The sequence below is a fragment of the Erpetoichthys calabaricus genome, chromosome 2, assembly GCF_900747795.2.
Source record: "Erpetoichthys calabaricus chromosome 2, fErpCal1.3, whole genome shotgun sequence".
Classification (NCBI taxonomy): Eukaryota; Metazoa; Chordata; class Cladistia; order Polypteriformes; family Polypteridae; genus Erpetoichthys; species Erpetoichthys calabaricus.
Window position 1 is genome coordinate 123,312,774 of NC_041395.2, and position 144,179 is coordinate 123,456,952.

The following is a 144,179-nucleotide window of genomic DNA, read 5'->3' on the forward strand; positions in this document are numbered from 1 at the left end:
AAGAATGGTCAGCTGAGCAAGTAAACATCAACAAAAGAAAGGCTGAAAGACAAAAAAAAATACGACCAACAAAAAGAATGAAGTCAAAGTCCCTTGCCATTTAATATAGACTGTTCCTAATAATGTTTATGCACTACTGTTCTAGCGCCCGTTATTGTAACGGGCTTAATGACTAGTATGATATAAAAGGTATGATATTTGCTTTACTCTGCCTGATCTCTCAGCACTCTGATATTTGGCCACATGTGTTCATCAACTTTCCCTTACAATGCAATGTGGGAAAAATCTCCAAGCATGTCTGATCCAGCCCTAGCAGTCTGCTGTATTTGCCCTACATGCCTCTGTTATGGCATCTATAAGTGAAATTCCCTCATAGGAATGGTGATTATACACTTTCCATCTCCATGCAGAAAAAAAAATTCCACAATAGGATTGAGAATTGGGGAATATGGAGATTGAAATTCATTTGACATATTTGGATGAGCCCTAAACCAGTCCCTCACTGCGGCTGTGTGATGGAATGGAGCATTATCACATAAGAGTACATAATATTGGACAGTGACCCTAGCATCCTTTCTCCCTTCAGACAGCAGTAGTACTCTGTAAAGCTCTTCAAGGAATACAGTAAGTCTTTCAGAGCTATATGGCCCAACTGTTGGGCTGTATGCTACAGGACCAGTTTCTGATATAGCTACACAGTTATGTTTGCATCTCTCTGCCCTGGTATCTGTACTGTTGCTCTGTGCCCAATGGACTGATTAAAGCCAGTTTCCTCCACATGAAGGAATGTTGGTGGTTCAGCATTGGACTCCAGCTTCATGATCCTCATGGTCTACTGAAATCACAACAACTGACCCAAAGGGAAACACATGAAAGCATATGAAACAAAACAGGTCCTGCATAGAGTTACAGTAAACATATAGTGAATGTATAACTCTGGCTTATCACCTGTACATACTGATAACTCAACTCCTTTACCCGGGCAATGTTCCTTTTGAATGGCACTCTGTAGATTTGTTTCATGATTAGGTTGTGATGTTTCAAGAACATATCAATAGTTGCTATATTGACTGAATGAATGTTGTGGAATACTGAGTCGTCTGCAATTGCAGCACCCTGTATTTCTCGTAAACTAACTGTATTGTTCCTCCGCACCATCTGTAACAATCTCTGCTTCTTGCTCTGCTGTGAACATCTTGACTCGCCCACCAGCTGCAGGTCTTCTTTCAATTCTATGAAGGTAAATATGCATTGTACAAGACAGAAAACAATATTTATTTTTACTGTAGTAAATATAAACCTGACAACTTTATGTAGTGGAACCTATGTATGAAAATACAGCTAGTGAATATTTTTGCCCCAACCGATTTTCACATTTGATTGTTCGAATAGTCAATGCCACACATGCCCATGAAATGTTTGGCTGCATCCTTAGACCAGCCTCACACAAAGAGAAACCATGATTAATAACATGGTCTACAAGATGAGCTGTAATTTCATAGATGACCTCTGTTCTTTGTCATCTTTGTTCTCATTCACCTCTTGTGACGATGTGGGTTCTGCTCCAGGCTCCCGACTCCATTTTGGGAGCTCTTGAACCAAACACTGTCGGTAATGTCACCGGATGAGCTAGACAGTGAAGAAACAACAAAGCAAAGGGATGGTAGAAAAAAGTGCTAAAGTGCTTTTATTAAAAACAAACCAAAAGTGTTCAAAATAAAGTGCAGTGCAGTCAAATGATCATTAAACAAATAATCCATTATAAAGGTAAAAATCCCATAAGGTTAAAACAAGGCTAAAACATGAGAATTAAAACCTGCAACAGTCAAATGGGGGATACACCAGCCAGACATAGCTCCTTCCCAGCCTCTTCAACTCATTTAAGCTTTGCTCAGCCAACGAGACTTCTGCCGCCGCGTTCCTCTCTCTACCGACCCCAGTCTTAGTTGCTAGACCGCTTGGGGTCAATTGTCCTCCCATCTTCCTTCTCACACATGTGGTTGTTCCTCAGATCCCTAGGGCGGACTCCTCGATCATACCCATTCTTCCACATAGTCAGTGAGCACCAATCGTCCCTTGAGCACCAATCACTCGCTCTATCTGGGATCCCCGACCGTTCTGACCTTCCTTTTACTCAGCAGGCTGGCTCGTCCATTCTCTTGCACTACCCAAGTTCTGCTATCTCACTCTCCAGTCTTTTACCATTCTCCTCTCTTTTCTTTCTGCCTTGCGCTTCTCCTATTTATTACATAGACGTGGTTCAGGTGTTGGCAATTAGCAGCTCCTGGCTTCAATCACAGATGCGCCCGGAAACCGCTCCGGCCACACTACCACGCCCCCTCTTTAAGCTGCGAGTGTGCCGATTATTTATTTAAAAAAACTGGCCTTTTCAATCTGAGCTGTGGACCTGCTATACCACACCTCTTCCTTGTCATCTGGAACATTATCTTGTTCCAGCTTTGTTCCTGTCTGTCTTGTTCCATTTTGAGTTTAAACTGAAACAACATAATCACCACAATCTTTTATATTGTGTTAGCATCTTTTGAATGGTTTAGAGTTAGATTTGCAGGAAGTGGTTAGCCAATTCCAAGTTTGGCCCAATTTCAGTAAGTGTTTTGTGATTGGGCCTTAGCCGTTGCTGCCTTTTTGAAGTGATCACTGTGACCAGAGTTATACAAAAAGTCCTCAAGAAAAGAAAAGTGATGTGCAAGCAATGTCAAGGTCTTTGCTGTTGTGCAAGAATGTTTGCTGTTTTGTTAATATATGTTTGGAATTGACAATATGTACTAATGGCTTGGTCAGTGTTGTTATGAGCTTGAGAAAAACTGTAGGACAATCACACCATCCAACTGCTAGGGCTAGATCAGGCAGAGAGGTTTTTCCTTTGTTGCATTGCCAAGGAAAATATGTGATGTTGATGAAAATATGTGGCCCAATATCAAAGGCAGAATCAATCAGGAAGAGTAGATTTTTGATTCTGATTCTCAATCAAAGGGTAAACCTTTTTTTTCTATATTGCACCCTAACTGTATAATATATAGATATACACGTTTGATTTCTTGCTCAATATCAGGTTTGCATTTCAGTTTGACTGTATTTGTGTAAGGCCCAATGCAGTAATATTTCATTTCAGTGAATATGAGTCTTTGTGTTTACACATGTCTTTAGTCAGTAATGTTTATGGTGGATTACAATAAATGTATGAAACAATAATCGTGCTCTGCCTCAGTGAGATGTGTGGTTAGTGGTTTGCTTGTGAATATCCACTGAATGCTGGAAAGTGTTAATGTTGTAATGCTACGTGTTGCTGTTTGAGAGGATTAGTTTTGCAGCATGGATTTCTTGTTTTGATTGAAGTAGTGAGTTTTACAGTGAAAACAAGAGTTTTACAAATGCTTAATTGTTCTTCAGGTTTTGTAGATTGTTAGGACAATGTTGGTACTGTTTGGACAACTGTGATAAAACACTTGAGAAAAACTATCCATCCATCCATTATCCAACCTGCTATATCCTAACTACAGGGTCACGGGGTCTGCTGGAGCCAATCCCAGCCAATACAGGGCACAAGGCAGGAACCAATCCCGGGTAGTGTGCCAACCCACTGCAGGACACACACATACACACCAGGGACAATTTAGAATCGCCAATCCACCTAACCTGCATGTCTTTGGACTGTGGGAGGAAACCCACACAGACACGGGGAGAACATGCAAACTCCATGCAGGGAGGACCCAGGAAGTGAACCTGGGTCTCCTTACTGTGAGGCAGCAGTGCTACCACTGCGCCACCATGCCACCCAAGGAAAACTAATATTTTTAAATTGTGTTACTTTCATTGTGTTTTGTTGTTTTTATGTATTATTTTATTTGCTACTCAGCACATTTTGTAGTTGTCAGAACTGGTTTACAAGCAAATTCCACATTAAATCATTTTGAGGAAGCCAGCTACAGTATAATTCTTTTTTAGTTTAAGTTTGTTGACTTGTAGCAGATATTAATAGTCTTACAGTTACAGATAGTTAATGCATATAAGATTTAAAGGCATCCTTTCATATGTGAGGATTATGTATTCCTTAAAGAAAAAGATGAATAATGCAAAAAACTTTTGTCTGTAAACCCTGTTGGTTTTGTTGCTTTTGAGACTTGTTTCAAATCAACGATTCCCATGATTATCTAGCTATGATTTTGACAGAGCTCAATGTGATGAAACCTTAAAATCCAGAAAGCTTCTCAAGTTTAACAATGCACTGTGCACTTGGTTTCCTCTTCTGACAGTTCTTCTCAGTAAGGCAGAAAAACATATTTGTGTCACTGGGCTCAATGTGCAAAAAAGCTGGTTACTATTTCTAAACGCAAACTTGTCATTTTTTATTGTGGTTAGAAAATAGGAAAGTCAAACAAATGGGATTTTCCAGTAATTAATCATTGGTCACCAGTTTACTAGATAAGAAGACATTTTACATTTTTCAATATAAAAACATAATTCAAGACTTGTGGTATTATTTTCTTTGCAGCATAAATGTGTACTGTGAATATCACAATTGAGGCAACATGTAGCATATAATGTTCTGCTTGGGTATTTTCTACTGTACATATATAAAGTTCAGCTTAAGATATACAATTTAAAATATTTAATTCTGCTCTGAGTATTACTTACATTTGCTTCTATAATGTTTGCGTCAGTGTAAAATGCTGTCTCATTGTGGTTCATTCTAAAAAGGTCACCACAAATCTTTGAAAAAGTCAGTATACTGTATATCATTTTATTTCCCAGTAGAATAGAACAGTGAAATGAGTATGAATTACTCAGTGCAGCTTAGTAGCTAAACAAAAACAGTATATTAAAGATATATCTAAACCTTGGGATGGCTTTAACATCGATTTGTGATTTTTGCCTTTTGACATCAGTTCAATATTCCCATTTGTAAATTCAGTTTTTAATGATAAATTGTTACATGAGTTTGGAAATGGCCATAAGGATAAACAGTTGCACACGTCCATATGAAATCATAAATAAAATCCCCTCCTCGAACCACCAACTTATCGTGGTGGAGGGGTTTGCGTGTCCCAATGATCCTAGGAGCTCTGTTGTCTGGGGCTTTATGCCCCTGGTGGGGCCACCCAAGGCAAACTGGTCCTAAGTGAGGGATGAAACAAAGTGCGATTCAACAGACCATCTATGATGAATAAAAAATTTGGACGACGTTTTCCCTCGCCCAGACGCAGGTCACCGGGGCCCCCCTCTGGAGCCAGGCCTGGAGGTGGGGCTCGATGGTGAGCGCCTGGTGGCCGGGCTTGCACCCATGGGGCTCGACCGGGCACAGCCCGAAGAGGCAATGTGAGTCCCCCTTCCCATGGGCTCACCACCTATGGGAGGGGCCAAGGAGGTCGGGTGCAGTGTGAGTTGGGTGGTGGCCAAAGGCGGGGACCTTGGCGGTCCGATCCTCGGCTACAGAAGCTGGCTCTTGGGACGTGGAATGTCACCTCTCTGAAGGGGAAGGAGCCTGAGCTAGTGCGCGAGGTTGAGAGGTTCCGGCTAGATATAGTCGGGCTCACCTCGACACACAGCTTGGACTCTGGAACCAATCTCCTTGAGAGGGGCTGGACTCTCTACCACTCTGGAGTTGCTCCTGGTGAGAGGCTCCGAGCGGGTGTGGTCATACTTATTGCCCCCCGACTTGGAACCTGTACATTGGGGTTTACCCCGGTGGATGAGAGGGTAGCCTCCCTCCGCCTTCGGGTGGGGGGACGAGTCCTAACTGTTGTTTGTGCGTATGCACCGAACAGCAGTTCGGAGTACCCACCCTTTTTGGAGTCCCTGGAGGGGGTGCTAGAGGGCATACCTTCTGGGGACTCCCTCGTACTGCTGGGAGACTTCAATGCTCACGTGGGCAATGACAATGAGACCTGGAAGGGCATGATTGGAAGGAATGCCCCCCCCCCAATCTGAACCCGAATGGTGTTTTGTTATTGGACTTCTGTGGTCGTCACGGATTGTCCATAACAAACACCATGTTCAAGCATAGGGAAGTTCATATGTGCACTTGGCACCAGGACACCCTAAGCCTCAGTTCGATGATTGACTTTGTGGTCGTGTCGTCGGACTTGTGGCCACATGTCTTGGACACTCGGGTGAAGAGAGGGGCGGAGCTGTCAACTGATCACCACCTGGTGGTGAGTTGGCTTCGATGGTGGGGGAGGATGCCGGTCAGGCCTGGTAGGCCCAAATATGTTGTGAGGGTCTGCTGGGAACATCTGGCAGAGCCCCCTGTCAGAAGTAGCTTCAACTTCCACCTCCGGCAGAACTTCGACCACGTCCTGAGGGAGGTGGGGGACATTGAGTCCGAATGGGCCATGTTCCGTGCCTCTATTGTTGAGGCGGCTGACCGGAGCTGTGGCCATAAGGTGGTCGGTGCCTGTCGTGGCTCAATCCCCGAACCAGTTGGTGGACACAGGCGGTGAGGGATGCTGTCAAGCTGAAGAAGGAGTCCTACCGGTCCCTTTTGTCCTGTGGGACTCTGGAGGCAGCTAATAGGTACCGGCAGGCCAAGCGGAATGCAGCTTTGGTGGTTGCTGAGGCAAAAACTCGGGCATGGGAGGATTTTGGAGAGGCCATGGAGAACGACTTTCGGACGGCTTCAAGGAGATGCTGGTCCACCGTCCGGCGTCTCAGGAGGGGAAGCAGTGCAGTGTCAACACTGTATATGGTGGGGATGGTGCGCTGCTGACCTCGATTCGGGACATTGTGGGTCGGTGGGGGGAGTACTTTGAAGACCTCCTCAATCCCACTAACATGCCTTCCAATGAGGAAGCAAAGCCTGGGGACTCGGAGGTGGGCTCCCCCATCTCTGGGAATGAGGTCATCGAGGTGGTCAAAAAACTCCTTGGTGGCAGGGCCCCGGGGGTGGATGAGATACGCCCGGAGTTCCTCAAGGCTCTGGATGTTGTAGGACTGTCTTGGTTGACATGCCTCTGCAACATCGCATAGACATCAGGGACAGTGCCTCTGGATTGGCAGACCGGGGTGGTGGTTCCCCTCTTTAAGAAGGGGGATAGGAGGTTGTGTTCCAACTACAGAGGGATCACACTCCTCAGCCTCCCTGGAAAAGTCTATTTGGGGGTTCTGGAGAGGAGGGTCCGTCGGATAGTCGAACTTCGGATTCAGAAGGAACAGTGTGGTTTTCGTCCTGGTCACGAAACAGCGGACCAGCTCTACACCCTTAGCAGAGTCCTGGAGGGTGCATGGGAGTTCGCCCAACCAGTCTACATGTGTTTTATGGACTTGGAAAAGTCGTTCGACCGTGTCCCTCGGGGAATTCCGTGAGGGGTGCTCTGGGAGTATGGGGTACTGGACCCCCTGATAAGGGCTGTTCAGTCCCTGTTGAACCAGTGTCAGAGCTTGGTCCGCATTGTCGGCAGTAAGTCGAACCCATTTCCAGTGAGAGTTGGACACCGCCAGGGCTGCCCTTTGTCACCGATTCTATTCATAACTTTTATGGACAGAGTTTCTAGGCGCAGCCAGGGTGTTGAGGGGGCCCGGTTTGGTGGACTCAGGATTGGGTCACTGCTTTTTGCAGATTATGTTGTCCTGTTTTCTTCATCAGGCCATGATCTTCAGCTCTCTCTGGATCGGTTTGCAGCTGAGTATGAAGCGGCTGGGATGGGAATCAGCACCTCCAAATCCGAGACCATGGTCCTCAGCCGGAAAAGGGTGGAGTGCCCTCTCAGGGTTGGGAGCGAGATCCTGCCTCAAGTGGAGGAGTTCAAGTATCTCGGGGTCTTGTTCACGAGTGAGGGAAGAATGGAGCGTGAGATCAACAGGCGGATCGGTGTGGCGTCCGCAGTGATGCGGACTCTGCATCGGTCTGTCGTGGTGAAAAAGGAGCTGAGCCGTAAGGCAAAGCTCGCAATTTACAAGTCGATCTATGTTCCTACCCTCACCTATGGTCATGAGCTATGGGTAGTGACCAAAAGAACGAGATCGCGATTACAAGTTGCTGAAATGAGTTTCCTTCGCAGGGTGTCTGGGCTCTCCCTTAAAGATAGGGTGAGAAGCTCAGTCATCCGGGAGGGGCTCAGAGTAGAGCCGCTGCTCCTCCGCATCGAGAGGAGTCAGATGAGGAGGCTCAGGCATCTGATCAGAATGCCTCCTGGACGCCTCCCTGGTGAGGTGTTCCGGGCACATCCAACCGGGAGGAGGCCCAGGACACGCTGGAGGGACTATGTCTCCCGGCTGGCCTGGGAACGCCTCAGGATTCTCCCGGAAGAGTCTAGAAGAAGTGGCCGGGGAGAGGGAAGTCTGGGCATCTCTGCTCAAGCTGCTGCCTCCGTGACCCGACGTCGGATAAGCGGAAGAGGATGGATGGATCGATGTATTTAATTTTGCAGCTCTAGTCAGATGTATTGTTATACATGCAGTTTATTCATTTATAGAAGTTTTAACCACATTGTTTCAGTCGTTCATGCCACATGAACAAGAGTCATTTATGCAGTGGAAAATATGAGGCATGTATGGCAAATGACTGATGTGGGACATACAGTATCTTATGGAAATTTTTGTCATGTAACATTTTAATTTAATTTAAGCTTGCCTTATCTCTATATCATTATTGTTGATTCCTCAGGGGTAGAATCTTCTATGAATTGAAACATACACTTTTCAACACTGGGAGGAACAAATGTAAAATTACATCAGAAGGGCAAAAGGAGTACTTTTAAAATTAATATTACAAATAAATATGTTAATTCACATGGTATTGAGAGGTCACATGTACATGCCATGTTCTTAGATGGCTTGGATTTGGAAAAAAGTACTGTAGAATTGGAAAAAATAGTATTTAAATTAATACTGTCTATTTTTTTGAACCTTTGATTACTGTGTTATAGGAGACTAAAGCCTATTTTGGCAGCTTTGAGACAGGAACCAAAATTACATGGGATACCAGTCCATTACATGACCAACCCATACAGTACTTTAAGATAGCGAGAGAAATGAGACCACTTGGAGAAAGTTCAAACTAACTCAGGCAGATTCTGTAAACTTTCTTCATACAGTGGTCAGTTATAAGTAATGAAAAATCATTCTGAAATTAATGACATCAAATTTACTGCCTAATTATAATATAATGTAATTCTCCATCTCTTGGCCCTTACCAGGGAAAGTGGCTTATGAAGTAAGTATTTGAAAGGATTGGCTATTGAGTTTTCCTAAGATTATTGTTCCTAAAGAGGCTAGAAAAAATTTGAGAACATTTTATTGTAAAAATATTTAGATTGTTAGTTTAGTACATCAAACAAACAAATATACACTAGATTCATAATGAATTTGTAACATTTAGTAGTGTTAACTGTACACTTAAATACTGAGTAATGTCATCCCTTTATCCTTTTATTGAACCTCTTTAATCACTTTTTAGGGTCATGAAGAGCCAGATCCTATATTAGCAGTATGAAGTCCAGAGTAGGAGACAGCTCAGGATAAAGCAGTGGTCTGTAATTGTATTACTCATCTAATTTAAAGAATGTAAATTCTAATTTTACATCAGATAAAAGTGCAAAGATTAAAATTGATCCCTGGAGGGCGATGCAGGCCTTGATGAGCCCTGTGACACAGAATCAGAAGCAAGTCCCTCAGCAACAACCTTAGTATAGCATTATGAAAACTCAAGGAAAATTAAGAAAAAACTCAGCAAGACCGTCTAAGCTTGGCAGCAAACTGGCATAGTGGTTGGCTTCAGAGCCTTTAGTTTGAATCCTAGCGCAGGACTACCTGTGTCAAGGATATTTCTCCAGATATTTCCTGCTACATTGTAAAGATGTGTATTATCTTAACTGGTGACTCCAAATGGGCTCCGTAAGAGTGGGAGCAGCTGTGTCCTATTAAGGAAAGACACCTCATCCAAAGTTGGCTGATGTTCCCCATCACCCTGCAAATGGATAAAGCAGGATTGATAAATGGATGGATATATTAGAATACTATAAGCTGTTGTACTTCTCTATATTCAACAATGACAATATCTAAATTAACATAACACTTTCATAGTTTTATAATTTTGTCTGATCTGGACTTATTCCTATTGATGTGTGCTGCATGTAATGTATAAGCACCATAAAACTGCTTAGTATAAAATTAATTTTCCTGATAAACCTTCTGAATTCTGAACTCCAAAATTGAGTATTTTTGTTTTACTGTTACAAATCATTTTAGATATATTAGAGTTAATATAATACAATGTTTAAAGAGTTATTGAATTTTAACAGTTTTGACCATTTTAAACAAGATTTTTATACCAATTATCTTGAAACATCAGTGCAATCAAAATCAGCCCTACCCTCACTTTTAAGCCTCTTTCTTTGTATGCAAGTCAGAGATGTTGCCGGAAGCAGCACAACTTGATTTATTAACTGTCCTGCTTTAGATCTTACAGAAATGTTTAGAACGAAGCAGCACTGCTGATTAATAAACTATGTTAAAACTATACTAGTACAGTCAAACCTTTCATAATCTAAAACAGAAATAAGATCAGGACCTTATTACTGTATTACTGTTGATCCACATATGATAAATGGAACTCATGCATAAACATATAGTCTTCCTCAGTTTTTGTCAGACTTCAGGTGATTCAGTTGAAATCAGTGCACTGCATACACCCATCTCTAATTTAATTATCAAACATTTACCAAGATAGTACACGTTATTGGTGATTTCTGTTGTCCACTTCCACACTTATTTTAGCTACATGTTCCTTTACATCCTATTGGACTACTCACTTTTTTTATTTTGTGAGCAATGTCATAACTCTCAGAGATTCTCATCCTCTAGCATGTTTTCTCAGCATAATATTGGATTAAAAATATACTGTAGCATAAGTAATTTTATTATGCTGCATGCTCAACATCTCTTATTGTTCACTCAAGGAATCGCAACCTTTCATTCTCTAACACAATAGAAATGAAAGTATTTAACTAACTGAAACTAGGAAAATGTTTTGAGATTTAATTTAAAATTTTAAACATAAAAATTGTAAAGCCAGTAAATTTAGAGATAAATTGCAAGCATTAATATAATAAATCATTCCCATTACCCGGAAGATAAAATATGCAGAGAAGGAGAGATTTGTATACAGTACTTTAGTTTCTGCATTATTTGTCTTGATTCACGCCTGAAAGTTTCCAGCTACACATAAAGTGATTTGTGAATTTGCATTAAAATCTGCATACATATGAAAGATCCAAACACATAATGAGAATATATTAGAGACACCTAGTTAATGCCTCTATTTGGGATGAGTTTGACTTGCACCTCAAGAAATGTTCCTTTTTCTATGGTAAGATCAGGTACATTAAGTGTGAATGGACCCTGTTGAAGACTTCAGCAGTGGGAGCAGTAGTAAGGAACTGTAGTGAAAAGGCTCTTAATTCCTGTCAAGACAGCAACCCTGGGACCCATTGGGTAACAGAAACAGAGAGGAAAGCAGTCAAGTTGAAGTGTGTGATCTTTCTGTCAGTGTTTGACTGGGTTTCACTGAGAGGTACAGGATCGACCAGAAGATGACATCTTACAATAGTGGCCCAAGCAAAGGTCTGTTTCGGGAATGAGTTTAACAAGATCACTGGTCAATGTTTGAGAGTTTTTAGCAGTCACAAAACTGTTCTGCTAAACATTTCTATGATTCAGAAAGGGTAAGCAGGTTGTCCCCATGAGGTTCATAATAAGATTTAGAAAATGTTGACCTCATTTGAACATATTATCAAAAGATGGAAGGTGCTGCTTTAAGATTCCCTAATCCCGGCAGTACCCAAATCACCTGGTGTGGTTTCTGTAATTGCCTAGAAACTTTTGATTGTGATTTAGTAGCAAGGCCCTGAGGAGTGAATTAAATCTAATCATAAATTCAGAGAACACAGTATATACCCCTCAGCCCTACCGGATGAATTATATGGAACCTACACTGAGACTGTCAGACTCTGATGATATTTTCCATTTTTAGAAAGGAGAACTAAATAACAAGAAATTGCATTTCTCTACCTCCAGACAAGAGTCAAACTTAAGGTTCATAAGGAGCAGTATGGATTTCGCCCACGAATGTATAATATTAGAACATTTCTTTGTCCTGCCTTGAATATCTGCAAAGGGAAAGGAATTTGCCAGTTCTGTCAAGACATTTTTACAGTTGGTTAAGGCCAATTACTGTATCCCTTTTTTATTTTGAGGGACATACAGCAAGAGTATGGGATTCTAAAGCCACTACTGTGTGCCATCTAATCCCTGTAACTGTACAGCTGGTGAACTCTGTCAAGGGTGTGTCTTGTCACACTTCATTTTTATGTTTTTCATTGACGTAATGTTAAGGTACAACTGATGCTTAGAAAGTGTCAGGTGTAGGGACCTAGGTGTTACACCTGTTGCTCTGTTGGCCTCATCTGGCAGTGATACGATTTGATGCAAACTGGACCTGTTCAGAACTGAGAAATATGAATGCATGGTCCTCTAAACATAAAAGAATGAAGGGATAGGATTTATATTTGCCCTGAGTAGAGAAAGCCAAAATCCTTTGTGCCTTGTTCATGAGTAACATCAAATGAAATACGTTGCCCAATGGATTGATACCCAAGCTGTAGTCCACCTGGGAACTGTACAGGCAGTTATGGTAAATTAGACCTAATTTTTCAGACAAAACTCTCAAATTTGCTAATCAAATTACATCCGTAGTATTACCGATCTAGCATGGCAGCGCGCACAGACGCAGCGGCTCGGTGCTCTTCGTTTCAGTGTTTTGTGTGCATGTGTTTGCTAGCATTACTACTTGTTTTACCTGCATCTTGTCGAGCTGACAACATCTACAGCCGACAGGAACTTCTCAAGATCGAAGCTTGCAGCAAAGGGAGTGTTACATCAGAGTTTCTCTGCTCCCACGACATTCCTGAAGACACAGCGAGGAGTCCCGGCTCTTCGTGGATTATCATCCCAACGGGCAGGCGTCGGAGGTGGCGCGGAGAGAGAAAGAAAAAGCGAGGCTGCAGGGCCGGCGCTTTAGCAAGGTTACATAGGCAGCCTGTTAAACCACCACTCCCCAGTGTTTTTTTCACCGATGCCAGATCTCTCGTCAATAAAATCGATGAACTGAGGCTACAGGTGGCAACAAATAAATTGTAAAGAACAGTTGCGTTCTGTTGATCACGGAATCCTGGCTTCACTCATTGATATCGGACTCTGCTATCCAGATAACAGGCTACACTGCACAGCGCCATGACAGGACCAGTGACTCCGGTAAGAGCAGAGGAAGTGGACTGTGTGTGTACGTAAATAATAATTGGTGTACAAATACAGTGACTGTAGACTGTCACTGCTCCCCGAACCTGGAGTATGTGACTGTTATTTGCAGACCTATATATCTCCCTAGAGAGTTTACTGCAGTCTTGATTACCGCTGTTTAAATAGCACCAGACGCTAATGCAAACTCGGCTATTGAACTTTTACACTGCAGTATTAACAGTCAGCTGACCAAGAACCCTGATGCTGTGTATATTGTTGCTGGGGACTTTAACCATGTGGATTTAAAACCTGTGCTCCCTAAATTCCATCAGCATGTCAAGTGTGCCACCAGAGGAGCTAACATACTGGATAAAGTCTATACAAACATTAAACAGGGCTACAGGGCTACACCGCTACCTCACCTAGGACAATCTGACCACATGTCACTGTTTTTAATCCCAGCATACATTCCACTTAGGAAAACTGCTCCTATCAGCATAAGGACAGTTAAAACGTGGCCAGATGGAGCCTCTCAGCAGCTGCAGGTCCGTTTCAGTAGGACCAACTGGGACATCTTTGAACACCCAGACCTTGAAGTGTTTAGTGACAGCGTAGTGTGCTATATTAAGAATTGCACAGACATTGTCACAGTGGATAAACATATCCGAGTCTACCCCAATCAGAAGCCCTGGATGACCAGGGAAGTCCAGAGGCTGTTGAAAGAGAGGAACACTGCCTTCAGGTCTGGTGACAAGGGTCTCTACAGCACAGCCCGTGCAATCTAAAGAGGGGCATCCGAGAGGCCAAGTCAGACTATAAAAGGAAGATCGAGGAAAATAGCAACAACAGCAGGCAAGTGTGGATGGGTGTCCAGCATATGACCAACTACAGGACCAGTCCCGGAGCTGTGGGAGGTGATTTATCACTGGCTGAGGAACTGAACCACTACTTTGCCCGGTTTGAAGTGGATCCACCAGAAACAACCATACCCCATCCAGATACCAACAACAGCACCATCGTCACAGTGGGGGAACACGAAGTGAGACGCACACTGCGGTCTGTCAACCCACGAAAGGCAGCTGGATCTAACAGCATCTCAGGACACATGCTGAAAGACTATGCAGACCAACTGGCTGGGGTCTTCACCAGGATATTCAACCAGTCTCTGTCTCAGTCCACTGTACCATCCTGCCTGAAATCCTCTGTTATAGTGCCTGTGGCCAAGAAACAGTTCATCACCAGTTTTAATGACTACAGGCCAGTTGCACTGACCCCTGTGGTTATGAAGTGCTTCAAGAAGCTCATCAGGAACCACATCATGTCATTCATGCCTCCCATGCTTGATCCGCACCAGTTTGCCTACAGAACAAACAGGTCTACGGAGGATGCCGTGGCCACTGTTTTCCATGCTGTTCTGTCCCATCTGGAGCAGCAGGGGAGCTATGCACGGCTGCTCTTCATGGACTTTAGCTCTGCTTTAAATACCATTTTACCCCACAAACTGGTGACCAAACTGTCAGACATAGGACTTCCACACTCCACCTGCCTTTGGATCAAGGACTTCCTGAGTGATCGCACTCAGAGGGTTAGAGTGGGCCCCTACCTATCCACACCCATCAGCCTCAGGGCTGTGTGCTGAGCCCCCTGCTCTATACCCTTTACACTCATGATTGCATTCCTGCCCACTACAGTAACACCATTGTTAAGTTCGCTGATGATACCACGGTAGTAGGGCTTATCTCTGGGGGGATGAGTCCGCCTACAGGGATGAAGTGGAGTGACTGACAACGTGGTGTAGGAATAACAACTTGCTCCTAAATACAGCCTAGACCAAAGAGCTCATTGTGGACTTCAGGAAGAAGGCAGAGAACATCCAGCCACTCATCATGAATGGGGACTATGTGGAGAGGGTCTCAGACTTCCGCTTCTTGGGAGTCACCATTAGGGAGGACTTGACCTGGAGAACGCATACTGCTGAGGTAGTGAAGAAGGCCCAAAAGAGACTCTACTTCCTGAGGGTGCTCAGAAAGAACAACATCCCTGAGAAACTGCTGGTGTCCTTTTACCGCTGCACAGTAGAGAGCATCCTGGTCTACTGTCTCTGTATGTGGTTCTCCAGCTGCACAGTAGCACAGAAGAAAGAACTCCACAGGGTCATTAAGGTTGCCCAGTGGATAGTCAGCTGTCCTCTCCCCTCACTAGAAGAACTACATAGTTCCTGTTGTCTCAGGAACGTCAAGAAAATTCTTCAGGACCCATCACACCCAGGACATGCATTGTTTGAACGTCTGCCTTCAGGCATCCATAAAGACTAAGACAAATAGACTGAGAAACAGTTTATATCCTTCAGCCATCACCATGCTGAATGCTGCTAAATGGTCAATCTGACCGAGTGCACCTTCATTCTAAGTTAACATTAGATAAGGGACAAGTGCAATATAATGTATGTATGCATTTTTGAGTGGAAAACATTGTTCTGCTGTTATGTACAATTTTGGATACTTATTGTATTCCCTTATTTTAGTTGTAACTTGAGTAATTGTGTTTTGGTTTTGTTTTTATTTTTATTTTTATTGTTATTTTATTTTATTTTTTTCTGCACTGGAAAATTGCACCTAAAAATTTCATTGTACAATGTCTCATTGCTACAATGACAATAAGGATTTTGATTTGATTTGATTTTATTTGATTACCTGTGGACACTGAAAGAATGAGGTCACTTATACAAGCAGCCAAATTAAGATCCCTGCATAGGACTGCTGGGGTCACTGTTTGTGACAGAAGTATTCAACAATATGAGAGGACCTTGAAGAGGAACATTAGAGTTGAAGACATTTGGATATGTACTGAAGTATGTAGAAGAGGTGTATCAAGCACTGATCACTGAAAGAAGACCTTGGGATAAATCCAGGATATGCTTGAAAAGTTATTGGACCTGGGCAAGCCTATGAATTTCCCAGAAGGAGCTGGAGACTGAAGTTGGAGTTGGGGAGATCAGATTTTATCACATTGTCCATCACCAGTAATCATGGACAAAAATGAGACAAGACGAGATGAGATGAACCATCAGATTAATAAATCAAGGAATGATGGAATTTTTGCTAAATGTAGAAAAATAAATATTAGAGTATGCAAAATGCCAATGGAATCATGCTGTTCACTGTTCTGTTATTATATATCAGTGATTCATCCAAATTGTAAGGGTAGCATGTCCATATTTATAGTGTTGCATCATGCCATGCAAAGTATGAGCTTCTTTTGCCTATTATCACAGTTTTCCTCATTTAAGTGAAAATTTGAAACATAATTGCAAACAAATCATTCAGTGTAAAATACATTCATTTCATATCTCTGCACATTTCCTATTTAATTAAAATAATTATACATTCACAGAGACAGTGATAGGCATGTGAATGCCAAAGTAAATGACACTGTAAATGAAAAAATCTCTTGCTAAATCATACCACAACACATCGACAGCACAAGTGAATTAGGCAGTTAGCAGCACCAAAATATTGGAGTATTAGATTTCTGAAAGCAAGATTACCTGAAATTAATTTTTCTTTGTTTTTTGTTTTGATTTGTTAATTAATTGTTTAGCATACCTAAGAAGAATTTGTCTGGCTATTTGTTTGGCTATTGTACAACGCATGCAATTTAGGTCCCATACTTTTAGATTATAAATATTCTCCAGTGAAAAACTGTGAAACTTTTCCTAATGTTAAAAATGCATCAATGTTTTTAAAAGAATAGCCATTCCTCATTACAATATCAAAACATCATTATGAGCACTATCACACTGTAAAAACTAAGAAAACAAACAGTGTTGTACAACTTCACCAGAGGTTTGTGAAGAAAATAATTCAACAAAATAATTAATCAAAGGAATACAAAGTGCTTTACTACTTAAAAACAGGCCACATTGATCTTATTTAAGAGATGTTCAATTTTTGTCCTTTTAAATGCATATCTGAAATATTAAGGATTAAAATACAATACAGTTACAAAAATTATGCTATTAAGAACTTACAAATGTGATTTGAAGGTTTGTTTGCATTTTTATGGTTGATTATATTTTGGAACCATTTTTATGACTATTTTACTATTATGAGATGTCTTCTAAACAGTGGCATGGAGGTTTCAGCTGCTGCATCACAGCCCTAATTATTACATTTTAGAAGAATTGAAGGAAAACGGTCTCACTAGGGAGGAGGTGCAGAATCGAGTTGTATGGAGGAGGTTGATTAAACACATCAATCCTACATAAAAGTGTTAAAAAATAAAGAGGACAAAGAACCAGAAGTTTACTTAAATAAATCAACGTAGAACTAACAAATATTCTTTAAAAAAATTACGACAAGAGAAGTGATTATTCTTTTCACAAAAAATTACGTGTATACTTGGGGTTGAAGGGTGTACTTTCTCTCCACACGAATAGTAGTTTAGAATTTCTTTATTTAAAGAATTCCTGCATTAGTTTTCATATGTCATTGTAAACAGTGTTGTCTAAACAGCTACCAACATTCTGTCTTTTTACCAGATTTAACATCCTGTTTCAATGTCTGGAAACTTTTAAATTCCAAAAGGCTCATTTCTATCTCAGTACCATAGAATTTCAGGCTGCCTTTACTCTCTAAAAAACCTGCAGTTTCACTCTAAAAGACCCAGAATTCCTTCCTAAATTGACAATGTTAAAATGTTCATATGCAAAATATATATATATATGTGTATATGTGTGTATATATATATATATATATATATATATATATATATATATATATATATATATATATATATATATATATATATATATACAGTATATATTACAAAACTATTTGAAAAATGAACCTAACTACAGAGAGTGATTATTTAGTCACAGCTAGAGATCTGGATGGTCACTTTAAAAGGCTGCATTTGGATAATGTAGGATGGAAACATTAGGGTTTATTATATTGACCAAGCATATTTTAGGTGGCCCTGAAGCAAGTCCAGACCAGCCTGTAGTGGCGTTTGTAAAGTGTTTATTTTTTTTTGCTAACTTTGCTTCTGTTTTTCCAATGAAATTAAGTAATTAATTTGACTTTATTAAAGGATTTGAATACTATTGATATAATTGTATTCAGCCATCCAACTTGTTGTCTCGCGTGTCTGGTGAAAAACTATAATATTGTTCCACTGAAACCTAAAGATTTAATTATTCGTATGTTATTTTTCCAGAAATCATGGAGAAAAAATATAACAGGTTTTGTATCCCTAATCTGAAATTCCAACATGTGAAATGCCAGCATCACATCACATGTGGAAAATTACATAACCGACCTAACTTGCCCATGTGGTGCTCTGAACCAATATTCCCTCTAATTTTTGTTTTTTTTATGGTTGAATGGATTTGAATAACACAAGAACTGGTACCTACCGTTTATAGCCGATTTTTCAGTCCCATTTGAGCCACAGCATCAACAGTGTAGCGACGTATTCGGTGCTGCAAAGTACTAACACAAGAACAACGAGAGAGGGGGGGGGTGTCCCGTGACAGACAGGAGTAGATGAGTGTGAGGGGGTCTTGGGGGGACCATTTGGATGCTCGGGTGAAAGGTGTGATAACAGTTGCACAGCACTTCCAAAATGCTTTACAGGAGGACGAGTGAGCAGCACCAGCGCAGCTTAGAAGGAGCATAATCTCTGACACTTTCTTGGTGCCAGTTTCTCAATGCCAGGCCTATGTATATTATTCACATAGTTTTTTGCTTATTCACTGTGCACAGTAACCTTGTAATCAAAGCACAGCATTTTAAGTTGAGAGTGAAAGCCTGCCACTGTTTGTTTTCATTGTTGTTTAACAGTTAATACACCTAGGTATTCTGCTGATGCTGCTGGGCACAAATTATTACATGTATTATATAAAATTACCTTCAGGCTGTGTATATACATTGTATATGAAGCATAATTAAATATCATGCTTAGATTTGGGTCCAATCCCCAAGATCCAAAAATATGCAAAATACTTCTGGTCCCAGGCATTTCAGTTTAGGGATTCTCCCACTTAAATCTGAATGTGTAAAGTGCCACAATTTAAATTTCTAAAAGCCACCATAAAGCTGATCACCAACAATGATGAAATGGCTTACATAGAAGAGTGTATTTCTGACTCAGTGGTACCAGTACAAAAATCTTACCATGAATGTTAACAGAATCAAGGAGCCGGAGATATTAGGAAGCAGAAAGCAGATCACACTTCCATCTAATTGGGAGGTGGAGAAGGGGGATGGGGTGCCGTTGAAAGACTGAGCAGCTTTAAATTTCTTGAAGTGACTATAAGTGATGAACTGAAGTGGACACAGCTCATTTTGGCTTGCGATTGCTAAGCATGAGACAGTGGAGGGTCCCATCAGTAGCTAAATCATTTTGAATATTTGCAAAACTAATATTACAACTGAATTTCTTAGAACTGCCTTTGTTTGAGGTGTCATTCAAGCATTTTGGGATGTTGTGCATCTGATATTGGCTGCTAATAAATGAGAAATCTGACATCCGTGCAGCATATCAAAATACTCAATTTGTTTATTAGGTTTATCCATGAAAAGACCAATTACAAATTTTAATATACCATACAAAGTCTTCTGCCAACCCTGATTTCTCACATTGCTGTTTTACATGCTAAACCTTTAGAAATGACATTCCTTTTGTGCCGAGGCTTTAAAATACATTATAATAAACTGTGTGCAATGTGCTGCACTGTCAACTGAGGCATGTCTGCAAGTAAATTCACATATTATAACACATTAACATGCATTATTTAAAACTTGTATTTAATTTAATAAATAATTTTCTATACTTGGCAGCAGATTCTGTAGCAGCTGGATAAATATTATTTTTGAGCTATCTCAGTGCTGGCTAAATTCATACTACAGTTCTAATTCTCTTTACCGCAAGACCGTAGCGTCACATTAATTATATAATGAAAGTGGAAGGCAAAACTATTGCTGTACTCAGTGGACTTTTGCATTTTCTTTTTAATTATGCTGATAAGACTAATAATGTTAAAAAAACATTTCCATGCTTCTTTGCTTTCAAACTTTCATATTCTGATTTGGCTATAGTACTAAGCCAGATATACTGCTCATGAACCTCCTGCGCTTTCATGCTGAATCAAATACTGAAAGCGTACAGAACATCTATGATTGCTCAGCATGTTCTAGAAAACAGCAGACACCTTTTGAAGTGTGTCCAGCAGTAAACATATTATAACTGGGCTTCATTTATTTCCAAGACTTACATATTCTGTTGCTTCCATGCTTGTCTGTTTTATTTCTGTGCTGTACGGTTTATTGTACAAAGAATGCTATTAGCAAAAAAGTAGGTTATAATATACTTTCCTCTTGTTGTCTGTGATTCAGATGTATTTTATCTTTTAAATAAAGATTTAGACTATACTGAATCCTTTAGATTTATCTTCATTAAAAACTTCAATGGTGATTAGAAAAATTTTATGACTTCTGGGTCAATAATGTTAGTAAGAAGAAAAAAGAAATAGGGCACATATTGTACCAGTTTCAGTTTTAAAGGATTTTTTTCATGTTGAATATTTTGTATGTAACCATTTATGTATCAGTTTTCTGAATCCTTCTATCTATTCATCCATCCATTCATTATCCAACCTGTTATATCCTAACTAGAGGGTCATGGGGTCTGCTGGAGCCAATCCCAGCCAACACAGGGTGCAAGGTAGGAAACAAACCCCGGGCAGGGTGCCAGCCCACCACAGGGCACACACATCCACACACTAGGGATAATTTTAGGATTGCCAATGCACCTAACCTGCATGTCTTTGGACTGTGGGAGGAAACTGGAGTGCCCGGAGGAAAGCCACATAGACACAGGGAGAACATGCAAACTCCACGCAGGGAGCAAACCCAGGTCTCCTTACTGCGAGGCAGCTGCGCTACCACTGCACCAATGTGCTGCCTCTATCTATTCATTGTCAAAGCAATAAGTTATGTTTATTAGTTTTATATTATGTATATATAACTGTTTAAAAGTTTGAGGTTACCACAAATGTTTCTTGTTGATCTCAGTACTACATCTGTAGGTGCTGAAACAGTGATCTGGGACCTCATGTATAATGGCGTGCGTAGAATTCATACTAAAAAATGGCATATGGACAAAAGTGGAAATGTGAGCATGCACAAAAAAATTCAGATGCACAAAATCGTGCATAAGTCAACTTCCATGCACTTCCGCTCCACAAATCCCAGTCAGCGTGAAATGTAATTCATGTGCACGCGCCTGCTGCCCCACCCCGACTCCTCCCAAAATTATGCCCCATAGAATATGGAAATCAATAAAAATAGCCCCTTACGGTCAGCGTTTTGTGAAAAGACAATGGCAAAAGCACAGGGAAAAAAAGAAGAATTTCAGCAATTCAAAGTGGAGCCAAGAAAAAACATACTATTTGTTGGCTTAAGCTGTGGTATAAAGGAAGTTGATCAAGCGATACAGAGAGGCGGAGACACTCAAAAGTACAAGTTCAGAAAGTCACACGGTGCACAAAATAAAAAAAAAGTGGTCAGATATCAAAGTCTGCATGAAAAGGCGAGTTATAGCCCACCATCTGAGTGTCATATGGAAGCGTATTAGGGAACAGAGAAAAGAAAAAAAATAGGGACATGGTGAAGAAAAAAGGTCAAAATGTCAAACTTTCAACTTTAATCTTGAAGTTTATTTTGTCATTAAAGTAGAATATCGTAAACTTCATTTTAAAATCGATGTTTAATTTTCTAGTTTCTCAAATCCCATTGTAACTAAAGTAGCACTTTAAATGCTTTACATTCTATGTGTTCTATGTGTGTGAATTACTACATATTTCTTAAACTGGCTTTCTCTTTCGTAGACAGGAGCATGCAGGCACAGCTCTCTGAACATTTTAGAATACTAAGATGTATACATGATACCATTTTCATGATGAAATGCATTAAAGCATGAATTAAACATGAAGTCACGGTGGTGCAGTGGTAGCGATCCATCCAGAAATTGTTCTTGCCTCTCCCATACAGGGATTATTCCTGCCTCCCGCAAGATGTTTGCTGGGACGTGTGCAATAGTACTGTCAAACATACCAACCCCCAATTCCTATCTTTTTGTTTTCTTTCTCCACGTAACCAATTGCCACACAATAAGCTCTGTAATAAATGTCAAACAAGCTGTAAGCTTAGAACACCGATTCTTCAAAACTTTTAAGGACACTGAAAATTTTCGCAATACATGTTTAATTATTCCATCCACCTATCCATCCAGGGTCGCACCAGTCCTAGCAAGCATACAGTGAGAGGCAAGGAACAATCCCTGGACAGGGCGCCAGCTCATTGCTACCGCTACACCACTGTGCCCCCACATGTTTAATTATTAACAGTATACATTATTTAAATTAACAATTTATCTATATAATGTAACATATATATTTCAATGCAATTATGTCAAGTATGCCTCCTAGTGTTCTAACAGCACAAAGCTGCAAGATGATATGCTCTAAATATGCTCTCTCTTCCACTAAATTGAATTGAATTCCTTTATTGTCATTGTATGGTACAATGACATTCAATATGCAAATACTCCATAAACATATTTTCCTATGAAATAATAACATATCAATAATAATACAATAAAAACAATGAAAAATATACAATATGAAAGTATAAGTACAATATACATGTATGTATAGTGCATATAGTGCAAATGGTTCACGAAGTGGCTCAGGTTGTGCAGTTGTACTGCATGCTTACAGTGAGCTAATTGTAATTATAAGTATAAACAGTTCTACCAGGATCACTTGATAGACTGACTGTGTACGTTTATAGCTTTTGAGATGAAGTTGTTTCTGAGCCTCGTGGTTCATGCAGGAAAGGCTCTGAAGTGTTTGCCGGATGGGAGATGTTCAAATAGACTTTGAGCATGGTTAAGTGGAATCCATGCAGATGCTGGTGGCTAAGCTGTATCTCGACACAACTCGCCATAGGGATTTCCAATCAGCTGCTGTACGGCTGTGATTCCATACCCAGATACAATGGGTTTAAATACTCTGAGTGGTGCACTAAAAATAATACAGTGATTCCTCCTCGATCGTGGGGGTTGCGTTCCAGAACCCCCCACGATAGGTGAAAATCCGCGAAGTACAAACCATATGTTTATATGGTTATTTTTCTATTGTCATGCTTGGTTCACAGATTTGCACAGAAACATAGGAGGTTGTAGAGAGACAGGAACTTTATTCAAACACTGCAAACAAACATTTGTCTCTTTTTCAAAAGTTTAAACATGCTCCATGACAAGACAGAAATGACAGTTCCGTCTCACAATTAAAAGAATGCAAACCTATCTTCCTCTTCAAAGGACTGTGGGTCAGGAGCAGAGAATGTCAGAGAGAAAGAGACAGAAAAAAGCAAACAATCAAAAATCAATAGGCGCTGTTTGGGCTTTTAAGTATGAATGTCAGAGAGACAGAGAGAGAGAGAGAAAAGCAAACAATCAAAAACCGATTAGTGGTGTTCGAGCTTTGAAGTATGCGAAGTACTGTGCGGGAAGCATATCGCTTGACAAAGCAGCCGCAAGGAAGGGAGCAATGTGAAGGTAGTCTTTCAGCATTTTTTAGACGAGCGTCCGTATCCTCTAGGGGTGCGAACAGCCCCCTGCTCACACCCCCATCAGGAGCAGAGAATGTCAGAGTGAGAGAGAGAAAAGCAAACAATCAAAAATCAACAGGTGCTGTTTGATCTTTTAAGTATGCGAAGCACCGTGCAGGAAGCATATCGCGCAAAAAAGCAATCCACAAGTAAGCCCAGCAAAGAAGGGAGCAATGTGAAGGTAGTCTTTCAGCATTTTTTGAGGAGCGGCCGTATTCTCTAGGGGTGCGAACAGCCCCCGTGCTCACAATATATTTGAGGAGTTTTATTTAATACGTAATACGTGCTCTGATTGGGTAGCTTCTCAGCCATCTGCCAATAGCTTCATTTGTATGAAATCAACTGGGCAAACCAACTAAGGAAGCATGTACCAGAAATTAAAACACCCATTGTCCACTGAAACCCACGAACCAGCGAAAAATCCATGATATATATTTAAATATGCTTACATATAAAATCTGCGATAGAGTGAAGCTGCGAAAGTCGAAGCGCGATATAGCGAGGGATTGCTGTAATGCTAAAGCAGCTATGGTATTTGAAATAGCCTGCCCATTTCATGCACCATTATATTGTTACAGGTTGATTACAATCAGGTGCATTAAATATATAAACAACATGTGGTTAATTTCAGTGTATTTGATAAAGCCAGCATCATGGATGTGAATCTAAAAAAGAAAGGGAAACCACACAGGAACAGTAGCACTGCTTTGATGCTGGGTGCCTGCAGTTTGCATAACCGACCAGAAACGTGCGTACGCAAGGGGGGAGCTGCTGTGAGAATGTGCATGGCTTTACGCCAAGTTTAGTTTTTATACATTGCAATGTCAGCATGGAAACGAGCGTGCGCACCATTTATACATGCGGCCTCTGGACTAAGCAGGTTTAAAATTCTTATGTTATAATTAGTATGATGGCAAACTGCTTAGCACTGTTTCCTTTAACCTTCAAATTATTTGGTAACATATAGAGTACATGATAATTACACATGAATATAAAATGAATGCATTCATATTTTGTGAGCTTATCATTTTACATTACATTTTAGGCAACAATTTTTGTACAATTTTACAATCAGGAGAACACATTTTTATATTGTTCTTTAGAGTGCTTCACACATAGTGGTCTGACAATGCTGCAATAACTTCAGAAATGACAAATTTAAATAGCTTTTATGCTTTCTGCAGTTCCAAGATCAGAACTTCACTCATACCCAAAAGAGAATGCTAAACAAGTGATAACACACGGGTCAGTTTTAATCATAAGGATTGACCATATATATATATATATATATATATATATATATATATATATATATATATATATATATATACATATATATATATATATATATATATATATATATATATATATATATATATATATATATATATATATATATATATATAAAACCTAATGCCATTTACAGGTTAGAATTTTTTAATCTTTCTTTCCTTTCTCAGATTTGGAGAAAACTGTTTAGAATGTAGTTTGCTTTATGTGATTTTTGTTTTGGAAATCTTTCTGAGAAGATATAAATTGAGGTATCTGTGAAGGATTCCAGCTTGCTAGATCGAATTCAAATATTCCTGGAATGCAAATTAGAACTTTGAAACTTCCTTCAAATGTCAACTTTTATCATCTGATTATTTTATATTAAAAATAATTCTGTCACAGCCTTATGCTTGAAAATACTTCTTTATGGAATAATATGTTTCCTCTGAGACCAACAATTACTAGGTGGCAATTTTCAATTAAAGGAGTGGGGCCTCTGGGAGCTGTGCACATGGGATCACAGTAATTACTGGGTGATGTCCTTTGGTGACTTTCTATTTAATTGGGACCATCAGGCAAGGGAAGATGACTGCCTTGAGTTTGTTTTAATTGTGATCACTGGCTTCTTATCTTTCTAGTTAGTGACTAATGATCGTGTGCTTTTTCTCCTACTGGGACATGACAGGTTTAGTAAAAGGTGCCATCTCCTCTGTTTTAGGATAAGATAGCAGCAGCAAAGCAGTTATTTATCTCTGGTGTGCATAAAAATACAAGGATATATATGTTTGATTCTTCTTTTAGAAGAATACATGAGGATTTTTTTGTTTTGTTATATTGTATTTGTTTTCATTTTTCTTTTTTTAATGTACAGTAAGTTATTTCTCAAGACTGTCAAAAGTGTTTGTTAGTATTGGCTGATGTAACTGTGGTCCTAATTGTGCATCAATTTTATTTTGTATAGCAAGAATTGGTTTATTATAGTTTTTTTCTATACTACACTTTATTGTGTACTATAAAATTGTAATTGATTTGGTAATTATAACTCACATTATGTTTTAGAATTCTCATTTACAGCATCTTTTTGTTATATCTTTGTTATGATTCTTTGACTTATTAGTAAACCATATGATGTGACCGGACGTGATTCTTTTAAGGTTGTTGAATGAAAATAAAATGTTAATTTGTTACCAGACTTATCTCATCAATGAAGAATCTTATTGCCTAAATTGGTATTGGTGTCTACGTATATATGGTGGAGCTTTTTCCAGAACCTCCTGAAAAGAATAAGGAGGCTGAATAATTTCCTTCCTGATGTAAACAGTTGAGAGGAGGTAGAATGGCTCTTATATACAGTTTTGTCTCTCAACATTTTGAAAATAAAACTGATCTATCTGACCAATATCACATTTTCAGTTCTTTTCAAGGCAAAAAATATATACAGTACTTTCAAGTATTAGCAATTGAATTTATATACTTATTATGTGATGGTAAACATTTAACACACATCTGTGGCTACTCAGTGCCTACCGCCTCCATCCTCTTGTACTGATAAACTTTGGCAACTTACAACCAAAAGGTATAGCAAAGTAAATCTTAAGACACTGTCATTCTAGATGTGCTAAAATTAGCTTTAATCAGAATCACTTTTATTCACCGGTACTTAATATACAGGAATTTGACTTGGTAGATATGCAAATAACATAAGTAGCATAAGTTAAAAAGAAAAACTTCAAACAAAGTTGCAGAAGACTACAATTATGAAGGAGATGTGCAAATGATGATATGCAAGTGAAAGTGTGAGGGTATACTGTGTATGCATGTGCACACATATATATGTACATACACTGTAAATACATCCATCCATCCATCCATCCATTTTCCAACCCGCTGAATCCGAACACAGGGTCACGGGGGTCTGCTGGAGCCAATCCCAGCCAACACAGGGCACAAGGCAGGAACCAATCCCGGGCAGGGTGCCAACCCACCGCAGGACACACACAAACATACCCACACTAGGGCCAATTTAGAATCGCCAATCCACTTAACCTGCATGCCTTTGGACTGTGGGAGGAAACCGGAGTGCCTGGAGAAAACCCATGCAGACACGAGGAGAACATGCAAACTCCATGCAGGGAGGACCTGGGAAGTGAACCCGGGTCTCCTAACTGCGAGGCAGTAGCGCTACCACTGTGCCACCCCTGTAAATACATACACCTTCATATTGTATCTGACAGAATGCATGAATATACATAGAAGACAGGCTAAGTTACTGGTTTGAGAGGGCTATGGCTGTGGGAAATAATTTATTGAGGTGTCTGTTAGTTTTAGTTATAATTGACCTGAAGCGTTTACCAGGGAGGAGTTAATGGGATAAGTGATGAGCAGGGTGAGATGAGTTTGTGGTGATCCTTATGATAGGGTCAGTGACATGAGATGTATACTGTTCTGCCACAGGTGGAAGAGCACGGCCAATTATTTTCTCAGCAGACCTCACAACATGCTCTAATTTAGATATGGAGTGTACCACTGCTGAGCCAAACCAGACAACAATGGAGAATGTGATTACACCTTCAATTATGGCTTTGTAAAATTGACCTAAGATTGGCTGGGAAATATTTAGTTTATTTAGTTGGTGTAAAAGTACAATCACTGCTGTGCCTTTTTAGTGATATAAGTGGTGTTAATGTCCCAGATGAAAGTGTTTGTGATAATTGTGCTCAAAAATTTGAAGGATTCCACCATATTGACTGCAGAATCATTAATTTATAGTGGGAGATGCTATAACTGCTGTTTGTGAAAGTCAATGACCATTTCCACTGTCTTGTTGGTATTGAGCACTAGGTTGTTGGAAGCACACCAAGACACAATATAAGACACCTCTTTTCTATAAGGTGTTTCATTGCCATTAGTAATCAGAACAATAATGGTGGTGTCATCACCAAACTTTAGGATTTTTACTGAAGGATCAGTGGACCTGCAGTCATGGGTGTACAAGGAGTAAAGTAGGAGGGAAAGTACAGAGCCTTGAGGGGCATATATAGAGACAGTCTGAGTGGTGGGAGCCCACATAAACGTATTGTTTCCAGAAAACCGTAAATATAGATGGAAGGATTCAGTTCAGTTTGTAGAAGTTTAGTTAACAAACACATACCTTTTCATGTCATCTCAAACAATTGAATCACTTTACTCATTAGGTGACTCTCTTAATAGGATTTACTATTATTCCTGTTTATATGAATTTACCACTGTTGTCATGTGAAGTACTTTTTTTCACCTTGTGGTCTGGAAATTTTGCCCTGTTAGAATGCCTCACCATTATGGAACACAGCGTGTTTGAAACTGCAAGAAACATTTATGCACAGTAATCCTTAGATTTCAGAGAGGTGGAAATACATTACAAATAGATTTGCTCTAAGCTTCTTTTGTTATGTGTTGCTAAAAAAAACATTTTTTTAACACTAGGATAATGTCACACCTTTCAAATGATGTTCCAAGAAGCAGCTCACCTTCTGTTATTCATATTGTTTTTTCTTCTCAATTATTCTTTACTCCAATGAACATTTGCACAATTTTTTATTTTTTTAGTGCAGTACACAAGAAACATGGATGTATGGGTTGTTCATGTGGACATGGATCTGCTTGAAAGGCAATGGTAGAAAAATTGAGAAGTTGGAAAACATTTAGGTGTATTCGGAAACTTAGTAACTTAGTAACTGGGAAGACAAACAAAAGTCAGTTTCCAAATAGGCAAAAAGAAAAACACTTGCAAAAGATTTTTAGATTCACAGACTTGGCACTGGATTAAATAGTGTTACATTAATGATATGATGTAACTTTACTTCTGGTCACAGCAGATATCTACATAAGTCTAGACAATTAATGTGCAAAATGGCATACAGAAAAAAACAATATGCATTGTGTAACAAAAGGCGCTATATAGGCGCCTGACCCAACACAGATGGACACAGAGGCACGTATGAACCAACAAAAACGTTTATTTTTCTTCACCCGTGGGCGCACGTCTTCCCCGTGACCCACAGGCAATACACAGTCCACAAAGCACTATTCCAACACCAACACAATCTTTTCTCTCCTCTACCACCACTCCTCCTGAAGCTTAGTACTCCTCCTCCCGACTCTGGCCCCTCAGTGGTAGTGGCTGGCCCTTTTATAGCCCACCCGGAAGCGTTCCAGGTGCTTGACCACCTGGACCTAATTGCACTTTCGGGTGGGGCTGAAGATTCGTCCAGCCGGGCTGCTGACTCCATGCAGCTCCCACTAGTGGCCATCCGAGCCCCCAACCAGGCTGTGGAGGACTCCATCTCCCATGGAGCTATGCGAGAGGTTGGGGGATCACCGTCCGCCAGGGAGGCTGCCACCAAGCGTCCCGGGGGAGGTATTGACCTTCTCATGGTTGCTCCCCCGGAATAGATGCAGCAGGGGCGTCCCTGCCGGGCATGGGACCTGGCTGTCCACCACAATAGCAAAATAGCAAAAAAAAATAAAAAACTACAAGTGTTAAAACAAGAATGAAGCAAAACAATAAAAGAGAAACAAGAAAGGGGGATCAAGCCTTAAAAGAAAAGAAAAAAAAAGCTTTCAAAAGGAAATTATTACAATCCAGGGAAACAATCATTACAGTTGTGGATGAAATAGCTTTCGTAGATATCAGACTCCAACCCTGCCTTCTGACTATGTCTGATCTCCTGGTCCCCCTTAAAAAATATATTATTGATAGTCCCACTCGCATATAGTAGATACACAGGGAGAAGCTCCATCCAATGCATGGGTTTTTGGAAGTGGATGCATAAAAGATCTAGTGATGTGAAGGATAGTTTGCAATCAGTGAGTGGGACCTTTGTGTGTGAAAGTGGTTGAGAATGCTGATGTAGTAAGTTTCAATTTAAATATCAACAATTGATTTGTTTTGGAAAATGTAGAAAATGTCTGCTACTTAGGTGATCTGTTGACATAAAATTTCAGAAGCTGTCCCCCATTCTGACTTCTAAAGGAGTCTCCCTGGCATTTAAGCAATAATGTATGAAAGTTACATGATGAGTATGCTCTGTGGGAGTGAGACATGGTTATTGAACATGAGGTAAACATGGAAGAAATGGAAATGAGAATGATCATATAGATATGTGTGTTGATAGAAAGACTTAATGTGAAGGGAACAGGAGTTGTAATGAGGAAGAACAGACTAAGACTAAGATAGTTTGGGCATGTGGCACAAAAGATGAAATGATTGGGTGAAGGGGTGTGCTGATGAATCTGGAGGGCATGAGGCCAAGAAGGAGACCAACGAAGACCTTTGTTGGAGATAATGTGAGATGCTGTGAACAGAATATATCTCACCCCGAAGAAAGCACAGCACAACAGAGAGGGGAAGAGAAAGAATTGGGGGCAACTAGCTAAAGTGGGTTAACCAGTAAAGATGATAATACTATGATACTTGTTCAATAGGTTGTCAGATCATTGAGGAACTTAGAGGGTAAATTATAGTTTTATAGAAATATATTGTTATAATTTGCAAATAATGCAGGTTGTTTTTATTGACATGTAAATAAAGAGTACACATTCAATCACTCTATGTATTCTATCTTTGACAAATAGCCTCCAGATTTCAATTGAATCTGGACACTGACAGCTTTTTCGTTTCATGCAAAAGAGATTGATGGATAGACAGACAGACAAACATGACATGAAAATAGATGATTTTTGCATTTAAGGTGAAGATACCTAAAAAGGTATCAGAACGTGATCCATCTGGGAGATGCCATCACAGCAGGAAGTCTCCATAATGAGCTTGCCATAAAAATTCAGGTGTGGAGGACATTCTGAAAAAACATCTCCAGATAGAATAAGTTCATAATTCCAAAGGGTACTAATGTGTTTGTGGATTTTTAAATAAAGTACATATCAAAATTTTAAAATACAATATTTTATTTACATATTTTTAATTGTACTTTGCTTATAATTAAAGGTTTAATTGATCTTTTTTCCTTCAAAGTCTTGACATCAATGACTGTGCCTTTATTGTTTGTGAAAATTATAGTTCTTCATATAAAAGTCAGATCTGAGTCACCAGATTTTGATCTAAATTGTACATTATTAATACATAACAAACAAATTCCAGGAAAGACAAAGCTCACATTTTAGCACACTTTAATTACAAAGGATATTATTAAACAGAAAGAAGTGTTTATTTCCTTAATGTGAGTCACTACTGTATCACATATCAAATAATATAAATAGAGTCATAGTATTACAATAATTTCTATGTTTTAAAGATGAATATGTTGTTCAGCAAATGTGTTAGCTTAGATCAGACTGAGACATCACTTGTCAACATATGTATTGCATCTAAAACAATTCCAGATGTTTCTCTTTAAACCTTAAGAATTACAGTGGATAAGTGGAATGTGTGAGCACAATGTAAATGTCTTTATGTGCTCTTTAATCTGTGCAAACTGCTCTTATTTTCTTTTAAGAGTTCTGTGTGTTTTAGAGCACTATAGTTGCCTTTTATTGCATTATGCCACTTTAAATAATATAACTGGACATTTTCAAAGACTTGCTATTGCTGTTATTACTGAAACAGCTGCTGGAGTACTAATTGCCTCTGTACTCTTCTGTTCATTTCACAAATCAGCTAATCACAGCTAGTTCAGTGTGGCCTGATTTGGGATCTTAATAGGGCTAATTATTCTCAGACCTATACCTGTCATCACCACTCTCTTGTGTTTGTATTTAAATTCACTTTGAGACTGTATTATCTCGATTGGTTGTTTAATTCAAAGTACTAAAATATTTTTCTTACTGCATTTTCAAAACTTTATATGATAAATGTGACAAACACAATACGATTATTCATATAATTAAAGAAAATATGGAAAAAGTGTCAGGTAAGAAAATATTGCCATTCAGAAAATCATGTTTCTGTGTAAAAATTATATACAATTATAATACAACTATAAATGTGCATCAGATCTTCTAAAATGGTCTTATTAGCAAAGATTCATAAAGAAATTCAGAAAATTAACAGCATATGCTTGTGAAAATATTGACCCCAAGGTTTGTATTATGTATGATTTGATGTATCTGCCCAAGTAATGAAAATAATGTCCTCCAAATTAATAAACAAGTAAGCAGGTCTTTCAGTAAAAGATTCAGGGGATGGGTGCCTTTCTCAGCAGCACTGGATGCAAGGCAGAAACCAATTTTGCAGATGTTGTTCTTCACGTCTTTTATATTTGGGAGAAAACTGGAGTACCTGACAAAATGTCAGAGACAGGGGAAGAAATCCATTAAAGTCTTATTATTGTGTGTCAGTCCTCTTTTAAACTGTATGACAGCCTTTCATTAAACACCTAAAACATACTGTATGTGTTAATACTGGAGCAAAATCACTTTAGTAACTACAGGTTGCTTTTGAGGACTTCAGGTTTTATCCTTTTAACATGAACATGGATTTTTGACCATTACTTCTGACAAAAATAATTTAACATTTCAGTTTTCAAAAAATGTTTTATCATCCAAAAGTGTAATTTTAAATTAATAATCGCAACCTGGGAAGTGCAGGCTCCAATCGGGTATGGGTGTGTGTGAGTGTGGCTAATCACACATAAACATGTGAAAGCGGGCATCAGTCAGGTGCCTCATTCACACCCCAGAGGTGGTGTCGTATCACACCTGCAACAGTTGGGCAAGATAAAAGGAGCCTGCACGGGATAAGAAGAGGAACAGAACAGTGGAACAGAAAGGAGCGAGACAGAGGTTAAAGGACAGGAGAACAAAGGCAGGAAGGGGAGACAGCCAGTGTGAGAGAAAGGAGGCAGGTAGCCGGGAGGACAGACCCTTAGAGGAATGTAGGGCCAACACTCGGGGGCTGAAGAGGGTGCCTCCAGCCGAGTGCCTTTAGAGATCTGGAGTGACCTGTTGTTCAATCGACTCTCTGCATAAGGCTGAGGTGGGGAAGTAGGAAGCAGGGGGTGGAGGCTCGGCGTGACACCCTGCAAGGGTCACAGATGGCAGCTGAGAACTGAGCCTGGATTTAAAAGGTTGGCTGTGCCTGTCGGCTGGACAGGATCCCATGGGAGTTAAGCAGAGGAGACATCGGTTTTGAAAAAGTTTCACTTGGAGACACTTTTTATACTTGCTTCCTGCTTTGGAATTTTAACCTCATTTTATTGCACTTATTTATTTCTTGCATATTTTAACCTCCACATTTTCACTGTTTTTATTGGATTATTTATTTATTTATTATTGAAGATTTCAATCACTGCACTGTTTTCCTTTAAGACCTTTAATAAATGCACTTATCACTTTTTTGTACCTACCCCTTGCTTGCATGTGTGTGTCCACATTTGCCCGGCTCATCTCAATTCTCGACGGTTGTGGGTTGAAGAGTATCCCAGATGCAACAGGGAGCATGGGGCCAACCTGGACCATCACTCCATCATGGTGCAACTCTTCATCCAGTCATCCTCTGTCTTTTGCTCCACATGCCTAAACTCCTTGGCACAATACCTCTCACCTCGTCATCAAGCCTTGCTGTTAACTAATAATTTGTCTTCCTCTTACTCCATTACACGGCACGCATTCATCTGTCATTTGTCATCTCTGTTCTTTCCTGCTTTGCTTCATCATCTATGCCTCACACAGCTTTCATAAACATTACCCTTCAATGTTATAGAGAGACACCCTTAGAAGTGAGAAAGGGAGACAGCTACAGGAATTTCACCCTTGCCACTGTCCTATACTTCTGTCTCCATAAAGTACAGTATATCACCTGTGAGGGATTGCCGGCCATACAGTCCGGCCAATACCCCCAGGCTGCCAGATGGAGCCCTCCCTGCAACATGGAGGTGCCCCGAATTCCAGCAGGGCCTCATGGACCTTGGAGTTTTAATGCACAGCCCTGCTGGATACCATGGGGGCCGCCAGGAGTCGTTGCAGGGAGGCCCAGGGATTTATGCTTTCCGTATAGCCCAGAAATATTTCCAAGTCACGGGAACGGAAGAAATGATATACTTCCAGGCTGAAGAAAAGGAGAAGTTTTTACCTGACTCAGAAGTGATAGAAAGTCACATGGACTGAGGGACAGAACCACTTCCGGGTCAAGGACTATAAAAGGATTGTGGGAAATCCCAGACGTTGAGCTGAGCTGGGTGGAAGGGTGGTAACGTGTCTGGGAGTGTGGAGGAATTGATTAGTGTAGTGATTATTGATTTATTATTGAGTATTGTGGAGTGGAGGGTGCTTTGTGCACTTTATTATTATAAATAAATATTCATTTTGGACTTTTATCTGGTGTCTGACGTCTGGTCTGAGGGTTCAAGGGGTCACAGGGACCGTTAAACTGTCACACACCTTAAGAGCTGAGCTTGCCTACATCCTCCAAAACAACTCCAATGCCGAAATTTACACCTAATATTATGCACCCCCTCGAAAACCATCTACAGACAAACATTGCATTAGCCACGTGCAGACTAAACTTCACACCGCTACATCTTTTGTGCACCCATTCTGACAACCCATGCAATGGACTGAGTTGCTCTCAATGCAGGAAGATCTGGACAGCATAAAGGAACAAAGAATCAAAGCAGAATAAGACTGGTATTGGGGCTAGGTAATGTGGTGTATCGATAAACTCACATGGAGTGATGACACATTTGGGTTATTGGTTATAGAAAGTGGTGTATAGTCTGAACAGTAGCATTACAAATATCTTGTCTTCTGTGGTTGAAATGACCTAATTCACCAAGTACTCTGGCTTAATTTACACATGTAATTGAATTTCATATCTACCTCATAAGAATATGGGGTACAGAAGGTAGGATAATGTAATATGAAGAACTGGGTAGAATCCATGCTTCCTCTTGGCTCCGTTGGCATCATATTTTTTGCTGTCCTTAAAATAATCAAATCAATAAAAATGTAAAAAGAAAACAGTTTTGAAACTCTAAGGTAAAGTCAATATTTGATGCATCAAACACTTAATTTATTTTAAGATTACTTGGTGTCTGATTGAAAGGCATTATTTCATGATTAAAGTGGCAATTATATTTGATTTGGAAAGTAAAAAGTGAAAAAAATGTGTTCACACTGAGCCTGTGAAATGAATAATGAACTTCCAGGCAGAGACATTTTTACTTTGATTGAGAAATGTTCTTTTTTCAAATTTAAAGGTATTATTTTACTACATTAAGTAACAAAATATTTCATTTTCACTTTAAAAAGTATACAAAGATGCTAACACAATGTATTATTTAGGCCAGTGTTCCAGTCCAGCAAAAATTCATAGTGCTTTGTAAGACTTCTTTGGTTTAAATGTCTTCTGACAGAAGGTGAAAGGTGCTATATAAAATAAAATGCATTATGATGTGCAGATCTTTCATGTGAAGAAATAGTAAAAGGAAAAGGAATGATTTCCAAGGGTAAAAACCCTTTCCTTTACATTTCTGCTATGTTGCATTTTATTTTTAGTATAACTGACAGAATTTAATATTAAGTGCCAAATATAAGTTTTAAATCGGGAATTAGGGAGTTTGTACTCAGTTTATTGTGATCTATTTTTCTTCCCCAGGGCTTTTGTTTCACAGAACTAAATTAGGATGTTCACAAACATCTGTAATACTGTCGGCCAATAATCTTGTTACAATTAATTTAATACTCTAGAAATTATATTCCTATTTATCCCAAAGCAGCAAATATGATTTTGAAAATAACATAATTAAATCTCCATGTTAACAAGATATAAAATTACAATTCATGCAACTGTTATGAAATATGACAGATCTTATAAACAGCATTTAACCACAATATTCAGTGAATTATCTAGGCAATATCTTTACTCAAGGAAGTTGAGGGAAGACTTCTGTCATTTGCTGTGCTTGTCAAACACAGCATTTGAAATAGTGGGAAGACCAACATATGCAAATTAAAGTTATTTAAAAAGTAACCTCAATGTCTTATGTGACAATAGCATTATAAACGCACACATGTCAACATTAAAAGGAAAAAAGAGGCCAGATAGTAATGCCTTTAGCACAGTAGCATCACCTTGCAAAGATTTGATCTGACCTTGGGTTGTCAAGTATTCAGCGTTCACATCCATTCTATGGAGGTTTTCATTCATTTTACTTTCTCATTTTATTACAGATTGCCTCTAGGGTTATTATTTACACTGTGGTCATCTAAAGCTGCTTCTGTAAGTCTTTAATATGCCTTTAACAAGAGACAATACAACTGTGCATAAGAAACTGTCACAATGTGAGAGACTTTATTTTTTCAAAGGTGTAAAGACCTGAATGTCAAAACAATGCACTTTAGAGGATTCTCTAACTGGTGTGTATTTTTCTAAATTGATTTCATTTATTTATTAATTTATTTGCAACCTTTCCTGAAATATCCACTTTATTGAAATACATTGTTTCTGTTGGTAAGGTCAAACAACAGCAAAGACAAAGTGACATAATCATTTTATAAAATTCCTAGAATGAGGAAGGATGGCCAGGATTTTCCGGACTGAAAAAAATAGTTTTTTTGGCTATCTTACTAATATCAAATATGTTTAAATTTAAATAAGTGCAAAATGAAAACATCAACCAGACTATGACATCTGAACAGATACAATCCAATTAGATTGTTGTTTACTCGACATTCATCACACTCTTCCAATGGAGCAGACCTCAAGAAGGGGATTGCAGCAGATCTAGAGGTAGGATAACTGTCAGTCAAATTCAAATTCAGCTTTGATTGTGGAGCTCTGGAGGTCTGTAGCTAGACTTTATCAGTAACTCAAACATGATCATTGCAGTGGGGATGGGGGGGTGGTTGTCCAGGATCGCTCATGGTGACTCAAGAGCGATAGTCAGAATGAGTGGAGGTTGTCTACCTCATGAGCTGATCAGGTGGGGAGGGGGGTATGTATGGGGTGTGGCTTGGTTGTATGTGATGCGCAGCTTGAGAAACACTACAATAGGTGACATAGCAACTGAAGTGCTGTTTATGAAAGTTTGAGGGGTACTGGACACTGAGGGGCACAGTTTATGTAACTCAAATGGTGATCACTCAGAAAAGTCTGTGCTATGTATACCATGGGGCACATTTTTTTGCAGCAAAAGCAGGACGTGCTCTGGACACCAAGAGGGCCACCAACTCACCTCATGTTCCCAAACCTCGAAGTCGAATAATACAGATTAATGCGCACAATGTACAACAACCCCTCCTTTAACCGCCACCTTATCGTGGTGGAGGGGTTTGCGTGTCCCAATGATCCTAGGAGCTCTGTTGTCCGGGGCTTTATGCCCCTGGTAGGGCCACCCAAGGCAAACTGGTCCTAGGTGAGGGATGAGACAAAGAGCGGTTAAACAAACCTCCTATGAAGAAAAACAATTTTGGACGGCGGATCACCGGGGCCCCACTCTGGAGCCAGGCCTGGAGGTGGGGCTCGATGGCGAGCGCCTGGTGGCCGGGCCTGCACCCATGGGGCTCGGCCAGGCACAGCCCGAAGAGGCAAAGTGGGTCCCCCTTCCCATGGGCTCACCACCTATGGGAGGGGCCAAGGAGGTCGGGTGCAGTGTGAGTTGGGTGGTGGCCGAAGGCGGGGACCTTGGCGGTCCGATCCTTGGCTACAGAAGCTGGCTCTTGGGACGTGGAATGTCACCTCTCTGAAGGGGAAGGAGCCTGAGCTAGTGCGCGAAGTTGAGAGGTTCCGGCTAGATATAGTCGGACTCACCTCGACGCACAGCTTGGACTCTGGAACCAATCTCCTTGAGAGGGGCTGGACTCTGTACCACTCTGGAGTTGCCCCCGGTGAGAGGCGCCGAGCAGGTGTTGGTATACTTATTGCCCCCCAACTTGGAGCCTGTACATTGGTGTTTACCCCAGTAGACGAGAGGGTAGCCTCCCTTCGCTTTCGGGTGGGGGGACGGGTCCTAACTGTTGTTTGTGCGTATGCACCGAACAGCAGTTCGGAGTACCCACCCTTTTTGGAGTCCCTGGAGGGGGTGCTAGAGGGCATACCTTCTGGGGACTCCCTCGTTCTGCTGGGAGACTTCAATGCTCATGTGGGCAATGACAGTGAGACCTGGAAGGGCGTGATTGGGAGGAATGGCCCTCCCCGATCTGAACCCGAGCGGTGTTTTGTTATTGGTCTTCTGTGCTCGTCACGGATTGTCCATAACGAACACCATGTTCAAGCATAGGGGTGTTCATATGTGCACTTGGCACCAGGACACCCTAGGCCTCAGTTCGATGATCGACTTTGTGGTCGTGTCGTCGGACTTGCGGCCACATGTCTTGGACACTTGGGTGAAGAGAGGGGCGGAGCTGTCAACTGATCACCACCTGGTGGTGAGTTGGCTTCGATGGTGGGGGAGGATGCCGGTCAGGCGTGGTAGGCCCAAACGTGTTGTGAGGGTCTGCTGGGAACGTCTGGCAGAGCCCCCTGTCAGAAGTAGCTTCAACTCCCACCTCCGGCAGAACTTCGACCACATCCCGAGGGAGGTGGGGGACATTGAGTCCGAATGGGCCATGTTCCGTGCCTCTATTGTTGAGGCAGCTGACCGTAAGGTAGTCGGTGCCTGTCGTGGCGGCAATCCCCGAACCCGTTGGTGGACACCGGCGGTGAAGGATGCCGTCAAGCTGAAGAAGGAGTCCTACAGGACCCTTTTGTCCTGTGGGACCCTGGAGGCAGCTGATAGGTACCGGCAGGCCAAGCGGAATGCGGCTTTGGTGGTTGCTGAGGCAAAAACTCGGGCGTGGGAGGAGTTTGGGGAGGCCATGGAGAACGACTTTCGGACGGCTTCGAGGAGATTCTGGTCCACCATCCGGCGTCTCAGGAGGGGGAAGCAGTGCAGTGTCAACACTGTATATGGTGGGGATGGTGCGCTGCTGACCTCGACTCGGGACGTTGTGGGTCGGTGGGGGGAGTACTTCGAAGACCTCCTCAATCCCATTAACATGCCTTCTGCCTTCCAATGAGGAAGCAGAGCCTGGGGACTCAGAGGTGGGCTCCCCCATCTCTGGGACTGAGGTCACCGAGGTGGTCAAAAAACTCCTTGGTGGCAGGGCCCCGGGAGTGGATGAGATACGCCCGGAGTTCCTCAAGGCTCTGGATGTTGTAGGACTGTCTTGGCTGACACGCCTCTGCAACATCGCATGGACATCAGGGACAGTGCCTCTGGATTGGCAGACTGGGGTGGTGGTCCCCCTCTTTAAGAAGGGGGATCGGAGGGTGTGTTCCAACTACAGAGGGATCACACTCCTCAGCCTCCCTGGAAAAGTCTATTCAGGGGTCCTGGAGAGAAGGGTCCATCGGATAGTCGAGCCTCGGATTCAGGAGGAACAGTGTGGGTTTCGTCCTGGTCGCGGAACAGTGGACCAGCTCTATACCCTTAGCAGGGTCCTGGAGGGTGCATGGGAGTTTGCCCAACCAGTCTACATGTGTTTTGTGGACTTGGAAAAGGCATTCGACCGTGTCCCTCGGGGAATCCTGTGGGGGGTACTCCGAGAGTATGGGGTACCGGCCCCCCTGATAAGGGCTGTTCAGTCCCTGTACGATCGGTGCCAGAGCTTGGTCCGCATTGCCGGCAGTAAGTCGAACCCGTTTCCAGTGAGAGTTGGACTCCGCCAGGGCTGCCCTTTGTCACCTATTCTGTTCATAACTTTTATGGACAGAATTTCTAGGCGCAGCCAGGGCGTTGAGGGAGTCCGGTTTCGTGGGCTCAGGATTGAGTCACTGCTTTTTGCAGATGATGTTGTCCTGTTTGCTTCATCAGGCCGTGATCTTCAGCTCTCTCTGAATTGGTTCGCAGCCGAGTGTGAAGCGGCTGGGATGAGAATCAGCACCTCCAAATCCAAGACCATGGTCCTCAGCCGGAAAAGGGTGGAGTGCCCTCTCAGGGTTGGTAGCGAGATCCTGCCCCAAGTGGAGGAGTTCAAGTATCTCGGGGTCTCTCAATTTACCAGTCGATCTATGTTCCTACCCTCACCTATGGTCATGAGCTATGGGTAGTGACCAAAAGAACGAGATCGCGAATACAAGCGGCTGAAATGAGTTTCCTCCGCAGGGTGTCTGGGCTCTCCCTTAAAGATAGGGTGAGAAGCTCAGTCATCCGGGAGGGGCTCAGAGTAGAGCCGCTGCTCCTCCGCATCGAGAGGAGTCAGATGAGGTGGCTCGGACATCTGATCAGGATGCCTCCTGGACGCCTCCCTGGTGAGGTGTTCCGGGCACGTCTAACCGGGAGGAGGCCCCGAGGAAGACCCAGGACACGCTGGAGGGACTATGTCTCTCGACTGGCATGGGAACGCCTTGGGATACTCCCGGAAGAGCTAGAAGAAGTGGCTGGGGAGAGGGAAGTCTGGGCATCTCTGCTCAAGCTGCTGCCCCCGAGACCCGACCTCGGATAAGCGGGAGACAATGGATGGATGGATGGATGTACAACAAGAGGAACACACCCTAGGACTTCATAAGGGTTTCGATTTACTTTATAGAAAATGCTGGCAAATAGAAAAAAAGATGTTGACAACAAGTTTTGCATTCAGCAGTCAGCTTTGTCAACTTTATATCTTGTAAAACCATGCTATGAGCAAATTCCATTATAACCAACTCCCTATTATGATGAATAGTTTTTTCTAGTCCTGAGTACTTCGTTCTGAAATTAGGCCTGTATTAGTAAAAAATAGATGTGCCTATGCAAACTCAGACAGGTTCAGGGGTGAAGTTAAAATCGTAATCCTTTCCATCTACTGAAATAAGAAACACAAGTTATTTGAATTAACAAATTCATTGTATTATTTTAGAATTTCCGTGTTCAGTGAATAATAGTCTGCATAAGCTTTATTAATTAACCTCAGAACCATTCCTTTGGGATACATGAGAAAACTGGAGTACCTGGAAATCAAATACAGATTTGTGGAGTTAATACTCCCCAATTGTCCCTTATCTTCAGATGATGTGTGCATGTTCTAGTATGCTTCTATGCTTCTTTAGCACACAAATGTGTTATCCAGTATTGCACCTTTCATAGAGTGTTAATTCCCGTGCACTCTTTGATGATGTTGATTGGCAAAATTCACAAAAGTTTTTTCACAGCAAATATGCTGTGTTCGCCAGTTAGCTTGTTTGCAGAATATTTTGTTTCCCAGCACCCCATGATGCTTTGCAAGGCCAGTGTGACACCACAGAGTTGTAGTAGCCAATATTGAGTGGAACAGACCCCAACCCCCTGAGTATATAACACTCATTCTAGAAGTGAGGTAATGATTACTGGAAAACTTGTAATTACATTTAAACACAAAACACACCATACAGAACAAAACTGGAAATATGTTGGTGGATTTGTGTCTTATAGGTAATGTCTTGTTTAACAATAACTAACGAATTGGGTTTCATGTAGGTTAAATATTTCCATACTAGTTATTTTAAGTTTTAACTAAATTTGTATCTTTATAAGTACTTATTTTTTATATCATACCAATAAAATATTTTCACAAGCAGTATTAGTGTTATGTGAAGATGATAATACTTTGTTAAAGCAGTATCCTGAATTATAAGGACAGGTTGTTACTGATAAGACAATTAATGATCTCTGTAAGCAATAAATCTGATAATACTGTATGTTTGTTAACTACGGGTCACTAAAAAGTCACCAGACATGACCTAAGTCGTGTTTGGTATGAACTAAGCAGTTTGGGATTGATGTGTGGCATGACTAAGAGAAGTAGGGATGATGTTCAAGCTATATAGAGTGCACACTATGTTAATTGGGTATTCAGGACTTTAATGTTAAAGATCAGCATTAACACTAGTAATATACCTCCTTTTGTTATATTAAAATATTGTTTCTCATTTTTCTTCCACAGTGTGAATCTTCATTCTTAGTGGCTTTAGAGGAGTAGTTCAATCACTTGTATTGAAGTGTTGCCATTTAATTTAATATAATATATATTGCATACTTAGTTCTTAACTTGCTATGAAAAATCACACATATATACCTTTTAAATTATAAACTGAAATGCCTATTTTTATGGTGTCTGTTTTAGAAAGCCATCATTTTTAACTTTTCCCGTTATTATGCATTATAATTCCTCAGTGTCATGTATTATTCATCACTACCCATGAGTCCTACTTCATTGAGACTCTGTATCAAATGCTGTACACACAGACATTTTAAAGGGAACTTTTATTGAACTGACTGCAACAACCTTGTCATTTTCTTAAAATGACTTAATTTCTATGGTACTGACAAATAAATATAAGATCAAAAATCAAGGAGTTTGTGAATTTGTGTGGACTGTGCTGTGATTTTTCTTCATGACATTGTCTCAGTACAGAGAGTGTGTACTGTTAATAATACATTCTGTCCTGAATGGCAGCTCATGAGCTTTTTTGATATTTTTTAAAGGCAAGTGCTTCTCAGTTTGTTTATTAATATATTTTAACACAGTTTTATTTTAAACTAATCTAAATTATTATTGGTTAGATATGTAACGTTTGGAGGGAATAAACAAAAAACTAACAAAACGTGGCGGCACAGTGGCGCAGTGGTAGTGCTGCTGCCTTGCAGTAAGGAGACCTGGGTTCGCTTCCCAGGTTCTCCCTATGTGGAGTTTACATGTTCCCCCCATGTCTGGGTGAGTTTGCTCCGGTTTCCTCCCACAGTCCAAAGACATGCAGGTTAGGTGCTTTGGCAATCCTGTATCGTTCCTGGTGTGTGTGTGCCCCACGGTGGGATGGCCCCTGCCCGGGGATTTGTTCCTGCCTTGCTCCCTGTGCTGGCTGGGATTGTCTCTAGCAGACCCCTGTGTTAGGATATATCGGGTTGGAAAATGACTGACTAACAAAATGCATTGTAGTTATGGTGCGTTTCATTGATAGTCAACAAAAATCATTGTCTAAAATGCTAAGCTTTGTAGATTTATGTTTGACAAAAAATGTTTCAATATACAGTAGATTTATTACACTTAAAGAGTACACATTGCCAGAATTTTCCATTGCATTTGCTCACAGTGACAGCTCAAGTAATGTGAGACAAGACACCTTTTCACACTGAATCCCAGGCTCTTCTAATAAATATTCCATTAAGAGACAACAAGTGCCTGCTTTGGAAAAAAGGACTGGTTGGGGCAGGGAAACGTTAAATGTGTTAGTGACCGGAGCTGTGCTTGTGTGACTGGAGGATGGCTTAAGAATATAGAAAGGACAACAGCTCAGTCTTTCATTAATTCTATTTACATAAATGATTTATTCTGATGTGCTACAGTTTCTTATTTACTAATCCCTCCCCAGCCTTTAAGAGGATGCATTAACAAGTTGCTGGCAAAGTCAGATGCTTTTTTGTAAGTTTGGATCCAGATGTACTCACTAAGCTACTCCTTCTTGCCCATATGTGTGTGATCTTCATTTCCACTTCTTGTCTTACTAACACAGAAATAGAAAGATTCCCACAAATTGCACAAAACTCACAAAACTGATTGCACTGATTCTGTTTTAAAAACAATTGCAATTAGTTTTGCAGAACATGCTTCTTTATACATTACATTTGACAATTGAGATTACACATAACCTACAGATTTGAAAATCACTGAACACTAAAACAGCAAACATAGGAATGTCACGTGCATGTGCATATGCAAATATTGCACACATATCTGTCTCTCCATATCGGGCATCAAAAAATGAGATTTACAGTAACGGACCAGGTAACCTTCTTTCCTTAATCCAGTACTGATGGCTCATTATAGGTGTTTTCAATAGTGTAGGAAAGTTAGCATGGGCACTCTGACTGACATTTAGTTCTGTAGTCTTACATACAGCAGGGGTCAACGCACCGTGCGTCATGATACATTAGTCCCTTAACTCTAGAAATACCAGCGCCTATGAAAAAACTTGTAAATCCAGCCCACCTTAAATCCCTTCACACTTGTCCATCAGTGTCTTTTGTCTTGTAAATTTGCTTATCAAGACAAGCAACAAGCAGCCTACTATTCCATCCCCCCACTTTCTTTTTTCTCTGTGCTGCGTTGACATCATGCACTAGAAGGCGTGAACTTATTCAGTGCGAGCAGGAGCACACAGGTGGCCGGTTGCTTGTGTTATAACAAGCCTGACCTGGCAGCGATCAACGCACATGTACTGTGCAAGGCATGTACGGGGTCCACTGAGAAAAGAAGAGTGTTCATGGCTCACCTTGCAGAGGAGCTTCATTGTCACTTGTTACAAGAAAAGACCATGGAAAAAGAAAAGGAGGATGCAGCATCAGCAAGTTTCTGTTCCAAGACAGCCGCTTCCCCCAGGAAAGCAAACTCAGTCAGTGTCAGTAATAGGAATGACAGCATAGAGAGAAGTGTGTACATTGCAACAGGTACACATGTCGTAAATGTAGGAAGGATGGTCCTTGGGTGTGTAGGAACTGTTAACATTTGAATTTGATGATTGCATATAGTGCAGAACTGACCTCTCTGTACTATTCTTTCCTCTGCATGTCCTGGAGTACAAAAGAAACACCATCATGCAAGGTGACTGGGAGGAGACTGGGCAAGATCGGAAAAAAAAAAAAAAATGCTGTATGTGAATGAATATGAATAATATGAATAATGTTTCATCTGTGCCACAATGTTTTCCGAAATGTACTATACAGGTCATACAATGAATAATTCCAAATATCATATATACCTATGCCTCTGGTTTTTGTCAGTGAGGCTTTGACATCATGGACCATAAGACAAATACTAATTCAGCATAAGCAAGAACACTCAATAAAATTGAATAAAAAAATTCAAGTGACAATGAGATAGGAAGAAGTCAGATTCACAACCATTTGTCTGTTAGCTTTTGTCCATCCAGATCAGAGAATTTCCAGTTTGATTGTCTCAAAACACTACTCACATCTGTCAAAGGGGAACATTTTTTGTACACTGGGTGGTTCCATTTCTCTCTTAGGCAAAGGAACATGTAAATATTACATTTTAAACACAGCAGTTGAAGAGGCAATATGCACCCATTGTTGGGACTGGGGTGAGAAGTTAAAAGGCAAATTTCCTGGGTAATCCCGTTACTAATTATTGTCATGGCTGTCTACAGGATATAGTTATTTCCTGTCTTGCAAAAGAATCACTGCTTTGAAGTTTTAACTGCTTAAGTATACAAACAATACAAAATTGTAATAAAATAACTGCTCCTTTCTTGGAAAATGTTTGTATTTATCTGACTTGGAAAATTAACATGTCTGAGAATATTGGTTTCTAATCAGCATATGTGTACTCATTGATAGTTGGCAACAATATTTTTTGTTAACTTGTGTTTACATTATTTGTTAAACCCAGGAAATTTGGATGTGCCGTTGTTTAATCCAACGTCCTGTCGATCTAGGCAGGGACTGAAGGACATTTAAACTTCTGGCCAGAAGAAGGCAGGGGTGAGGGACAGTCCACTGAGAATGCTGCCAAGACACTTGGACAGAGCACAGGGGCTCGCAGGCAGATGAGGGTATGTGGATGTCCACGACATGATGCACAAGGATGGTAACACTTACTTCCAGGGAGGAAGAGACAGCTCCACAAGGAGACGCCGGTTGTGGGTCGAGCGAGAGAGGAAAGGACCGAGCAAAGCTGGCAGACGAGAAATGGTCTCAGCAACACAAGGAGCCCAGAGTGGAAAAAAAGGAACGACGAAGAAACGCTGACAGCGATTCAACAATTTGACAAAACTTCCGTTGGGAAACGAGTGTCCGGTGAACAGACTGCATCCGTGGACAGTTGGACAATTAATTGTTGGGGTAATGAAGTGCGCAAACTGGACTCTGCACCACTAAAGGTTGTATCCTCCACTTCATGTTTTTAATAGACTTTTAGAGTATGAACTGTCTGCTTTCCTTTTAAAAACAGGAATTTTGTTCCTGATATTGTTAGATTTTTTTTATGTTCATTTATCTTTTTATTGAACTTTATATTGTCTTGTGTAATAGAAGTTACTGTTGCTTTTCTTGAAATTACTGTTGTGTCTTTCATTGTTTGTTTACTCACCACCCAATTTAAAGAAACCTGTGTGCTATTATCGGTAAATTTCAAGAGTTCCCAGTCTCTTAATAAAACTGGGTGGCGTAGTTGGCTATTTTAATGGTGTCTAAGTTAGATTACCTGTAAGTGTGACCAGACGCCTGTCACACATCTACAGTTATTCCCAGTTTCAAACAAAAACAAGTGTCAGATCCCTTGGGGGATTTGGGTAGTATGTACCGAGATCATGAGTGAGAAAATAAAAGTGAAAAAAAAAACCACTAGCTTTTAGAAGTACTTTAAATTTACACCGACTGTTACAGACGCAAATCAAATGTATGTTTTTATTGTATAATGTTAACAATAAGAGAAGCTCACTACTCAAAACAGTAAATATACGAGGCAGTCAGGATTGAACCAGGGGACTCTTGATTACAAGTCACCAATTCTTACCCCTGCACAATGGAAGATGTTGCATCACCCTTGAACCTTTTGTGAAAGTGTTTATTTGATATTTGGGCTTCGGACTTCACACATTACATAGTTTATGTCTATATTTTGTCATTTATTACTAAAATATTAAAAACGTTTCTGTTTAAACGATGTGATTACACTGATTATTGTAGAAACGGAACACACATGAAATGCATGTGTTCCAAATAACAATCTATTTCCATTCTAAAACTCCAGCTCTTCACTCCCAGATAATCAAGGCTGGAACTGGGAGAACTTTGTGCCCATTCTGCGGCGGTGGGGGGATGGAATAGTAGGCTGCTTGCTGCTTGTCTTGATCGGCACATTTACAAGACAAAAGACGCTGATGGAGGAGTGCGAAGAGATTTAAGGTGGGCCAGATTTATGAGTTTTTTCATAGGCTTTGGTAAGTCTAGTGATAAACATCATTAAAATTAGCTGCAAACTCTGCCACAGTAGTCTTTCTGTTCATTCTTACCTGATAGGATAAACTTTGTTCATCTTTTGTTTTTGATCTTTTGTTGTTTCTCCCTCCTTGGACCACTGTCTGTATAGCTGACCACGGCATCCCATAAACCTTGCTGTTTTAGAAATCCTCTTATTCAGTCATGGCCATAACAATGTGGGCCATATCAAAGTCAGTCAGGTCTGAACATCTGCCCATATCTTCTGTATTTTAAACTTTCACTAGAAGTACCTAATGTCAGTTTACTGTCTAATATATCCCTGACCTTGACATGTACTTCATATGTAAATGGTTATAAAGTTTTGGCTCATTAGCATATGTTTGCCCTGTAAAGGGTCTGTTGTCTATATCAGGGGTGGGCAGATTCAGTCCTGGAGGGCCGCAGTGGTTGCAGGTTTTTGTTCCAGCCCAGTTGCTTAATTAAAAACCAATCCTTGTCAATTATTTAATTTCATGGCTTGCTAGTGCTTTAACTCTGCCATGTCAGGTCATTCTCATATCCTAGATTTATTTTCCTTTCTAAGGATATCATCCAAATGATTTGAAGTCTAAAACAGATGAGTAATTCTCAGTGCTTCACTTTTTTCTCTTCACTTTCCTTCCAAGTATTTAATTAAACCAAATAGTGCATGATAAATACACACAGGTGTAAATGAAAACAAGCTAAATGGAGAAATGCTGGTCTCTTTTGTCATTTGCATGGTATTGCTAATTAGGAGCAATTAAAAACCAAGAATACAGCTGTTTAAGACTAAAATAAGCAATAAGGGTTCAAAATCTTAACGAGGGAGACAATTAAAGTGAAGCTAAAGTGTTACTTGAGCAATAAGGGCTTCTTATTAAGCAATTGGGTTGGAGCAAAAACCTGCAGCCACTGCGGCCCTCCAGGACTGAATCTGCCCACCCCTGGTCTATATCACCATAGGCGCTCATTGGCACCAGCCAATTTAAAATGTCAGACTGAGAAACAAGATTTAAAATGAAATTTCTAGATATCAAAAAACATTTTAAATGTTTTGCATTAGGCTGCAACTTTTAGTTTATTTGTCTTGCTTTATGAACTACAAGTCCCACACTTCAGATTTTATATCATCATTGCTTGTCCTATATCAATTTGCCGGTCATCTGAGATTTTAGCAGAGAGTTTGATTGTATAGCACTTGGGTAGATACTTGTCAAATCCTTTGCCATCATTTTCATGTCAAACTCTCCCAGTAAAAGCTATTGCTGTGCTTTTAGCCAATATAAACATTTGCTCAAGGAGCTGATTTTGTACATGTGAATTAACCAGTGAACCAAAAATTAGTGATAGTTACAGTTGTCAAAACACAGTGATTGTTTTATTGAAAAAGAACATATGGATCAAACATCACTAAACAATTATATAATTTGAGGTCCTGATACTCAAAATTCTTCATAAAGTGTAATGTGCCATTGTTTCTGACTACCTCATTAGATAATGTATACTTTTAAAAAGTTTTTAAATAGCTAGGACCTGAAAGTCATGCCAAACATGTGAAATACAATTTTTGTTTCTACTTATATAATTATCCATCCATCCATCCATTTTCCAACCCGCTGAATCCGAACACAGGGTCACGGGGGTCTGCTGGAGCTAATCCCAGCCAACACAGGGAACAAGGCAGGAACAAATCCCGGGCAGGGTGCCAACCCACCGCAGGACTTATATAATTATATACTTTCATAATTATACTATATATAGTAGTTAATTCTAAATAATATTTTAGTGGAAAAAAATACCCAAGAAGCTTGCCCACTGGTGAAGCACTCACTTCTTGCCCAGTACCACCAATTGAGGAACCATAAATTTTATTTCTGGTTGCCAAGTTTTGATTTAGAAAATGAACATTCGGAAGAAGTAAGGAGATCAGAGTTTGTGACCCGGGTCATCCTTACATGGAGTCTGCATGTTCTCCCTGTGTCTGCGTGAGTTTCCTCCGTGTGCTCCAGAGACGTGCAGGTGAGGTGGAAACACTACATTGGCCCTAGTGTGTGTGTGCATGTGTGTTTGTGTGTGCTTTCCCTGTGATGGATGGGCACTGTGCATTTGTGTCCAGGATTTGTTCCTGCCTTGCTCCCTAAACTCCCTGGGATGGGCTCCAGCACCCCCCTTGACCCTGTTCAGGACTAATCAGGTTAGACAATGACATCACATGACATTCAGAAGAAAGAGTGAATGTATGTACATATTTTTCTAGTTATTATGATAGATGCACATTTATCCATCCATTTGTAAGCCCACATTATGCAAACATAAATGTGAAGTATTATTACTCTTACTTATTTATTTACTTAAAATGAAATGGAGAGAGATATGCAAGCTGTATTGTGATAGTATTTGCTGGCAGTAATATTGAGAAAAAGATAAAGTTAAATCTAATGGTGTTTATCTTATGTGTTAATAAATCAAAGTTTTATCCTTTGGACAGAAATCAAGATATACTCAGTATTTCCAGTTATTTCTTCTTTCACTTGAAGTCTCATTGGCCAATTTCACATTTGCACAATCAAGTGGTATTGCATATTTAAGGATTTTTACAAGTCACCTTACATTAAGGCTTTTGCTAAATAAAGAGTAGTATTAATAAAAGAGGGGAGGCATGTTGGCACTGTGGTTTTGGTCTGCTATCCAAAGGATCTAGATGATTCTTGGTGTGGAATATGATTGTTTTCTTGTGGGTGGGGTTTACTTCCTCCTCTGCATTAACTCAAAGACGAGGTTAACTGTAGATTCTGCATTGATCTCGTGTGAGTATGGTGTGTGTGCATGAGTGGCATCCTATCCAGGGTTGTTGAAATAGTTACTGTTCTCCAAAGAACCTTAAGTTGGACTAAGTAGTTTTGAGCATGCATATATGCAAGAAACACTCAGATAGCTGACAATATGTGTGGCTTTTAAGCAGTCTTATCACCAGTCAATTTGCTGGTGCAAGTACTAATGTTCTTCTACCATTTGCCAGAACTGAGATATTTCAAAAAAGACTGTGCAGAATGGTTTGCCTTTTTAATGATGTGTAGGTTATACAATATATGTACTTAACATACGAAAGCTGTGTATCAGTAATATTCTGTGCTGACTTCATAACCTTCAGCAGTTCTAAGGAGGTACCCTACTAGGATGTACTCAGCAATGACAGACTTTACTGTGCACCTGAAGAAGCTGGTGAGCACAAACTGAGTTATTTGGGTTTTCCTCAGACATCTGAGGAAGTAAAGGTGGAGGAATTTAAGTTGTGAGTGAGCCTTCTTTGTATTTGCCAAGAGGTTTTTTTGCTCACTGTAGGTCATCAGTGATAATGATGACTCCAGGAAATTTTAAACTACATGACTTCCACAGCATCTCCTTCAATGTATAAGACCTTTTCGTCTACCTTGTGTTTCCTAAAGTCCATGGCCAGATATTTGTTTGTTTTCTGACATTAAGAAAGATATTGTTGTCCTGCCACTACTGTGTCAGAAGACAAATCTCCACTCTATATGCCATCTCCTCACTGTTTGTGATTAAGTATATAACAGCAGTGTTATCTTTAAATTAAATATTGAATCAGGACTGCCAGTTATAAAGTTCATAATCTATTTGCAGTGGGTGGCACATGTCCCAAGAGCAGAAGCTTAGTTACCACACCTAATGGTACATCAGAGTTTCCTTGTAGTCTGTAAACAGTACATTGATAATAGAGGTTTCTAATATAAATACAAAAGTGGTTGATATATTTTTATAATCTTATGCATCTGAAAGTCAAGATCAAGGTTATGGAAACTTTTTTATCCCATCAGCTAATAAAAACAAATGACAAACTCATCAGTTTATAAAAACAAACTTATAGTAGGTGACACAAAGAAAAGAAGAAAAATGTTACCTCTTGCAATATTTGTGAAATCTGTTACAGATTTTATTCAAGTAATTTTTACTATTGAAAAGCATTTTTTTTCTTTTCTACACTCCATGATTCCAATAGTTGCTATTCTAAAAAATGAAACTTTATATTATCCTGAATTATCAAGATCATTACTGAATTGATTATGTTTTTAAGTCTTCCATTATCTGTTCTAAAGATATGCTAAAACCAAATGACGTTACTATACATGTCAAAAATGGTAAAATTCTGCTGATATAGTTTTGTAATTACAAGGTCTATGTCCCTGCTCTGCTTCACAACCTGATAGTTTTGCTTGCAGATTGCCACATCCATTAAATATATCTCTAAAAAATCACCCACCTTTTTGTCTGTACCTTTTAAGTTCTCTTTTGACCAAATCAATAAAATAGTTTAAAAGTTAAAAAAAATCTGTTTTTAAATTATTTGTGTGTTTTTTTTTTTTTTTTTTGAAAATAAGTAAAAATATGCTTTCATTTGGGTGATGCTATTAATAGAGGCTGGCACAACCTCAATCTCGTAACGCTTATTTTCAAGCATGTCAGATGAAGATGTGACGGGTATGCAGGAGACTAAGGAGCGCCCAAAGCTACTGGGGATTTGATGGGTAGTGAGCCGGGAAAGAGCTTCTACTTATATTAAATGAAAACTGTAATAAATTCTTTTCAACCAACAAGGATTTTTTAGAAAATATTTTGTATCTTTTCTTTGGCAGTTTAATGGAAAAAGCATTGGAAAAAACAATAGAAGGATAAAAAAGCTTTATTTTCATGAGCCACTTGCAAATATGTTATCACATTTTTTTGAGTGGTTAGCTTGATAGACGTATCTTCAAGAATGACAGCTGAAAATATGAAATAGCCTCCAACAAATGTATAATTTTAAGATGCCTGGAATTATGGCAATGAATTTTTTTTTTTTGATAAAAAATAGCTTTTGTAAATCACAACGTATTTTAACAGTATTTTGCTATATACAACATATTAAAAAATATTTCAAATATTAGTGGGCGGCACGGTGGCGCAGTGGTAGCTCTGCTGCCTCGCAGTTAGGAGACCTGGGTTTGCTTTCCGGGTCCTCCCTTTGTGGAGTTTGCATGTTCTCCCCGTGTCTGTGTGGGTTTCCTCTGGGCGCTTCGGTTTCCTCCCATAGTCCAAAGACATGCAGGTTAGTTGGATTGGTGATTCTAAATTGGTCCTAGTGTGTGCTTGGTGTGTGGGTGTGTTTGTGTGTGTCCTGTGGTGGGTTGGCACCCTGCCCGGGATTGTTTCCTGCCTTGTGCCCTGTGTTGGCTGGGATTGGCTCCAGCAGACCCCCGTGACCCTGTGTTCGGATTCAGTGGGTTGGAAAATTAATGGATGGATAAAATATCAGTATAACATCTTTAGTTGTAAAACAGTTGTCTGAAAGATAATAGACTAGTTTATAATGTATCATATTTTTACCCATAGGGTCAGAGACTACTAACTGCTACCTGCTTCTTTTATGCTTTTAGCACCTTACTGCTGTGGCTACACCCTATAGCAATAGTGGCCTTTATCTGGCCCAGGTTCCCCTAGGCCAAAGGCATGTAACAATTTACAAGAGGTCCTGGGTTCAAACCCTGGACAAGCACAGGATTGTTACTGGCCTCATGCCGGTACATACTTTCCAACTTCCCAAAAACATTTTTTTTAAATCTCCAGGCATCTTCAACCATTGAACAAAGAATAAGTCAGTGGTTAAACCTCAATCACTGAGTGTCTCATTAAAAACCATAATATATGGAATTAAAACATACTACTGGCAACAATGTAATTTTAATGAACATTGAAAAGATTAGAGTATAAGTAATGATTAATGATGTATAAGTAAAAGCAGGAATGATTATTTTTTTTACTGATGGGTTTGAGATTGCAAAAAAAACACAAACTTCACATCATAACAAATATTGTATGTATCTTACATAAAAACATTATTGCACAAAATAAACTTTTATTTAACTGATTACAATTCTTGGCACACCACTGCAAAAAGCCCTATGCCTTGGTGTTCGAAAACTAGCCTGGACACTGTATACATGGAATTTTCATGTAAACTGTGCAGATTTCATGCCACAACCTGGTGAGGTGTCTATAAGGCTAAGTGAGAACTTAACAGTTAGATTGGAATACTGGTACGTGCTTGAGTGTGCTTCACCTTGAAATGGTGTCCCATGCACAGCTGGTTCCCAATTCAAAACTGCTAGGCTATCCTTTGGTTTACCATAACCCTGAAATAGAGCAGATCAGTGCAGTGGGGTGGTAGAACCTAAGGAACTGTGAAAGAGGCAGAAACAGGACTGTCTTAACAGTTGGCAGTTGCCCGGGGGCCCCACAAGCATAGGGGCCCCATGCTAATCTATGTATGTTGTGATTTGCTGTCAATAAATAAATACTATACTATACTAAACGATCAATATTTGTTATTGTGTTACAAGTGGACATTGGCATTCGCCTCTGATTTAGTATCATGGTCATCCATGCAGCCTGATGTGCATGTATGTTTACAGATCTCACGCACTACTTAATGTAAAAGGGTATATATTAATGTCACTTCAACTCAATTCTCTGCAAAGAAATTTCACAAATGTTTGTATTAAACACTTGATTAATAATAAATAATTCATGGTAATTTCATACTGTGTCATCTCCGTCTGTATGGTTTACCAATTAAGTATCACTTACAGTATATGTTGAAATTTTTGTGTTTTTCAAGGCTCATGTTATATTGTTCAAATGTTTATATTGATTAATCTTTGCTGTACAGCATGTTTTTAAATGTTTAAGCACTGATTTTGTTGGAAATACCAATACAATACATATATGTTTAATTTTATTTACCATTTACATTTTTATTCCTGTAAGTGGTTGTATAGGTAGGGGCCCCAGTGCACTGCTTTGCATATAATGCTTGTTAAGACGGCCCTGGGTAGAGAGTCTAATATTTAAAAAATATAGAGTTCTGGTGGAAACATTGACTGCAAACCTGAGAGATGGATGGAAACTAATAAAATCATTAATGAATTAAGATTAAGACATGAAGATACTAATCATGCTCTCCAGTTGTTTGACCCTTTAGGTTTTATGGTCCTAACTGCTTTATCTTTATGTCAACAACTTCGGTAGGCTGGGTGGAAAAGTAATTCTTTCCTTCCTACATAGGATTTGTTTCCGACCTATACATCTACAGAATTCATTAATGATTTTACTAGCTTCCGTAAATCTCTCAGGTTTACGGTCAATGTTTCTACCACAACACTACCATTTTTAGATTTAGTCTTTGTATCAACTTTCCAGGATATACTGTACATCCCACACAGTTAAACTCTCTACACCTCCTTCACTCCACAAGATATTAAAAACACTCTGCTTCTTTTGCTGTGATGAGGGTGACGCCTATAATGAAGTACTCAAAATGAGGAGCTTCTTCACCCTTCTTATGCTGTGGACAGGGCCCTCAATCAAACCAGGAGCAGACCTCATAACATCTACATAAGAGGAATGCCAATAATGAAATCCACATCCTACTGGTTCTTCCATTCCATCCTAACACTCTATCATTTCCACTGATGATTAAACAAAATTTCCCCATTTTGCAGTCTGATTCTTCCACGGGAGCCTTTTCTGTAACCCTCCCTTGATCTACTTGCATCACCCGCCTAACCTATGCAAAATTCTCATCAACAGCTTACTTCACAAATAACAGCCACATTCTTACCTAGCCACATTGAGCTGTAATGGGAGACACTGTGTCACTTGCAAATACTAGATAGATAGATAGATAGATAGATAGATAGATAGATAGATAGATAGATAGATAGATAGATAGATAGATAGATAGATAGATAGATAGATAGATAGATAGATAGATAGATAGATAGATAGATAGATAGATAGATACTTTATTAATCTCAAGGGGAAATTCACATTATGTCACTAACCATAACATTATATCTGTTAAATTCATTTTTAAAGAACTGACCTCTTCTCAATCAAAAAAAGTTATTTACTGCAATTTGTTTTGGACATATCCAGCCATCTACATTGGTGAAATAGGGAAACACCTTGCAGACCATTTAAAACAGCATGTTTGGGCTGTTAAAATTAAAGGCCTTACAAATCCTATTGTAGAACACTTCACATTCCCAGACCATAGCCACGGTGTTTTTTCAGTTTGTGTTCACAGGGTTTTAAAGATACTTTTCAAAGAAACACAGAGCAAGCTAAGCTCATTCTAACACTGGGATCATAGATTTCTCCAGGTATTAATGACCAATTAGCTTTTAACCACTCTCTTCACCTTCGTCTTTAGCTTTTTCACTCCTATTCTCACATTTTCCCTTTCATCTGCAATGACTTTAACTCCTTTCAGCATCATCATTCAGGTGGAGTACTTTATTGAATCTGTCCACTTCACATTTACAACAGTCAGTTTCTCAACACTTTTGGTACTTACCAACTGGTCACCAAGGTACATCCATATCTTGGTCAAGGCTGTCCTTATCACTAGAATTACCAGTCTACAAAAAAAACTTGTAGATCCGGCCCACCTTAAATCGCTTCTTAAATCCATTCACACCTCTCCTCCAGCGTCTTTTGTCTTCTAAATGTGCTGATAAAAGACAAGCTGCCAGCAGCCGGCTATTCCATCCCCCCTCCGACTTAGAACGTGCACAAACTTTTCCCAGCTCATGCCTTGATTGATTATCTGGGAGTGAAGTGGAGTTTTAGAGTGGAAATAATAGATCGTTATTTGGAACACACGCATTTCATGTGTGTACCATTTCTACAGTAATCTGTGTAAACACATTGTTAAAACAGAAACTTTTTCATATTTTAATAATAAATGTTACAAAATGTAGGCATAAACTATAGAATGTGTAAAGCCCGAGTTCCAAAGATCAAATAAACACTTTCACAAAAGCCTATATAATAGTTTGCGTGGCTTAGCGCGCTAAGGTTTGCCTCTCAGAGCGCACTAACTTTGCTGTGCCTCACAGGCATGAGTTCAATTCCCCGTTACTTCCTTTTTTCTTTTTAACCTCAAACGGACATAAAATTTATAAATTGGTATGCACTGTCAGTTAATGAGATCGTTATATTTTCATGTGGGATGCTCCTTTTAAAATATTTTTTTAACAATTGAGACTGCAATTAACATGAACAACTGTCCCTATAACTGTTATTTTTAAGATCCATAACACACAGACAGACAGAGCACTGCGTAATAGAGAGACAGACAGGCAGAGATATACAAATAAACAGGGAAGGCACATGTACTGAAAGAAAAAAAGATCAACATGTGCGTTGTTCCTGCTGCACTGAATAAGCTCACGCACTCTAATATCACCCCTCCCCCCATCTGACTCTCTAAGTAACAGCACAAGTACAGACACAAACCAAATGCATGTGTGTACTGTATAATATTAACAAAAAGAGCAGCTTACTACTGAAAACGGCAAATATAGGAGTGAGTGGGGATCGAACCGGGAACTCTTGATTAAACTTGGTTTGTGTCTGTACTTGTGCTGTTACTTAGAGCGTCAGATGGGGGAGGGGTGATGTTAGAGCGCATGAACTTATTCAGTGCAGCAGGAACAACGCACAAGTTGATCTTTTTTTCTTTCAGTACATGTGCCTTCCCTGTTTATTTGTATATCTCTGCCTGTCTGTCTCTCTATTACGGGGTGCTCTGTCTGTCTGTGTGTTATGGATCTTGAAAAAATAAGTTATAAGGACAATGTATTTACACAGATTACTGTAGAAACGGTACACACATGAAATGCGTGTGTTCCAAATAACGATCTATTATTTCCACTCTAAAACTCCACTTCACTCCCAGATAATCAATCAAGGCATGAGCTGGGAAAAGTTTGTGCACGTTCTAAGTCAGAGGGGGGATGGAATAGCCGGCTGCTGGCAGCTTGTCATTTATCTGCACATTTAGAGGACAAAAGACGCTGGCGGAGAGGTGTGAACGGATTTAAGAAGCGATTTAAGGTGGGCCGGATCTACGAGTTTTTTCGTAGGCTCTGGTATTTCTAGTGTTAAACACAGACAACTATGTCTTGAAAGACTTCTGTCTGCATTTTCTACTAGTTTTTTTCAGGTACAAATTATTCAATTTGCATATAACTATGTTTGCAATTCACAAAGTACAATTTGGGAACAAAAAATAAAGATAGGTAAAAAGACAAAGAAGTCCTCATGCAATGAAAGTGTTGGCCTGTTTTTTTCTTTTTCTCTTTCTCATTGTTAACCTCTGTTTGAAACGTGAGCCACTCACTGTTGGTAGAGTACTTAGTGTATTCAAAGGCTGCTGGGCTTAATGAGGGCAATGATCTATCTTGTTTTGTTTAACAGGGGTCATCGTTTATCCTTTACCACCAATAATGAATTCAATATCCATTTAGTTTAACGATTTGCTTGGTATTTTGTTTGAATAGCATCATGCGTTGTTGTTTTTTACTGTCTCATGCTTTATTATATTTTATTGATTTATCAATGGCCAATAGTCTTAAAAAGATTCCAGACATATAAACACCTCTTTGAATTTCTGCTTTTTATGATTTTAAAATTGTAAATGTTACACCTGTGATGCAGAAAGTGAATGTCTTTTTTCACTACAGCATGAAGACTATTATCCAAATACAGTTCTCTTGTGAATCTTGATTTTCAGTTTCTATGTAATCATCTTGAAAATGTGTTTACTCTTATTATAATGTATTCTTTACTGAATAGTTATACCTTTCTGCAAGTTTTTTATTCATTTTTGTCCAGCTTTTTTGAATATGCTGTGCCGTGCTAATATTGAAAGGCATTATTTAAAATAAAGGAGAGATTACTGCATTTAGCTCATTATTATTAATGGGTAACACTATCCGACTTCCTTATATTTTGCTAGACTTTTTATTGATTTTAAACACATTTAAACACAGTGACAGAAGTTTAAAATAATGTTTTGACTGCCACTGGTATTGTTACAGTATATTTGGCTGATGTCTTTATCCAACATGAGTTACAAAGTCAGGATAAAACAATTTACAGATTTTTTACATTTGGAGCAGAAGCATTTTAATAATTTGCTCAATGTCACACACATATGCAGAGGCAAGAATTAAACTGACCAGCTTTTGGATTAAAGCATCCTCCCTTAGCTACTACACCACACTGCCTGCAGTAAAGACACAACTAGTCATTATGATGCATTATATCCTACACTAAGACACAATAATACAATAGAAAACTGCAAGAAATACTGTAGGATAATGGCTAATTATTCATTTTTCTAAAAATTGTGTACTCAATTATAAATCATATATACAAGTATATTCAACAGAAGCTTGAAATCACTCATTTCCTAGCCTTACATTACAAATGACCAGTGTCAAATGTCTCTCATTCACAAGACATTTTCAAAGGTTAAATGTGTTGTTACTTTCTTGGTCATACAGAAGTGATTGATCTTATCACTTCTGTGATAAAAGAGCACAAATTTTTATTGTCAAACATGAATAATTTGCACTTGAGCCATTTAGCCTTACATGATGCAAGATGATCAATAAAGAAGCAAACCTTGGTATAATGACATTTCTTCAATAATTTACAGGACAAATGACTTAAGCCAAATAGCTATTAATGATATTTACCATAAATCCTAGTAACTGTTATATTATTGTCACACATTTTAAATACAGTATCTGTGTCATCCTAGGTTTGAATGGGGGTCCTTGAACTGGCCCAGGTCTGGTTGGACTGGAGAAAACTAAATGAACTGTCTCAAAGAATGCTCAATAAAATACAATTTTCATTATATTTTATCCCTGATAACAAAACCTTTACAGAATTGACTGATTTATTTAGTGGTTTTAGTAAACAGATTAATAAAAAATTGAAACATACATATTTATAAATTAACTGAAAAGATGCATACAATGAATTCTTTGGAGTTATCATTTTATTAATACACTTATTCCAATACAGGGTCATGCATAGCTTCAGCTATAGCCTCAGCCACCAGCTCAAGGCACACACTCTGAAAGGGGTACCAGTCCATTGCAGGATAAATTCACATATTTTGGGTCATTTTACAGCAATCAGTCAAAATTATTCACATGTTTGGAAAGTTGGAAGTAATCGACAAGCACATGAAGAAAAAGAAGAAAGTGGAAATTGTACATAGACAGCGGTCTGACAGGAATATATTCTGCTGTATACCACTTTCATGTATTTCAAAACATCATTTTAACGTAGCTCTAAATGTTGAATATATTTGTGTATATGATTGATGTGTCAGGACACAATTTTTAGAAAAATGAATAATTAATTAGCCATTAGGCTACACTATTTCTTGCAGTTTCTATTATTGTGTCTTAGTGTAGCATGTAATGTATCATAATGACTAGTCTTCACAAGTGGCTAAGGGAGGATGCTTTAAACTAAAAGGTGGTCAGTTTAATTCCTGTTTACATAATGCTTACATAACCAATAATTAATTGTCTGTAACTACTGTTAAACATATGGATGATCCATCCATATCTGAAAATATGTCCACATTGTCACTTTTAGTGCAATCAATAGTCATCTTTCAGTTGCTCATCTCATTCCAACCTGTCAGACAACATCCTGTAATGCTGATATATTCTCACTGTTCTGAAGTTTTCAGCTCGTGTATATTTGTGGCTTATCTCTCTGTAACATTCTCCATAGATCAGCATGTATAGCTCCATAGTTGGGTGTACCTTCAACAATATTCTGTACATAGAATCTATTATATGAACTTATTCTATTGTATAATATCTATAGGCTTGTTTATTAATTATCTTTATGAAAGACTTAAAACCAAAGGAGTATGCTATGTTTTTTCCTGCAAGACATTATTTTATAAAGAGTCCTCTGTAGTTTTAAAAAACTGAGGTTTTCTTAATTGCTGTGATATACATCTAGATTACTTGATTAGGCACGAAAATCCACTTTGCTCTTGAAAAAGCAGCTCTATAAACACATTTTTGCTGTGCAGTTGGCTCCATTATTAGCTAATATAACTCCCACATATTTTTTAAAAATATCTGAGCCATCTCTGCCACTACCATTTCCGTTAAAGGTGTTTCTGTAGTGTGATGATGCATTTTTGGAGCAGGAATTTCAAAAAAAATAAGTTGGTCTAAACATCTCAACCCACCTCCTTTGTCATTTCTAAATTATACCATGTCAAGCTGGAAGAGTAAAGCTAGAATAAAAATGGAAATAAAATAAGATAAGCAAGCATAAGCAGTCTTGAAATTATGACTAGCTTGTGAAAATGGGCCAAGATTAGATTTTATTTATTTCCACTTTGTGTGAAGAAAAATTGTAATTTTGTGCTAAAGAAAATCAAAATCTAACATGATATATCATAATAATCAGTTATATAAATGCTGAAAAGTTCATTTCTTTCATTTCTGTGCTCTGCATATTTTCATGTTGCTGGTAAACAAAGCATTCTATGACAGCTTTCACAAGTGCATAAGTTAATTAACTATTAACACACAATTATATATAAAAAGCTTGCATAACTATAAATATACTAAAGTTATGTCTAAGAAGCATCAAGCTAACTCTGACTATATAGTATACAGGTTACTATTGATATTCCTCTTTTGAATACAGACAAAAACATTTTATTTTAGTGAAGATAAAGAGACAAATAATAAGTTAAAGTAGTACAAGCATTAGAATGAGGACTATGCACCACCACGGCTTTAACATTCATGTGTAGTCTGCTCCTCGTCCTGCTCATCTTCATCTTTTGCTCAGCAACAATAATTGGGCAGCAGCCCTATCAAGGAATAAGAGAGTGAAATAAAAGGTGGTGATGATTTTTTTTTCTTTTGCTTTTGAATTGTGCTTAGTATTACTGCTAGTAGTGTTTTATGTTGTTGGACCTCTTTGCCTGCTTGCTTGCTTGTCATGGCTTCTCAGATGGCTCTGGCTCATCTGTGTCTGCAATTTTGCTTTGGATCTGTCTGCGAAGCATGCTAGGGCACTGCAGTGTTCTCTGTCCTCATGGTTGTCTTCGTGTCACTGAACTCAATGGAAAGGGTGGGTTTGGCAGGATAAATGAGTGACTGTCCCTGAAGGGGCAGTTAACATGGCAATTACATAGGGTTCAGATTGTTATATAAACCTCCAAGCTATATAAACAATATTTATATTCTAAATAAAAACCCTTTCAAAGAAACCATTCATCTATAAATGTTTTTTGAAGCACAATCTACAATATTAAATAGATTTCATTAGATTTATGGAGTAATTAATTCAAATAAAAAATCTTTGTTTTGAAAATCAAACTCTAATAAAATACTGTAAGTATAATAATCACTTTAAGAGAGGCCCACCAAATCAACAAGCTAATTAAAAGAGCAGGTTCAGTTATAGGATGCACCCTGCCCACCTCCAGAGGAGGTAGAAAAGGAGAGAATTAACACCAATCTGAGTGCCATTATGAAAAATGCTGTACATCCTCTCTGACATGCTAACATTGAGAACTTTCAGCCAAATAATTATTCAGAAATGTGTCAAGAAATGCTACTGGGGCTCCTTTATACCAACAGCAAGATGTCTGCATAATGCCTCACTATGAATGTGACTGCCAAGTCAGGAGTTTCCTTTTGTTTTAATGTTCTTGCTTTATAGTAATTCTGTTATGTGTGCAGACAAAAATGTGTATATATATATTTATTTATTAACTTACTTGCTTATCTACCTATTTATGCATTTATGTATTTAAAGAGGAACAAACAAAATACGATCTATCTATCTATCTATCTATCTATCTATCTATCTATCTATCTATCTATCTATCTATCTATCTATCTATCTATCTATCTATCTATCTATCTATCTATCTATATGTTGCATGTTGATTAGCACATGCAAGTAACAATATTTGCTGTTTTTTGTGCACATGACAATAATTACTCTATAAACCTATAATCATTGCTTATAATTTTGTATTGGTTGATTTCTAAATCAGAGCATGATCTCAAGCCTTGTGCTTAACACTCACTTATTTACTTGAATTCCAAGTTCACTAAAGTAAAAAAGGTATTTTGTATATTGTTATCAGCAGTCCATGTGGTCTTATTTGTGTTTATTTTCTGTTACACTAAGTATCAGATCAGTCAAAAATTGCTGGGAAACCAAGTGAATTTTCACTATGAAAGCTTTTATTATTTGGAGTGTTATATTGTATTGTATATGGCAAATTTTTAAAACATGGTCTCCAATTGTTGACATTTTTAAGTACCTTCTCCTGGGTTTTTCTTTAGCCCCAAAAATCATTTATGCATCTTTGTTGGGGTTTGCTTGCCCACAAATCCTTGTTTGACATTCACTTTTCTGTTTAGAGACTTTGTTTAAAAGATGTTTTTTTGCTCATATTTATTTCAGGCTTTCATGTCGCCCATTACCATTGTAATGTATCCCATGATGCACAGGGACTGTCGGAATATTGTGTATAAACTGTATAAAAGGTCACCTCGCGCAGTCTTTCTCAGTGCCATGAAGCCTTTATTGTATGAATTTAGGCCCATGTTATTGCTTTATTTTCCTTAATAAGTACATGAAAAAGGCCATTAATGCCCTGAGGAGGAATATTAGAAATTCCTAAAGCTGATATTGCCCCCTAAATAAACCACAGAATCAAAATCCATTTCTATCACCCTAGGTAAAACTGCTAGGAGTATACTGCTTATGGATGAAATATTAGAAATATTAGACTCACAAGAGCCCATGTACAGCATTACAGCCCCTTTGTGCCAATATAATTTTTTTCAGACTGTGAGTTCAGAATACATCTTGATAAGTCTTTATTTTCTAATAAATAATTGAAAATAAAAATAGCGTTCTTGTACCAGGGCTACCAGGGAAATTCAGGGAGTCTCAACTGCCATAGTAACAGATATTCCATACAAATAAAGTGGCAATTACATGCCTAAGATCACAGGAATAGCATAAAGCAGTGCAATAGAATTTTTAAATCTGCTAACTGCCTTCCCTATTACTGGGCTTAAATGTTCATTTTTTAAATTTTTGAAGTCATACTTATTACTCACTGTTACAGCTTGATCATAATGCTTCTATTGAATACATTAGGAATGTGTATAGAGTTCAGGTTGTCTTTCACAAATTATTGGGTCTAAAAGTATAGAGACAAACAGTATGCAGTAAACCTCTCTTATTTATGTGAGACACGTGGAAATTGTATAAAAAAGACCTTTAGGGCAGAAAGGGAAATAGGTTCACATGGGGAAAACTATAAAACTTAAGGAAGAAAAGGAAATATCAAAGAATCAGACAAAAAGCACAAATTAGAAACATAATCCTATTCCCTGAGGGATACGTCAGTCTGCCTGGTTTTTACGACAAAGCAAAATATTTACAGTATATACTCCATCTCAGAGACAATGCTTACTGACTGTGCTGCCAAATGAATCTTGTGCAAAATATGTCATAACATTAGCTTCAGTCTTGGGACATTAAATAATACAGGCTTTTCTATATGATTATCTGACAATAAGTCAAAAGTCAGACTTCAAGCAACACTACCAGGGTGGTTTGCTTTAATGTACCTAACCCTTAACTAACAAAGATCTTGGTAAAGGTCAAATCTAAAAGCAGCAAATTAATTTCTTAACACACTTTTCACATAACATGGCTGTATATCCATTTTAAGATCATCCATAATTCGGACAATTCACATCACTACTTATATCTCTATTTTAAGCACTGTTTAACAAATACTTGAAACATTACTCTTCTGTGTTAGCTATTGGAGAATCGACACTCTGATGTGGTGCTTCTTAGTGTAAGAGTGCTTGTGAGTAAAACTGTTAAATAGTTGAGTGGTGTGCAGAGTTAAAACAGAATTTAAAGTAACATATTCTCATATTTCATCCCTCTTAAAAGCTATACCATTCAATGAGTAAAGAGTATTAAATGTGTCCTAGACATTTGTTTTAAGAAGGGTAATGAGTACATATATAATTCTTTAATGCGTATTGTTAGGAAGTCACTGCGCACTGATGAAATTCCAAAGGATAAGAAATGGCAAATATTACCCTGTTACGTAAGTGAGTGACCTAGCAGATGCAAGCAACTATAGGCCAATAAGCTTAATATGCATCACAGGTAAATTAATGGAAGGAATTATTGAGGAAAAGACTGAGCCGTACATGGTAAGAACAGGAGATTTACTGAACGGCCAGCATAGGTTCACAAGAGGGATGTCATGTTTTACCAACATGCTGGAATTGTATGAGTAAGCACCAAAAGGATATGATCAAAGTGGACCATATGATATAATTGACTTTCAGAAAGCATTTGTGATAAGATGCCACGAGAGGTTGGGCATCAAACTAAAAGAAGTGAGAGTTTAGGGTGTTGTTTGTAGATGGTTGCAAAATTGGTTCAGACATACGAAGCAGAGGGTTATGGTGCAAGGAAACCTATCAAAATTGGTTGATGTTAAGAGTGATGTTCCACAGGCAGTGCTAGGGCCACTGATATTTTTAATATATATAAATGATATGGATAAGAATATAAGTAACAAGCTGGATAAGTTTATGTATGATACCAAGCTAGGTGGATTGGCAGATAAATTCGAATTGTTGAATTATTAATAGAGGGACATGTACAGCATTGTGTTGCCTCATGTAATGGTACTTTTGCACAGTTTCAGACTCCAGCACCTGCAGCAAAAAAACAAAAAGTGAAAAAAAATCATGCACAAAGGCAATGAAGAAAAAGCATCCACAAACACGGATTACTTCTGCCAAAACAGTATATACAATTCAGAAGTAAACTGTCCTTACTAATATATACAAAGTTTAAATGCTTTTCTGTCTATTCTACCTACTCAGCAAAAGGAGTGTTAACAAATCTGAAGACCAGTCAAAAACGACCCCTGGAGGTCTGGACTTCAGTTTTATACTGATAGCGCTTCTGCCTAGCCAATCATTATTTACGTCAAATGACATTGAGTCACTTACCCTACATCCTCCTCTTACCAGGTGCGGTGTCACTAACCTTCCTTTCTTTACGTGTACATACATGTTTTCAACCACGTCGTGCTGGCTGCTTGTTCACCTCTTCAGTTAAGCTGTGTGGTGAAATTTTACCTACTTTTTTTTTCTCTGGGTCCGTTCTCTCTTTGCCGGTATAGAATTTTAATCAGTATTTTTTAATCAATACATGATATAATTTTACAACTTAATACAAGTGTATACTTATATGAAGTTAATAACAATGAACTGTTAAACATAGGGAAAAGAACTGAATGTAACTAAAGGGTTAACTAAATGTTGTTTTAAGCCTAGTCACTTGAGGCTTTTGCCTCATCTTAAAGGAGCCACCAAGATAGTTGGGCAAAATGGGTAAAATGAAGTAGGTGAGTAACAAACACCCCTCTATAAAGCAGAAATAAACTAATGGGAAAGCCCAAATACACCTCCTATGTAGCAGTGTTGAAAGTAACAGAAGATTCCATTTACAAGGCAATATTCAGATTAATGGACTGAAGCATTTGTGCATACCTTTATACAAATAAAGAATTGTTCTGGATTTTCATATGGTCTCAGTGAATTATTTCTTTGGAAAAAGAGAAAAGTTTTTCCAATATTCCTCACAGTGTTCTGCTTTAGCCCTCCTGCAGCGGCTCTGGGTACGTGCTTTGCCGTCAGGCTGCTTCCATTTGAAAGCATGTCTGGAGAATTAACACACAGACATCAGGCATAGAACTCAGGATAGTACAGATTCAAACCCATCTAACTCATAGGCCTTTGATGTAAGGGGTGGACTATGAAGGGGGGACACTAAATGCCAGTACGGTGTTACTCCACCACTGTACGCTAGACCACAAATGCTGGTCTTCACATATTTCAATGCAAGTTATGTTTCAGTAAACAAAATACACTCATAGTTGATAATGCCATTAAACACAGCTTGTCTATCAATGATCAAACAGATTGAGTGGACTAGATAGATGGATAGATAGATAGATAGATAGATAGATAGATAGATAGATAGATAGATAGATAGATAGATAGATAGATAGATAGATAGATAGATAGATAGATAGATAGATAGATAGATAGATAGATAGATAGATAGATAGATAAATACTTTATTAATCCCAAGGAGAAATTCACATATTCCAGCAGAAGCATGCTAATAAAGAATATATTAAATTAAACAGTGATAACAATGTAGGTATACAGACAGACAATTTGAATAATGTTAACGTTTACCCCCCCGGTTGGAATTGAAGAGTCGCATAGTGTGGGGGAGGAACGATCTCCTCAGTCTGTCAGTGGAGCAGGAAAGTGACAGCAGTCTGTCGCTGAAGCTGCTCCTCTGTCTGGAGATGATACTGTTTAGTGGATGCAGTGGATTATTGACAGGAGCCTGCTCAGTGCCATGGAGCTGCTGGAATAGCTGCCACTCACAGTGGTGCCTGAGTCATTTAAACAAGCACGCATTCCGAGAGATTTGCTCATGCTGCAACAATGTCCATTGCACAGATAGCCACACAGTGAAAATATTTGCTTGACGAGCACCTGTAATGCAGGTGTACAGACGAGATCCTTTGCCACTGGCACAAGCATCCTGTATGTTGACAATTTCTGCTGCCAGTACTGAAACAGTGACGTGCGATGAGATTCATGGCTTTTGAGGCACTGACTCCTTCAGAGTCAGAGTTTCAAATTATGAACCCAAAAGAGTAGCTTATTCACTATTCAATTGGCAGAATGCACATTTCCTCTTCTTCTTCTGCTACCGTTAGGGGTTGCCACAGCAGATCACCTTCTTCCACATCTTTCTGTCCTCTGCATCTTGCTCTGTTACACCCATCACCTGCATGTCCTCTCTCACCATATCCATAAACCTTCACTTAGGCCTTCATCTTTTCCTATTCCCTGGCAGCTCTATCCTTAGCACCCTTCTCCCAATATACCCAACATCTCTTCTCTGCACATGTCCAAACCAACGCAATCTTGCCTCTCTGACTTTGTCTCCCAACCGTCCAACTTTAGCTGACCCACTAATGTGCTCATTTCTAATCGTATCCATCCTCGTCACACCCAGTGCAAATCTTAGCATCTTTAACTCTGCTACCTCCAGCTCTGTCTCCTGCTTTCTGGTCAGTGCCACCGTCTCCAACCCATATAACATAGCTGGTCTCACTACCGTCCTGTAGACCTTCCCTTTCCCTCTTGCTGATACCCGTCTGTTACAAATCACTCCTGACACTCTTCTCCACCCATTCCACCCTGCCTGCACTCTCTTTTTCACCTGTCTTCCACAATCCCCATTACTCTGTATTGTTGATCCCAAGTATTTAAACTCATCCACCTTCACCAACTCTACTCCCTGCATGCTCACCATTCCACTGACCTCCCTCTCATTTACACACATGTATTCTGTCTTGTTCCTACTGACCTTCATTCCTTTCCTCTCTAGAGCATATCTCCACCTCTCCAGGGTCTCCTCAACCTGCTCCCTACTATCACTACAGATCACAATGTCATCAGCAAACATCATAGTCCACGGGGACTCTTGTCTAATCTCGTCTGTCAACCTGTCCATCACCATTGCAAATAAGAAAGGGCTCAGAGCTGATCCCTGATGTAATCCCATCTCCAACTTGAATGCATCCATCACTCCTACCGCAGACCTCACCACTGTCACACTTCCCCTGTACATATTCTGTACAACTCTTACGTACTTCTCTGCCACTCTCGACTTCCTCATACAATACCACAACTCCTCTCGAGGCACCCTGTCATATGCTTTCTCCAGATACACAAAGACGCAATGCAACTCCTTCTGCTCCTTCTGACTTTCTCTATGCTTCTCCATCAACATCCTCAGAGCAAACATTGCATCTGTGGTGCTCTTTCTTGGCACATCCCCGTTATTCTTAAATATTGGCACCAGTACACTTCTTCTCCACTCCTCAGGCGTCCTCTCACTTTCCAAGATTCCATTTAACAATCTGGTTAAAAATCCACTACCATCTCTCCTAAACACCTCCATGCTTCCATAGCTATGTCATCTGGACCAACGGCCTTTCCATTTTTCATCCTCTTCATAGCTGTCCTTACTTCCTCCTTGCTAATCCGTTGCACTTCCTGATTCACTATCTCCACATCATCCTACCTCTTCTTTCTCTTGTTCTCTTCATTTATCAGCCTCTCAAAGTACTCTTTCCATCTGCTCAACACACTCACCTCGCTTGTGAGTGTGTTTCCATCTTTAACTTGCTGCACATCTTTCCCAGCTTGGTCCCTCTGTCCAGCCAATCGGTACAGGTCCTTTTCTCCCTCCTTAGTGTCCAACCTCTCATACAACTCATCATATGCCTTTTCTTTAGCCTTCGCCACCTCTCTCTTGACCTTGTGCCTTATCTCCTTGTACTCTTCTCTACTTTCTGCATCTCTCTGACTATCCCACTTCTCTTTGCCATCCTCTTCTTCTGTATACTCTCCTGTATTTCTTCATTCCACCACCAGGTTTCCTTTTCCTCCTTCCTCTTTCTAGATGTCACGCCAAGCATCCGTCTTGCTGTCACCCTTAATACATCTGCTGTAGTTTCCCAGCTGTCTGGTAACTCTTCACTGCCACCCAGTGCCTGTCTCACCTCCTCCCTAAACTCAACCTTGCAGTCTTCCTTTTTCAACTTCCACCATTTGATCCTTGGCTCTGCTCTCACTCTCTTCCTCTTCTTGATCTCCAATGTCATCCTACAGACCACTGTCCAATGCTGCTTAACTACACTTTCTTCTGCCACCACTTTGCAGTCTTCAATCTCCTTCAGATCAACTCTTCTGCATAGGATGTAATCTACCTGTGTGCATCTTCCTCCACTCTTGTACGTAACCCTATGTTCCTCCCTCTTCATAAAATACGTATTCAGCCATGTCTATCCTTTTGGCAAAATCCACTATCCTCTGACCTTCTTCATTCCTCTCCTTGACACCATACCTACCCATCACCTCCTCGTCTCCACTGTTCCCTTCACCAACATGCCAATTGAAATCCGCTCCAATCACCACTTTCTGTCCCTTGGATACACTGTTCATCACTTCATCCAACTCACTCCAAAAATCTTCTTTCTCACCCACTGCATACCCAACTTGCGGTGCATATGCACTAACAACATTCATCATCACACCTCCAATTTCCAGCTTCATAATCATTACTCTACCTGACACTCTTTTCACCTCCAAAACACTCTTGACATACTGTTCCTTCAGAATAACTCCTACCCCATTACTCCTTCCATCCACACCATGATAGAACAATTTGAATCCACCTCCAATCAACCTGGCCTTACTCCAATTCCATTTAGTCTCTTGCACGCACAATATATCAACCTTCCTTCTCTCCCTCATATCTACTAACTCTCTCCCCTTACCAGTCATACTGCCAACATTCAAAGTTCCTACCCTCAGTTGCACATGGACTACTGGTTATGTTTCATATTTCCTCAGCATTCTTTACACACATACAGGTAAGGTACATATTTGGCTAAGAAAGAACGTTACATTTATAGAGGCGACAGAGAGCACATTTGCTCTGCACCCTCCATGTGTTCTAAATTTGCCGTTGCAATTTCACAATTCAAACTCATTAAATACAAATGAAAGAATAGAGTGGAGTACAAAAAAAAACGGATTTCATTTTTGACCTTAATTGAAATATTTAGTTGTTTTTAAAAGCTTTTAATTCTGATGCTTTAATCAATTTTAATACAGAATGTTCAACAAAAGGATAACAAGAAAAACAAAAGAATATTTTATTTAAGGACAAAATTAAGTTTTTAAATATTGAATTATTTTTTTCTTAGTCTGATCCAATTTTTTATACCTTTATTTGTAAATGAAGTCCATGCTCCTATCCATTTCCATGAAAATCTCTGTCACTTTCTTGTAGCAACAAGCCCCTGTTGGGCTCACATGCACCCCCTTCAGTGCAGCACGGTATTGTCTGCCTCAGCTTGTGCCTTTTCACTGTGGTTTTATGTCCGATCAGCAAGACTAGATATGTCATACACATACATTAAAGATATTAGGCAGACTGTGGAAAGTCAGGGTGTATAATAAATGCATGTGAAAACATTACTGTATATTGGCGACATACAGAAAGACAGCAACAGGCACGTGCCAATTGCATGCATCAACTCAGTGTGTGAGGGAGAACGCTGTCTGAGGTGAGGTGACGCTCGTCTTGTCGCTGCCGCACCTCACGTTTCTCCCCTATATTTGATCAGGAAATGCGCAAATTCAGTGATTTTGACTATAAAAATGACCAAAATTGTTGGAATCATACAGTAAACAAATTGATAGTACAGACCAGTGGACAAATTTATTTTATGTTATCATTATTAGTTTTTTTACTTTTCTTGATGACAGGTGAGACCGCATGTACCTGTATGAAGTGTAGTCATGGTGCCAGAGAAGTGCTGGACTTCCACTAAGTACTGATCCAGCTGGTCCTGCACTGAAACTATGAGACTCTTTTTCTTCTTCTCACACGCTGCATTTGCTTTTATTATCATCTGCACTGTAATTAAAGTATTTCCACATGTTACTTTCTCGCTTTCTACCTGCAAACATCTGTGCAAAATTTGTCATTGTCAACCACAAGTGCTTACTGCTTGAACCCAATGAACCAAATGTGCTCAATAAACAAACAATGGTCCTTTACAGAAGTTGCGCCATGTGACTATAGTAAACCCAAGTTAAAAGATCACTGCATAGTGAACAGCACAATGTAACTGAACGCTCAAGGGCACCTACAAACAACCCCTCTGCATGACTGAACTGGACTGAACAAAAATGCTATTGCTGTTTTTTTTGTTTTTACTCAATTTTCTTTCTCGTTTCAGTTCTTTCAAATATCACTAATTTTTATTTTTATTTAATTTTAGTTTCTCTGTTTGCCTTAATTTGAGTTCTCATTCTTGTAAATTCTTGTAAAACGAAAAACAATATTTTTAGTTCTAGTTCTCGTTATGAAAATATCACTGCTGGAGTACTGTGTACAGTTTTGGTCTCCAGGCTACAAAAATGACATAGATATCTAGATTATTGTAATATTAAATATATATATATATATATATATATATATATATATACACATTTATATATATATATCCATCCATCCATTTCCCAACCCGCTGAATCCGAACACAGGGTCACGGGGGTCTGCTGGAGCCAATCCCAGCCAACACAGGGCACAAGGCAGGAACCAATCCCGGGCAGGGTGCCAACCCACCGCAGGACACACACAAACACACCCACACACCAAGCACACACTAGGGCCAATTTAGAATCGCCAATCCACCTAACCTGCATGTCTTTGGACTGTGGGAGGAAACCGGAGCGCCCGGAGGAAACCCACGCAGACACGGGGAGAACATGCAAACTCCACGCAGGGAGGACCCGGGAAGCGAACCCAGGTCCCCAGACCTCCCAACTGCGAGGCAGCAGCGCTACCCACTGCGCCACCGTGCCGCCCATATATATATATATACTGTATATATATATATATATATATAAAATAAGTTTTAGGCAGGTGTGAAAAAATGCTGTAAATAAAGAATGCTTTCGGAAATATAAATAATGATTGTTTATTGTTATCAGTTTACAAAATGCAAGTGAGCGAACAAAAGAAAAATCTAAATCAAATCAATATTTGGTGTTACTACCTTTTGCCTTCAAACCTGCATCAATTCTTTTAGGTACACTTGCACAAAGTCAGGGATTTTGTAGGATTCTAGTCAGGTGTATGATCAACCAATTATACCAAACAGGTGCTAATGATCATCAATGTCACACGTAGGTTGAAACACAGTCATTAACTGAAACAGAAACAGCTGTGTAGGAGGCTCCAAACTGGGTGAGGAACAGCCAAACTCTGCTACCAAGGTGAGGTTGTGGGAGACAGTTTCATGTCATGGCAAGATTGAGCACAGCAACAAGATACAAGGTAGTTCTACTGCATCAGCAAGGTCTCTCCCAGACAAAGATTTCAAAGCAGACTGGGGTTTCAAGATGTGCTGTTCAAGCTCTTTTGAAGAAGCACAAAGAAACGGGCAACGTTGAGGATCGTAGATGCAGTGGTCGGCCAAGGAAACTTAGTGCAGCAGATGAAAGACACATCAAGCTTATTACCCTTCGAAATCGGAAGATGTCCAACAGTGCCATCAGCTCAGAACTGGCAGAAACCAGTGGGACCCAGGTACACCCATCTACTGTCTGGAGAAGTCTGGCCAGAAGTGGTCTTCATGGAAGAGTTGCAGCCAAAAAGCCATACCTCCGACTTGGAAACAAGGCAAAGCAACACAAATATGCACGAAAACATAGGAACTGGGGTGCAGAAAAATGGCAGCAGGTGCTCTGGACTGATGAGTCAAAATCTGAAATATTTGGCTGTAGCAGAAGGCAGTTTGTTTGTCGAAGGGCTGGAAAGCGGTACAATAATGAGTGTCTGCAGGCAACAGTGAAGCATGGTGAAGGTTCCTTGAACATTTGGGGCTGCATTTCTGCAAATGGAGTTGGAGATTTGGTCAGGATTAATGGTGTTCTCAATGCTGAGAAATACAGGCAGATACTTATCCATCATGCAATACCATCAGGGAGGCGTATGATTGGCCCCAAATTTATTCTGCAGCAGGACAACGACCCCAAACATACAGCCTAAGTCATTAAGAACTATCTTCAGCGTAAAGAAGAACAAGAAGTCCTGGAAGTGATGGTATGGCCCCCACAGAGCCCTGATCTCAACATCATCGAGTGTGTCTGGGATTACATGAAGAGACAGAAATATGTGAGGAAGCCTACATCCACAGAAGATCTGTGGTTAGTTCTCCAAGATGTTTGGAACAACCTACCAGCCGAGTTCCTTCAAAAACTGTGTGCAAGTGTACCTAGAAGAACTGATGCTGTTTTGAAGGCAAAGGGTGGTCACACCAAATATTGATTTGATTTAGATTTCTCTTTTGTTCATTCACTGCATTTTGTTGATTGATGAAAATAAATGATTAACACTTCCATTTTTGAAAGCATTCTTTGTTTACAGCATTTTTTCACACCTGCCTAAAACTTTTGCACAGTACTGTATATATATATATATATATATATATATATATATATATATATATATATATATATATATTGTGATAGTTGCCCGGACACCACCAGTCGGAGACCACATCTTTATAAAACACACACGTTTATTAAACATTAAATAAACAATTCTCACACTCCACAAAAAGCACTAAGCAATAATCACCCTTCAATACTCAGTCCTTTGCCGCCTCTACTCCTCCAGGGAGCTTTGTCCTTCTCCCACTCCCGACTCTGGCTCAATGACTGTAAGGAGTCGGCCCCTTTTATCCCTGCCCGGATGTGCTCCAGGTGGCTGATGACGTCCATCTTGCAGCACTTCCTGGTGTGGCGGAAGTGCTGCCCTTTGACCCGGAAACACCGGACGTCCCTGGCCGATCCCTCCGCCATCTTGCAGAGTGTGGCGGAAGTAACAACATCCGGGTCCCATGAGGTGTAAAGCGCCCCCAGGCGGTGGCCACGGGTCCCAACAAGTCCGACAGTTCGTTCTCCTTTCCCGTGGTCCTCTCCTGCTCCGTGGCAGTTGTGCCCTCGTGGCCCGGAAGTTATTCTTGCCACCTTCCGGTCCTTTCTGGCATCCCGGCCAGGTAATAATCCTGGCAACCTGCGACAATATATATATATATATATATATATATATATATATATATATATATATATATATATAGAGTGGAACCTTGGTTTGCGAGCATAATTCGTTCCGGAAACATGCTCGTAGTCCAAAGCACTTGTATATCAAAGTGAATTTCCCCATAAGAAATAATGGAAACTCAGATGATTTGTTCCACAACCCAAAACTATTCATATAAAATGATTAATACAAATATAAAGTAAAAATACATAAAACAAATTAACCTGCACTTTACCTTTGAAAAGAATCATGGCTGGTGTGAGTGATTTTCTAAACTCTTGTGGGATTCCACCCAACGGGACGACATGCGGAAGAGCGTCCCAAAGCAATCACAGTCTCCCAGCGCTGTAGCAGTTCGCCGTAAAAGCGAATCCGAAAAGATCACGGACATGCTATAAGTGCCTGCCGTCGATGGGTGATACAAGGAACATTATAAATGCGCAGGGCCCTGCCTGACTGCTGTGTCTGTTTCAAGCTCAATAAAGCTGGTGTTGCTAAAGTACTGAGACTCAGCTTTGTGTTTTAATGTGCAAGACAGGGATTCGCATGTCACATCACCCGCGCAAGCACACACACATACACACACAAGCACGCGTGCACACACAGTCACAATGCTAATGCTGTAGTAAACAGTATACGCTCGTACGGATGTTTACTATGAGTGAGGCACGCCGACTCAGATGGAGAATAGGAGATGATTGCCCACAATCCCGCAGCAAGAGAGAGAAGAACCATCAGCTCAGTTGTGATCACATGACGCTCAGCAGACAAAGAGTATACATACTAGTCGTACTGCAAGACCTCGCTCGTTTATCAAGTCAAAACTTATTAAAAATTTTTGCTCGTCTTGCAAAACACTCGTAAACCAAGTTACTCGCAAACCGAGGTATATATATATATATATATATATATATATATATATATATATATACTGTATATTGTCACACACGTGTGAATAGGAGGCAGCTGAAGGGCATGGAGATGAATGGTAATACATCTGCCCAGGGGGTGCCGGGGTGCACTAGCGCTCTTTCTAAGTTCCCTGCAGACCTTTCTCGGGAAATCCCACCAGGAGCCACTGCTTCAACTCGGGACACCCCACTTCCGGTCCCGGCCCCGAGGACGACATCACTTCCAGTCCTGACCCTGAGGACGACATCACTTCCCCCAGACTTCCTATAAAGCCTCACTCATTTTCCCTGGAATTCAGTTCTGTTTTGGACTCTGTCTTGTAAACTTGACTCAATCTTAAAACATTTACTTTTTGCAGCCAGGATACCAAATTATACGGGTGGCTGCCCCAAACCTTGCCATGTCTCTTGTCTCTTCGTATCACAATATATATATATATATATATATATATATATATATATATATATATATATATATATATATATATATATATATATATATATATATATATGTATATGTATATGGGTATATAGCAGGGGTGGGCAAACTACGGCCCGCAGGACACATCCGGCCCGTTGGTCTTTTTAATCCAGCCTACCGAAGATTGGTACGGAATTGCCCAAATCAAATCATATCATAATTATGACTGCATTCATTTGATCTTGTCCTGTAATGACTGCCGTTCCACCAGGTGGCATATTAGGCGCAGTGTTACATTGACTTGATTTTGCGGAGCCCGGGATACTCTCTGTTATTACTCTGCTACTGCTCTGAACCCATCTGCAACAATGAGTGGGCCAAAGAAAAGAAAAGTTGACAGTGAGTGCCGAGTGTTCAATAAGGAATGGACAACTAAATACTTTTTCACTGAAGTCCGGTCAAAGGCTGTATGTCTTATTTGCCAAGAAACCGTTACGGTTTTAAAAGAATACAACATCAGCATGCATCAGCAAGCATGCTAATTACGCTAACAACCAGTCAACACAAGAACGGACGGCTACCGCTCAGAGGTTGGCAGCTAGTTTGCAGGCTCAGCAAAACACCTTTATCCGACAAACTGCCATCCAAGAATCAAGCACAAAGGCAAGTTATATGCTGGCATTCAAATAAGCAAAAACCAGCAAGCCTATCTCCGAAGGGGAGTTTCTCAAAGATGCATGGTAGAGACAGCAGGTAGGTGTCCTGAGAGCAAGAACCTATTTGAAAAAATTAGTTAATCACGCAGGACAGTGACTCGCCGTGTTGAGCTAATTGACGAAGACTTAGCTAGCAAGCTAAACAAAAAAGCGGAGTCATTTACATTATATTCCTTGGCACTGGACGAAAGTAATGACATAAAGGACACTGCTCAGCTTTTAATTTAATGATTAATGACAATTTTGAGATAACTGAGGAGTTTTTGGCCATGAAATCCCTAATGGGGAAAATGCGGGGAGAGGACTTGTATGACAGCGTGTCGGGGGTCATCAAAAGGCACAAGCTACCTTGGAGTACACTCGCCAACATTACCACAGATGGATCGCCAAATCTAACTGGAAAAAATGTCAGGTTGCTCAAAAAAATCCAGGAGAGGATGAAGGACAACCCTGAGCAGGAGATAATTGTCTTACACTGCCTAATCCACCAGAAAGCACTGTGTATCCCTATTGCAGCTTGACAACATAGTGAAGCCAGTTGTAAAACTCGTTAACTTTATTCAAGCGAGGGGACTTCAGCATCGTCAGTTTATTAAGTTTCTTGAAGAAATTGATGCTGATCACCAGGGGCCTCATGTATAAACGGTGCGTACGCACAGAAATGTTGCGTACGAACCTTTCCACGCTCAAATCACGATGTATAAAACCTAAACTTGGCGTAAAGCCACGCACATTTCCACGGTAACTCATACCTTGGCGTACGCAATTTCTCCGATCGGTTTTGCAGACTGGCGGCACCCAGCGTCAAAGCAGTGTTACTGTTCCTGTGTGAGCACCTTTCTTTCTTAGCTCCACATTCCTGACGCTGCTTTATAAATACACTGAAACTAACTGCATATTGTTTATTAGTGTAATGCATCTGATTGTAATTAACCTGCAGCAATATAATGGTCCAGGGAATAGCCATAGTATTCCAAATACCATAACTGCTTTAGCGTTGTAACTCTCACTGCATCTTCTTCTTCTTTCAGCTGCTCCCGTTAAGGGTTGCCACAGCAGATCATCTTTTTCCATATTACTCTCACTGGACCACTCGGAGTATTTATATCACTGTATCTGAGTGGGGAATCACAGCAGCAGCTGAAATATCGGTATACAGCATGAAGCAGACGCTGCCTGAGCCACGGCAAAACGCTTTATAGAGACTTCCCAGTACGGACTTCGCGGTTTAGAAAAGGTTTCATCCCAAGAACTCTAAACGCACTCAATCAGTCCATCAACTGCTCCTTATATAACTGTTTACTTATAAGTACAATCACCTCACTGTAAACTTGCACTACAGTTATAATATTGCACAACCTGCGCCACTTTATAAAGCGCGTATTTACATATGATGACGGTATTCATTTTTAAGATGAAATGCAGCAAAATATGTTGATTATATTATACAGCTAAAACTTTAACTTCATTTAAATAATCTGTATTGTTAATAATTAAACATGTGAGGACACGGTGCCGCAGCGCTAGCTAGCTCAGGGATTGTTCCTGCATTGCGTTGTATTCTTGCGCTGACGCAACACTGGAAAGATAGACGGATTGAATAATTAAACATTTACTACGAAGATATTTCGATGTTCCTTAAAAGTTTTGAAGAATCGGCGTTCTAAGCTTACAGATGGCTTAACGTCTATTACAGAGCTGATTGTGTGGCGATTGGTCATTTGGAGAAAGAAAAGTAAGGACAGGAATTGGAGGTTAGTACGTTTGAAAGAGACAGTACTTCTGTAATAAATTATTTCATTGAAGGTCGCACATGGCGCAGCAAGCCTCTTGCGTGAGATATGCACAATCACTGCGCCACCGTGTTCCCATGTTTAATAACATGCTTTCATTCATATCATCATGACAATGATATCACGTATACATGTCAGTATTTTAATTATTCAGAGAGCTGTAATATCACGAATGTAATGGATTCTGTGTCGGAGAATGAGAAAGAACGGAAGCACGTAGTGATTCACATACATAGAGCACATAGAAGATCAAATACAGAACAAAGCATTTAACGTGCTACTTGAGAAACTAGTAAAATAAACGATGTTAAGATGAAGTTTATGATGTTCTACTTTAATGGCAAAATAAACTACGTGAAATTTCGAGATTAAAGTTGACATTTCGTGCTTTTTTCCCACTGTGTGCCTATTTTTTTTTCTGTACCCTGATAAGCTTTCATATGACACTCAGACGGTGGGCTACGACTCGCCTTTTCACAGCGACTTTGATATGTGATCTCTTTTTTATTTCGGGCACTGTGCGAGTTTGTGAAGTTGAGCCTTCGAGTTTCTCTGACACTCTGTCACTCGATCAACTTTCTTTTGTTGATTATACCACTGCTTAAACCAACAAATAGTACGTTTTTCCTTTTCCTCCACTTGGTATTCGCTGAAATTCTTATATTTCCCCCGTGCTTTTCCCATTGTCTTTTCACAGAAGGCTATTTATATTGATTTGCATATTGAAAGAGGCGTAATTCTGGGAGGAGTTGGGGCGGGACAGAAGGCGCGTGCACGTGCGTTACTTTTCACGCCGATCGGGATTTATGTAGTGGAAGAATGTGAAAGTTTACGTGCGCACAGATTCCTGCATCTGGATTTTTCTGTGCGTACGCACAATCCCGCTTTTGTGCTTACGCCATGTTATAGTGTGAGTTCTACGCACGCCGTTATACATGAGGCCCCAGGACTTGTTTTACCACTTCAATGTCTGTTCGTTAAGTTTGGGGAAAGTATGTCAACGAGTGTGGGAACTCAAACAGGAGATTATCTCATTTTTGGAGCTACTTGAGAAAGCTGATGATTTTCCTGAGCTGAGTGACACACATTGGCTTTGTGATTTAGCTTTTGCTGTGGACATACTGACACACATGAATAAGATGAACGTGAAGCTACAAGGGAAAGACCAGTTTGTGCATGAAATGTACACAAACGTCAGAGCCTTCAAAACCAAGCTAGCTTTATTCTCAAAGCAAATGTCAAACAACTCATTCGCTCATTTCCCCACACTGGCTACGCTGAAAGAGGCCCCTTGACTTGTGAAAAAATACAGGAAATCACTGGACGACCTGCATGGAGAATTCTGCTGTCAGTTCTCTGATTTTGGAAAAATTTACAAGTCACTTCAGCTGGTGTCATGTCCCTTCACACAAGAGTTGCAGTTGAAACTGATTGAATTCCAATGTGACACCGTCTTAAAGGAGAAGTTCAGCTCTCTTAAACTGTATGAGTTTTATGCTTCATTAAGCACAGCCAAATTTCCAAACATCTAGAAGATGGCACAAAGGATGCTGGTGTTCTTTGGCTCTATGTATGTGGGTGAACAGACTTTTAGTGTGATGAACACCAACAAAGCACCCCACAGATCCCAGTTGAGTGATGAACACCTCAGATCTGTTCTGAGAATTGCCACAACAAAACTAACACCAGACTTCGATGCAATGGCCAAGAAGGGTGATCAACAACACTGTTCACACTAAAAGTGAATGTAAATATTAACACTGTAATGCCTTTTTATGTTTATGTTTGATATGTATGCATCTAGTGTATTATTATATATATAATAATGCCTTATTTTCCTTTGCCTAGTTTTTCATATATGTAAAAAAATGTGTCCTTTCCAACTTACAATTTTCTAGTGACCTGTTGCACTCAAAAATTTTAGTTCACCTAATTAAAGTTGTGTAAATTGATTATTTTGATTTGTGTTAACATCCTTACCACATTGGCTCAAATAACAATAAGTTGTGTCAGTTAAATGTTTGGTACTCATCAAATCAGCAGTTGTTCTAATTCCATATTCTGTGTTGTATTAAAAACTGTTTTTTAGTTTAGTTAACTACAAAGCCAGTATCAAAAACTAAATAGAACTGTAAATTTTATGCTCTACAAATTAAAACTAACACAGAATTTATTGAATAATGCAGGACAAAAATAAAATACTTTAAATGTTTTATTAACACATCACTTTAAAGTATTATCAACATTTATAACTTTGCAGCTGCAATAGTACTGTGCATTTTAAGCAGCACAAAAAGAATGCTTTATGTAAGAGCAGTAGAATGGTGACACTACAAGTGAACAACATTTTAACCCAAAAAATTATGTCAAAAACTGTTGCACGGAATTTACCAATCATAACAGTGCATATAACAGTAATAAAAATATTGGCAGTCATCTTGTTTAACTCAAGGTCATTACCAAACAGGGAAAAAAAACCTTGGAATCAAGATTTAGAGACTTATTCAGAAAATGAATAAATCAAATAAGACAACAGACCAATTAACAGTCAATTTCATTTAACTAAAAATTTTTAAAACAGTGATCAAAGACATTTTTTTTCTTCTTCAAAAGCAGGTTCCCAAACTGACAAAAAAATTGACTGGAAGTGTCACACAGAAATTCGTATTATATTCGCAAATAGTTTGTTTAGAGATTTCACTCCAGGAGTGCAGTCATTTCCAAGGTGCTGGAACACTTTTTGGACCACCTCAAATGTGTATTTAAGGTCTTTGTGATAGTTCATGTTAAGAGCATAAAATAGGCCAAACATGATTGTAAAGTTATTTGTAAAGTTTCCCAAGTTCTCCATAACAGCCTCCTCTTCAAGGACAATTGCAACATTTACTGCACTGGAAGGCAATCTTGAAGAGACGCCATACTTGACCAACTCTAAAACTCCCATCGTAATATTCCTTGCATGAGTCTCTAATGGCTCAGAATTCTACAAAAGACATGAAATAAAATGAGACACTTCATAAAATGACCATTGTCATCAGTATCACATAAACTGTGTCAAAAGTTCTGCATATATCTATGCAAGTTACACCACCATAAAAAGACCAAACTGATGCACCATAAAATGAGGACAGCAAATTACCAGGATGTTTTTCAAAATTGAAGCCTGCTTTCTTAGATAGAATGGAAGACTCTGAAGAACAGTGTCTCTCCTGTGTGCTATTAAGTTTGTGGTCTGTGAAAGAAAAGCAAAACAAAACCAAACACAAGATAAGGTCAATGAACGGAGGAGAAAGGGATTGCTTAGCTTGTGATACACAGATTATACTAAGATGAAGCCAAAAAGAAAAATCTATATTACTCTGAAGTTGATAAATTGGCAAAATGATTTCCACCCAGTGGCACTCATATCTGTTGTCATGAAGTGCTTTGAGAAACTGGTGTGGAGTCATATCATTGCCTGCCTGCCAGCAGACCTGGACCCATTTCAATTTGCTTACAAAGCAAAGAGATCCACTGAGGACGCTGTGGCCACAGCTCTTCATGCTGCCATGACCCACCTGGAGCAGCAGGGGAGTTATGCCAGACTGCTCTTTGTGGACTTCAGCTCGGCGTTTAACATTATCCTCCCAAAACGACTGGTGTCCAAACTGGTAGATCTGAGACTTCCATCATTCATGTGCAATTGGATACTGGACTTCCTGTCTGGTCGCTCCCAGAGTGTCAGACTGGGTCCCCACACCTCCACTGCTCTCAGCCTCAACACCGGGACGCCACAGGGTTGTGTGCTCAGCCCGCTCCTCTACACCCTCTACACATATGACTGTGTCCCCACTCACCATAGCAACAAGATCATAATGCGGATGACACAACAGTGGTCGGACTCATCTCGGGCAAGGAGGGTGAGCTGGCATACAGGGATGAGGTGGAGCGGCTGTCAGAGTGGTGCAGAGTCAATAACCTGCTCCTCAACACCACAAAAATGAAGGAGCTTGTTATTGACTTTAGAAAAAACAAAACTGACATCCAGCCACTCATCATTGGCAGGGCCTGTGTGGAGAAGGTCCCGGTGTTCAGGTTTCTGGGTATTGAGCTGGAGGATGAGCTGACCTGGAGCGCCTACACCAAGGAGCTGCTGAAGAAGGCGCAGCAGAGACTGTATTTTCTGAGAATCCTCAGAAAGAACCATCTCCCCAGAAATCTGCTCCTTGCTTTTTATCACTGTTCCATCGAGAGTGTCCTCACATACGGACTGTGTGTGTGGTACGGCAGCTGCACTTCCTCAGAAAGGAAAGCACTCCATAGGGTCGTCAGGACAGCGGAGAGAATAATTGGTTGTACCCTCCCCACTCTGAAACAAATCTACACCTCCCAATACCACAAAAAAGCAATAAACATTTCACAGGATTCATCACATCCCAGTCATTGTCTCTTCCAGCTTTTGCCATCGGGCAAGAGATACAGAACAATGAAAACCAGGACAAACCGCCTTAAAAACAGGTTTTCAAAAGCAATCATGACCCTGAACTCAAAATAAAACTGCTCCATATCATTATCCCAATGTGCAATATAGACCTTAAGTCAACAAGTGCAATTCGTATATTTTGTAAAGTATTTTTATTACTATTTGGTTTGTTATTATTTTCTCTCTTCTTGTCTTTTTAACTCTTATGCCTCACACTGAGTCGACTGCACCTTCAATTTCGTTGTTCCTTTGTAAAAGTGACAATGACAATAAAGATCTATCTATCTATCTATCTATCTATCTATCTATCTATCTATCTATCTATCTATCTATCTATCTATCTATCTATCTATCTATCTATCTATCTATCTATCTATCTATCTATCTATCTATCTATCTATCTATCTATCGAAAAATTACTTTAGATATATTATCTACCTGTAAATCCAGTTTTTCTTGTAGATTCTCCATTTCCAGTTCTTTTGATTGATACTTTAGCTCTGTACATCTTAAGCAAGCCCACAGTAGAACTGTCCAATGATGTTAGTAGTGTTAACTTCATGATCAACACAGGTTATGTGTAGAAATTCTGCATAAATGTATGCGTAAGCAGGACAGCGAGAGAGGACTGAGTTAATAAACTGCAGAAACAGACCACGGGTGTTTAAGACATTAAAGTGACATGTGAAATTAATTATTTACCTGTTCTTCAACAAAAAGCCCTGGCCATCATCGTTTAATTGTTGATAACTTTGGCTGATCCTGTTGCATGGAAAATTTACAATAGCAGCACTACATTGACTTTGTTGAGAATTAAACATCTGAAATAAAAACACAACCAAAACAAAATTTGGTGATTGCGCTGCCCAATGAACACACCTGCTCAATAAATCTGATTCCCATTAACCTGATTATATTTTTTTACATTACTTCTGTGTATAGTGATGTTCAGTCTTAATACCTGACAACCTACATGTACCCTTTATGGAGAGTCTTTCATATTCCAGGATACACCCCAAGATCACTGGTGGGCAGAGTGGTGTAGTGGGTAAGACTTTGGACTTCAAACCCTTAGATTGTGAGTTCAGATCCTGCTACTGTCACTGTGTAACCACAAACAAGTCACTTCATCTGCCTGGGCTCCAACTGCAAAAACAAAGGAAATGCAGCCAATTATATCCCAAATATTATAAGTTGCCTTGAATAAAGGTGTCAGCCAAGTAAAGGCAGTTTTGTATAAGTGCTGTTTCTCTTTCAGCAAGTTTTTTCTTTTTATCATATCTTCCATCCGTATTTCGACAATGGGTTGATGCATATTTTAAATTCATTCTTCCTTCTGTATTTTACAATAACAATGCATTGTGATTACAAGCAGTTTAAGAAGGATTGTTTACGTCCCATTTACAAGTCCTGGCAATGTTTAATTGTGCAAGATGATGAACAAAAGTACTCCAAGGTTGAATTTCTGACTAATCACTGAACTACTCAGCATTATTATGCTGTATTGTTCTATTTATATATTTGTCTTTATGCATTTTTTAACTAAACTATACTCATTGCTGAAAAGTTAAGTTAAATTTGCATTCATTTACTTAAAGTCAGTATTAAACTGCTAGTTTTCATTGTTATCATGTTCCAAAAATTTTGGATTTCCTTAAAACAAATATACACTATATCTATAGTCTGCATAAAATGCATACATGGATTTGAATATATACTGCAAATCAGTTCATAAATCATTGAAATCACTAGATTGCAAACCAAACCTTATATAGACGATACTATATCAAAGAGTAAAACAGGAATTATCCTTGAATCTGTGACATAAAAGTTTCAGTTGGTTATGAGCATGCGGGTGCTTGGACTGCCATTTATAGTTTGGCTTTGCCTAGTGAGGGCTGGGTGGTCTCATGGCCTTGGCAGATTTTGTTTTTTTCTCCAGCCCTCTGGAGTTTTTTTTTTTTTGTTTATTCTGTCATCCCTGGCCAACGGACCTTACTTTAATAGTATTGCCTAATTTTTATATTTTTTCTTTGTTAATCTTGTAAAGCACTTTGAACTACATCATTTGTATGAAAACGTGCTATACAAATAAATGTTGTCGTTGTTGTTGTTGGCTTAGTTCAGGTCTACAGTTGCCAGGTCTACTTCTAAATGATATCTGTGAAGGTTTTCAACCATCCAGCTCATAGTATATCTATCAGAAGTAAGTCAAAAGCAAATGGACTTGCTATGTATTCTTAAAGAAATTTTAGCACTCCTCCAAGCAGCTTCTTCAGTTCAACCGACTGGTAGAAAAATTCCCAGGCATTTAAATCCTTATGAGTAATCCAATTATTTACCTTAATCTAATCACCATGGTGTCAAGAATCTCTAGAGGCAGGTGTTAAGTGGATTACATGACTGGAGGTGTGAATTGTGAAACGGCCAGGGAAAAGATATGTATTATGATGGCATTGTGTGTGGCTGAGAGACAGTGTCAGAGGCTTCTCCTCTGCAGAGGGATAATTAATCGAATCTATCATAAATGGCTTCCTTTAAACAATCTTCACTGTCCAAAATGTGCACCTCATTGTGCTCAAAGATGTTTCCTTTGTCCGTTAGATGTAAACAAACTGTTTACTTTAGACCAAAGAATTTAGCTTTTCTGTGCTGGGCAATTCATTTGTTAAGTGTTTGCTTCGTCTCTCCAGTGTATACATCTTATTAATAATAGATATTATTAAACGCAGCCGTTTGTTGAGGTGGTAACAGATTTCACCAGGTGTGGATTAGTATTTCTATTTTAGAACATAAATAAAATTCTTCATATAAAAGGAGCCCACCATTCTTTTTGCATCTTTGTGACATGGCATATTTTGTGAAGTTTTTCACAGATCTGTTGTCTAGTGTTATTGGGAAGAAAGAAAGAAGCAGACGGAGACCCTTTTCCTGTGCATGAGGTTTTGGTGGAGATGGTGGGTGAAGAAGGATGAAGGAACGTCGTCCTCTTCAACATACAAGGGATGACCCAATTGGACAGAAGGGAATTTACCTCTGGAATTCTTTTAACAATTCTTGGCTTTACACCAAGGCAAGTGGACATTTTTTTTGCTTTGCCTAATAAAGAATCTTTTGAAATTGTGTTTAATAACAGCCAGCAAGTAGAAAAATATTTGGAGGTCTTTAATGAGAAAAAGAAAGTGTAGCCAGCCTTAGCTCATTTTATCATTCATGCCCTATGGCAAATAGACACCAAAATGGTTACAATTTGCTGTTTTTTCTATGACTCTGTGAAGTGTCTTGAGCATGGGAAAGGCGCTATATAAATAAAATGTATTATTATGTATTATTATCTATATATATAATTCACTAAGCAGCCGACCATGGCAGGCAAGACGTAAGACAGAGCCCCGCCCACCAACAATTCACTAAGCAGCTGACCATGGCACGCAAGACAGAGACCATGGGATACGCACAACAGAGCCACGCCCGCCAAGTCACAGAGCCCCGCCCACCAACTCTAAGTCCATGGGATACGCATGACAGAGCCCCGCCCGCCAACTCTAACCCTCCTCCCACATCCACCCTTGCTCTCGAGGCATGCACACTGCCTGTTCATGAGCCAGCACGCAACACCTCACCAAACACCGCCTCAGTCGCTTTAGTCTCTTCTACAGTCCACATGCACCTCTGAGCCACGATGACTTTTCATTGTTCTTTTCGGTTCCAGCTGCTTTTCTATATATAATCCACCAGGTCGCTGGTCCATGGGATATGCACGCACGCAAGACAGAGCCCCGCCCGCCAACTCTAACCCTCCTCCCGCATCATGGGATACGCACAACAGAGCCCCGCCCGCCGACTCTAACCCTCCTCCTGTGTCCATGCACGCAAGACAGAGTACCGCCCGCCAACTCTAACCTTCGTCCCGCGTCATGGGATACACACGACAGTGCCCCGGCCACCAACTCTAACCCTCCTCCCGGAACACTACGACAAACTCAACGCAGAACAGAAGCATGCTGTTGACACTGTTTTACACGCTGCATACAGCGATTCCCATCCCCGACAAACATGCTTCTTCTTAGATGGTCCTGCAGGACCAGTGATAACCTTTGTCTACAAAACCCTGATTCATACCATCAGAGCTAGGGGAGACATTCCTACAACCGCAGCATCTATAGGAATAGCTGCAACATTGTTATCGGGTGAACGAACTGCACATTCCATTTTTAAAATACTGTTGAGGCTGAATACTACTTCCGCATGCAACATCAAACCTACCTCGCCACATGATCAACATCTTCTGCAATCCAAATTGATAATATGGGATGAGGCGCTAATGACACATGCATGCGCATTCCAGGCAGTTGACAGGTTATTACGTGACCTCACGGGTAACAAGCAGCCATTTGGAGTCAAAACAATACTATTGGGTGGAGATTTCCGACAAATTCTCCCCATCATTATGCGTGGCTCCCGAGCACTTACTGTCACCAGTTACATTAACAAGCAACCTTTGTTGTGTCACATACATGTACTTACACTGACGACAAATATGAGAGTTCTTCCTGAAGAACAACATTTCGCAACATGGCTCCTCGATGTTGGAGACAGGACAAACAGAACACCTGTGACATTGCCTTCACATTCACATTGTGAATTTCCCCTTGGAATTAATAAAGTATCTATCTATCTATCTATCTATCTATCTATCTATCTATCTATCTATCTATCTATCTATCTATCTATCTATCTATCTATCTATCTATCTATCTATCTATCTATCTATCTATCTATCTATCTATCTATCTATCTATCTATCATTGTTTTCCTTTTATTTCTGATCCCGTTCAACAACTATATGGCGACATCGACTTCTCAACTGTCACTCTGGAACAACTCAGCACACAAGCTATAATCGTCTCTGCTACAGTCCATATGCACCTCTGAGCCACGTTGACTTTTCATTGTTCTTTTTGGTTCTGGCTGCTTTTCTATATATAATCCACCAAGTCGCCCAACCATGGGATACGCACGCACGCAAGACAGAGCCCCGCCCGCCAACTCTAACCCTCCTCCCGCATCATGGGATACGCATGACAGAGCCCCGCCCATCAACTCTAACCCTCCTCCTGCGTCCACCCTCGGTCTTGAGGCATAAGCAGGCAGCGCGCATGGGGTACGCACGACAGAACCCCGCCTGCAAACTCTAAGACCATGGGGTACGCACGACAGAGTGTTGTTCTTAGTCATGGAAGCATAGTCATACAGTCTGCTCAACAATATGCTGACTACATGAATACTTCCTGAGTTTATGGTGGCGAGGCAGAAATTGCGGCAATGTCCCAAATGCTTCCAGCTACTATCACCATTCACTTCTGAGATATCCCTGACCCCAACAGATTCAAATTTGTCTTTTACTTTTACACGCAGACAATTTCCTGTCAGATTGGCCTTTGCAATGATAATTAATAAGGCACAGGGCAAACTTTCAAAAAGATATGCCTGTATCTGCTAAAACCAGTTTTCAGTCATGGACAATTGTATGTTGCTCTCTCCAGAGTTCCATCTTTTCATTGACTCATGGTCGTGTCCCCAAACCCACCCCATTTGGACAACTGTGTCTTTCAGGAAGTGTTCACCCATCAATAAATAATTATGCGGTGTATGCTACGCCGCGGGTTGGCTAGTTATTATTATTAATAGTACGACCTATCAACTGATGAGGAAGAAGAAAATCTCCTTTCAGAGGAAAAAAAAACAAACGTCTGAGGAAAGCACTTCTACTATAGATTTCCAAAATCTCTTTCTAGAAAAAAGACATAATACAGAGTTTCCAAAAAAGTAACACGCATAAAGGACCCAAAATCAAAAGATAACAAAAAGAAGGAAGAAACTGAAGTACAAAGAGAAAGGCAGGAAAATTATCCCATTCCCAATTATTATTAATCATGAAAATGCCTTAATAAATGTACGAAGCATAAAAAACAGAAACAGGTGAGACATCACATACAGTAATACCTGCCGATATACTAACTATAAGAAAGTGGAATTCCTTTCAAAAAAACATACAAGGTCTGTCCATTAAATAACTAAACTGTGTTTTATCTCTTAAACAAAGCAGTGTGAACTGATTTAAATGCAGCAAAGAAATGGGCAGTAATGAAATACACAGAAAAAACTGGTGAAACTATACTGTGTTTATTGGGAGAAACACAGGTTGAAAAAAATCGATACTGCATTAAAATCATAGGAGAAGTAGTGCAGTTTCTCCGAGTGAATGAGATTTCTTTTCAAGGGAGCATTGAATTCACTCAGTCTCTCACAAATAATAATGAAGACATCTCTGCCAGTATTTTAATTAATTTATTTGAATATACATTGTCAAAGGATTCCAAATTTGCTGAAACAGCAAAAAGCATTCCTCAAAATTGAAGTGAAGTGAAAAAGAGATATGAAAAGGTAAAACATTCCTGGATTCTGTATCAAAAGTGATGGGACTTGAGATGGATAGATAGATAGATAGATAGATAGATAGATAGATAGATAGATAGATAGATAGATAGATAGATAGATAGATAGATAGATAGATAGATAGATAGATAGATAGATAGATAGATAGATAGATAGATAGATAGATAGATAGATAGATACTTTATTAATCCCAATGGGAAATGTAACATACTGTAGAGAATCTATCAGTAGTGATACAGTTTGTGTGCTATTCATTTCCAGAGGAACATTTAATTGGTTTGCTGAACTTGACTCAGCTAGATGCTGACTATATAACCACATAAATAATCAGAAACTTCTGAGGGTTACAGTTCTGATAATATAATCATCAATGTTATGATGAGGTATTAGTCATGAATGGTAACAAACGTGGGGTGCAGGCATTGTTGCAACATAAGCTTAGTAGAAGCATTCCATATGTGCACAGCTATATCTATCAAGTGCAATTAGTAGTGGTTCATGCAATTCCGGGGGAACCATGTGCCAAAAACTTCTTTGACCTCTCTGAGTCACTGCATTCTTTTTTTCATTAATATTTTGTAGCATGATGTACAATTATAATACCCCCTCACTTAAAGCATTACTGGAAATCCAGTGAACACAATGCTTTGTAGAAAATTGAACGGCTATCCTGAACATTTTATCTGAGGTCTCTGAAGGCAGTGAAGCTATGATGGCTATTTGCACAGAACTGGCTTCTACAGTAGTAGAGTGGAGGAAGCATCATTTTTTTGAGGTTGGAAAATTCCTGGGAACAGTTCTTAGTGTCTTGTATCCCATAAATTCCATGTTGCAAGCCCAGTTTATAGATGTGTGTCATGCTGGGGAGGTCATGAGTGCTTCTTTGGGAGCACTGAAAGATATCTGAGGAGATGGTTCATGGGTTGATTTTGAAATATCAACAGATACCCACTTTGCTGCAAAGAGAAGGAGAACCATGACCCAGCTGCTTACAGACAGCATTGCTCACTCCACTGTTTGTCAGACTGACCCGGATTCTTTAAACACTCCCAGCCAGTTTATGAGGAAATCCCTTCTGAACATTCTGGACAGAGTTGTTGAAAAAATGGAAAATAGATTTTCAAAGGAAAATTTTGACCTGATGAAAGCTGTTAATTGTCTTCTTCCTCGGTCTAGTTCTTTTCTAGATTTCCTCACTGATATTGATGCTTCAACAAATATTCTGAAACATGAAATTCCACTAGCAAAAGCCATGCTGCTAAAGAAATTCTGACCCTGAGAATTATGTAAGCCTTTCAACTGTGTGCCAACAAGTACATGTCTATAAGGAAGGATTTCTTTAACTTCATGCAATGCATGTAACTGCTTTGGTGATGGATGTATCTTCAGCTACATGTGAGAGTTCATTCTCTACATTGTCACATGTCCTGACCCCTTTCCACTGCACCATGCTACAAGAGAAGAAAAATAATTTGGTGATTTTGGCTCAGGAAAATTGAATAACAAAAGTCATAGACATGCAAGTGTTTGTTAGAGCTTTTGCCCAATAAAACAGAAGACTGATGCTTTGAAGTGACTGGTTAGAGGTTGCAACAGGATCATTAGTAGCCTTTCTATTTTTTCCATATTTTGCCTATCAAATAAACAAAGTTCTCAGTTGAGTTTGTAAAGCCAGTTTGTTTATTGATTGGTAATTTTTTATTTTTTTAAATTTTTTTTGAGCATCCCTCAAACATATTATTGTTTATGCTACATGTTCTGTTCATATGTTATTATCAGTTCATGAGTTTGTGTTCCAGATTTGCCTTTAATATGCCAGTAGATAACTCAAGGTTTATGCTTGAGTAGCAGTATCTATCTATCTATCTATCTATCTATCTATCTATCTATCTATCTATCTATCTATCTATCTATCTATCTATCTATCTATCTATCTATCTATCTATCTATCTATCTATCTATCTACAGTTAGGTCCATAAATATTTGGACAGAGACAACTTTTTTCTAATTTTGGTTCTGTACATTACCATAATGAATTTTAAATGAAACAACTCAGACACAGTTCAAGTGCAGACTTTCAGCTTTAATTCAGTGGGGTGAACAAAACGATTGCATAAAAATGTGAGGCAACTAAAGCATTTTTTAACACAATCCCTTCATTTCAGGGGCTCAAAAGTAATTGGACAATTGAATCAAAGGCTATTTCATGGGCAGGTGTGGGCAAGTCCATTGTTATGTCATTATCAATTAAGCAGATAAAAGGCCTGGAGTTGATTTGAGGTGTGGTGCTTGCATGTGGAAGATTTTGCTGTGAACAGACAACATGCGATCAAAGGAGCGCTCCATGCAGGTGAAAGAAGCCATCCTTAAGCTGCGAAAACAGAAAAACTCTATCTATCTATCTATCTATCTATCTATCTATCTATCTATCTATCTATCTATCTATCTATCTATTCAAAGCACCTTAGAAATATCAAAAATAATACTAGTAATAATAATAACATGTCTTTCCAGATAGATAGATAGATAGATAGATAGATAGATAGATAGGTAGATAGATAGATAGATAGATAGATAGATAGATAGATAGATAGATAGATAGATAGATAGATAGATAGATAGATAGATAGATAGATAGATAGATACTTTATTAATCCCAAGGGGAAATTCACATTGATTGGCTGAAGACTATAAGACCATAATGCAGAGTTAAAAATATAAAATAAAACATTAAAAATAAATATGTCCATGTGCCCCATTCTCTGGTCACAAACCTCTACTGCACTGTTGTATAGTCAATTGTGTGAAAAAATGCCCACTCAGAATTTCTTATTGCACCCCTAACCCAACCTGAGCAGTCTAGTATCCAGGCCTGATTAGAGAAAAGTTGGAAAGTATCATAAAGGAGGACCAAAGCCTGTACCAGACCAGGATGTAAGACTGGGGATAATTTAATACTATTGCAGAAGCTATTATAATATACAGAAGATAGGAGAATTCCAATTGCACTCCTAAATTTAGATCCGGAAAAAGCCTACAATGTTTTAGATCACAAGTATATTTGCAAACCGTTAGACAAGATGGACTGCCCTAAAAAAATAATTAATTGAATTAAAGCTTCTTACGAAAACATAACAAGTGTAATGCCACATGGGCTGGAGGGGCATACCGGCCAGAAGAGGGGATGATGGTTCCTTCCCCAGATGGGATGCTTCTAACAGACAAATAGGCATCCCGGCCGGGGAGGAGAAAGAGATCAGACCTAGAAGGAAAGACCAGAACGGACGGGGGCTTTTTACTCCCCCAGCATGCTAGATGGCAGCAGCACTGAATATCAGTGCCCAGTAGGAAGCCAGCATAGCATGCCGGGAGATGTAGTCCGACGGAGCAGCCCTGTTGAGGTCACCAGGTGCTGCAAGCTGGCGCTGCAGGGAGACAAGCTTCCTGTTATAATAGACTTTCACATGACCCAGAAGTGCTTCCATTAGGCAGTGGCCCTGTCACTAGAAGTACCCCTGGGTCCTTAATAAAACTGACCGCAATCCTTTACCCAGGTGAGCTGGCACTGGGTGGACGTGGGGCAACACTCAGTTGGAGGAGGGCAGTGCAATGGTGGGGAGAAGTATTGTGGGGAGAAAGAAACAGAGAATCTTGTGCTTGTGTTAACTTTGCATTACATTTTGTTAATTTTCTTGAGGATTATGTGCAATAAAGGCACATTATTTGCACTCTTAGTGTGTTTGTATTGGGGTTTGGAGATCGCTGATGCCGTGCTTTGTATCAGAAAGTCAAATTGAAATCAATATAACAATAGAAAGAGTATGATGCAAGGTTGTCCACTTTTCGCCACTGATTTTGTCCTATCCTTAGAACAATTACTGCAACAAATTAGAAATGAAAAGAAAATAGAAGGAGTAAAAATACCTGTAAGTGACAAGAAAATAGCCAAGGTCATAGCTTATATTGATGACGTGACTGTAATATGCAAGAACACAATCTCAATAGAACAGAACTTAAAAGTGTGTGGAAAAATTCTGTGGTGCCTCAGGGTCCAAGTTAAATTTCACAAAGATGGAAATTTTAATGAAGGTAATTGGGAAGAAATTAAAAACATTGGAGCCAATATTCCAATGGAAAAAAAATCTAAATATTGGGAATTAATTTTGGAAGTAAAGCTAGCTTTAAAAAAGATTGGGAGACCCTGAAAAAAAATATTACACAGTTAACAAGGTTCTGGAAAATGTGGGCCCTAAGCTATGAAGGCAAAGTCAATTATTTTACCAAAGCTTTTATATTTGGCATGCTTTTATATTTGTGAAAACCCATGAAGATTAAGAAAAACTCCTGTTTTATTTTTTGAGGGCTCATTATGTGAGAGATTAGGTAGAAAAAAAGGTAAAAAAGCCAAAAGAAAAAGGAGGTAAGAACTTTATTAAAAGTAAAATATGTAGCTGAAATAGTAAGCTTAGTACAAAAAGGACAAGAAAAAGTAACAGATGTATTAAAATTAAATTTGGAAATATTCCAAGGGAACATAAAATATACAAATCTCTGAATAATAAATCTATGGCTTTTGTAACCCTTAAACATTTAAGAAAGTAGTAGTATTGAAGCACGTACCTTTAAAGGGAGAAGAATATAAGGTTTTCTGTAATTGGAAAGTACTAAAGAAAACTATAGAAGGAAATTAAGAAGCTGTATGGATAAAATAACTTCCCCAAGCAGAAGCAGGGAAAGTGTGGGAAATGATAGCCCCCAAAGAACTTCCAAACAAACTGAGGGATATGGCATGGGAGATGGTACACGTCATACTGAAAACAAAGCAAATTTTATTTAAAAGGAAAGGTGTGAAAAGTGGAAAATACCCAAGAAAAAAGAAGTGTAGAGAAATGGAAACCATAAAACATGTCATGTGGGGATGTTTCTATTCTCAAAATGGTATGGAAAAGTGACAAAAATGGGATTTTACAAAATATCACATTATGCAAAAGAACTGTATTATATGGTAAATTTTGTAAAAGTGTGGATGAAAGAGAAAAAGGAAAACTCTGGATAAAGATAAATTGTATTAAAAATGCAATATTGAATATAAGAAACAGACCAATATGGAAAAGGAAAAAAAGTTTATTCAGTTGCCGGTGTTTTACAGATGGCTCAAAAGGAAATCCAAGAACATGAACTAGGCTCATTAAGAAAAGAAAAGCAAGAACCAGAAGGGAAACAATTGCTGTTTTTATAAGATATCCCCTATGTTTTTTATTTTTGTTATTTATTGTAATATCTGTAATTTTCAGTCCTCAATGTAATTCTAATTAGATTTTTAATTCATATTTTAATTATGATAAGATATGAAATAAAATAAGAAAAGAAAAAGATAAGGATTCCCCATATCTTTTTTTCCTCTGGCATCTCCCTTACATCCTCGTGGGCAGATGCTGGAGGCTCTTGCAAAACTGCAGGGTTCTACAGAAGTGCCCAGTTTGTGAATTCTGACCATAGACTTGTTGTTGCTACTCTTAGGATCCAGCTTAGGTCCAGTAGGCTACCACCTACTAGGAAAACGAGGCTGTACTTGGGCAGACTCCAACACCAGGCTGTTTCTAATGAGTTTGCACGCAGTTTGTGTGAGGAACTTTCAGATTTGGGTACAACTGCCGATCCTAATGTGATGTGGGAGACCTTCTGTGACAAGACCCTGAAGGTTGCTGAAGGTTGTGTTGGTGTTGCTGGTGTTCCCAGAAGGAGGTGTTTCATCTCTCAGGGCACACCCTGGATATCATTGAGAGGAGTCGCTGCGCACGGCTCAATGGCATCTCTGGTCTGTACCAGGAACTGAGAAGGACAGCTGCGAGGGCTCTGAGGGCAGATAAAGAGGTGTTTGTTAGAGGAATCTATGAGCAAGTGACACACCATCTGTGGTCTAGCGACCCACGTCCTGCTTACAGAGGAATCGAAGCATTACGCACATCTGAATCTGTTCCTCGGAGAGTCACAGTCAGGGCAGCTGATGGAATGGTCCTTACGGATGACATTGCAGTTGTGACCCGCTGGGCTGGCTACTTTGAGCAGTTGTTCAAAGCTGATCCTCTGGCTAGGATGCTGGATATCTCTGGGTCCACGGTTCTTGGGGCTGATCCTCCAGTTAGCTGTAAACCACCCAATCTCACTGAGATTGCACAGGTGGTGAGCCAGCTGAGGGGGGTAAAGGCTGCAGGGATTTGTGGTATCCGGGGTGAACTTCTCCAGGCTGGTGGTAAGGCTGTCCTCCTGGCATTACAAGCAATCTTTGCTTCCATTTGGGAGACTGGCATCATCCCAACTGACTGGAAAACATGACTTGTCGTCCCTATCTGGAAAGGGAAGAGTGATCGCCTGGATTGCAGCAACTACAGGGGGATAACACTGCTCTCGGTGCCGGGTAAGGTCCTTGCTAGGGTTGTCCTCAATAGGATCCATGATCACTTGCTCACCTACCACAGTCTGGTTTTACGCCTAAGAAGTCTACCATCGACCACATCCTGGCACTGAGGTTTCTCATAGAGCGCAAACGCGAATATCGGGAGAGTTTCTTTGCAGCCTTTGTCAATTTTCGCAAAGCATTCGACTCAGTTGATCAAGGTGCCCTGTGGGACATCCAGAGGGTCTGCGGGATCCCCTCAAGGTTGCTGGATATCATGGCTGGCCTGTACACTGGTACTGTGAGTGCTGTGCAGAGTTGAGGAAGGACCTCTGCATTTTTCCCAGTTGATTCTGGGGTTCATCAGGGGTGTGTTGGTTGCTCCTACTCTGTTAAATGCTTGTATGGACTGGGTGTTGGGGAAGGTCATGGGGTCCAGCGGCTGTGGGGCATCTGTTGGTGAAAGAAAGATTCACGGATCTTGACTTTGCTGACGATGCTGTGATCTTCGCGGGGTCAATGGAGGTTCTGATCGGGGTGCTTGAGAGACTGAGCGAGGAGTCTGAGTATGTGAGCATGCGAGTGTCCTGGATAAAAACCAAGATCCAGGCCTTTAATGATCTCTTGGGCACAGCCATCAGCAGTGTGTCTGTTTGCGGAGAGAGTGTTGACCTTGTTGAGAGGTTTACTTACCTTGGCAGTGACGTTCATGTCTCTGGTGACTCTTCCTCTGTAGTCAGTAGACAGATTGGGAGAGCATGGGGGGTCATGAGGTCGCTGGAAAGGGGTGTGTGGCGCTCCTGATATCTATGCAAAAGGACGAAGGTCCAAGTCTTTAGAGTCCTGAGGCCTCATGCATAACGCCATGTGTAGAATTCGCACTATAACATGACGTAAGCACAAAAGCCGAAATGTGCTTAAGCACAGAAAAATCCAGATGCAGGAATCTTTGCATTCGCCAACTTCCGCGTTCTTCCGCTACATAAATCCCGCTCATCGTGGAAATAAACACACGTGCACACGCTTGTCCCACCCCAACTCCTCCCAGAATTGCGCCTCTTTGAATATGCAAATCAATATAAATAGCCCTTAAGCCCAGCATTCTGTGAAAAGGCAATGGCAAAAGTACGAGGAAAAATAGAAGAATTTCAGCGAATATCAAATGGAGGTAAAAAAAAACGTACTATTTGTTGGATTAAACAGTTATATAAGCAACAAAAGGAAGTTGATCGAGTGACATAGCGTGTCGGAGAAACTTGAAATCTCAAGTTCACAAAGTCGCACAGTGCCCAAAATAAAAAAGTTGTCACATATCAAAATCGGCGTGAAAAGGCAACTCGTAGCCCACCGTCTGAGTGTCATATGAAAGCTTATTAGGATACAGTGAAAAAAAAGGCACACAGTGGGGAAAAACGCAGGAAATGTCAACTTTAATCTCGAAATTTCTACTTTAATCACATAGTTTATTTTGTCATTAAAGTAGACCATCATAAACATCATCTTAAAATTGTTTTATTTAGTAGTTTCTAAAATCCCATCGTAACTAAAGTAGCACATAAAATGCTTTGTTGTGCATTTGATCTTATATGTGCTCTATGTGCCTGAATCACTATGTGCTCTTCCTCCGACAGGACACAGAATCCATGACGTTCGTAATATTGCAGCTCTTTGAATAATTAAAATACTGAGAAGTATACGTGATATCATTTTCATGATGATATAAGTTAAAGCATGTTATTAAACATGGGAACACAGTGGCGCAGTGATTGTTCATGTCTTACAGCAAGATGCTTGCTGCGCCATGCGCGACCTTTAATGAAATGCTTTATTACAGAAGTACTGTCTTTTTCAAATGTACTAACCCTCAATTATTGTCCTTACTTTTCTTTCTCCAAATACCCAATCGCCACACAGTCAGCTCTGTAATAGACGTTAAGCCATCTGTAAGCTTAGAACGCTGATTCTTAAAAACTTTTAAGGAACATCGAAATATCTTCGTAATGTTTAATTTTTCTATCCATCTATCCTTCCAGTGTCGTGCCAGCCACAGCATGAAGGAACAATCCATGAACGAAGCTCAAGCTCGCTAGCGCTGCAGCACCGTGTAGTTAAAGTTAAAGTTTTATCTGTATAATATAATCAACATATTTTGCTGCATTTCATCTTAAAAATGATATTGTTATCATATGTAAATATGCGCTTTATAAAGAGCCTCAGGTTGTGCCATATTATAACTGTATCATAAGTACAATTACCTCATGGTAACTTGCAAGTACAAACAGTTCTACAAGGAGCACTTGATGGACTGACTGAGTACGTGTATAGTTCTTGGGATGAAACTGTTTGTGAACCGCGAGGTCTGAACAGGAAAGGCTGTGAAGCGTTGGTCGGATGAGAGCAGTTCAAATAGCGAATGGCTGAGGCAGCGAGTGCTTGATGCTGGATACCGATAATTCTCTTTCCAATCACTGTAGATCTGTGATTCACACTCAGATACAGTGATATAAATACTCTGAGTGGTGCAGTGCGAGTAATATGGAAAAAGATGATCCGCTGTGGCAACCCCTAACGGCAGCAGCTGACAGAAGAAGCTGAAGAAGGTGCAGTGAGAGTAACAACGCTAAAGCAGTTATGGTATTTAGAATAGTTTGACCATTCTGTGGACCATTATATTGTTACAGGTTAATTACAATCAGATGCATTAAATTTATGAATGATATGCGGTTAATTTCAGTGTATTTGATAAAGCCGCCGTCGTGGATGTGGATCTAAAAAAGGGTAACCACACAGGAACAGTAGCACTGCTTTGACGCTGGGTGCCGCCAATCTGCAAAACCGAGCGGAGAACTTGCGTATGACAGGGTATGAGGTACCGTGGAAAACTGCGTGGCTTTACGCCAAGTGTAGGTTTTATACATCACGATTTGAAGGTGGAAACGTTCTTATGCAACATTTCTGTACGTACGCACGGTTTATACATGAGGCCCCTGGTGCTTCCTGTCTTACTATATGGTTGAAAGACATGGACGCTATCCAGTGACCTGAGACGAAGACTGGACTCCATTGGTACTGTGTCTCTCTGGAAAATCCTTGGGTACCATTGGTTTGACTTTGTGTCAAATGAGCGGTTGCTCTTGGAGTCCAAAATGAGGCACATTACCTGCATTGTGAGGGAGCGTCAGTTACGGCACTACGGCCATGTGGTGCGTTTCCCCAAGGGTGATCCGGCTCATAAGATCCTCATTGTTGGAGACCCAAGTGGCTGGACCAGGCCAAGGGGACGCCCACATAACACCTGGCTGCGGCAGATAGAAGGTCATTTCCGGAGGGTGGGACTGGACCGCGTGTCTGCCTGGGGGTTTGCCAACCGGGATCCCGAGCTGTTTCGACATGTAGTGAGTGCGGCAACGCACTGTACCAGTGCATGCTCCCCGACTTGATTTGACGTGACTTCTCCCTTACTGCAGTGGGAGCCCAACAGAGATCTCTTTTTTATTGCCTTCTGTTTCTGGCCATCTCCTTATTATGCAATCCTTAACTACCGCATCTTCCCATCTGGTTTTTGGCTGCTCTCTCCTTCTATCCCCTACTATTCTCCTTAGCACACTGTTTTCCTCTTATATCTGTTGATGTCCAGCCTTTTTATCTTATTTTTTTTTTTATTTATTTTTATTTTTTTTTAATCTTTTTATCTGTCTTTTCATCATCATATATTCTTCATTAGTTTTATGCTAGTTTTAGGAATTAATGTCTTTGCTAATAGCGTGAACACAGTTTATATTCTAATACATACAGAGTAGTGATATTGAAGGACCTTTATGTTCATGCTAAGCAAATCTGATATATTTGGTATAATGTACATAATATGACAAATACACATATAAATGTTAAAACATAAGGTCTGATGCACATGATCATTAAGTAGACTAATAGTATACTGTGTGAGTATTTGCTTTAGATTAAATTATCTCTCACATCATGGTTCATGATTAGCTGAGATCTGTAAAGTGCTTAAAATTAAATATTTTTACAACCTGTTTCTATGGTTAAGATCTGACTGCATTTTATGGACTTATCAAGGTGTCCAGTTTTGGAGACATTATCTTAGAAAAAGCAATGAGGCAAAAGCTAGAGAAGTATGAACTCAGAAATGGACAAGAGGCCCTAACACTACTGGTAGACCAAAGTGTATGATTTAGGCCCACAGTTCAAAAAGTCATTGGAAAAAGGAAATGGTAAACCATCAAAACCATGGCTGAAAACACAAAATTACAGTAGAAGCTTGTTTTAGCCTTAAATACAGAAAAAGTAATAAATTAAGGTAACTGTCGCTTTTTTCCAGTAATATTTTTTTATGTATGTACTTTTAATGCACTGCAGTGGGCTGGCATCCTGCCCGGAGTTTGTTCCTGCCTTGCACCCTGTGTTGACTGGGATTGGCTCCAGCAGACCCCTGTGACCCTGTGTTAGGATATAGCGGGTTGTATAATGGATGGATGGATGGATGGATGGATAGATTAATGATCTACTTTGAAAACATCCTGATTTGTTGAACAGTATTTAATTTGTGAAATTATTATTGTCCTTTTTGTTGCATTAAAATGTTATTCCTTTGCATAAACACTAACCTGTTTTTGATAGTAACATCGCCATTGTTAGAATGCTACAGCACAGCAGGCACAACCTTACCTTTATTTCTGAAAACAAAACAAGACTACATTCACACTGCAACTCAGTTTTTATTTTTGGCTGATATGTGACAAAGACTTAATCTTTATAATGAAGCATGATCAGCAAAAAAAGAAAATGGGAACACAGCAATCCACAAAGGATTTACATTCTTTTGTAACCACTGTTTTGGATCTAAAAGGTCAACATCTTGCTCCCACTAGTCCTGGTTCCTTTCTCATGTTCACAAGTTTCTACATACAGATTTGGTATTAGCAACTGCACGCAAAGCAAGTGAAATAGAACTTTTTGTTTTATACTTATTTTCCTTGCCATCATTAGCTGATAAATTCCCTGGCAGCTGTGTTTATTTCACCCTTTTTTATCTATTCAAGATATTCTGTATTTAATTAACCTGAGAGGAAACACTTAAAAGTATATTAAAACATGAGCAGGGACTAAAGGAGACAGAAAAACCTTGAAAGGAAGGAAAAAACAGCTAAAGATCTATAGAAATCTAAGCCAGTCTCAGTCTCAGTTCAATTCACGATATAGCCTACCACAAGCTGAGGTTGAACGCACAGTGAATGTGGGAGCAAAAATAGGAGTGAGGCGGGCAATGAAAATCATATCTGAACCTGGCAGGGCCATGTCATTTTCACAATCAACCACTACCATTACCCCTGTTGGTCAACAACATCAATGTTTTCTGGATACGTAATTTATCCTTCTGTGGACAAAGAAGATAAAAAAACATGTCTGAATTAAAGGTATTGATTACAGGACTTGGGGTAGATATAACTGAGGATATTAAGGGAAGACATGAAAATAAAGAAAACACACATTAGAACAGATAAGATGAAATAAAGTTAAAAGAAAATCTAGCAAAAATTAGCAGAAATATACAGGAAAATATGAGCAAAATTGAGAATAAAACCAAAGTACTTGGGGCTCACCTGGATGAGGTTAAGCAAATGTTTATGACTCACAGTGAAGAAGTTGAACAATTGACAACAAAAACTTTAGCAAGAAGAATTGAGAAAGGACTTCTTTCAGCAGAAATGAATGAAAACATACATAAAAATGTGAGCAAAAGTGAGAATAAAATCAAAGTACTTATGGCTAACCTGGAAGAAGCTAAGCAGATGTTTACAATTTGCATCGAAGAAGTAGAACAATTGACATCCAAAACTTTAGGAGGAAGGATTGAGAAAGCGGTTCTTTCAGTAATATCACATGACCAAACCGGATTCATTAAAGGCATCCCCTTGGCTATTAAATCCACTAAATCTAACACACCAGTGATCTTATTATCTTTGGATGCAGAAAAAGCCTTTGGCAGTGTTGAATGGGACTATGTATTCACCACATTGTACAAATTCGTGTTTGACCCAAACATATCTATATCGATAAAATTACTTTATACCAGTCCAGAAGTCCAAGTTGGTATTAACAACATTGAAAGACTATTTCAAACTATAATGTGGTACTTGACTAGGTTGCCCTCTATCACTATTGGGGAACTAAAAGGGGATTATCAGAAGACTCAAACAGAAAGTATCACTATACACAAATGATATGGTACTTTACATGTCAGAGTCACAAATATCTTTACCATTATTCCTTAACATATTAGCAAAATCTAAAAAGACATCTGGGCACGAATTTAATTTGAATAAAAATGTGCTTTTTCCAGTGAACTCTCAAGCACACCAAACTAGACTGGGCATTTATCAGTTCCATCCATCCATCCATTATCCAACCCGCTATATCCTAACTACAGGGTCACGGGGGTCTGCTGGAGCCAATCCCAGCCAACACAGGGCGCAAGGCAGGAAACAAACCCCGGGCAGGGCGCCAGCCCACCGCAGCATTTATCGGTTCATTCAATCAAAACAGATTAAATATCTAGGTATAAACATTCCAACTAAATATAAAAGTCTTTTTCACCACAATTTTGGTAACAGCAGGCCTACAATCCACCAAGATGTTAACAGATGGTCTACCATCTATCTCACCTTAGTAGGGAGAATAAATATTGCCAAGATGGACATCCTTTCCAAGCATACATTTTTATTTCAGGGACTCCCCATATAAATTAATAAAATATTCTTTAAGAAACTAGACTCAATTATAATCTAATTTATTTGGGATTCTACAATGTTTAAAGATTTAAAGTAGAAGGTGGCATGGCACTACTTAGCAAATATACATACTAAAAAGACCTGGAAATCGGCACGAATTGATGAATTTACACCAGTCTGGTCAACAAAGAAAATTAAATCTTGCTGTACTTCTTCATATGCACCGCTCTGTGCCCCTGTAAATACTAACTTTTGTCAATATACTGTACCAATAATTCAATTGTCCACCAGTCACTTAGAATTTGGAACCAATGCAGGACACACTTCAAGGCAGAGAAGCTTGTGAGGAATTAGGCCTGCATTAAAAACCAAGTTAGATGTTATTTTTCTGTAATGTTTGTTACTATTCTGCCTATTTTAAAGTAGGTTTGCATGCTTTTTGAAACATTACGCTACTGGCTGATGGTATAACATTTTTAGAGAACATGTGCAGATAGATATACTGTATTTGTTTATAGTTTGTTTTATAAACCTATATATATGAATTGATTTCTACATTGACTTATGGTTTGCTTTGAATTACACCTATTTTAAACAATATTAATTTTTGTCTTCTGTTTTAATAAGCATGCTGTATAGGGTGGTCCAGATCTAACTATGCAACATTTCATGCAATGCAATGCAATAATTGCATAATTAGATCTGGACCACCCTGTATACAGTAGGAAACTCACCTACTGCAGAAACGTTGAGGAGAATATGTTGTTTCATAACTTGCTAAGATGGGCATAGATAAGGTAAGGAGAATCAATATTATCTGCAGTGCCAGCATAAAATCTTTTATTTGCTACAATATTTTGTAATTATCTGAAACAATATGACATTCAATAATTGCAGTAACAACTATATTTTTATTAAGAAGAGACTGCAACATTGGAAAAAGACTACAACAGTATAAATTGTCACCTATATAATGCCTACTTTAGCATTGCTCTCTAACAAGACAAATATTTCTTGTATATTACTAATATGGTTATTATTACGAGTTTGACAGTTTGGACAGTGTAAAAGACAAGAGTAGTCACCAATTGTCTTTCACAGCCTCTTACGTAATGACCAGAAAGAGCACTGAGTTAAATCAAATGTGCCAACCACTGGACATTCTCAATCTATTGCTAACTGCATTATGGTGAAATACAATGCAGCACACACAGCAAAATCTCTAGAAATCAAAGTTGTGTGTTTTGAATACAAGGATCTGTATATCCATGTAATAATTTACCTGTATATCAGAGTTTTGACTAATTATTTCCATATTAAAGATACTAAGCACATTACAAGAAATTAATGGATTTATAAAGTATTGAAAACATATCATAAAAATGTGTATTATATAAACATTTTCATTTTCTCTGTAGTTGATTTTTAATGACATTACCAATGGTCGATTCATGTAGTAACATTAATACATTTTTTGTAATTGCTTCTAGCTGTAGCATGCTTTAAAGAGAGCAGTGCCCTTCATTTGTCTTTATTCATTTTGTGAAAAAAAGTTAAGAAGAAAACTCCCAGGGGTAGCAAAATAACTTCTCATTCTCGCAGCTTAGCTGTCACTGAACGTCAAAGACTTCAATTAAGACAGCTTCCTTTTAGTCATGTTTATCAATTAATACTTACTATTTTGTAAAAACAATGCTTCAGGTAAAATATTTTTAATTAATAGAATTTCTAAAAGATTAGCAACCAACTACTGAATTGCTCTTTTTATCAGTTTATTAATGTGTATATCCTTTTCTTTGAGTACCATATCTAAACTATATTATCAACAGATTATTATTTATTTATTTGTCAATTTTGTTCAATAATGGAAAGCAAATTTTTTCAAGTAATGGCATAGTTAACATCAGTATCTTGTTTACATAATGCATGTACATTGAAGCTAATTATTTTATTGTTTTATATTCTTATTAGCTTTAATTCTGTTCAGAAGTTTTACATTTGTATATTGATTGATTCACTGCCATTTCTTCTGAAGTCACTTTTTCTAAAAGAGTAGTTTTTTCCAGATTTTGCATGTATTAAGTAAACAACATATCTTCACAAAAATAATGAAAAAATAAAAAGAAAACTTTGTCCTTGTATATTAAGTGCAGAGCACAGTATTTTATATAAAGTATGAAAACATTTATAAAGGCTGCAAACAAAGCTGTCACTTCTTTAACCATCTAGGATAGTCTCTGGAGTCATTTGGAACTGCCAGACTAAAGATGTTATTGACAAATGCCTGTTCATTCAAGAGACTCTAAGATGACAGATTTAGGGAATGTAACAGACAGTATAGAACACTCAAAAATAGGAGCCAGATTTATCTCATCTACCATTTTAAAGTGGTGGGAATAGTGTTAATCAACACTTTATTTAAGCTTTTCAGTGTACTAATTTTTCCACTTACAGTTTCCATTTTATCCTTTTTTACACAGCTGTCCAGTTAAAGTGGAAACGAAACAACACGTTTATTTCTGAATGTACTTTAATGTGAATTGTATTCATTTCTAAAAATCAAGTAAACCTTTTTGGGATTTGATTTACAGTATATGGACTGCACAGTGATGCAGTGTTTAGCACTGCTGCCTTACCGATTCAGCTTCACGGTTTCAAATACCATGGCCTACACTACAACTTATTTTCGTATAGCACTCTTCACTGACTGCAGGTTCCGAGTGCTGTGAACACTTTTCCATTAAAATACAAGTATAGATTATACTAATTATTCAGTACAGAACTAATACACACAAAAATGAAGAGTTGTTAAAACTCACAGAGAAACAAGGTAGAAGCAGACTAAACATAAATGGAAACTAACAATACCCGTTTATTAATTAATGAAGAACTACTGTACAGTCAGTTGACGAGGGAGAAGATTAAAATTTTAAAGAGAAAGTCAAAGAAAAAGTCGGGCACAGTCACAGACTTGGAGGCCTCGGCCAACTAGCCACCTACCCCCTGTCTCTTAAATCTCTGATTTAAGACAGACAGAGGGGTTTTAAGTAATAAATAGAAGCTGGGACAATCTTTTTTTCAGTCAGTGTGACTTAGGAGCTGATGAAGTGTCCAGTAAAGAGCCCTACCAATTATATTCTATATTATTATATTAGTCCTCAACTATAAATCAACCTGTTACTGTGAGCAGTGTGTTAGCTGAAGCAAAATGTTAAGAATTTTACTATACCTATTATTTGTAAGTCATTTTAAATAATAGTGTCTTCTAAATACATAGATGCAGGAATAAAGGGCAAATCACAAAGTGTCATGAAAAATGGAAGACAAATGTACTCTTTGAATATGTAAGACCCTACCAATAAGTAAGAACTCTTTTTATTTAACCAAGTGACCATTACAAACATAAGAGTCCCTGAAATAATTAAGTTTTCTGATGTACTGACTGACACTGACATGAAAGCAATATTACTATAACCTTCTACAAGGATGACAGAATGCTAAACTGATGTACAGCCTAATCTTTAGTTGGTCATTAATAATATTAATATTTATGTAAAACAACAAACATATTAGGCTTATATTATGTGATAAACAAATTGAAAATACTTAAAATTTTCAAATTATAAGATACATAATGACTTTTGCTAATTCATATTAATCAAACTGGCAAATTATTAAAGTATTATTTTTAGAAATATTTTTTAAACTATTTTTGTCTTAAGTACAGAATGCGTAATATCCTCTGGAATGAACTCTGCAGCTGCCAAGCAATCAGTCAGTCTGCTGTCCAATTACAATTGAAATGGTGATGCCAATAATTTGAAAAAGAAGGAAATTAAGAAATAGCCTTCGGCTGGGACATGACCTTTTCAGCATGTAACTGGGTTAATTTATGAAGGCTCTTTTTATGCTCTAGCACTAACCTCACAACCTCACTTGTTATCCCAGTGAATGAATTAAAAAAAAATCAAAAATCTTGATTGATTTACACTTAATCAGACAAGAATTAACACATATATTTTTTGCTCTATATTTTAATGTAGTTTTAAATTGCTTTTGGAAAAATGATATTTTTTTTTATTGCCAATTCTCGTGATATAAGTCCTTCATGAAAAAAATATACTGTAATTTAGTCATTGCTGTTTCACTATTGTCTTACACTTTAGAAGATAATTTGTATTATCTGATTTAAAAAATACATTCAAGTATAACCATTTTCAGCCATCTATGCAAATTGCTTACTTTCTTTCACCCGCGCACGGTCAAATGGGTTAAAGACACCCATTGATCTATGGGCATTTTTAGACTGTAGCAGCAAATTATAATCCCCAGAGGAAATCTGTCTGATTCTAAGTAGAACATGTACACTTGAAACAGAACACACCATTTCATGGATCAGACTTAACAGACCAAGTACAGTACTGTAAAATTATTTTGGTGCAGTACCTTTAGGCTGGTTAGAGTCACGGTATATGCAGGTGGCATCATGAGCAGCATAGGGTTATGAAATAACAGTCATGAGTATTGGGCCAGTTTAGAGTCATATGAAAATGTGCAACAGCATTTTATCTTAGCTTTTCATGAGTGCGTCCCATTGCAAATTACCTGCACTATATCATGAAAAAGTAAGCCTTTCACTATCCCATTTCACGTTAACCCACATCCAACCTGATCCCCTTTTGGGAAGATAGCATTTTTAACAGAAGCATTAGTGTGGGAAGAGAAAAAGTGATTGAAATTTCATGTGTTTTATTTTTACTAAATGGTTAAGCAGCAGATGTTGTAGACTGCTGAACCCTTTATTTTTCAAAGGGTCGAATTATAGTTTTTCTTTCTTTAATATTTCAGACGGTCTTATTTTGTATAATGATAACATATATTCTACAAACATTTGAAAACACAAATTTATCAAAGCCACCATCTGCTGAAAAATATGGTTGAACCAGGTTAATATTTGTGCAGACTTAGATTATTATTTATTACAGTGCTATTAGTGAAATGCCATTGAAAACATGTTTAGTGTACTTGCTGTTTTTTCTTATAAATGGGGCCAAAGTGTTGGAAATGTGGAAACTACAAAATAGTGATTTTTTTTAAAGAAGAATTGAGTTGGAATTCCACCTCACCCTTTCCCTGTGTACATTTTGCAGATTTCCTCAATGTCTTTTCATTTATACTCTGCGAGTACTTTGGTTTTCCTTTCCATCTCACTGATTGGGTTAGACAAGGTTCTGACTCTAAACTGGTTCAGCGTAAGTCAGTGTGAGTATGTTAGTGTGCTTAGCAATTGACTAAAACCTTCTGCAAATGTATAAGAAATATTTTCTTTATTTAAATTTTTTAGTTATTGTTATGTAGGTGATGTCAACATGTCGACAGTTTCTGAATTCTTTTCAGAAAGGCCACTGGCATTGTTGGTCACATGAACGTTGCATGTCACGTTATCACTATACCAATAATCCAAGAATAGAATCTTCAATAAAAAATAGCCTGTGACTTTAGAGATCAGCAAGGGAAAAAGTAAATACTGTAGGTTGCTCTTTTTACTTACTGTTTGCTACAATTTTAAACACTAACGATTGTTTTTTCATGTCTACTTTGGTTTTAAAACTGCTTACCTGTTTACCGAGTTCTGATTCTGGTTTTCCCCAAGAAAGAACGTAATTTCCTGGCATACTTAAAAAATGAGTTCTCTTTCCAGTTACCATCTTGGTCAGAAAACTGTGAACTTGAATTAAATAAAATGAGGTACAGATAATTCATACAGTAGTGAATGGATGAGCTAAATGACTTTGTCACAAGAGAATTTAGCATAATCCATGCCACAAATGTCAGAGTCTAAATGATTCTATGGCACAATGCAAACAAACTGACCTGTTGGTATATGGTGGCGCTACACTCTACAACAACAACAACATTTATTTTTATAGTACATTTTCATACAATAAGTAGCTCAAAGTGCTTTACATAATGAAGAAAAGAAAAATAACAGACAAATTAGGAAATTAAAATAAGACATTAGTTAACATAGAAAAGGAGTAATGTCCAATGGCCAGGGTGGAAAGAAAAACCAAAAAAAAAAAAACTCCAAAAGGCTGGAGAAAAAAATAAAATCTGCATGGGTTCCAGGCCACGAGATCGCCCAGTCCCCTCTGGGCATTCTACCTAACATAAATGAAATAGTCCTCTTTTTAGTTAGGGTTCTCACGGAATCACTTGATGCTGATGGTCATACAGACTTCTGGCTTTTAATCCATCCATCATTGTTGGAACATCATGGCACTTTGAGTAGATGGTGGTGGCGCACCACCAAAAGGACACTGGAAAAGGAAACAGAAGAGAGAGTAGGGGTTAGTACAGATTTTAGAGCCACCATGAAAAGTTATTATAATGAATTGGATATACAGAGTATCAGGATTTAATTTACAGTGAAGTTATGAGAAGGCCATGTTAAAGTAATGTGTTTGCAGCAGTTTTTTAAAGGGTTCCACTGTATTAGCTTGGCGAATTCCTATTGGCAGGCTATTCCAGATTTTAGGTGCATAACAGCAGAAGACCGCCTCACCACTTCTTTTAAGTTTCGCTCTTGGAATTCTAAGGAGACACTCAGTTGAGGATCTGAGGTTACGATTTGGAATATAAGACGTCAGACATTCCGATATATAAAATGGGACAAGATTATTTAAGGCTTTATAAACCATAAGCAGAATTTTAAAGTCAATTCTGAATGACACAGGAAACCAGTGTAGTGACATCAAAACTGGAGAGATGTGCTCGGATTTTCTTTTCCTGGTTAGGATTCTAGCAGCTGCATTCTGCCCTAGTTGCAAACAATTTATGTCTTTTTTGGGTAGTTCTGAGAGGAGTGCGTTACAGTAATCTAGTCGACTGAAAACAAACACGTGAACTAATTTCTCAGCATCTTTCAATGATATAAGAGGTCTAACTTTTGCTATGTTTCTTAAGTGAAAAAATGCTGTCCTAGTGATCTGATTAATATGCGATTTAAAATTTAGATTACAGTCAACAGTTACCCCTAAGCTTTTTACCTCCATTTTGACTTTTAATCCTAATGTATCCAGTTTATTTCTAATAGCCTCATTGTATTCATTATTGCCAATCACTAAGATTTCAGTTTTCTCTTTATTTAACTTGAGAAAGTTACTATTCATCCATTCTGAGATACAAGTTAGACATTGTGTTAGTGAATCAAGAGAATCGGGGTCAGCAGGTGCAATTGATAAATACAGCTGTGTGTCATCAGCATAGGTGTGGTAGCTCACGTTGTGCCCTGAGATAATCTGACCTAATGGAAGCATGTAGATTGAGAAGAGTAGCGGACCCAGGATAGAGCCTTGTGGAACACCATATAGGATATCATGTGTCTTTGAGTTATAATTACCACAACTAACAAAGAATTTTCTCCCTGCCAGGTAGGATTCAAACCAATTTAAGACACTGCCAGAGAGGCCCACCCATTGACTAAGGCGATTTCTAAGAATATTATGATCGATGGTGTCAAATGCGGCACGCAGATCTAAGAGGATGAGAACAGATAAATGACCTCTGTCTGCATTTACCCGCAAGTCATTTACTACTTTAACGAGTGCAGTTTCTGTGCTGTGATTTGTTCTAAAACCTGACTGAAATTTATCAAGAATAGCATGTTTATTGAGGTGCTCATTTAACTGCATAATGACTGCCTACTCTAGAATTTTACTTAAGAAAGGCAGGTTAGAGATGGGTCTAAAATTTTCAAGAGCAGAGGGGTCAAGATTATTTTTCTTAAGTAGGGGTTTAACTACAGCAGTCTTAAGACAGTCTGGGAAGACCCCCGTATCTAATGACGAATTTACTATGTCAAGAACATTATCAATTAGCACGCCCGATACCTCTTTGAAAAAATTTGTTGTTATTGGGTCAAGGACGCAGGTGGAGGGTTTCATTTGAGAAATTATTTTATGTAAATCAGGTAAATCTATCCTAGTGAAAGAGTTTAATTTGTTTATAACGGAATACTGGGGTTCAGGAGGATCCTTAGTGTTGGGGAGATATACTATGTTATTTCTAATATCATTATCATTCTAATATCATATCACTAAGTAACTTCATGTTGGTGTTTCTAATCTTTTGGTCACAAATTAAACTTAAATCATATGTTTGAATTTAGTTATCTAGATCTTCATTAATTTGGAGAGTACAGAATATGAGGCACAACATCCAGTCAGCACCAAATTGATTTCAGCAAATCAAAAAGTTCACTGAATTTCTTTGTGCAATAACAAGTTAATCATACAGCATCATAATTTTATGTTATACAAAACTTAAACAATAACCCATTAAGAAAGATAAACTTCTTGTCGTAAACATAACTTAAATTAACCTAAAATATGTTTCAATGGGTAGCATAAGGTATATTTGTGAGGAAATGGGACAGTAATGTACTGATTCCATTTCGATTAAACATATGTGGTGCTTTTGACTAGGATTGCAAACTCAACAATTCTGTAAAATTACTTAAGTGGTTGTTTAATATTCTTTAAGTGTAGTTTCATGTTCGATAATATTAGAATATATTCTCTAAATGCTTGAACACACCACAGCAGAAAACCTTTATGTAACATTTTCAGTCTCTTAAGCATTTCATGACCATCATCATCAAATTCTTCCATGTTAAGCCTGAAAGCCATGAGGACTGATTGAGAACATTTATGCTAGGTAGAATGCCTAGAGGGGGCTAGGTGGTCTTGTGGCCTGGAACCCATGCAGAATTTGTTTTTTTCTCCAACCTTTACAGGTTTTTTTTGGTTTTTTCCTGTCCTCCCAGCCACTGGACCTTATTTTATTCTTTGTTATTTAGTATTGACTACTGTTATTTTTATTTTTTATAAACACTAGGGGGCTTTTCCCCTTGCTCGCTTCGCTCACCAACCCCCCACCTCCCCCCTGGCCAGCGCTACGCGCCAGCCACTTCACATCTCTGCCACTTCCATATGTTGATTTCACTTTCACCAAACAACAAATCTTTTAATTCTCATGAATACACCTCTTCATTGGGAAGAAACAGTACTTTTCCCTGATGGCAACACAAATTAGACGATCTACAAGTTTCCGACTTAAAGTTTGAATCCGAACAATATATTCAATCTCTTTTCGCTGTTCCGTTATTTCAACTAGTAATAATTTCTGTTTGTTTGCACTAATGCGATCTTTACTATCATTTTTTTTTTGAGACTTTTGAATTTTAGTACTTTCATAATCTCTAACCTGCTCTGCATGTGTATCGCGCCAACGTTTTTGAATTCTTTATGACGTTCTACTTTGTCATCTACTCTTTGTCTTTTATCTCCGGCCCCGGGCGTGGTTTAATCTCTTGGCACAAAGTCTCGTCTTGCGGGGCGTGAAAGTATCATTCTGAAAAAGTCTTGTCTTGTCCCAGGATTTTTTTTATTATAATAGGGATATTTCTTTCTTCATCTTGTAAAGCACTTTGAGCTACATCATTTTTATGAAAATGTGCTATATAAATAAATATTATTGTTTTTGTTCAGTTATATTGCCTTTTATCCCTCTGGGTAGGATAGTATGCATACTAGAATGCAGTCCATCAAGGTCACCCCTGGCTTGGAAAGAAGTATCAGGTATTTCTTTATGTAACATAATACTGGACGATCTTTTGTCCCATTTAAGGACCTCTTTATATTAGATTAACATGTTAACAGCTATAAGCTAAATATGCTTTTGCACATTCATGCACTATAAAGGCTTCATCTAAATTTCTTATATATTACTGGAGTCTGGAGAACCTTTTTATGTGTGAGTGCTTAAATTGACCATGGTTTGGGATTTTACCCTTACAACACCTATTCTTAACCCACCAATGTATTAGAAATTAAACACTACTAGGTCTTTAGAAACAATGATAAACTCAATAAACACGAAAAATAATGGTGGACAGAAATTTAGCAATTTTAGTCTCAGTTTTAATGTTCAGTTTTTGTGGCCAGGGCCAGTGCTAGGTTCTTTAAGGTCAAACTGCCTGAAATCTGTTTTTTAATTTATTTTGCATCATTTGATACTCTAAACTAGAACTTGTGCAAGTTTTCTTATAATCCAGCATTACATTTGTATTGAGCTACCTGGTCATCCCAATTGTTAAAACAGCTGGGATATTTAAAGGCACAGAATGTATGCCCAATACCATCCTCTCTTGGTCTCATTTTCAGTTTTGGTAAGACAGCACTGAGTGAATCTTGGTTGTGTTACACACTATAAAAAATAATGGATTTATTACTTAGAGGAACATTTTTCAATACTTGTAAATTTTCTTTCAAAATGAGTCATCTTAAAATGTAGATAGGATCAGTTATTTGTGTTTGTTATACTTTCTGTTTTGCTTAATTTTACTTAATGTAGTTTTTTATTTAATTTGGCATTTGCATTTACGAATATATTGTATTGACAAAATAGATTTTTTTGTCTGCTTAGAGAGATTCTATATTACCTTTCAAAAAGATTCTATTAATCCAGCAAAATTCCTAGACAAATGACTTAGATGAATAAGGCAAACTGCATGACTGGTGTTCGGTATTGTAAGTGAATGTGCACAGTGATAGTCATTAAGTTGAAAGAAAAAAAGCCTAATAGCATAGTCATGCAAATAATTAAATAAGTAAATCCTAAGATAATAAGGACAAAAAGACAAACAATACATTTTACACACACAAAAAAAACTGCATAAACGCACAAAAATTTAACTAAAGATTTGCTTGAAAAAGAATTAAATAAAGTAAGATTTAAAGGTGCAGTCTGTGCTGACCCCATGAATGCAGCATAGATTTTAAATGCAAATCCTTTCAATATGCTTTCATTTAAAGTGGGATTTCTAATGAGAGTTAAGTGTGGCTCTTATCTATTAACTACTATATTCCGCTTTTGTTAAGTGGTAGCTGCTTGCTCTAGGTGGCAATTGCATTTTTTGTTTAATAAGGGAGGAGCAACCCTAGGGATTAGGTAAAAAAAGCCATTATACTCTTTAGCTAGTCTTTGTATTTTAGACTTTAATGACAAGCATTAACTGGTGCAGCTTCTCCATTACTTTGACGTTTCCCATTACGCTTTAATAATGTTGGGTAAAATATAATTTAATAAAAATGGGATTCAATTTCTAAAAATCTGTGTCAGGTTAAAAAATAGCAACTGGCTGTACTTACTGAAAGTTATATAACTTAGAACTATAGCAAAATCATTTTATTCACATGGATTTAGAAACTCATTTTTTGATTTCAATAAGCTTAGTATCAAATGGGTTTGCAACACATTTTAACTTATTCCTTAAGTCAATGGTGAATAAAAAAAGACAATTTTGAGGTAATCACGTTTAGGAACATAAAGAGACTGTATAACTGTTTATCTGCTGCACAATTAGCTTTCTGTTGCTCAACTAAAATCCTCAAAAATAACAGTAGTAAAAATATTGTCACACGTGCAGTGTACAAGTAAATTCTTACATGCATGTCCAACCAACATGCAACACAATGCCACTCTCCAGCATTATAATAAATAAGAATATACTGTATTAAAATTCATACAGTAACTCTTATTTTATTCAGCAACAAACACAAAGCAGGCATAGCGAATGTACTCCTTATTCATGTTTCCATGCTCACATTTCCTGAATCATTGTGGAAAAAAACCCTGGGGAAAACCCCACTATGTTAACATTAATGTTCCTCTGCTTTTATTTAAATATACAAACAGAATGTATGATTCAAGTTTAGTAGTCATCTGCGTCAAGAAGAATTTTATAACATTTGTGCAAAATTTCACCTCTATTATTAAACTTCCCTACACACACAATTGCACTCACTCATACCAGGCCAATTTAGAGACACAATTTTAGATATGTGCTAAATATTAGATTTAATAGAAACACATTGTATAAAGATATATATTAATATCTGAAATGTATAAGAAAAACGAAAATATAATGACAGAATGACAAAATTAGATTACCTACACCATAATAATACAAAGGATAATTTATACATAAATTACATTGGGAATCTTACTTGGCTCCTTATGTATTGCATCCTAGTCTCAAGCACTTGAATTGTGTTACTTATGTAAGTACAGTAATTGACTAAATATAGTTATCTAATACCCTGTGACAAAAAAAGCATATTTTTGCTTTTAGATAATAACTGATTACATGGCATAAACAATAACTACCAACTGAGGTTCTTTGTAGTTAATAATCCATTTCTAAAAGTGCTCAAAAGTTATTTTAGCCTGCTTTTCCTTGTAGACCAGCTTCTGTATACTGACATTTGGATGTTTTTGAAATGTATTTTTACTTTTCACATCCTGCCACAACATGGCAATGGGGTGGAGTATTCTGATATTGATTTGGTTGTGTCTTTCTAATTGTTCTCTAGGTGCATGACTGTGTTTCAGTATCAGCGGCGGACAGAACGTGTGCTATTCTATGAAACCCATGATACACAGAGAAGTATAAGGTCCCTTCGATGATAAGTCCTCCAGGTATAATAAATCATTACACTTCAACCACCATTCATGTTATTGAGATTCTAACTGTGAAAGGCAATGTTAGCTGTTCTGTTACATAGAGGACAAAAGCTTTTTTGTTTAACTCCTCTGCCAAGAGAACATTCTTCAAGAAGCCTTGAGTATCATTCAAGTGCATATTGGCAAACTTCAGGCATGTAATCATATTCTTTTTTAGTGAGCAGTGATTTTTTGTTAAACTGCAGTTCATCAGATTTTTTCTGATGGTAGTCATGAACATTGGCCATAGCTGAGATGAAAGAGGGCTGGAAATTATTTTGGATTTATGGTGGCTCATGGAAAACGTTTTATATTATGTCCTTCAAGAAAGAATATGAAGGTACAGCCTCATTGTAGAAAAACTGAGAAAAGTCAGAAATAAGCCATTTCTAATTGGCTAGTACAACTGACTATATTGATTGAGCCCAACAGCCCTGGAAATGGCTTTAAACCTTGGGACAGACATCAACATGCTTGTTTATATTGTGAAAGGTGCTATATAGTGCCCGACCCGGCACAGACTGACATAGAGGCACGTATTTAAACAAACAGACTTTTATTTTCTCTTCAGCCGTGGGGCACGCCTTCCCCATGTCCCACAGGCCCAACACAGTCCCACAAAGCACTTAACACATTAAAACACTCTTCTCCTTGACCACCACTCCTCCTCTAGCTTAGTCCTCCTCCTCCCAACTCTGGCCTCCGAGTGGTGGTGGCTGGCCCTTTTTATAACCCACCCGGAAGCGTTCCAGGTGCTTGACCACCTGGTCCTAATTGCACTTCCGGGTGGGGCTGCAGATTCGTCCAGCCGGGCTGTTGGAAGGAGACAGCCCCCCCTAGTGGCCACCCCGGGCCCCAACCAAGTCTGTGGAGGACTCCATCTCCCATGGAGCCCTGCGGGAGGTTGGGGAATCAGCATCGGCCAGGGAGGCTGCCACCAAGTGCCCCGGGGGAGGTATTGAGCTGTCCATGGGTGCTCCCCCGGAACATACACAGCAGGGGTGTCCCGGTCGGGCATGGGACCCGGCTGTTCGTCACAATATGTTTATATATATATATATATATATGTATATATATATATATATATATATTGTGATCATGGACGCTAGGTGGCACTATTGCTCACCTTTTCCCCAACAGACAAACACACTGGATTCAGGTTAAAAGTTCTAAGAAGATTTTTACTTCTTTTTCTGTAGTGCCCCAAAGCACCTCCACCACAACAAACAGGCAATAACTATAATAATAACACAATAACTATAACAATTCTCTCCTCCCAGCAGCTCCGTCACACTCCCTCCCAACTGCGGCTCTCTTGCTGGGTCTCCACTAGTCCTTTATATAGTCCTTAACCCAGAAGTGCTTCTGTCCTTCCATCCATGTGATTCACCAGCACTTCCGGGTCAGATGGAGACTTGTATTTTCTTCAGCCCGGGAGTACTTGTCCTTCTGTCCCCATGACTTGGGAGTACTTCCGGGCTATATGGGAAACAGAAGTCCCTGTGTTTCCCTGCAGCGTCCCCTGGCGGCACCCATGGTACCCAGCAGGGCTATGAAGCCGAACCCCATCTCTCATAGTACCCTGCGGGAGTCTGGGGCACCGCTAAGCTGCAGGGAAGTCGCCATCTAGCGTCCTGGGGGTTTCAGCCCGGTTGAGCTGACGGCCGTCCATCACAATATATATATAAAAAGATTTCAAGAAATTTCTTTTGATCACATCATGATATACCTCTAACACTTTTTTTGCTTGGAAAACTTTGTTTTGATCGTAAGGGATTAAAATTACCTTTGATTGGGCATGTTTGATGTAAATTAAGACACCTGTTAAATACATTTCCTGGAACTGGAAAATGATTATTCATTTAACTGGGTTCCATTCATTTGTGGTGTAGGCACTAACATCTTACCATATAATGACTGCAAATTTGACTACCTTGAATACCAAGATTTTCTTCAGACACTTCTATATCTACTGCTATAATGAAAACCTGGAAAATGAATTGTGAATTATATTATATTTCATTTTATTGCATATTTTAATATATCTCTGTTTTAAAATAGATATGTTACTTTGTTCTGGATTATCTTGGCAACATACTGTGAAGGACACTATACGAACATATCAAAAATGAACCATACCAAAAGGCATTAGAGAATTCTCCTTCTGCAGTGATTTAAAAATGATGCTTGAGCAGAATACATATATTTTAGAAGGGTTCTCTGTATCTCGGACATGGTTTTTGTTTTTTCTTAAAGGTGTTGTTGTTTCAAAAATAGTTCATCACACAAAAAACAAGCTTTTTCTTCAGTGTCATTCACAAGAAACTCCTGTAAATCTAAAGATTATGTTGTATTGATGGTTTGTGCATTTTCTTCCACCTCCCTTCTGCCTAGGTTGTAAGTGTCCTTGGTTTTATGGTTTTGTCATTACCAATGTGGAGATGGATTTACATATGAAATACTGTATCTCAGCAAGTTTCTGTCATATTAATTTGACACATTTAAAATGATAAACCCATTTCTGGGAATTGTACAGGAAGATTTTGAGTCATTTTTAATTTAAAAAATTGAAATATGTATGAATTTAACATTTATTGCAGCAAATAAGCACTGAAAACTATTATTACTATATATTTAATTTAAAAAGCATAACGTAAAGAACACATGAACAATGCAAGCTATGGATTTCATGCTTAACAGATGCAACAGTAAAGTTATTTAGACTTGTATTCACATTTTAAGGGATTGAAATTTACAAAAAATGTGTTTTCTGTTCAATTTATCTGTATGAATTTAATTAAGATAGTACTATAATGATAAGAAACAGCTAACTGAAAAATATTTTACTTAAGTTATTTTTTACCTTAAGGAACTAATGGCTTATTTTAACAACTAATTTATTTGTTATTATCCAATTTAAAGGATGTTATCAGTCCCATAGGACCTAATCAGTAGGCATGTACTGAGCCTTGTTGAAGTCTTAGAAGGAGTATTATCATTGTTTAAAAGACTGATAAAAATGCTCAGGCTTATTAATAATGATTAAGCATTTACAGAAGGATGGAAGATAGAGTTTTAATTACTGTTTGTTCAGTGGTATCCATAATGAATAAGCGTACATGTACAGGTATACCCTAACCCAGCCCTAAACGTATCCATTTTTAAATTTATAATATTTAGGAAAAGTCAGGATGCAAGATAAAATAAACACAAAATTAAATGTAGTTTATTTGTTTGGAAGGGAGTTTAGCCTACTACCGAAAACATTCAGCTTTAAATACTTTACATTACAAACTGCCTGAAGAAGGGGCCTTAGTTGCTTTGAAACCTTGTATATTGTAATCTGTTCAGTTAGTCAATTAAAGGTGACATTTTGCTTGACTTCTCACTACATTCATAACGGCTGACATGGTGCAGCACCCTATTAGTACTGTACATACTAACTTTACAGTCTGAAGTCCTCGATCCACAGGTCAGATTATCACAGTGAGTCAGACGCACGGTTTGAACCAAATAATCTCTCCTTTAAAGTTTACTGTTTTTGGTAGTAAGTTAAACTGAATCCCAATCAAACATAGTCCAGGCAATTTTGTTTTCACTGTTGATTTTGGTTCCACCTATCAAACAAGCAGCCTTTGTTTATATTTCACTTTTTTCTAGTTATTAATAGCACCTAAGGTCATGTTATAAGTAGAGATACACTGTACAACTATTTACATTAAAAAACAAAGCAGATCCAAGTTAGGTTATTTGGATCATACAGTGAGTAAGGTTTGAGTTTTGAAGCAGTCATGTAGTGGTTTCCTACCCTTGTGTTTTTTGCCACAGTTGGGAATTATTTTATTACAAATCTTCCATGACTAATATTAGTTAATAAAATATTCTTTTTGAGTTTACAGTAAGTTTTCCCAGTTTAAAAAAATATTGCCAAGTAAAATGATCTGCTGTAATCAAACTATGTACTTACTTGATTCTAAAATTGTGCAGTACTCAGTTATGAGGGGTTTTTTTTCTGATTGTGGTGTTTTGTATAAAATACACTATTGGATGTTGCAGTCAAATTACCTGGTTTACCTGAGATTACCACTTTTCTTTTTAATTTTGACAAAAATCAGTAATCTCTTTATATGATGAATGTTAAAACACAAGACAGTTTTATGCACTCTAATGATCTGTTTAGCCTATTGGACACACTCGTCATCCAATACAATGTACTTAAACTTTTAATGTACTTCACAGTAGGTTGAATTTGGCACATAAAGTATATTGTATTTCTGTATCAACATTATTTAAAAATAATTAGCTTTTATATTCATTTGGTACAATACATATAGATAGTGATTATTCAACCCACAGCCTTATAAGCTTCACAATATCTTTTGAAGAGAGAGCATGAGACAAAGTAAAAATGCACTGTGCTATAAATAGCAGTTGCCTGTCTGCAGAAATTACTGTGTTTCTGCAATTTGTCAATAGCTGGTAATGGCTATGTTTTAAATATGCCATTTTCCCTACACACGTAGGCACCTGCTCATTACAGACACCGTTTGTATAATAAGGTGTCATTAGAGCCCTAAAAAGCCTTATCTAAATCTACAAATTAAGGTTACTTTACTTAGAAATAGTCACAAAAGTTCTTATCTTTTTCTTCTCTTTGCGATGAAGACTCGGCTGTATTGTTGGCTGTTCTGTGCAATAGGCAATACAAATAATATTGATTTTTTTAAAGTCGCATTAGCGTCTGAAACATATAATTTCCCCAGAGTTCACCTTGGTACGGTGATGATCTCTGTTCCATTACAGGAGCAGCCTGCAGGCTTGAGCACAGGTAAAAGACTTTTCTTCTTGTCTTCCATTCTTATACTGTATCAAGGCTTCGTCACTACTGAGAGCCTTTTTTGCCCCCCCACCCCCCCCACAACTAGATTTCAAGACTATTCTTAGCTAGCTTTGGGGAATTGTACATTGTCATTTATCTTACATTTTAAGCCTGGCAGTAAATCAGAATGTCCCCAGAAATCTGCAGAAAACTGTAACTTTTTCTTAAATGAAATTTCATTAAAGCACATAATTTATTTTTGTATTTCTTCAGCAAAGGTGTCATCATCCCTGACTTCTTGGGATTTTGTTTGAGGTGTTCTGAACAACAGTGTTTGGTACATTGCCAGAAAAAAAAAATTATGTTCCACCTTTATTTTGCCAAATTCTAATTTCCTCCATCTACTTTAAAAAAAACAACCTAATTTTTAGATAACATATTCTACATAACAGTGCCCTTAGCATTAGAAACAACCTCTGGTAGACTATAAATTATACTTTTATTTAGAAGCTAAGGCTATTTGAAATTTAGATAACCCTGCATATTTCTGCTTCTTGTGTTATGTTGCAGCACTTGGGTCTTTATAAAAAGGTAGCTTATATTATTGCTGCTTACCAAAGAAATTCCAGTAGAATTTACTCTCTTTTTTTAATTTGACTGAAGCTTATTTCCTTATTTCGGAGTCAATAATTCTTTCCAAAACTGACAGCTACTCATCAACAAAAAGTGCATTCTCCTTAACAGCCAGTAATTTATTGTCATGTTCAACTAAAAATTTGTAGGCAGAATTATACAAGCAGATCTGAGTGGAATTAGAATATGCTGCTTCCTTTGCTCTGTATGAATTGGCATGTAATTTCAGAATTGTTTCCATAATACAAAGTATGCCACACAGAAGAAACTAAATCCAGTAATTCCTTGATATGCAACAACCTTAATGATACATAATAACAAAGCAATTTTGTTATTAAGTAAAAAACTAAACCAATGTGAATTTTGGGTCAACAATGCACTTACTTTCCTTGTGTTAATCTCTAGCTTGACCAGTTTGTTAGAGTGGAGAATGTGGATTGTATCTACATAGGCCTTGTTAGGCCCTGAGAAGCACCAAAGAAAATAAGCTAGAAATAGTAGTAACTATTACAAAATGTTGTGCTACAGTAATAAAGTAGTAATAATATAAGCAATAGCGGGCAATGAAGTGAATAGTCCAAAGACGAACTTCTGTATGAGCAGTGCATAGAATGACATGGCCCGACTGTTTACACAAATTATATGATTTGTTCAATTCCTATTAATTGTTTAGTTGTTATTATTGTGGCAGCTGACTCCAGTACATAGGTAAGTAAAATATGAACAAATTATAATCTTGAGAATTGTTTTGTCATGACAGGGTACTAAGGTGGTCCTATTCTCCCCTTTCTACTCTTTACTACGTAGACCATTAAAGAATGGCGCAAATTCCATAATTCTACCACACCATTCGGTTGAGTGGTACTGTAGTTCAACATAATAATACAACCTGATAATAAGATACCAGGTGGTTCTCCGTCATATTATGTTGATTGATTTATGGTCCAGCTTGGTCCTTGCTCCTGCATGACCTTTGAATGGGGTGGCCGAAACAGGCATTTCTGAATATTACCACTGACAGAGAGATGGTTCCTTCAGAACAGGAAGTGGCAGAGAGAGACTAGGCCTCTGTATTAGCCTTGATTTAAAGAAATCCTGTTGCTTCTTGACTCACCTGTTGAATCAGCAGGTATGTATTTCCCAATACCTGTGGCCTGTTCATGTCCTTTCATCTCAGCCACCTGTATTCACACAGGCTAGCTGGCCAGTCAGATACAAATAAATGATGCAAAGACAACATTTCTCCAGTCTAGCACTGAATAAAAGCACTTATCTGATCTAGTTGGGCCATAAACATCCCCATGCATACTTGTTTTCCCTGCTTTTTAAAATTAGATATTGTTAGATATGCACTACCATGCCAGGTTAACCAGTTTAAAATTAGAATAAAAAGTATGGTTCAAACATATTCAATAAAAGCAATCTGCAAAAATATTTACCGTACTAGATACATTTTTTTTTTCTACTACATGTATGAAACATGGAGAGTGAATGTATAAAGTGTACAATAAAAAAGAAAAAAGTAGTCTCAGTTTATCACTAAAGCAAGGAACAATAAATAATATAACCATTATTTAACATCCTTTTTATTCCAGATACATCTGTCCATTTGTACCAATAAATTACTACTGCCTTTGAAAATATACACATCAGGTTGCCATCAGTACGATTGCCTGCTGTCCAAAATTTAAGCCCACAGTCCAGGACAGGAAAGCATATTGACATGTACATGAAAACAAGCTTTGGTTTTCAAACGTATGCGCTCATAATATGACAGATCTATCATTATTGAACTATACTTTTGGCTTGTAAATTTAGTTTACAATAATGGCTTTTATTAAAGATTGTTTAATATACAAGTGCCTTGTGAGTTAGGGTACTACGTCCACAGCCGTATGTGTGGAAAAAACACTAATAATACTATTTTTTATGTAGTTTTACTGAGGAGAAAAAAGATTAGTATGCTTATATTTTATTTTCAGCACTCTCTCCGCTTGACATTGGATGCCAGATGTCAAGTGTTAGTAGTTTAAATGTAAAGTGTGCAAGTAAAACAAATAAGTTGTGAGTGTATTCAAACTTTAAAAAAAAAATTCTCAGTACCTTGACATGCCTTGTTTGCGGAAATGGTAGTAGGCAATGCTGATGAAAGTGAGGGATAATGCATTTTTCAAATTAGATTAAACTTGACATATGATATTTGGTGATGTTTACATAAAATTTGACTATATTTATCATTTGCAAACTGGACCAAGGAGTTCAAGGCACTTTTTAATGCAGATGCTAGACCTATCTTCCACTTAAAAAGAAACTTTAAAGAAGTCACCCACATTTTTCTCACCATATACAGCATAAAAGAGGATAGACTTAGTATAATGTTCTTGGTAGCTTACCTAATTGTAAACTTTTTTTTTATTTTACTTTTACAGACAACACAGAGGGAATAACTTCAGTCACTGCAATATACTGTACTGCAAAGGAAGACCAAAAACAAGAAAAAGTATGGGGATACACAGAAAATGTGCAATGCATGCCTGTGTGAAATATTTGTGTCAGTCTTGAAGGAAATCCACTTAAAATAGAAAAGAAGCATGGGTAAGGTGCTATATGAATAAAATATATTATTAGTATTATTATTATCATTACTATTATGTCACATGGACTTGCACTGCAAACTTTGATGTGTAAAACAGCATATTATAGTTCCTTTTCCACACACTGAATTTTTAAAATTGTTTTTCAGATTACAAAATATACATTAAAAATCTTCAATGGCATCACATTTACAAAATTATAAATGTGTTATCTTTGGAAACTTGCTTTTTCCGACTTAATGTTTTGCTGGTTTCTTCTGTCACTGTTGGGAGTGAGAGAAATCTCACATGTGAGGAATGCAAAGAAGTGGTGTGGGGAGAATAAACATCTTTTTTAAAATGAGGTCCTCCACGTCTTTTGCTGTAAATGGACAAAGAAGATGAAGATGCAGCACTGCAAACTTACCTGACCTTTTGCTGTAATGATCAACGTAATGAAGACGAGAAGGACTTGAACCTTTCACATTCAGTTTTAAAAATCTAAAGGACATGAGTATTTGTCTTTCAGAGACAGTGGGCAAAATGCACCTTGTGGTGTTTTGTACCGTGCTGCTATAAATAAAAGCAGTGGTACATAGTTCTTGTGTTTTATTTCAGTACATTAAAATTTGACAAGATTGTGATTTTCTTACTATGCATTAAAGTTTTTACTTACTTTATCTTGCCATGTTTTTTTTTTCTTTTTTGTCTTCATCACTATGGTTTTTGCAGCCTTACAAGCAAAAACACATTTTATGTTTAAAGATTCTATGTACAAGTTTGTAGAGTGAGTTTTATAGTATGAAACAGCACACCATGAGTGAAACTTTGTTTTTTAGAAGTTGGAATACAGTATGATCACTGACACTTTAAGTGTCTTGTGTTAATCTTCAGTCAAATCAAATACTATAACTTTTATCATTCTTCATGAAGTACAAGTATGTACATTAGTCTATATAATGTTACATTTCCAAGTGTGTGTACCACTGCTTTATATAAATGTTCATTATGCATAAACCTGTTAGACAGCAAAACTCCTGACACATGCAGTGTCCAGTAGAAGTCAAGCAATCATTTTGATTATGTGGCTGATAATCTCTGTACCTTTCTTCTCCTTCTAATATTACAAACTAAATTTAATTTTTTGTTTCCCAATGTTGCATTATTTACCCCTTTCACTTTCAGCTGACTCCTGTTTTTCTGGCACATTATTTATTATTGAGTAATTGCCAAGTATTATACAGTATTAATACAGTCCAGCATGCCTCTTTTCTTGCTTCATCTTATGTGACGTTACTTTGGGGTGTTGCTAAAACGTTCACCTAAAGTTAGTAAATTGTCAGTTTAGCCTTTCAGTTTTATTTTTGAAGCAACTGTCACAGTCTGGTGAAATTCAATATATGACAGATGTAAAGTTGAATGGGTTCAGTTAATAGGTAAGACACTGACATGAAAATGCATGATGGTTTAAGATGAAACACATCACCCAGTGCAAATTATATCTTTCTTTATTAAAAAAGAAGTCTTGGCAGCAATCAAAACAAAAGCAATGTTTTAATGTAAAAAGAAATGGTTCATCACAGTATGTTATAATCTGCAGGGTATTTTATCATGTCATGGGAGTGGATGAGCAAGCAAGAATCATCTAGAATGCTGCCTCTGATCAGGAAAAATTTGATATTGGGGCAGGTAAGGGTAAAAAATGAGTCTTAAAAGATGGAGAGATCAAAGGACCCAGCAGGCACCACTGCCAGTGTGCCTTTATTATTTATAGCAAGAAACAAATGGTATGATTGTTATCTACTAACCTGTTACCTTAACACAGTTGAACACATTGTTTCTTTCACTGTTAGCACTCTGCCCTTATCTTTTCTCGTGAGCACAAACAACCAAGAGCAGTGCACTCACCAGTTACATTTTAAAATTTCAGAAAACTTTTTAAAGTAAAACTTTAATGTGTGCTGTTTTAACTCCATACATTCAAATATTAAGAATATCCATCCATCCATCCATTATCCAACCTGCTATATCCTAACTACAGGGTCACAGGGGTCTGCTGGAGCCAATCCCAGCCAACACAGGGCGCAAGGAAGGAAACAAACCACGGGCAGGGCGCCAGCCCACCGCAGATTAAGAATATCACAGAAGTAAAAGTTTTAAAATAAGAACAAAACCACAGAGCTTTCAAGTCACAATAAATATGACCCTGTAGCTGAAAATAACATACTGTTGAGGCATAATATTAGACAATCAGCTTAAAATGGAATGATATGTAGCAATAAACGACGTAATATATATATATATATATATATATATATGTATATATATATATATATACATTTATATTTATATATATATATATGAAACTCTAATTCTTTAATGTTAGAATTTAGTAGTGCTTATGCTTCATCTGTAAATTATAAAACTCGAACTTTTCATGATTATATTTCAGGCATCACACCATAATATTAAAGCTATTTATATCTACATAATTAGAAAATTTACTAACTGGATTCAGATGAAACATTAAATGAGCATCATGGTGGCGCAGTGTTAGCGCTGCTGCCTCACAGTATCAGGGCTTGCATCCCAGGTCCTCCCTGTGTGGAGTTTGCATGTTCTCCCCGCGTCTGTGTGAGTTTCCTTAGGGTGCTGCAGTTTCAAAGACATGCAACTTAGGTGGATTGGTGATGCTAAATTGGCCCTAGTGTGTGGTTGGTATGTGGTGGTTGCTGTCTTGGGTTTGTTCCTGCCTTGAATAGGCTCCAACACCCCCTCCTCGACCCTGTTCAGGACAAAACAGGTTAGACAATTACTGAAATATTAAATATGATGTGTTTCTTTACCTAGAAATCAAATTCATTTTACAAAGAAAATACAAATACAAAAAATATATAAAAAATTAGTAATATTTGGTAAAAAAGTATAAATGCAACAAAAACATGTGTTTAATAAATAATTGGTTATGATTTTATGTTTGTTTTAATTTAGTTTACTGTACATTTAGAATGTGTGAATGTTGTATTTTATATACTGTATATATATATATATATATATAAAACAGGCAGCATATTTCACTTCTGTCTCCTGTGTCTTGTATTGCCTACAGTAGCAGAGAGGTTTATTGTGAGCCTGTGCTACATAATATTTATTTTCTGTCCCAAGTCAAATTATAGACTTATTTTACAGCACACTACATTTGTGTTGTGATCATAATACTTAAATGCATAGCCTTCAACAAGCCTGAAAATAAGTTACAGTACCTGTCAGATAGGATCAAAATATGTATGAAGTTGAAATTCTTGCTGTTAAATATTGACAAAACGGAGATCATGCTGGTAAAAATCTTTTAAGCAACGTCTGCTGCTACTCTACTTAACCCAGCTTTCTGGTCAAATGCCTGTAAGTAAATTCTGATCCTCAGCTAACAAAAGGCTAATGTTGTAGATGCTAGATGGAACATTTTTTCCTGGATCTTAGTTAGATTTTAAATCATAAATGACTGGCCTCTTAACACAGAGCATAAGGTTGCTAATATTAATAAAGCATCTATTGCAGCAATGTGGTCACGACACTGTTTTCTCAATAATGTTATTACTTTGATCTCTTTGCATGAGATTCTTGCAATATAGCTCAATATTGAATTCAGCTTTAACTGCTAGAGCCTGACTGCTTTTTTTGCTCTGGAAGGAGTTTGCTCATTACCATTACTGTTTTGCCATGCAAAGTGTCACACACGTGCGCATGGGAGGCAGCTAAAGGGCTCGAGGGAAGGCAGTTCTGACCATGCCGGGATGTGACAGAGTACACTGATTCGTTTTTTCCCTTGCCTGTAGACCATTCCCGGGAGATCTCACCTGGCTCTCATGACGTCACTTCCGGAACCGAGCCAATGGAAGAAGACCTTATCGGCTCCGGGCTTGAACCTATGGCAGATGATCCTGAGTCAGACCCATATGACCTCACTTCCTGTCTTCCCCTTTAAAAGTCTAACAGTTTCCCCTATGTGTCAGTCTTGTTGTGGACTCTGTTCTAAGCACATCAGTGCTCTATATTTTGCATATACAACTTTGCAGCCAGGATACCTCATTATACGGGTGGCTGCCCCAAACCTTTATCTGTGTGATGTCTCATTATTGCGACAAAAGTTACAATCATTAAACATAATGTAAATATTGACTGTAATTAATAATGTTTATTTATAATTTTATAAAACATATATGCTATATTTTTAAAAGTTAATGATTTTTTAGAAGTCTTTATGTAGTAAGTATTAAAACTTTTTTTACAGTTTATAAATTACAATATAGGCAGTGCCTGAAGGTTTGAAAATAATGGCTATTTCTCCTTTACCAAACGTAAGTGATATATTCTAATAGCTTGCAATGTAAGCTGTAATTATGCTTTTGTATAATTTACAGTATATATGTTTTACAAATAAAATTAAAATGTAGCATTTAATTACAATATTCCATAATAAATTATGGGGCAGCACAGTGGCGCTGCTGCCTCGCAGTTAGGAGACCCGGGTTCGCTTCCCGGGTCCTCCATGCGTGGAGTTTGCATGTTCTCCTCGTGTCTGCGTGGGTGTGCTCTGGTTTCCTTCCATAGTCCAAAGACGTGCAGGTTAGGTGCATTGGCGATTCTAAATTGTCCTTGGTGTGTGTGTGTGTGCCCTGTCTGTGGTTTTTTTTTCTGTCTTGCGCTCTGTGTTGGCTAGGATTGGCCCCAGCAGACCCCCATGACCCTGTAGTTAGGATATAGTGGGTTGGATAATGGATGGATGGATAATAAATTATTTATATCTTTGGCTTTCTTATATACTAATGCTACTTTAGAATTGCCAATTGAGAAAAAATTCGAAATATAATTTAAAAACATAATTTGATTTAGATTGGTACTGTAGAGCAATAGATTAGACTAGATTAAATGTTAGAAATCTTTATCGTCACATACAACTTCACCATGGATGGTCCCAAGACCGGCCGCAAAAGGAGGAGGGATGGTCCCCAGCCATGTGGCGTAAAACCTTTGTATGAAACCGATGGAATACAGAAAAAACATATGTGCTCATTCTGTCGCATCTGGAGTAGCCTATACGTCAGCATTGGGGATCCAGGGTGCTGGTGAGAAGTGGACTACTGTCCATAGGAAACTCATTATGCCAAAATTGGAAACCTGCATTGCCGTGTGGAATGTAAGAACTGATCAGCACATCGGCCAAAAGGAAATCATAGCCAAGGAAAGATTTCTAGCCAGGGCTAGTCAAAGCAAGAAACCTCCATCGTGGCAGAATTATGACTCACTGGATCTAGAACACTGATCATTCATCCACTGACAATTGATGAAATAATGACGCTGAACTACTCTGGCAATGGAAAACGAGAAGCAGGCATCAGATTTATGGTGGATAGCTGGGCTGACAGAAGCGTAATCGCTTTCCAACCAATATCAGATTGCCTAGCAGTGCTTACATACTGTCTGTCTACACACCAACCAAGAACAGCTTAGATGTGGCCAAGGACAATTTCTACAACAAACTCCAACATACACTGGACACGATTCTGAAGACCAAGTTTGTTGTATTGGCTGGAGATTTCAGTGCCCACATTGGTGCAGACTAATCTGGATGGAAAGAAACAATAGGTAGATTCGGCCATGGGGAGATCAATGATGATGGATTGCATCTGTTAACCTTCGCCACATCTAGCCATCTGATTGTGGGGAATAGCTACTTCCAGGATCCCTGCAAACATCAGCTCACATAGCAAAACCCTTCAGGCAAAGATTTGGGCATCCTGGACTACATCTTGATTACTCCTCGATCACTCAAGGATGTTTGCACCATGATCTGAAGATCTGACGACTGCATAGTTCGTGCTAAGATATAGCTGCGACTTCAATGGGCAAAGCACAAGAAATCTCCATCATCCAAACTAAACTGGATATGTCTGAGGGATCCAGCAATCAAGCAAGAATTCCAAAATGACTTACAAACTTGCAGTGCTCAATCAGTGCAACGATGTAGACGAAGAACAAAAGCTGTTATCAGCTTGGATGTTTTCAGAATCCATCTTGGAATGTGCGGCCCCCCTCTTCGCAACTGTGGATCTCGGATGAGTGTCTGAACCTGGTGGACAAACAAATAGGGCTGCCAACTCTCTTTCTCTGGCAAATGAAGACATTTGGGTCGAAAAATTAGGACTTTTGAAGACGCCTTTCTCTATGATGCCATAATACGCCTTTATATTGTCTTATGGTTTTTTAAAATTATATAAACCTTTAGTAACAATCACTAAAATTATGATATTATGGCCACAATCACAGTCACTGGCAAACTAATAACCCATTAAATATTTTGAATATGTCAAGCCTCTTAAATTAACAGACTTCATTCCTTCAATTCTTATTTGGATAGCTTAACTGTCGCAAACCAGTAAAGAATGATACACATGGTAAATTCATTTCTAGTAAAATAAAAATAATTTTACACTTTTCAATTTAGTTTATTTGCATTTATCTACAATCTTTTATATGTTTCCACAGAAGCTATTTTTCTAAGTAAATCTGGTATGATCTGATAATTTGATAAAACAAGGATATTTGTTTTTCAAGTAGTCTGTGAACTTGCACTTACTTTTCGACATAATGGGTATTCCTGAATTTATGTAAATGAAAGAATTTTGAAAATATTATTAAGTTATTTGAAGAAGTGACTTATTGCTTGAATAACTGATAACTAAAAAGATATTGCAATTATATGAATGTGTGATTTTTTAAATTAACTGAAACATTAATAGTTGACTCATTCATTTACAATTATAAATATACCTTTGAAAAACAGGTGGTAATAATATTTTCCATTAAAATGTTACAAAGCTACGGAAGCCGAGAGAGGACATGCTATATCTTTTTTTTTTTAATTGTTTTCACGAGATAACGGAATAATTTTATCGAGATCTCGAGAAAACGAACTTTGTTTTCTCGAGATAACGGAATAATTTTATCGCGATCTCGAAGAAACGAAACTTAACCTTTGCTCCTGGCGGGCTTGCTATCATAAATCACAGTATCTGATGACAACGATACTAACTTGAAACCTCCTGTGATACGTACAGAAATGTAAGTCTATTTGCATCATGCAATTTTGCAAAGTAATTAGATGAACTGTTGCATGTCTGCTTTGGTTTGCATTCTGACAAACTGCAGCGGCTAACAGAGACTGCGTTTTTATTCATTCAGCCACACCATGGATCCGTTCATCATTGCACTTAAAGAAAGAGGGATACCGGAGGAGAACCTACACCAAATGGCACAAGACAAGGTCAATTTTCAAATATCTCCATACTTTACGTTCGATTTTTATTAAGTTAACTAGCTAAGTGACGGCTATACTTAAATGAATTTACCGTAAATCTATTATGGGAAATATGGTGAATAGCTCATTAAAGATTTGAACAGTGCTGAAAATCATGTGCTGAAAGTCATAACTACTGTCAGTTCCGTCTATGGACGGCAAACTGGGGCAGTAGTGCGTTCCTTCATTGAACGCCATGATTTCGAATTTTAGAACGCAAAGTGTCACCCGCCAGACGCATATGATGTGCGATAGCTTTTACAGTCTGGAGTCGTGATATCTCAAAGGCTGCAAAGAATTTTGAAAAAAACATTAGATGGAAATTATATTGTCTCAACGTTCTCTAAGTTTGCTTCTTATGGGAGGAAAAAAGTCGAACAAAAGTTCAAATCTCTACAAAACGGTGAGTGATACAGAACAAAATGCATATGCAGCCCAAGCTAGGATATGTGAAAGATCCCTGGAAAGGTTTGTCAGGCAAAGCTTGACAGCTGTATGAGAGGAATGATAAAGACATTTTATATAAAGATAATGTTATTATTATTATTATTATTAATAACAATAATAAAAATAAAGTCATCATATGTATTATTTGATTAATGATCCTTTCCAGTCAACTATATCTAATGTAGCATATACGACCAATAGATATTATCAGCCCCTTTCCATCTATCTTCCCTGGTGCTGCTCTTCACCTTTATTGTTCTAACTTTTGCCTGGATGTAAGCAGATAATCTGTATATTTCTGCAGTCATTCACATCAGCAATGGAGACAAGCCACCTACTTAAATCACAACCACGTAGGCTTCACCACATGTAAACGTGTGATATGCCTCACAATCAGAATATAAAAAATATAGGAAAAAGGCAGACATCAGACAACAAAGAGTATGTTAAAAATCTGTAGTCAGATTCCTGGTGTCATATGAAAAAATAACAAAGAACCTGTACCAGAAAGCAAAGTGTGTAGAAGGCACAAACAATACCTTCTACAAGCAAATCATCAGCTGTTCAGCATGGTGTGGGTTCTGTTATGACTTAGGTGTGTATAACTGCCAATGGAACTGGTATCCTTGTGTTCATTGATGCCACTGCTGAGCACAGCAGCACAATAAATTACTTTAATGTTTATCTATCGTTTGAACCCCTAACACTGAGAAAGTTTTTACGAAAAGGACTGTAGCTTCCAGTTCAATTGACATTAAAATAGTTAGCTTTTGTCAATTTGTCATTGTTTAAGTTCAAATCCAGTTTGCTGGTGTGCATAGTATAAACAACAAAAACTGTGGGACTGTCCAAATATTTTCTCTAAATTGAACATGGTAGTAGGTGTTATGTATGGTACAATTTCCTTTTTATTTATTTATTTTTAAACCAGACCATGATGTCAAAAAAGAATATGGTATATGACATACACATGACATACACATGCCTGGCATACACAACTAGGAGTACATCTAGGTAGCTGGTGTTTGCAGATACTGTAAGTTTCTGTTTCCTGTTGTCATAAGGCCTGCACTAAACTCCTGTTAAAGTAACCCAGTGTGATTTTGATGTAAATAAATGTTTTGGTTTATGTCCAGACTTTACAATTTATTGGTGGTATTCCTTGTACTGTACCAAGATTGCTTAATTATTTTGATTACTCTATCAGTAGCATTCTAAGTGGAACTTTTTACCTAAATCCATGTTCCAGATGTGCATTTTGTAGTTTTTACTCAGTGTAGTTTTGCTTAGTGGAATACCACCAAACTATTATTTTATAAAATTCACATGGAATACTTTTAACTTTTGTACAATGGCTTGGTATACCTTAGGTTACTATGCTATGCAGTACATTGATTGATGCTATATATATATATATATATATATATATATATATATATATATATATTCATGGCATTCAAAGTCTGTGTCACAATCTGATTGTATGGGTGGTTACCTACCAGGTAACGCTTGTGGTTGGCCAGCGATCTGCTAACATCCGCCACGGTGCCCTCAGTTTGTGAGGAGCAAATCATAGAATGGTTGAAATAGTTTACTGTCAAATAAATGCAAAGAGTACACGACACCTGTTTCGCTCTCATTCTGGGCTCATCAGCATTAATAATTGTCTTTCTTATTAGCACACTTATATTATATATTACAACAACAGTTTCAACAAAACTAACCAATAAACACCTACTTGATGCCCAAGAAATTGAAATAGTTTGAACAGTTATACCAGCCCTAGTATTGATCACAATTGCCCTACCTTCACTTCGATATATATATATATATATATATATATATATATACTTTTTTCTTTGGACAGGTGGACCTGGATGTTGTCAGATTGATGGATGATGACACACTTTCAAAATATATTCCTCATTTTGGAGACCGTGTATATGCAAGAAATTGGACAGATTCATCTTCAGCAGCTTCAAACAATGAGGAAAGGAAAAGGAAACTCATAGAACGTCTGCGATCAAAAATGAAACTTCCAAGCTTGCACCCAGCAACAGCAGGTTCACAAAGTAATCCTCGCCGAGCAGTTGGTAAAGGGAACAAGAATGCTGAACGAAAAACAAGAAAAATAGAACTGGGTTGGATGGTGTATCAAAATGGTAACTTTAAACAAGTTAGACGACCAACTGGTGGGGGCACAAGAGAGCTCATTGTCAGTAAAGATGATACTGTGAACAAAATTTTAGAAGATGGGAAGCAAATATTCTTTCCTAAGGGGAAATCATCTAAAGGAAGAGTTGAAGACTTTGACTTCTCTTTATGTATTATGGGCTCAGAGGAGCAGTTAGATGCAACTCTCACAGTTGGCAGGTTGTATGATACAACTTATCATAAATTACTCAGGTTATACATTTGTTCAAAACCCAAAAAAAGTAATGATTCAGCAAAACAGGCCAAATCACCTGAGAGATTTGAGACAGCATTGGCACCCGCCCAGCAGGATCTATCTCCCATATCTTCCTCCCATAGCTCCCATAGGCCTTTTACTTCCAGTCCATTAATGACTGCAATTTTACCATGTTACCACCACTTCAACATTTGATCAAGAAGTTATTTTCCTTGGTGATGATGGAAACTTGTCCTTGGATGTTCTCTGTGACACTTTGATTTATCAACCTGCCCCTGAACAACAGGAATCAGAAAATGATATTGAAGTGATTGAAGACAAAGAAAATCAGAAAGATGAATCTACTTTTGAGCAAGTAATTTCCAGCTCTGCTGGTGATAACACAGATTGCAGAACATTGCATAATATGATAGAGATTGTTGGTGAACCTGTAACTGAAGTGCAACCTTCCGAACATACACCCACAAATAGCAACTCAGCTGCTTCATCCGAGAGCCCATCATCAGTACCTGATGTCATAAATCCAGAAGTAATGTCAAACCATGCCTCCCCAAATACTTCATCTGCATCTTTCTATGACAATGCTGAGAATATAGCTGAGAAGCAAACCATTTCTATTCGCAAAGTTCATTGTGTGTCTGACATGATTCAGACATTTTCAGATGAGAACATACTATATGCTAATATAACATTTGAGCGTGTGCTGAAAAATGGACAGTTGGAGAACGGAGTTGGGCATGGGCTTGTTATGGACTGTCTTACTGACTTCTGGGGCACTTTGTAAGAAACAAGAACGTGTGGAGCCACATATAAAATCCCCACTTTGCATCACGCTTATCAAGAACTAGAGTGGAAAGCTGTTGCCCGAATCTTGGCCTTTGGGTGGCAGAGATTTCAATACTTACCTGTTCAGCTTGCTCCACCATTTCTTTATGAAGCTCTTTCCATATCTTCTTATACCTGCAATCTAATGGAGGCATTTTTCAACTACATTAGCCCCACTGAGAAGGATGCACTGACAGAGGCTTTGAGTGATTTCAGTCAAGCTGATTTGGAAGAGCTTCTTACCATTCTGAGCAGTCATAACTGTACCTCTCTGCCAACAAAAGAAAACTTGCTGACCTTGTTAAAAGAAATCGCACACAAGGAGATGGTCCAAGAGCCAGCATTTATAATAAACTGCTGGCAGCCAGTCCTGAAAGCTATAGGAGAGTCTTTGAGTGGGAAGACACTGGAAAAGATCCTAGATGATCTTCAACCAAAGCCAAGAAACATCACAAAATTCATCCAGTTTCCAAAGTCAATGTCACCAAATGAGAGGACCACATCTCTTCACCTTCTAAGATTTGTCAGAGAGATTGATCAGAAGGAGATTGGACTGTTCCTTAGGTTTTGCACAGGGTCTGATCTTTTTCTGTCAAAGTCCATTAATGTTACATTTAAGGACATGTCTGAATTTACTAGACGGCCAGTAGCCCATACTTGCAGTTGTGCCCTGGAGCTAGCATGCAACTACAGCAGTTTCTCAGAATTCAGGTCAGAGTTTCTGTCTGTGTTAAAAAGTGGAATATGGGTCATGGATATGGTATAAAAAATTTGTGATCAATTGAAGACATCAGAATGGCCACATGATAAGATACTGCTGGGATGCAGGCCTATACATCAAATAAGGAGCACAATTATGCATTGCACTGTGCTACAGGTGTCTGAAATACAATTAACATACTGCTCCAAATGTTTTATAGTGGTTGCTGTCTTCCTGAAGTTCTGTTTACACAAATCAGTTACATATGCATTCTGTTTTTTTGTCATCACAACATGGTTCCCTCAACAAGAGCCAAACTACTAAATGTTTTTCTTCATAGTTCAACATAATGCTCTTTAATGCATTACTTTGTTACATATTGCATTTTGTTACCTTTACAGATCAAGCAAGTTGTTTTGTTTAATACACAAAAGTTATTGTAGAACAACATAAATGATGTAATTATTAAGTATTAATAAAAAAATTTATCACAAAGATCACATGGATTTTGCCCATCTAATTTGCATTTGTATTTCCGTTGCTTGATGTTTGAATTTTGTGCACATTTTTTTTTCCAGAGGAACTATTGGAAAATGAGTTTGTTTTTTTTAATGTACATTCATGTTTCACATTTAACAGCTTTTCTTTTTTGCAGGTCTATTGTGTGATATGATGTCATGTAATGAGGAAAACAAGATCTGAGGAGAAAATATTTTTCTAGTGCAGACCCCCGTGACCCTGTGTTCGGATTCAGCGGGTTGGAAAATGGATGGATGGATATTTTTCTAGTTTTATATTTGCATTTTATTATTTTTTATTACAAAAAAATAAACACTTAATCTACGGACATCTTACTTCCCCAAATAATAGAGTAAGAGTATATTGATTTCAAATATTAGTTTTCAGATTTAAATATGTTAAAAATTCTATGCCTTAACCTCCAAACTGCTTCCAATGACCAGATTGTTTAGTAGTGTAGATATGTATTTACATGCTGATTGAGTGATGGGGCACTACAAAGAAAACAAAAAGAGGAGGAAGAAGAGTGAAGTTAAAAAACAATTAAGTAAAATAACTTATTTCTGCACTTTGGGCATGCTGCTGACATTCACGCAGATGTCTGAAAGAGAAGGTTGCTGCAAATTCAGCTCCTCCTCCATTCAGCCATCAGCAGAAGGGAAAACAGAAAATAGTATTTGTGTTTTATTGTGTTATAAGATCACCTGTGGCATGCACCTAATGCAAAATGTGTGACATGCACCTAACGCAAAATGTACTAACTAAAGTTTTAGGTTTTTTTCTTGGGGGATAGGAAGAAATGTCAATACCAGCTATGTATCTGTTACCTGTAACCTCTTGCCTGTTACCTTCATTGTCAACTCTACAGGCCACCATGGCAGGCTGCTTTGCTGAACCTTTAATTCAACTCAACTTACCACCAATACAAGGCTTCCAAGAAGTGTCCTTTGTACCCTTAAAGGACTATAGCTAAGGAATGATCAATCGAAGCATTGAGCTTGCTAATAGCAATTGGACAAAGACACTGATTTAAGCTTTTATTTAAAAATTATTTATTTCCATAATGACAGCAGATAAAAAATGTTTATTTGTATAATAACTAATGACAACAAATAAAAACAAGTATAAGTAATACAAAGATTATACAATCTGGTTGGGTTCATGCCTATCTTCATTCAGTCCCAGATGTCAGTTTCTAGATGGTCCAGTTCCTTAGTTATTAATTACATATCCTTAAGTAAAAAGTTAAAATAAAGATTTCTTGCTGGAGATTGAGCTCCTTTACGGGGGTCCAGCAGCTATGCAAATACAAGCTTCATTTAAATGTCCATGGCTCCTCTCAAAATGTCCATGTTTGCAAATGAGTTGGGCTCTTTACAAAAAATGTCAGAAAGCAACTGAATTAAATGCTCATTTTTTGCCACAAACTGGCAAATGAACTAAAGCAGAATTCAGAATTTTTTCTGAAAAGAGTTATAATAAAAGACACCACCGCAATCCCACACACTCAAATAAACATTTACACCTGGCTTTCATTCCACTACCACAGTTATCACACAAGCCAAGTTTGATTCCTAAAAGTTACTTGAACCTGCAAACAGGCTGGCTATACAAATCATTCTGAGGTCCTGCTTCACGTTTCAGCTTTCCCAAAATACACTACACTTAAGTTCAGCACAACAAAAATTTCAAGGTTAGGTCATTTACCTGAAATCTATCAATAGAAAAGGTTAAACCATAGTAGCAAAACAAACAAGCAAAAAAGTCTAAAGGAAACATACACACTCAAAAGAAACAGACATAAATAAAACAGTGAGTATAAGATCCTTTATGGACATATGATTACATATCTTGGTGTGAGTACATCAGGGGGTTCTGACTATTCTGGTTCTGACAATATTTCTCTTAACAAAGGCCTAAGTTCTCTGTACAGCCTAGTAGCGTCAACAGCAGTATAACTAGCTTCAAGATGGTGTTCCTCCATTAGCAAAACACAGAGTTCATGAAGATCTGGATCACAGGGAATACCAGTTTTCCAAATGCAAACACCCTCTTCTACAATTATATCAAGTCTGTCATAGTCAACTGGATGGAGGTAGTCCTGTGCTTGGTAAAGTTCTGGTGCTTGGTACATGAGAAAAGGTCTGCCGTGAAATAAATCACGACCACTCCCACCTGGCCTGATCCGATGGTTGTTCCACATTCTGACCACAGTATCTATCTCCCTCTGCAAAGAATATTCAAATTACTCAAATGTGTTACTAAACTTCTCACCACAACCCCAATACACAGGCACACATAGACACAGGTAGGAATTATTGTCCCCCTGAAAGAATATTGCTCTGGGCTGCCATATAAATACATATATACATATATATATATATATATATATATATATATATATATACAGTATCTATACACACACACAACATTATATTAATTTAGGGCTTGAAATTCATCTTTGAAATTAGGGGGGATCCTCCCTTAAATTAAACTCAAGGAGGAATTTCAGACTTGCTGGAGTGAATGAAATTGTGTTGATGGGTCAAAATTCCAAAGATTAAAGATCACTCTGATATTAATATTTTAGACATTTTATAAAATCACATCTTATTCTTAATGATGTTTAGAATTGTTTATACAACTTTGTGTAGATGGAGAAACCTGAAAGTCTTTCAAATAGGTTGTTATTCCAGTTATTTTAACTTTAAATAAATGATTGTTTAATTTTGCATGTAAAGATTACACTCATATTCAGACAAAAAACAGACATGCAAAGGAAAATCGCTTAAGTAATATAAAAAATCTAGAGAATGTAAAATACATTATGCAAAAGGAAATAAGTATTCCTTAATTTTTGTATCTATTGTTTTTCCTATCATAATATTATTTTCCATAGGTCTTAGACAGTTTAGTAGTCAACATAAGGGTGTAAGTGTGAATGCTGTTAATTTATGAAATTTTCAATTGTAAAAATGAAAAGCTAATATACCCCCAGCTTGGGTGGTACCACAGCACATATTAATTAGCACTGCCACAGATTCAGCATGCTTGTTTCAAATCCAGCACCTGATTGTGTGTGTGGATTCATATGTTCTCCCTATGTCTCTGTGCTTTTTTTCTGGGTACTCCAGTTTTCCTTCCACACTCTCGAACCCATGCTAGTTTGGTTACTAGCATGGCTGTGTTGTACCAGTATACCCTGTCTTGAGCACAGTTCTAACATTATAGGCTCTTGCTGTCTGCTCCTCTGAACTGGAGTAACCTGAGAATGACTAGGACTATAAGTCGGCCAGTGTACACATTTACTTTGAAACTGCCATGAACTGTTGCCAAAACCAAAAGTCACTTCTAAAAGATCATACAATAATGAAAAGTTGAATTGTGCTATCATAGGGTAATGCGTTCTACAAATTCATTTATAGGCTGAAATGTCTTTCTTTCCAGAGTTTGATGGCAACCTTAAACAGGGGCATATTTAACAGACGCTTTTTCAACGTTGTCTTTGAGTACTGTTCATCATTGTGTCACATCAGTCAGTTCGTCATATAAAAAGGAACGAAGCTGATTAAGGACTCATTAAAATAATCCAAGTTAATTTCCTGAAATGTACTGATTTTAGTGCAAGAATGTACTTCAGACTGATTTTCGCATTTAAGTAAATAAAGTTTAGTCAAGTGTTTTCTAAAACGCAGTTTAAACATACGGCTATACGCGCACCACAAGTCTTAGACTTGGCGCACTTGAACAGTTGATCAAATTGCAGAATTCAGCAGCTGCATGATGCATGCATGATAACTTAAGAAAACGTAAAGTGTAAAAAAAATTAAATCCCTACATAAATTAGGCACAATTACTTAACAATAATTTTACAAAGACGTTGAGATCGCTTACAAAATAAAGTGCGGAATAGCTTACTCGCAATTCCACGCTGAATTTCAAGCACAGTGTAATTTTATTCACTGGAATGTTCGTGGGTTCCCATCCAGCTGTGAACCCTTACAATCATCACCACCTTTCACATCAATAGGTATAGCTCAGCAAACACAAATATTTACCCAAAAAAGGAAATCCGCCAAGCATATACAGTATATACATTTAGGCCTAATCGGCATTGATGGACTCATGGTTAAATGGCAAAAAATGCAATTACACCAGTTCATAAAAACTAAAAATGCGTAAAGGCTACTTGTAATAGTATAGAATTCATATGTATTTGACTATGGTGTGCATGTGCGCGTGTGTGCGTGTTTGTGTGAACGAGTTCTTCCTACCTGAATGACGTCAAGAAAGCAGAACTGAATGAGACCTTTGTCAACCACGTCACCATTGAAGTCTCCCACTGACTGAAACTCTAGAAACAAATCTCTCCAGTAGTCCACATTTTGCCTCCGTTAGAATCCCCACCACCATTCAATCCTCTGATTTGCAGTACTTCTTCCTTGAAGAATAGCAGGTTCAGAAAGTGTGCCGTTTTCATCCTCACGTAGAAAACGCTATAGTCTGTTAACGTGCACATTTTCAGTACCGAGATCGGATCTGATTATTTTTGGGTAGCCCCCCAACTCAATGACAGCACTAATAAAGTAACCTGCAACAACTTCAGGTTTACTGTTAGTGACGTTCGCTTGCATCCAGATGATATGGCGTGAGAAGCCATCCACGCATCCGTTCACTGCGATACCAAAAGGTGTGAGCTTATCATAGCTGTCCACGTGCCAAAGGTAATTTGGTCCCGGGACACGGTAATGCCTTCTTCGCAGTCTCCTGCGTCTCCTTAGCTGAATGCCTTCTGGGTCCAAAGTTGATTGTATTTCATATACAAGATCTCTAGTGACTCTTAATCCAGCTAATCTACATCTCTCTGTCATCATACAGTATCCGTGGAGTTGCCCAGGGCCCGTTAACTGCTCTGCGATGTGATGCACAATGGCATCAGGCTGGCTTAGATTGCGACGCCTATACAACTGAAGCCTTGCTAACCGTCTTCTTAAATGACGCACACTAACGTTGTTATTTTCTAAACTAAGGCATAAAGATATTTCAGCCTGCGTCAGTCCTTGATTAAACAAAAATGTGACGCGCTGATCAATAAAGTTCCGCTCTTCTGCCATTTCAAACCATTTCTGCCATTATTCCGTTAGATCTCGACAAAATTATTCCGTTATCTCGAGAAAACAAAGTTTGTTTTCTCGAGATCTCGACAAAATTATTCCGTTATCTCGAGAAAACAATTTGAAAAAATAACGATATAGCACGTCCTCTCTCGGCTTCCGTACAAAGCAGTACTTACTCACACTTAAATACGACAGACTGTACCAGGATGTATGAAATTTCTTCTTAACCAAAACGGTATCCTTCAATAAGGACGCGCACAAAAAGGCGAGCTTCAAAAGGGTGACCTCAATTTGGCGCGGCGAATAAAGGCGCTCATAAATAAAGGCGAGCTTCAAAAGGGCAACCTCAATTGAGCGAATGTTTTAATATTCTTGCTTTCGCCTTTTTATATGTTCAATCATTGCCTTTATCTAATAAATTTTCTGTAATAATTTTGTTGCGTTTGCCTTTATTCACTGCGCCCAATTGAGGTCGCCCTTTTGAAGCTCGTCTTTATTTACGTGCGCCTTTATTCGCCGCGCCCAATTGAGGTCGCCCTTTTGAAGCTCGCCTTTTTGTGCGCGCCCTTATTGAATAGAACCAACCAAAGCTGCTGAAAGAAGAATCGAAAATAAGATCTCACATACAAAATATGAAATTCTAATTTCAATTTTGAATAAATTCACTTAGTTACGGTGAATTAGAGAGAGAGAGAGAAGAGAGAAGTTAGGAGCACACACTGATACAGTGCATTGCAGCACCCACCACACGACAAACAAGCTCAGAATCCAGATTTGGACCCAAGTGCAGCCATGCAACGGGCACCGATTACAAATAATTAAGGAAAGGAACATTTATAATGAACTGTCTGCTCACCAAGAAGATAAAGCTGAATTCAAAAGATGAAGTGAAAAAGCCATGTTGGACAGACAAAAGGCAAGAACTCGAAAGGCTGCTTCTGTTCTCATCAGTATCTGCATTGTTTACTACCAGAATGGAAGTGAAGATTCTGGGAAAAAAAGTGTGCGCACTACTTCAGCAAATGCTGATTGGTGTACGACTTTCAAATTTTACCAATGATAAGGATAAGGAGATTTTCAAATTTTAGGAGCCAAACTTCCGGCATTTTCAAAATTTTATAAACTCTTCCCAGACAGTCCATGGCACGTAAAAAATGAGGACATGCCCGGGAAAATGAGGACGGTTGGCAGCCCTACAAACAAAAACAACTCAAACTCACCAACTTGGAGAAATACTGGGAGTTGAAGAGAGAAGTCTGCCAGAAGATGAAGGCAGAGCGGGAAGTCTATTGGAACACTGTAGCCACTGATCTCAAAGAAGCAGCATTCAGACATGAATATTGGACTCTGTATCAAACCATCAAGAGGTTGAATGGCAAGACTAAGTCAACTAGTGACAATATCAAGAAAGTGGATGGGACTTTTGTGAGATTACCTAAGAAATACTTGTAGAGGTGAAAAAGACTTATTCCAAGAATTATACAACCACGATCCACCTCGGGGCCATCAGCAGAGCCATCACCCGTTGATCCACCAGAGAATCCATTCCTCGTTGGCGAACCAATGATTGATGAAGTGAAGACCACCATACGATCATTGAAGAATGGAAAGGCTCCTGGAATGGACCAAGTCACTACTGAAGCGATCAAGGCTGGAGGGGACACTCTACTGCATCAACTACACACACTTCTGGTATTGAGGTGGCAGTCAGAATGTGTATCAATTGCATGGGAAAAGCCATCATTGTGGCAATTCTGAAGAAAGGTGACAATTGTGAGTGCAAGAACTATCATGGCATCAGCCTGCTTTCCATTGTCAGCAAGGTCTTTATGAATGTCATCCAATTCAGGTTGCAGAAATATCGTGAACAAACCAGCCCAGAAGAACAATCAGTAAACAGGCCAGATCGAGGCTGTTGCAATCCAATATTTGCTATATGCCAAATGATGGAAAAAAGAATCAGTCGAACAGTCATTATTTTCATCGCCTTTAAGCCCATGTTTGACTGTATCCACTGACCTGGCCTTTAGAAAGCATTGGAGACAGAATGTATCACCTCATAAGATCACCTGACTCCTCCAAACTTCATATCATGGTTCGACCAGCTCTGTGAAGATTCAAAATTAGTTATCTGAGGAATTCTCCATCGACACTGGAGTCTGCCAAGGGGATGTTGCATCTCCCTTGCTCACACAGTGATCGACCCATTATGAGAAAAGCACTCTTGGGCAGGCATGGGGTGCAGTATGATAACTATGTGAATGATTTGATGCTTGCAGAAAAAAATTAATGCATATAAGGCCAAAACTCTGTCAATAGATGGATCACAAGCCAAAGTTCACCTCGATGGGATCCAAATTGAACAAGTACAAAAGTACAAAAGTATTTGGGGTCACTAATCGAAGAGAAGAAAGTGGCTTCCACCACTGAAGTCCACAGCCAGATCAGCCAGGCAACATGGGCATTTACCTTGCTGAAGTGGTGTTTATGGAGGAAGCTCAACATCTCCCTCAAGACTAAAATGCACCTCTTCCGAACACTAATCCTGCCAATTTTCCTCTATGGATCCAAAATGTGGACTCTGCTCAAACACGACCTGAACAAGCTCAAGGCCTTCCAAACGTGAGGTGTCTCCATCCGTGACCATCATACAGTGAAATCATATGGACAAGCTGCAACCACCAAAACACTGAGATGGTTTGGCCACATCTGCAGAATGAATACCTGCCAGATAACATACATGCTAATCTGGTGGAAATGCCCTGAGGATTGGAAGGTTCAAAGGGTGATACCTAAAAAGATGTGGTCCAAACAAATTGAGGAGGATCAGAGAAACCAGCAACTCAGCCTCAACGATGCTAAAGCCATAGCCATAGACTGAAGAGCATGGGAAGGCATTATACATATAATCCAAAATCCAGCGGCACCTACAGCAGTGACAGGACTCTGGAGGAAACCCACCTACCACCAGCTATGGATAAGATAGAGAGAGAGAAAGAAATTGTCACATACACTGTAAGAGCATAGTGAAATTCTTATGCCACAGTTGGCGTGATATAGAAATAAATACTGTAAATATCTAAGAGTAAAAGAAGATAAATAAATTAATAAGCAAACAGAATAAATAAATAAACATATAAATAAATAAATAATATGAGTTTTAAAAAAGTAACATAAAGTGCAATTATACATACCTGTAGAGTATCAGCTGGGTACAATACACAGTGCAGGACAGATACGATCAAGTTACTGGGAGTACAGTGACTTTATGGCTTGGGTGAAAAAGCTGTTCCTGATGCAGGTGGATCAAGTAGTGTGGAACCAGTAGTGCTTTCCAGATGGCAGTAGTGAAAACAAGGGATGAGCTGGGCAGCTGTCATCAGAGATGATGGATACAGCTCTCCTCAGACGTTTGGTTGAGTAGATGGTGTAAAGCTATGGAAGATCATTGCTAAAAAAATTAGAAGCTGTGCGGGCAGTTCTGTGGAGTAGTTTATGATACGGGTTACCAAACCATACTGTGATACATCCGGTCAGGATACTTTCTATAGAACAACAGTAAAAGATCACTAGTGTTTTGGTTTCCACCCAAATTCTCTTTACCCTTTTCAGCAAAAAGAGCCTTTTCTGAGACTTTCTGAATATGCAGGTGGTGTTTGACGGACCACAAAAGGCAGTCAGTGATCTGGACACCCATGAAACAGAGGCTACCAACTGTCTGGTCAGAGGAGCCATTAGTCTATTATTTTTGTCAGTACTCAGTGACTGGGGTCTATTTGTCAAGAAGTCAAACACCCAGCCACAGATTTAGCTGCTCAGATTAAGGTTTCTGAGCTTTAGCAGTAGTCTGGCAGCCACAGTGGTGTTGAAGACAGAGCCACAGTCAATAAACAGCATCCTGACGCAGGTGTTTTTCCTTACCAGATGTCTCGGAGCAGTGTGTAGGGCGAGGGAGATGGCATCATCCACAGATCTGTTATGTTGGTATGCAATATGTAGCAATATGCAAACTAGTGTAGTTAATGTGGATCATGACCAATTTTCTCCAGACACAACATCACCACAGAGGTTAACTTGATGGTTGATAGCCATTCAGGCAGGAAACAACAGATTTCTTTGGAACAGGCGCAACTAAGATTTTTTTTAAAACACTGCTACAACATAAATTAAGTAAAGAGAGAAGTTAAAGATGTCAGTGGACACCAGTGACAGCTGGGTGGTGCATGCCTTTAGGACACAAGATGGGATGCTACCTGGGCTAGGCGCTTTATGGGGATTATCCAATTTAAAGATTTTACCCACATTGACCTCTGTCACCTACAGGACAGCATTGGAAACATCACCTATACTCACCAATTCCAAGCTGCAAAACTCAAAATGAGCATATAAATTATTCAGCTCATACAAGATTGAGGGGGATTGTTCAAGGG

The 144,179-nt window shown here is 38.5% G+C and overlaps 1 protein-coding gene across 1 annotated transcript; it reads left to right on the forward strand.

The window, feature by feature from the left end:
* Nucleotides 1-129,286: 129,286 nt before the first annotated feature.
* Nucleotides 129,287-133,285, forward strand: LOC114646322 (uncharacterized). Its single transcript, XM_028794475.2, has 3 exons — nucleotides 129,287-129,496; nucleotides 129,617-129,698; nucleotides 132,046-133,285. Exons 2-3 carry the CDS (start codon nucleotides 129,624-129,626, stop codon nucleotides 132,781-132,783), a joined length of 813 nt encoding a protein of 270 aa, XP_028650308.1. The 5' UTR covers nucleotides 129,287-129,496; nucleotides 129,617-129,623; the 3' UTR covers nucleotides 132,784-133,285.
* The last annotated feature ends 10,894 nt before the right edge of the window (nucleotides 133,286-144,179 follow it).

Coding starts and splice junctions, on each gene's coding strand:
- LOC114646322 (XM_028794475.2), top strand. CDS start 129,624: ATGGATCCGTTCATCATTGCACTTAAAGAAAGAGGGATACCGGAGGAG. Junction 129,699..132,045: donor ACCAAATGGCACAAGACAAG/GTCAATTTTCAA, acceptor TTCTTTGGACAG/GTGGACCTGGATGTTGTCAG.